We start from the raw sequence: 144,179 nt of genomic DNA on the forward strand, positions 1-144,179 counted from the left end.
TGTCCACTACCCAGAATTTTTTTGATCTTTGTTATCAACAATTGTTAAGCTTGGGCTGTTGTGTGGCAGGTGTTGGCCTGTTTGAATTCTAAAGTCCTAGAATACTGCAGACAAGCGGCATCTCTTGCAAAGATTCCAGTGCACCATTGTTGCTACTTAGTCATGCCGTTGTTTATAATCAGTCTATGTGATCTTCTTGCAGCTGCTAACTAGGTGGTCCAGTCTTTCTTCAACTTCTTTGCAGACCCGACATTTATTGTCTCTGGCTGTCTTCTTGATGCTGGCTTTGTATGCATTTGTTCTTAAGGTTCTGTCTTGTGCAGCCAGAATTAGAGACTCCTGTCTCTTTTTTCAATTTTCTTTTTTCTTAGCCATTGCCAAGCCTTGTGGTTACCTGCTTTGTCTGTTGTTGTTGTTTTGTGTCCTGGCCATGTAATACTTTGCCTTGCCATGTCTCTTTTCTAATCTTCATTTGATCTTTCTTGTAGACCGGTATGGCCTATTCAGTATTCAATAAGCCTTTGTGGCATACTTCCTATAATGCATTTTCTTCATTGTCCTTCAGATATTCTTCCAATGCCTTTGCTTCTTCTTCTATATTTTTATCTTCTATATTTGCAACATTCCATGCCCAATTACTTTCCTGGTAAGTAGGGTCTTCCAAAATTGCTGCATGGATAAAGAGCACGATTGTCATTATTTTTCTGATCTTTCTACTTAGGGCTTTTAGTTTTTCTTATTTTTCTTATAGCACTACAGGTAGTCCTTGACTAATGACCATAATGGAGCCTGCCCATTATGGCTGTAAGTTGTGGCAGTCATAAAGTGGGTCATCACATGACTGACCCAATTTTATCACTTTTTTGCAGTGGTCATTAAGAGAATCCATTGATTGTTATGGGGCATATTTGCTGGAAACTGGAAGAAAACATCACCTTTCAGCAAAACCATTATAGTTTGTTTACTGTGAGCGTGGGATGCTACAAATGGCCGTAAATGTGTGGCTGCATGATGTGTTGTCACATAACAATGGGGGGGTGGGTGGGGGGAGTGGTGTTGAAATTTTGGGACCAGGTTGTAACTACTGTTATAACTTCAAACAGTTATCATAAATTGAGGTCTATTAAAGTAATATGGGAGTCAATGAACAATCTGAAACTTTATGAGAGGGTCAAAGAGCAGGAGACAGTCCGAAGGTAAATTTGTGAACAGACTGATTGAACATAGAATAACAAAAGTTGGAAAGGACCTTTTAGGTCATCCAATCCAACTCCCTGCTCAAGCAGGAGACCCTATATCATTTCTGACAACTTGATATAAATGTGTCAAGTTTATATTTCATACATGCATGCACATGCATGGATAATATGATCTGTGAAGTTTGGGCCAGGGCATTTGAAGGGGCCTGGATGGAAGAGTTGGTTCTAGAATTATTTCCATCCCATTTTGATAATCTGCCACCTGGTATGAGGCCGCATGGCTGGGTCACGTTTCAGCCAGCACCTGAGACTTCATTCCACTCAAGCCACATAGTCCATCTTGCCCCTCCCCTTCTGAGCTGGATATTTTTCCCCCACCTGATTGATGCTTATGCTTAGTTTTCCTTAGAGCAATCTGTCATAAAATTGTAAAGCTACAGGGATTCAAGTAAAACATTGGGTTTTTAAATGGCTCGCTGTGATTTTCCGTCTCACATTTTTTGCACACAGCTCTTAATCAGTGGTGGGATTCAAAAAAAATTTACTACCAGTTCTGTGGGTGTGGCATGGCGTGGCTTGATGGGCGTGGCAGGGGAAGGATAATGTAAAATCCCCATTCCCTCCCCACTTCAGAGGAAGTTTACTACAAAATCCCCATTCCCTCCCGATCAGCTGGGACTCGGGAGGCAGAGAATAGATGGGGACGGGGCCAGTCAGAGGCGGTATTTGCCAGTTCTCCAAACTACTTAAAATTTCCGCTACTGGTTCTCCAGAACTGGTCAGAACCTGCTGAATACCACCTCTGATCTTAATGCAGGACAAGGTTTTCCATGATATATGTAAAAAAAAATACACACTGGTAGTAAAGAAGGGGCTGCTTTAGAGGTTGCAACCTGAGCCAAACATAGAAAAAGCCTCTTGGGGCTACCTTGGCGACCTACAGCAAATATTAAATGGAAAAGCCAGATTCTATCTTCTGTAATGTGTGTTGCAACTATAAAGCATCGAGGTCAGCTGCCCTTTCATACTGGTTATGGGTAAATGCACATGATTTCTCCCCCTCCCCCATTCTTGCACATACAATTCTAATTACCAAAAAATGGAGAAATCAAAAGAACTTACTTGAGATGATCCACAAGCCTGCCATGCATGTGAGCAGGTTGACAAAGAAGGAATGCTGTGGTGACATTCATGCCCCAAATATCTTTTGTGTAGTGGGGGAACTAAAGGATTCCAATTATGCAGTGTCTACTCCAAATGAATTCCCTTTTGAGTTAAATGAAGTTCACTTGAGCGGTTTAAAGTTGCAAATTCAAGGCCAGGTGGATAGATTAATAGAAGTGAAAAATAAAGAGAAGTATCTGAGGCACATCCCAGGAAAAAGAGGAACACACATGATTCTTTTTCCTTTTTATTTTTTGCTTAGATTGTGCACTGTGGGTGATGATAGATAGATAGATAGATAGATAGATAGATAGATGGATGGATGGATGGATGGATGGATGGATGGATGGATGGATGGATGGATGGATGGATGGATGGATGGATGGATGGATGGATGGATGGATGGATGGACGGACAGGTAGATGGATGGATGGATGGATAGGTAGATAGATGGACAGATGGACAGACAGAGGGATGGATGGATAGATAGATGGATGGATAGGTAGATCGATAGATTGATAGATTGATAGATCAATTGATCGACCGATCGATCGATAGATAGATGGATAGATAGATGGATAGAAGGATGGATGGATAGGTAGATAGATCAATAGATCGATAGATTGATAGATTGATAGATAGATGGATGGATGGATGGATGGATGGATGGATGGATGGACGGACGGACGGACGGACGGACAGGTAGATAGATGGACAGAGAGAGGGATGGATAGATGGATAGATAGATAGATAGACAGACAGACGGACGGACGGATGGATGGATGGATGGATGGATGGACGGACAGGTAGATAGATGGACAGAGAGAGGGATGGATGGATAGGTAGATAGATCAATAGATTGATAGATCGATAGATCGATGGATGGATGGACGGACAGACAGATAGGCAGGCACGCAGGCAGGGAGAGAGGTGGGGCAGGGAGAGAGAGGCAGGCAGCAGGCAGACAGATTCTTGGGGAAATATGTTTTATCCTAATTGTTGATGGAAGACACATTGCCTGTCACTGGAAACAAGACTCAACTGGCCATTTATCCAATTTCTATGTGTAAGAGACCAGCAGAAACATCAGCTCCTTCATTTTATGCTGCTAAAAATCCTGGGCTGGCCTTGATCACAGGTCTTACCCTCCAAATAAGGACCGTAAGGCTGTGATTCTCTGTGGTGCTCTGTGCAATAAAGTTCTTTCTAAATGGGAACGTTTTGGTATGATTGAAATCTCCCTACAATTAGCTGAAAGTGAAATTGAATAGCAATCCTCAGCACATTTATTACAGTATTGTATTATTCAACATTGTCCTTTCCATTCACCCAGATGCCCCTGTCATGTTTACTGAGAAGTCCGTTCCAATCCATAAATGCCTCTTTCAAAGTTTGCAGTTAGACTGTTTATGACTTCCTGCCAATCCAGGCCTGGAACTTAGTGATTAATTGCCTTTTAAATGCTTTTGAATAGCATCTCTTTAATTTTCCCTCCTTGCCAATTGCTGGCTGGCTAATTATGGCGTTTCCTCCATTGCTCTTATTACCATGGTTCATTTTGATATAGCAAAATAGTACCATCATAGGACTTCATGAGATTGTATTAATTGCTTTTAGTGAGCATTTTAGGCCAAGCACACGAGGGGTGAGAAAAAAACATAAATCTTCAGTATCAGTGAGAGGTACTGGGTAAAAAGGTGTGATTGCAGGACGATTGCTTGACACTGTATAAGAGGATCTTCTGTTCTGAAAACAAAGTGTAGAATGATTCATAGGAACCAAGTCTGAATTCCCATATAACAGTCTGGCATTTTGAAATTCCAGAATTTTAGTATATAAAAAACTAATAAAAATGAAAGACTGTAAATGCCAATATCTGCAAATAGTTCTATTATTTGTTTCCAAAACCATGCCTGGACAGCACTATTGGGTGGTAGAAATCAGTAGTGGGATTCAAAGTTTTTTTTACTACCGGTACTGTGGCGTGGCTTGGTGGGTGTGGCATAGCTTGATGGGTGTGGCAGGGGAAGGATACTGTAAAATCTTCATTTCCTCCTGATCAGCTGGGACTCAGGAGGCAGAGAATAGATGGGGGGCGGGACTAGTCAGAGGTGGTATTTACCGGTTCTCCAAACTACTCAAAAATTTCCACTACCGGTTCTCCAGAGCTGGTCAAAACTCACTGAATACAGCCTCTGGTAAAAATCTCCAGTGAAGAAATGGTCAAGAGTAGACAAATTTGAATTGAAACAAATTTGAATTGATGCTCTTTATCTGGATTCACCAAGATACCATTGTAATATCCATGCCACAGAGTCTCCCAATTATACAATACGGTGACCCTTTAATATAAATGTGTGTGACACAAATGAAACTAAACAGTAAATAAGGTGCTGTGATTGGCAGGTGGCTTTGACGGACAGCTAGATTCTGGGGCTCAGCTATCTTTCAAAACTAATTTCATGCATTAGTTTTTGTCTTCACTACAGCTTGTACAAGCAAGCCAGGAAGATTTTGGCAGTGCTGCCACTTTGCTACACAAGCCTCATTGGATTTTTAAAAATTGTGTACCCCCTTTCCTCTAAAATTGCTTGTTAACTCACAGTGTTTGAAAACCCCTGACCTATGCACATGAAAAACCAGCCTTGCTTTCAAAAATCCCTAATTGTGCTGCTGAAGTGCCTAGTCTTCCTTCTGTTTCTATGCCATGAGGTACTCAGGAGAAAATCCCACAACTCCCAACAGATAGATGTGCACTTGTTTGAATAAGATGTGTGAATTAAAGGTAAAAGTAAAAGTTCACCTTGCACATATGTGCTACTCGTTGCTGACTCTAGGGGGCGGTGCTCATCTCTGTTTCAAAGCTGAAGAGCCAGTGCTGTCCGGACGTCTCCGTGGTCATGTGGCCGGCATGACTAAATGCCGAAGACGCACTGAATGCTGTTACCTTCCCACCAAGGATGGTCCCTATTTTTCTAATTGCATTTTTTATGTGTTTTTGAACTGCTAGGTTGGCAGAAGTTGGGACAAGTAACAGGAGTTCACTCCATTATGCAGCACTAGGAATTCGAACTGCTGAACTTCCAACCTTTCTGATTTACAAGTTCAGCATCTTAGCCATTGAGTCACCATGTCCCTGATGTGTGAATTAGTCCCCTTCAAAGGAGCTGGTCCTCTTTCTATGGAAGGATACCTTCAGTTCCTTCCCTAGGGAAGGGCCCATTGTCTTCTTTTGTGATGTCCATTTGCTACTGTCTTTGGAAGGCCATACACAGGTAGTCCTCGACTTACAACAGCTTGCTAAATGACCATTGAAAATTGCAATGGCACTGAAAAAAGTGACCTGATCATTTTTCACACTTATGACCGTTGCAGCATCCCCATGGTCACGTGATTTATCATCAGATGATATTTGACAACTGGCTCACGTTTATGACAGTTGCAGTGTACCAGGGTCACATGATCCCTCTTTGAGACCTTCTTACAGGGAAAGTCAATGGGGAAAGCGGATTCACTTGACAACCGTGTGACTAATTTAACAGCTGCAGTTATTCACTTAACAAATATGGCAAGAAAAGTTGTAAAAGGGGGCAAAACCCCATTAACCAATGTCTCACTTAGCAACAGAAATTTTGCACTCAATTATGGTCGTCAGTTGAGGACTACCTGTAGATGTTTCAAGAGAGACGAAAACACAAATCACTTCCAGACCTTTAAAAAACCTAAAAATTCAGTGGCTTTTGTATTGACTGATTGGGGGGGGGGGGGGGGGAGAGTCCACAATTGGATAACACTGTGTGTCCCCTGAAAATAAGACCAGGTCTTATTTTCTTTTGACCCCCGAAATAAGCGCTTGGCCTTATTTTCCGGGAGGTCTTATTATTTTTGAGGTGCAGGAGGCGGTGAGCGTTGTCTCCTCATGGCTAGTGCTGTGTTGCAATATTTTCGGGGAGGGCTTATTTTCAAGGGAGGGAGGGATTATTATGCGCTCAAAAGCCCGATTGGGCTTATTATCGGGGAGGTGTTCTTTTCAGGGAAACAGGGTCCTGTACTTTATTAAGCATTAGCTACTCTGTTTCCCTGAAAATAAGACCTCTCCAGATAAGAAGCCCAATCAGGCTTTTGAGTGCATGCGCTAAAATAAGCCCTCTCCCAAAAATAAGCCCTCCCCAAAAATATTGCAGCACAACAGCAGCCATGAGGTGACCACGCTCGCCGCCTCCTGCACCTCAAAAATAATAAGACCTCCCGGAAAATAAGGCCAAGCACTTATTTCGGGGGTCAAAAGAAAATAAGACCCTGTCTTATTTTCAGGGAAACATGCTACCATGTCACGGAGGGTCATGCCTAAGTGCACCAGCGTGCCCACCGTCCCTGTCCTACTGTCCCCATTCATTGTTCATGTCCATGTTGATACTTAGACCTGTTTATCTTGTACATGTTTGACAAACCAAGTCAAATAAAAAAGAATAGTTTCGAGATCGCCTCAGCTCTTCCTCGGACAATTGCATAACGGAAGGCATTTTCCTCTCCTCCCCTCCCTGCTCATATTGGAGGGGAAGCCCCCGAAGAAACGAAATCTGACTCCTTGGATCTAACCAGGCGACGGGAACGTCACGCTCACGACAGCGCCATCCTCCCACGGCGGCCTCGTCAACCCGGGCAGCCCACCTCTTTGGCCTCAGGGCCAGCTCGGAAATGGGAAAGCCTTTTTTTGTTGTTTTCCACTCGCCGCGGATTCTTGCTGGGAGGGGGGGAAGCGGAGGGCGCTCGAGGAGGGGAGCCGCTGCGCGCATCAGGGCGCGTATTTTGGGCTCGGAGGCGTCTATTTTTAGCCCCCATTGATGGCTGGGATTCCGACGACGTCAATCGGGTCTGGCCTTGGACGTCACGGAGACTCCTTCCTGGCTGGGGCTGAAAGGGCGGAGTTTGCAAGAAAATAAAGCCGCGGGCGGATGGGGAGAGCAACTCGGGTGAGAGCGCCTGGCGGTGGCAGTGACGGCGGCGTGGGGCTGGTTGTCATCTTCGGCGTGGAAGTGGGCGAACGGGACGACCGGCTGGCTGGCCCGGCTCACAATGCCCGGGGAGGTCACGGCCCCGGAGGCCGCATCCGGGCCGCTTTCCCCGGCGAGAACCGGAGCTGTGGGGACGGCGATGGAGAAGGACATGCAGCAGGTGAGAAGAGGGGATGCGCGCCCGGGCGATGCCCGTCACCCGCGATCCTTCCCTCCCGGCGTGGTCACCACACACCCCTTTTAAGCCCACCAGCCTGTCGGAAATCCAAGCCCCCCTTTGTGCTCCCGAATCATCCGGATTTCCTCAGTCCTTTTAAAGCCTTCGGGGCGGCGCCAAACTTCCGCGGGTGGAAAGTTGGTACCCTCTTCGTGGGAAGGTTTTTGAAAATGCAGAGGAGCCAAGCAGGGAGCCGCCTGGTCTCTCTCCTCGTTCTTACAACCCTGAGACCCTCTTGGGTGGGCTGGCGTGGATGTAAACAATAACAGGGTTGGAAGGGATCTTGGAGGTCATCTAGTCCAACCCCCCTGCTCACGCAGGAGACCTGTACTAGGGATTCAAACCGCCCCAACTGCCGAGACCTTTCTGATAGACAAGCTCAGGGTCTCAGCCACTGAGCCACCTAGGATGACCAGTGATACCTTCAAGCTGAGGAATTGTTGCTTAGGATGGCTGGGTGGTTTTTATGGGTGGGCAAAAGTGTTTTTTCAAAAGATGTTTGGACCAGGTGGTGGTGGTTGTTTTTTTTCCCCCCTTCGAGTAAGAACCCAAAGGTGCTTTTTCAGGAGGCAACTGGACTCTCTTGGGTTTTTTTTTCTTTGAAGACGTTTCGCTTCTCATCCAAGAAGCTTCTTCAGCTCTGTTAGGATAGTGCGGAATGGAAGGATTTATATATGAGAAGCGAAACGTCTTCAAAGGGAAAAAAAAACAAGGAAGTCCAGTTGCCTCCTGAAAAAAGCACCTTGGGGACAACCATGACCTGGATGATTGAGAATCTCTACAGACTTCGAGAAAGAAGAACAAAAGGTTTCGTTTCTTCTCCAAGAAACTTTATCAGTTGTGATGGGACCTAGGACTGGGAGAGGACAGGAGGCTGAGTGGTGGGGGATGGAAGGATGGGTTCTGAGAAGATAATGGAAGGATTGTATTACTACCACTCAACTGGTCCCTTAGCATTCTCTGTGTGGGTTTGTCTTTGCCCTCAGGGTGTAATTGTTGTGGGTTTTTCTTGACACTATCTGTTGTAGGCTGGACATAGGTGGTGTTGAGGGGGAGCTGCTCAATGTTAACATAAATGCCCTCTTTTGCACTCTTTCAAACCAAGGATCTTCTCTATCCAAAATGGGGCCCAGTTGCCTTTTGAAAAAGCACTTTTGAGACAGCTACAGCTAGTCCTCGACTTACGACGGCGACTGAGCCCAACATTTCTGTTGTTAAGTGAGACATTTGTTAAGCGAATTTTGCCCCTTTTTATGAGACCTTCCTTGCCACAGTTGTTAAGTGAATCGCTGAGGTTGATCAGTTAGTAACCTGCCTGTTAAGTGAATCTGGCTTCTCCATTGACTTTGCTTGTCAGAAGGTCGCAAAAGGGGATCACATGAGTTTGGGACACAGCAACGGTCACAAGTACGAACCAGTTGCCAAGCATCTGAATTTTGATCACGTGACAATGGGGATGCTTCAAAGGTCGTAACTGTGAACAACGGTCATAAATTTACTTTTTTTCAGTGTTGCTGTAATTTTTGAACGGTTGTTAAATGAACTGTTGTAAGTCGACCTGGATCACTGAGCATCTCTACAGACATTTTATGGGTGCTTTTGCTATTTAGGGAATCGTGAGAAGACATCTGCTGGATTTCCCGCACTTTAATCCTTAGAAGGGCGCCTGGCTGGATCTTTACACATCAGCTTTGTTCTTTGGGGCTTTTAGTGATTAGAATAGCCTTCACCAATGCAATACCTACCTACTGAATTGTGGCATTAGAATTATCTGGAAGCTTTGGTGGCATTGCATCTTCGGGACTTGATAAGATCATGGGTCTTGGCTGAATTATGCTGATGGAAGCCCATGGGTTGGGATCTAATTTCTTAAAAAATGCTCTGCTATAGACTTCGGTGCCCATTTTCTTTTCCTTTGAAGCCTGCAGAGCCCAGACCTCATCCAAACTTGGAAGAAGATTGTTCCAAAATTATTCTGCTGAGAAGGGAGGAGGTTTCATTTCTCCCTTTCCTACAAATGAGTTTAGTGGAATTAAATATGGTTGGGCAGTCTGTTAGTCACCCAGCACCCCTTGAGTAGAGTTTAGACCAGGGCTGTCAAACCCCCGGCCCAGAGGCTGGATGCGTCACGCAGTGGCCACGCCCGGTTTAGCGAAGGGAAAAAAGTCTCAATGCATCACATGACACCGTTGTGACAATGTGAATTTGACACCCCTGGTTTATACAAAGAAAGTTGTAAGACCCTGTTGGGGGCTACTTGCAGGGATGAGATTCAGCTGGTTCTGACCAGTTCAGGCGAACTGGATGCTAATTTTGCATCTGGTTCATCGAACCGGTAGTTGGAAGGACAGGCTGGCCCCGCCCACACCTCCCCTCCCCTCTAAGGAGTCTCCATGCAGCCTGTTCATCATGCCAGGTATGTGCAGGGCCTGCATGGAGACTCTGGGAGGGCAAAAAATGGTCTCCGGAGCCTGAGGGAGGTCATTTTCGCCCTCCCATAGGCTTGAGGAAAGCCTCCGGAGCCTGAGGAAAGCGAAAAAGGGGGCCTCCTGGAAGTTCCAGAAGTCCGGAAAAGGGCCTGTTTCCGGCCTCCAGAGGACCTCTGGACCCGGGAGAGGCTGTTTTCGCCCTCCCGGAGGCTCAAGAAAAGCCTCCAAAGAATGGGGAGAGCGAAACCCCACCCTCTACCCCCCCCGTCTTGGTGCAGGAGGCCAAGTAGGCCATGCCCCTATGGCCACGCCCACCTATCATGAACTGGGCAGAGAACCGATTGCTAAAACTTTTCAGTCCCACCCCTGGCTACTTGTATGAATGGAGTAATTAGCATACACAATAAATAGGTTTATGTAGTCTTTGCGGTGAAACTAAGTGCCCCTAAATCAAATTCTTTGTTTATACATCATGAACTTATTGCATAAGCACACTTTGTGTTAGATCATCAAGAATCAGGTTGTGATACATTCTAAATACTTCAGAGAGTGATGTCCTTGGCGAGGGCAGTAAAACACTTTCTTAAAACAGCTTTCCTCTTTGCCCTCTGTTTGGAAGTAAAGCTAGTTTTGTTTCATGGCATTCACTCCTGAATTAAGCCAATTAATTGGCATTTAAATTAAGACTATTTACTTGGAAGGAAGTCCTGCTGAATTCACTTGGACAGAGTCCATATGTGTGGGCTCAGGCTTGTAGTCTTTAAATGTCACTGATGTGTGTGTGGGGGTGTATGTGCATGTGTGGTGCTGGAGAGGAGAGTGTGTAGTTGATTGACAAGCTAGACATCTTTTTAGAGTGCAACTTGTTTCTCTTGCTGGAATTGCAGTTCTAATTGCCACGTGGCTCCGGTTGAGATCTTGGCACTGCTTCAAAGGGACAGAATCCCTTTTTATGTAATAGTTCTGAGCACTCCACTTTTCTTACCATGCCATCCATCTAGCGAACAGTCTGCTTGAGATGTCAGTCAGGCTGGGTGTGTTAACTGCTCCTGTAGTCATTCTAGGTAAGCTTAATGTGAGCTTCCTCTTTTGGTGTGATTACTATATGCTTTTCTTTAATGGTTAAAACATGCAATCCATAATCCTTGTGGCTAAGAAATCAAGCTTGTCCAGTGAAATAGTTACGGCTGAAATTAGAACTTAGCAGTAAGCTTATAGTGTCTTTTAACATGGCTATTTCCTGTGAAATGCCTTTTGACAATATTAGTTAACTAGCTGGATACCCATGTTTCGCGATGAAACTATGTATTCATAGCCGTATTCGGGCTATGCAGGAGAAATTTGGTTCACAATCTGTTGGCTCAGTGGTAGTTGGAGATTGAAAGACATAAGGGAATGTCACGCCTGCTGCCTTGAGTCCAGAAGAGTTCCATAGGTGGATGGCATAGACATTTTGGTGAGGTACCAACGTTTAGTACTGTAAGGAGTCCCAGACAGCTCCTGAATGAAGGAGTGGAACATCTGCCAGTTTGAACTGAGGTAACGGAATGTGAGGCAACTGGCAGTTGGAACAGAGTTCTTTTCAGGTGGGGAGGGGGACTAGAACTCCTTAGCATCAGAGCATATTAATTACTGTATAAGAAATACTAATGATCTGATGGTCATTTTGAAAAATTCTTTCTTAGTGAGCACCTAGAAGCCAAGAGGAACATATGTGCCAAATTTCAAGTTTGTAGACTTTGCGGTTCTGGAGATTTCGTGATGATGCGTGAGTGGTATTTTGCTTACATATATATATATAGATTTATTAATAAGCATTATAGCTGTTTTGAATGCATTGACTAAAGTAACAAATACTCAAAATTCTGTCACTCTGCTTTATTAATCTTACTGGAAATTGTTAAGTGAGAATTATACACTTAGACTTCAGAATGCTAAGAAATTATGGGTTGTAGATGGATCTTTAAACTAAATTCTCAAGTTTCTCTGGTCATTTTTTTCCTCCCGTTCAAGCGTGTCCAATTCTCAGAGATGGCCTGGACAAGTCCCTACAGTTTTCTTAGCAAGGCTTTTCGGAAGTGATTTGTCATTGCCTCCTTCCTAGGGCTGAGAGTAAGTGATTGGCCGAAGTCATGCAGCTGGTTCTAGTCATAGTTCATTTTAATTGTTTGTTGATTGTCATAAGCCTGACTTATACTTAGAGCTAATCTATAATCTATTATTTACAGCATTTGGGTTTGTCTACATTATAACTTAGCCCAAAGGATAAAGAGCAGCATAGATTGCAGCTGTTGCTTCTACCCTTGCCATTTGAGATTAAATGTTTGGATATGTCCACCATAAAATATCTTTTTTTAAAGATATACAATAACTATTTCACTGAAGGCAAGGATGGAAGGGTAAGGTATCTCCAAGCCATGAATATTTATTTTCAACAGTGGAAATGCACCTGTATGCACCCATCCCACTTTGCTCTACTTAACAACAAAAATCATTTCATTAAGAGGAACCTGCTTGTTAAATGGTATATAGAGATTTTGATGTCATAACTGATAGGGTCCCCTCAGTGCCAATTCCCATAAGATGATTTCTGATATTTATAAGATTGTATTTACACTCCAGGCTTTAAAAACAGACTAACATAAGTGATTAGGGGCTCAGTGGCTAAGACATTGAGCTTGTCGATCAGAAAGGTTGGCAGTTCAGTGGTTCGAATCCCTAGTGGTGCATAACGGAGTGAGCTCCCGTTACTTGCCCCAGCTTCTGCCAACCTAGCAGTTCAAAAGCACATAAAAATGCAAGTAGAAAAATAGGGACCACCTTTGGTGGGAAGGTAACAGCGTTCCGTGCACCTTCAGCATTTAATCATGCCGGCCAACAGACCATGGAGACATCTTTGGACAGCGCTGGCTCTTCGGCTTTGAAACGGAGATGAGCACTGCCCCCTAGAGTCGGGAACGACTAGCACATATGTGTGAGGGGAACCTTTACCTTAACATAAGTGATAGACAAGTGACACTTCTCTAATCTAAAACCACATGTAAGTCACTTAGCTTGATGGAGCTCTCCCTTCACTCTTGGCAAGGAACCTCTTTTTATTAGGGAATTAAAATAGTGAAACATGGCCAGCATTTCTTTTGGTGTGTTGAAATGTATTTTTACCTTATTTTATTTTAGAATTGGCCATACTGGGGCTTGGGGATTCTCTTCTCAGTGTTGGCTGGAAATTTGTGGTTTTAGAGGCTGACGAGGGAAGTTCCTTAATGTCAGATGGATTCCCTACCTGGCCTACATACAGCCCCTGGCATCTGCTTTCAAGAGCTGCTGACGCGGAGGGCTTGCTTGTCCAGCTGCTGACGTTCAGTAGTGGGTGGGGCACTCCTAGCACTTTGTCTGACGCCCCTGTGGGCTTGGCTTCCTCTGAAACACAAACATGCGTGCGCGTAGCATGTTGGCTGCCAAACCTCCACTAGCAGTTCCCAGCCCAGCCTCTGTAGATTGGAACCAGCTGCAGGCATTAATCCTCCACTGTGGCTGGCAGGAGGCCAGATGGCTGGTGCCCAAGGTGTTCACTGCACCTGCACCTGATAAAAGGGGGACAGAGTAAGGGGCAAAAAACAGGCTTTACATTGCTCAAGGGAAGTTCTTCTTCCAAGAGGAACATGTTTCATCCACCAACTCTTCTGTTTTGGGAAAAGAGGACATACTAGACATTCTTTCCAGAAGGAAAAACCTTTGGAAATAACTGCAGCTACAACATTCTGGCCAAACTCAAATATTTTTCTTAGCCATTGGGCTTAAGTTTTTATTTGAAATGGCATGTCGCATTTTAAGGAAAGAACAACATGATTTTATTCGGCTTTCGTTGGAGAGTTTGGCTTGATTCTAAGTCAGTTGTGCTTCCAGATGGAGAGCTTTTGTCACTACCAATCAAAGGGCATGCACACAGCTGTTCCTTCTCCTTTTCCTGGGTATGAGAAAAAAGGCCCAAGGCAGGATTTGGGGGAAATATAGGAGGGGGCACATTAAAATGTGAATTTCTCCCTGTGGGATGCCACAATAAAGTCCTCATTTGGGGGGGAAAGAACATCTAATCTTGACAGTTTAGAAAAGAATTGAAATCAGGGGTGAAATGCTACCAGTTTGACTGGTTTGCCCGAACCGATAGTAAAAAAATGGTACCAGTTTGGGCAAACCAGTTTTTCCGACGGTCAGCTGTGACGCACGATTTATATGAGCTAGAAAGCAGGATTTCCTGCTTTCTAGCTAATCTAAATTGTGTGGCACAGTGGATTCGTCCCCCCCCCCTCGCTGTTCACTTACCATTGTAGGCATGTTCGGTAGCAGGCTTTGCCTACCCTCCTGGACGTCATTATATCCATTTTTGATGCTCTGCACATGCGCAGAAGTGGCGCGCACATACGCTCACATTGCTACCGAACCAGTAGCAAAGGTAAGTTGATTTCACCCCTGGTTGAAACCTCTACAACCAATGGAAGATTTATAGAAAACAATAGGAGACAAGTTTACATTTATATAAGCTGCACAGTATTATTGGGACAGACGATGAGTGCATTCATTCTGAAGAGAAGAACCAGTTTTAACCCACAATTGAACAAGGAATATTCCACAAATCAATACATAATTCTGATGCCCTCAAGAGGTGTTGGACTCCTAATGAAAATGATGGGAATTGCAGTCCAAGGCTTGTGAAAGGCACCATGTAAAAAGGAACAATGGGATTGTTCAAACAGAAGGACTTGACATTTAAATGAACCGATTTGGCAACAAAAGATAGTTATGTTAAATGAGTTCTCAAAACAGAAATGCCTTTCTTGCAGAGCTGGTTTCTTTCTCTTACCCCTGTTGCTTTTTTTGGAAGGATTCTCCCAACTCAGTTCTCCGGCTGATTTGCCAGGACACCTTGTCCTATGGCTAATGGGTTGGGCCAAGAAAGATGCTCTACTATTGTATTGGTTTTCTGCCAATAAAAATTGTCGTGGCAGGAGTTCAGGATGCATGGGCTTCACCTTAACATTGTCCAGAGTGACGGAACTGTTGAAACAATCAGGAGTCATCTAAGGTCAAGAATAGGGAAAGACCTCTCTGTTCGTCTCTTGGTAGAATTAGAAAGAAACATCTTTCCCCTTTTTCTGGGCAAGACTCAAAAGTTTTAAGGGGCTTCTTCTCTTTAAAGTGAAAACTAGCATTACATGCTGGGATTTGGTCAGAACCGACCATAATGTTTTGTCAGAAGCATAATATGAGAAGATGCCTTGCCTTCTGGAGAAATATGGTCAGAATTTGAGTGGGTGGAACTAGAAAGTTTAAGACTCCCTTTGCTTTAGGACATTAGGCACTGCCCAGAAGCTGTTCCTATGGAGAGGTTGAAGCTAAAGAACAACTCTAAGCTTCATCCTAACATTATTGTTGGGACCCACATGGAATTGACATAGTCCAGGGGTCATCAACCTGCGGCTTTGGAGTCGCATGTGGCTCTTTCATCCTTCTGCTGTGGCTCCCTGTTGCTGAAAATATGCATGTGTGTGTGTGTGTGTGTGTGTGTGTGTATAAGTATATACAAGTATATGTACACATACACATACACACACAACACACACACACATAAACAGGAGCATCCTATACATGGCATTTTTCTCATGGAAGAAATGAATCCTAGATCCCCATAGAATCTTTTGGTCTCCAAAGACAAAAAAAAAATCCTGCGTTGCAAAAAGAAAATTCTTTGCTTTGTTAACTGCTATTCACTTTGCAGCACTTCAACCAAGTGAGCCACTGTGTTTCCTGCAAAGGACTTCCTTCCCTGGAAATATTTGTTACTGTCTAGAATATCAGTCTCCATAATCCCAGCTAGGAACTCCAAGCACCTTGGCACATTCCACTCCAGAATGAAAGTGAGAAGGACTTTGTCTTCTAGCTAATCTGGTCTGCACCTCGACTGTTGGCAGGAGTGAGTGAGGGGATGGGGTGGGGGGGTTGACTGTCTGAAACTCCAAACCCATCCTTTATCAGGGTTGTGTCTAAGTTGAGCCAGATACAATCGGCACTAGGGCTAGTAGGCAGAACAGCTGCCTTTTGAAAAAGGCAGTCGGGATCACCCTTCTTTGTAGGGAAGAAACTGCTTTTGAGTGGTTAATGCTTAGGAATTAACTTTCTCAGTGACTCAGAAGTAAACAAGGCCTGGGTGAACTGAGTGCATCTATCCAGTCACCTGTGAACGCCAGAACATGGTAAAAAGGAGCAGGCCATGTGAATAATGCAGTCTGCAATCTTGACAGCTGGAAGCGCTCTTCTCCCACAGGTCCTCCAGTTGTAATCAGGGCCAGAGGTGGTATTCAGCAGGTTCTGAGCAGTTCTATAGAACCAGAAGCGGAAATTTTGAGTAGTTCGGAGAACCAATAAATACCATCTCTGACTGGCCCCACCTGCATCTATTCTCTGCCTCCCGAGTCCCAGCTGATCAGGAGGAAATGGAGATTTTACAGTATCCTTCCCCTGCCATGCCCACCAAGCCACGCCCACCAAGCCACGCCCACCAAGCCACAACCACTGAACCGGAAGTAAAAAAAAATGAATCCCACCTCTGGTCAGGGCCAGGTTGAAAGTCGCATCCCTCCCATAGGATATGTCTTCCTATAATAACTGTCCCTTATAACAATCCTTGGGATCATTTGTAATGGTGCTTCCCCTGGTCTTTCGGGAGGATGGAATGAAATAATGCAGGCAGAGAGGACTAATCTTTAACCTACTACTACCCTGCTAAAATTGGAGGTCTAGAGGGAAAGAAAATAGTCCTTAATCAACAATGCATCCAAGAACCTAGTTGCCCAACATTTAAATTTACCCTCTTAATTAAGCACTGGGTTGATAATATTTTTTCAAATGCCACTTCTGGATCCTTTCAGGTGGTTGATAAGCCACTGTTTAGCTCTGTTGCTGCTAAGGGTCTCGTCCAGAAGTCCTTTTCAATAAAAGTCCTTTTCAACAAAACCCAGCAAGAGGCACGGTAAGGCAGGGACTTTGAGATGGTTGCTGGTGCCTGTCCCAAAAGCACTTGGCAATTCAATGGTGTTTATTACCTTTGCCAGCCAGTTCCAAGATATGGCTGAGAACACTCTGAAACTGAGAGTTGTCTTGCAAATGTACTGTAAGTCCTCGCACACCCTCTTTCCTTTGGATACAACTTGTGCCAGAATGCTTTGCAGATCTGGGTTCTTGTTGGAGGGGTACATGATTTTGATATGATTGGCAGCCCAGGACGCTGCCAGGGATGTTAAAGCACAGTCTCTTGGGACTCGCCACCTGCTCCATCAGGGTTGCTGGCTGGTAAAGCAATAGCCTTCTTGCTTTGAGTGGAACTGTAGTTGGCTTTCGTTTTAAAACACATTGTAAGATAGCTTTCAGAGCCGTCTGTTTTTCCACAGCACTGTTGCCATTGCTACGAAAAATCCTCCCTTTCTTTCCTGTATTCTTTCAAATGGTTGCAAATGGTTGTAGCATGCATATAGTTTGTCCACCAAATAATATATATAAACAGAACAGCAAATTTAGTGACCACATATAATACGTAGGATTTGTGTGTTTGGGAGGGAAATCTCAGGTGGGGAATTAGAATTGAATTAGCATTCTGGGCTGCAATTACCTGCTGCAGGTTCTGTTGGTTTGCCTTTGCTAAGCGTGTTTCCATAATTCATCTGTTTTTGTAGTGAGGACCACATTCCCACCAGAGAATTTGTTTGGGAGATACAGGCAGAGCCAAAAGCAGATTGCAAGACCAAGGCTTTCATTCTAACAGTCTTCCTTTTCTGTCCTTCCTTCCTTTCCCTCATTAGGTGGGCTCACACAATATGCTTAACCTGTTTAGCTGAATGAACCCTGGTTGCAGTTCGATGTGTTGTGCAAACCTAGAAACTTAGCCCAATGAGCAAGGTCCACTCAACCGGCTCCATTTTGTATTCTCTTCTCGCATGCCTTTTTTTTCCTGTCTGTCTTTCAAGATCAGAGAAGAAACCTATCCTTCATCAGAGGTTTAAGCAGATGTCTTGCCAAGGGTTTTTGAAGTCAGCTCTAGGACCCCATGAAGTTGGGCCAAGGGCTACAAGTCTTAAATAATTTCACTGGCAGCTGGATTGGTTGGTTTGCTGGCTATAGATCTGCATTCAAGTTGTGCCTTTCGTTTTGCTCCTACTTGTCTGGTGATGCTTTAACACAAGATTTTCCATTTCATTCCAGGACGTTGGTAAGGAATGGAACCCCAGGGGTTAGATACATATTGACAGTTCTGTCAATTACTTTGAACTATCGTAAAGGAGATATCTGGGCCCGGAGATCTAAGTGGGTTTCCCCTGCCTCCTCTGAGTGGCAAGCCACATTTCCATGCACCTAAAGAAGTTCTTGCCTCCCCCGCAGACATTGCTGAGGCTGGAAGCCACAAGGCTGTTCACCTTCAAGTAGGCTTATTTACTTCAGTGGAATTTCCTACTAAAGCCACCTGAAGGTATGCCATGACATTTACCCCTTTGGGGGGTTCTCCCGAGTTTGATTTTGCCTTTTATGAAGCTATTTTATTTTCTCTTCTGGAATCCGAACCACCGTTACCGTTTGGGGACGGGGTGAATATGCAGAATGTTTTTGTGGCTTCTTGTTTTCCGTCAGGTTTGGCTTCCTTCCAAGGGGCTCTTTTTCTAGAACAACGGGAGGGCATATGCACTCCATTTTGACCCATAACCCAAATCAAAAAACTAGATAGTGTATCCACATCTAAATCCTATTGTCCACCAGCAGGGGTGGGTTCCGGATTCTTTTACTCCCGGTTCGCTCAGGGACACCCGTGTGCACACACTTGATGCACGCTACTCACGCATGCACAGTAGTGAAAAAAAACCAAGATGGCGCCACCTACAGTGCCACCAATAGAACTGGTTTGGTGGCGTGGGTGGGAGAGTTACTATCCACTCGACCGAAGCAGTCCAAACCGGTAGGAACCCACCTCTGTCCACCAGTCAACGCAAATTGTCGTCATTAACAATTTCAAGATTATATGAGGAGCAAGGGAGGATGTTCTGAGAGGGAATATTGACTCTTTCTGCATTGTGGAAGGAGTTGGCTTCGTGGCCTAAATCAATCTTTCCAGTTGATATTCTATTAATTCATCATTAGGAGGGCTTTGGCTCCATGAACATTAGCTAGCATACTATCCCAGATTTTGCACATCACATTGAGGTAAAATATGATTTCTTTGGTTTTTCTCTTAGCAAAATAAACAAATCCAGCCATTGTGATTTACAGGCTATGATTTGTGGCTTAAACCAACCAACTGTGGTTTGTTTTTCAAATGATAGTTAAATGGAATTCCAAGCATTTTTTTCAAGAAGAGATTGGACTGCCATTTGTCAGAAATGATATAGGGTGTCCTGCTTGAGCGGGGAGTTGCACTAGATGACCTATAAGGTCCCTGTTAATCTGTTAAAAAACATTATCCTGAACAAACAAGCCCATGTCAGAAAGCAATTATGTTTGACTAAAAGGTTGGCTGCTACTTGGTGTAAAGAAACAGGCAGATGGATATCTGCTGCAAGCATGAATCCGCAGTTAACCTATTTACCAAGCAGACTCATGAAAAAGGAAAAAGAAAAAATTAAATCCTCCACAGGACATCCTCAGTTCCACATTCATGAAATGTTCGGGTTTGCCCTTAACACAACCCAGCCTTTGAGAAGTGCTGGAAAGATGGTTACATTCCTCTTCAGAGCAGCTGCTCCGGGAATTTTGCCAGGTCTTTGACTCAAACCTTGTCTTTAAAACGCATCTCGTTACGCAGTCGGTTTTACAAATGTGAGGCCTTTAAGCAAACTCAGAGGTTGTCTAGGCCAAAAATATTTTTAACAATAGGAAAAGCCATCAATCTTTCCAGCTGCTGAGTTATCGGTGTCTTTTATGCACATAATTCCGTTCCGAGACAACAGTATCAGCGAGCAAGAGAATTTGGAGGGTGGGGTGGGGGAAGGAATGAAGGAGGCTAGACCGAGGCTAGACTCTTGTCTACAAAAGTGAGCAAACTTTTTTTAGGGATTGAACTTAACCTTGCAAAGAGGCTTTTGAATCTAACTGCTGAGCCAGTAAGCTCAAGTTTCCTTCCCACCAGGCCTCTTTCCAACCTGTTTCTCAGCATGCTTGCTCAAAAAATGACAATGCTATTCAGCAAGAGCATTTCTGTTGTTTCGTTTCTTCAGATCAGCCTTGACTCCTGGTGGCGGCCGCGACATCTCACCGCCATTTTCTTGGCAACATATTTGGAAGTGGTTGCCTGCTCTATCTAGGGCGGAGAGAGGGTCTGGCCCAAAGTCCCCCAGATGACTTCATGCCTCAGGTAGAACTCACTGTGTCCCAGTTTCTGTCGTGATGCTTTTAACCGCTACTCCAAACTGTCTCTCAGAAAAGGAAAATTTCCCTTCAAGTCAGTTTTGACTCCAGGCAATTTGCCTGCAGTTTTTTCAGCAACATTTTCAGAAGGGAAAATGAAGGGAGAGGCAGTTTGGCCTACTGCAGTGGTTCCCAAACTTGGCAACTTTAAGACTTGTGGACTTCAACTCCCAGAATTCTCCAGCCAGCAGAGCTGCCAAGTTTGGGAACCACTGGCCTACTGGTTGAAGCACCAGGCCAGAAGTGGGAGACCGTGAATTCTAGTCCCGCCTTTGGGCCAGTCACTCACACGGTTCTTGTTGCTGTGGGGAAAATAAGAGCAGTGAATGTTTGCCGCCTTGAGTAATTTGTAAAAATAATAGAGTGGGTATATAACTAAATAATAAATAAAAATAAACAATTAGTTTTAGAGCTGAGAGACTGCTTGCCCCAAGATCACCAAATTGGTTTTGTGCCTAAAGCAGAACTAGAACTCACAATTCCTTAGTGTCTAGCCTATTGCCTTAAACCAGTGGTTCCCAAACTTGGCAACTTTAAGACTTGTGGACTTCAACTCCCAGAATTCTCCAGAGCAGAGCAGCAGAGAATTCTAGGAGTTGAAGTCCACAAGTCTTAAAGTTGCCAAGTTTGGGAACCACTGCCTTAAACCACTATGCCAGACTGGTTTGTAAGAACTTTATATATATATATAACAAGCTTTTTTGTTGTTCTTATGCTTAACAGCAGCTATTTATTTCAAGTAGTTATTACCCAGCAGTTAGCATCTCTAGAGAGAAAAACAATATTGCTTCATGCATTATTTGGGTATGGGGTTTCTTCAGAGTTGCTTTTTAGAAAAGGAAAGCTATCTAGTAAGAGAAAATTAATAATAAACGTTTGTTAACAGTATAACAGAAATTAAAAGGAAGAGAAAGCAGTGAAGTAAAGTATGTTGTGAACAAAATAAATCTCCAAAATTCCTTAAGAGACCTTTTATTGTTGAAACAGAAAACTAATAGAAACAGAGTTAAATAATGCATATCCATTGCTGCAAGGCAAGTATAGATTTATTCTTCCAGTGTTGCATAATAATTATTTTGGTTATAGTTTGTGTGGAGAAAAAAAGACCATAATTCTTGATAGTTTGAGAGATTCTAAATATTTCAGGATATAACTAGGAGGAGCACAGGTTTCTTTGATGTGCAACATTGGGTCTGCCATATTAATAATCTTGCAGTATTGGTGTTACTTATTTATTTATTTGTTTAAATTTGTTTGACGTCCATCCTGCCATGAGGCTACCCTTGGCAGCTTACCATAGTCGAACATAAAATTTAAAAAAAATGTAATAACCATAGTAAAATACTCAAACAATAAAAATAAAAAAAAATAATGCAGTAATATGAATTAAAAGATGGGTGAGGAGGGAGCATAATTTCGGGGAGGGTGGGAGGTAGTGTCTGCCGCGGGGGTGGTGGGAATGAGATCTGCCATAATAGGGAATGATAACACTCTTGCAGTGTTCTTCACTCCTGTCCGGTTCCATGTGGCGGGCTGAAAGTTGCAATAATCTCCATTTACAAACCAGTTTCACCTTTTAGGATCTTTGCCTTTTGAAGATATACTGTGTCTGTGGCATTCACTTTATGACTTTCAAGTTAGCTTTTGATTTTTCCACATATTTCATGGGTGAATGTCCTTTCTGTTTGCTGTCTTGAGAACAGAAGACTCAATGGTGAATGGAAGTCTTTAAAATGTTTCACAGCCTGAATCTGGGAGAAATCTTAAACTACTTGGAAAATTAGCTCAGGGAAGAGAAAAGAAACCAGAGTTGGGAAAATACTGAGATACATGAAGAGGAAAATCTCTTGAGAAGACTCGAGAGAGACAGAGAAATGCATTTTAAAATATATTTACGATTGAGACCTAGGGAGAATCCTATTAAGCCAGCAACAGGTGCAGAAAAGCACATACAGAAACTGGCTTCAATTTTTTATTCCCGTCTCATTCCTGTCTCTAATTTCCTCTCCTTGACTGAGGGGTACCACCGGGTTTAAACCTGAGAAGGGGAGAGCAAATAATACAAAAATATGTTATGTAGCTTGGCTGGCCCTGCCATCATTATCTATCATGTTTTCCAATAATCCATTTTGGAATTGATATTTCAACTTTACAGTGCCATATTTAATATGATGCAACTAGCTGTATCCATCTGTGAAGCTTTAAAAAAAACATAAAAATTTGCAGAAGCAAATACCATTTTTGGAGGCGGAATGCTTATTGAAAGAGAGAAGCATCCAAAATGTATTCTGCATTTTAAAAACATGTGAATTATCCCATTAAACTAAATCAGCTAAATGTATTTAATTAGATTACAATTCTATCTAAAGTATGCTGGCTGGGGAATTTGAATTGGAAGTTGAAATCCATACATCTTAAAGTTGTGGAGGTTGAAAAACAGTGATCTAAAGTTATACATGTACTTCTCCAAAATTATTCTATACCATAAAATGTAAGTTTTTAAATAGTCAATCTGCAGCTTGGCCAAAACAATAGATTTGCATTTGTATTAAACTACCTTTTGTAGCCTGCGACAGGTGAGTTCTCTACTATTTCCCCACTGCATAGACTGTCCAGGTGCAGATCAGCTTGGCTTCAGCCAGCTTCCTCTATCAAATACCTTAATTTATTAACTCAGGTCTAGGGACTGCTTAATGTCAGTTTATGAAGGCAATAATCAGAAAATGTCCCAATATTATTAAATTGCATTTAAAATGTACAATGCATGACCGGCTAAAATGGATTCCAAGATTGCAGGTTCTTTTTCATTGGCCTTCCTCTGTTTATTTTTGTTTTTTTAGGCATTTTTACCTGTGTCTTTAAGAGAAGATGCTATTAGCACTATTTTATTTCCAGGGTAGAGAACTTTTTAAAAAAGATCTATATTATGTGCTTATTGCTGCGGAATAAAAAGGAATAACTAAGGTAAAACATTGGAATTGCAAACCAATTTTCCAAGTTTATATATCCTCTCCTTTCAAATTACCAGTTTTCAGTGACAGCAAAAGCAAAAGAATCATCATAGATTTTTCTGGTGCTGTAGTCCTGCTTAGACATTATTGCACAGTGTCAAGATGTCAGAATACTTGCATTAACAACCTTCTGCCTGTATTTTCTCACTTCCACTTCAGTCTGTTTTTCTTACTATTAAAAGGTGCTTCGAGACAGAGAGCTCCTTGTTCTATCACCCGAAGACATTTTGCAATTGTTTTATTTTGTTTCTTCTTTGACAGAACTCTGGCAGCAGTGCGGTGGGGGGAGGGGGGAAAGAAACACAGGAGGGTTCTGGTACTGTAAGGTGGTTTTAGAAATGGCTGGTTGACTCTGTGAGGTCTCTCTGCCTTATTGGTAGCATGTTCCTCCATCCCTAACAATATTTACAGTGCTCTCTTTTCCCATGACTTTTTTCGTAAAGTTCAGGAGAGGGAAACACAAATTGGTTTCCTTTCCACAACTGTCTTCAGTTTACATAGGAATACTGTATTTTCTAGCAACAAAACTAAAAGTATCTTCCGTCCCCTTAGCAGTGAACGCATTTTACTGTACTGCTTACATTTTTGGAGGATGACAAACTAGGAGGTATCCCTTCCTCCATCCATCATTCTGATAGCAGTCAATTAATGTTTAGATCCCATTCTGGGAATGAGGCAGAGACAATGGCCAGGAAAGACCCCATTAAAGTTTACTCCAGTTCATTCAAGGGAGAGAAAGTGGAATATCCCTCTGGAGCTCTTCTCAAGGGTTTACAGCATCATTTCCCCCCTTTTTGACTTTCAGCTTTCTTCTTTAGCACTGGAGCACTGGTTGCTCAAAATCCCCACATCTTTGCAGATTACAGATTAACAGAGTTGGAAGGGACCTTATAGGTCATCTAGTCCAACCCCCCACTCAAGCAGGATATCCTACACCATTTCTGACAAATGGTAGTCCAATCTCTTCTTGAAAGTCTCAAGTGATGAAGCTCCCCAGACTTCCGAAGGCAACTTCTGTTCCATTGGTTGATTGTTCTAACTGTCAGAAAATTCCTCCTTGTTTCTAAGTTGAATCTCTCCTTGGTCAGTTTCCATCCATTATTCCTTGTCTGGCCTTCGGGTGCTTTGGAAAATAGCTTGACCCCCTCCTCTCTGTGGCAGTCCCTCAAATATTGGAACACTGCTGTCATGTCTCGCCTGGTCCTTCTCTTCACTAGACTAGCCATGCCCAGTTCCTGCAACCTTCTTTAGTCTCCAGTCCCCTAATCGGTTCCACCACAAATGCGCGAACGACAAAAGCGCGCCTGACTAAACCGTGGTGACAAAAGCGCGGTGACAAAACCGCGCCGACGAATGAGCACTGAAGCGCGCCGACAACAGCACACCGACAGAAGCACGCTGTAACCTAACCCTAACCCTAAACCTAACCCTAAACCTAACCCTAAACCTTACCTTAAATCGTGCTTCTGTCGGCGCGCTGTTGTCGGCGCGCTTTTGACATCGCGGTTTTAGCCCCACGGTTTTGTCGGCGCGCTTTTGACGTTCGCGCTTTTGTCGGGTCACGCCCTAATCATCCTGATTGCTCTTCTCTGCACTTTTTCTAAAGTCTCGAGGCTTGCAAGGGTATCGGAGAGTAACCTGGGCATAAGAATGAAGAGAAGAGACTTACTTTGAAAGGAGTGGACTGGGAAATGGAAAGGCAAGGCTCAAGAAATCTATAGAGATTGTCAGTCATTCAGGTCATGTTGTCCAAAGGTGCTTTTTCTTTCAGGAGGCAACTGGACTTTCTTGGTTTTTTTTTTCTTTTGAAGACGTTTCGCTCCTCATCCAAGAAGCTCCTTCAGCTCTGAAGAAAGTCCAGTTGCCTCCTGGGGAAAAAAAAACCCCACACTTTTGGGACAAGGCTCCAGTTTTACAGAAGCGAGCCACGCTGTGAACTCTCCTTCCCTCGAGGTCCGCAAGGGTCGCGGTGGATCGGAACCAGCCGTCGACGGAAACGAGCGAATCGAGCAAGGACGTGGCTGGGGTGCAGGGACTGCTCGAGGCCATAAAGCCATAAAGGGTTTGCAGCCTCACTTGGGGCGGCCGTGCTCAGCACTTTCCCCTTTCGACTTTCTTATTTTAGCACTGGAGCACCGGTTGCTCAAAATCCCCACAATTTTGCAATTACAGATAAACAAGAGTTGGAGGGGACTTTACAGGTCATCTAGTCCAACCCCCCCCCCCCGGTCGGGCTAGACGAGCCGTTTTCTCAGCTTGCACGAAAGTTGAGCAAACGGGCTCTTTCCCGCACCCCGAGGCCTCCTTCGCTTGGCGATCCTTCGCTTCCCATTTCCGTCCCTGGGATCTTTCTGCTCCGGTGCTTTCTCCCCCAACGCCCCTCCCTTTTTTTCTTTTTTGGTTCTTCCTATGACACTCTTTTCTTTTCTCCTTTTCCTCCTCCTCTCTTTTACCCCCCCCCCTTTTTTTTTCCGATCCTTGCTTAGGAAAAGGCTCTATTTTTAGCCGGGAAGGGGTGGGGTGGGGGGGTAGCTCGTACTATTTTTAGATCAAACAATTCCTAGGCGTGCGTCAATGGAACCCCGTGTGCGTCACCCGCGCAGACATTCCGATCCCGCCCCTTCGCTCCGAGGGCGCCGGAACATTCCGCCCCTTTTCGCCTTGTATGGCGAAGGCTGCAGCCGGGCCCCGTGCGTCAGAGGATCCCCCCCTCCTCCTCCTCTGCCCACCCCTTCGCCTCTGCGTCACAGAGAGCTTAAGAGAATCTCCTGCCACGGGCTAGTGAGCCCCAGTGGCTTAGTCGGCGTCTAGACTGTAGGCAGCTCGCTCCCGCGCGGGCTCCCTTCGCTCCGATCTCGGGCTTTCATCTGCGGCGGCGGACGGCAGCGAGGATCGACGCTTCCCCGACACGCTTTGGGCTTTCTTAACACATTCCCCAGCACCTTCCTATGTAAAAGTGGAAGAGACCGCAGCTCGAGGTTTTCAGCCCCTTTGGGTAGGTGTGGATTGATTTTCTTTTTTTTTAATCCCCCTTTCCCCGTCTGTTTTTTTTGTAAAGTGCAAACGCGCTTACGTGACATATTTTTTTTATTGCAAGAGGGATGCTTTTTTTATTTTAATCGGGTCGGTTAACAGTAGTAGTTAACAGTCACAGAGTGGGAAGAAACCCTGGAGGTCATCTAGTCCAACCCCACCCCCCTGCTCACGCAGGACACCTAAACGAGGGATTCGAGCTTGCCAGTAGGGAAAGAAGTTTCGGGGTCCTGCGTGTTGAAAAGTTGGGGAGTTTGCGAGGATTGCGGGCGAGGGGGGAAATTGGGTGAGGTTGCGTTTTATCCTCTGATGTGTTGCAAAATTAAAAAAAACGTGTAAAGAGTGAGGAGGGCCGTTCTACATAACGGGAGCAAATGTTTGCTAAGTGAAGAAATATTTGCAACTGCAGAGTAGAGTTTATCCGCGAAGAGTGAATTTTAAAAACCGGCCGTGGCTTCTGTTGCTTGTTCGTACTTTTAACTGTAAGAACTGCAACGTGATTTTTCAGATAGGCATGTTTTGATTTGCAGACCTTAGAAAGTTACTAGAACTGCCATATGTCACCTGCCTGGCTCTTCCTATGTAGTATGGGACAACTTGAAAGCATCGGTTAAGAAGGTATACAGAATGCATAACCATGAACCACTGGACTAATCCTACAAGGGCAGGGGTTTTTTTCTCCTTAAAAAGGGGGTATTTGTACTTTGAAGCTTGAGTTGCAAGAGGATCTGGCTGGGGAACTTGGCTGATGGCAACTATAATGGTGCACTTGTTTCCAAAAGCAGTTTTCAAAGTCTGCATTTGCATTTTAAAGGACAAAATTGCTGTAAGCTGAGCTTGTGGGGAGACCTGGCAGATGTGTACCAGTGACTGGATGCATTTTGCCATTTTAATGTCCTGTGATTGTGATGTCGGTGTAGGATGGGCACCTCACTTGGTCAAAAGTGAAGTTGTCTCTTTTAGAGGAAAAAAATGTGATATTAAGAAATGAAAAGATCTGTTGCTTGATAAGGAAAGTAACATTATACAGCTAGTGCTTGCGTCCAGGTGCGAGGCCTCGTCATAAGGCCTGGTGATTGTGCCATGTTTTGGAGACAAATAGGTCAGACTGTTAACTTCTTAGATATCTGAAGATATTTTACTACTACTTCATCAGGCTAAATATATCGATTCTGCCCATATCAAATTGAGAAAAGAACTTTAAATGTCTTTTCTCTGTTTGGAAGATCACTATGGGAAAAGCTGTTTGTGCCAGGTTCATATTCTCACTCTGCTCGCAACCAGTCCTCTTATACTTGCATTTTTGTGTGTGTGTTAATCTGAGGGTAACGTGCATTGTGCGTCGGTGTGCACAGATGCACGTTTACTTTCCTAGATGCAGAAATTCCCCTCTATATTTTCAAAAAGTGGACACCTTTGAAAAAATGTTTTCTAATGTTCTCTCCCCACCCCCACTTTCCCTCTCCAAAGGGATGCTCTTTTTCTTGTGAGTCTGCATGTTCATGTTTGTGAGTCAATCTGCTGAGCAGCTTGGTACCATCACAGGTGTTGAAGGACATAAATCAGCAAAGCTCCTAGCCTGGTGCTTTCATGTGGCTTTGCAAGGGGGTGGAGGGTTTGCAGTTCCTGGCATGTTCAGAGCGACAGGTGCTGCATCAAGTTTGAGCACCTGGCAGCCTTTGCTGTGGCGGGCTCCCCCTGTTTCTAAGTCTGTGCGCCGGACTTCAAAGGCTGAAGAAGTCCACTTTGCCACAGTCTTGTCTTTGTCCATTGTGAGCACCTTCTTTAGTGGTCTTGGTCACTCCAGAATCATTACGTTAGACTGTAAGGGGTTTGAAAACCTAGACGGAAATCGGAAAGTATAAAATGGGTTGAATCCTAGAATAATCTCAGCAACTACACAGAGAAGTGTGGGGTAATCACAGCAGTCCCAAAAGCTTGATTTGTTTTACATACCATAATCCTGTGCATATTTATCCAGCTCTGTTTTAAAGGATTTCCTCTCCAGCGAATCTGCCTAGGACAGAAACTGTGATAAGAAGAGACCCAATTGCCTTTATTATGTCATCATTAAGACACCTTCTACCAAGGTACGGTAGATTGTTAGTGTCAAGGCAGAAAGCGGGCAAATGTGAATTATTTTATTTTCCACGGTTTGATCACAGACAGTGGGAAAATGCCAGCTGGGTTATTTCAGCTTTTAAAAAGCTTATGCTTGCACAAAAACAACATTGGGGTTGGTCTTTTGGAATGAAGCCCACATTTACCTCTTCCATTGATAGCTTTTGAGTAGTGTTGATTATCTTTTCTGCAGATCAGACATCTTGACAGGTGCAGTTTTTCTCACTGCTGCCATTGATACAGTATGGAGTGCTGCATCAGTTGAATATCTTGATGTGCAACTGTTAAAAAGCATAGGAAACTTGCAAAGCAGGAAAAGGGTCTGCGTAGACCAGGGAAGAGTTGGACATCTAATACCAGAATCCATTTGCCCTTGTTCAAATGCGGCTCAGCACAAACAGTGGATTCAGTCTTGGAACATTTGAGCCTGGAAGAAATAGCTTTCAACAAGAAAAGCTTCTTTTAAGATAATTCCACCCATTGTCGAACTGACAATAACAGTCTGTTCCTGTTGCAAGTTTCCTTAAGCTGTTGAGTATTTCTTCTTGGAAGCAGCATGGTCATTTATGCTGAATGGTGCCAGTTTTTGCTTACGGAGTTCGGAATCTTTCTGTGGTTTTTACATTAGCACTGAATCCAGTTGCTGGGAAGTTGATCCGTCCCTGTTGTACTGCGGCTCTACAGCAGAGGGGGCTCCTGAGCAGTCTCTAAAGTCTAAATGCAGTCCAACAAATTGGGAGGAAATTGTAGGGCTGCGTGGAACACTATAATGATGGGCTTCTGTGCTGTTCCCCTAAAGCATGGATGACTTGCTAACCTTCCCCTTCGGCTGTCTCTCGGGATCCCTTGCTATTGGCCAGGCTGTCTTGGGCTGATGGGAATTGTAGTTCAGCCATCTCTTGAAGACATAGATTTCCCATTCCAAAAGCAATCATATCTCTCCCCTGATTGGTTTACAGCTGCCATTGTTCTAGAGAACTTAGCTGTCGGCTCTTAAGTGTTGGGAGGAATTGATGTATTAGGTTGAGATTTCAGCCTTTCTATTCCAGGGCAACCCTCTGGGGCTAGCCAAAGGCAAGCAGTGCTTGGTCACTGGTCCCATCCTGCTGATTGCAGTGGGCAGCCAGCCAGCCTTCACCCTTGCTACCTTGAGTGCCTTTGTTTTGGTCTCAGCCTTTGAAGGTAAACGGAAGCTGTCAAATGATGGTTGGGGTGGGGTGGGGGGATGTGCAGGGGCTGCAAAGTTCTGCAAACAATGCTGCTCTGCCTATCAGACAGGGGGATAGTAGCACATCTGTTGCTGCATCTGTTTGACAGTGATTACAGGAGCCATTTGTGCGCTAAAACAACAAGGATCCCAAAGGGGCGGCTCGCAGGGTAAAGAGGTGAGTGTGTCGTTATAGCAACGCCGTGCCGTTTCCATTGGAAGATAGTGGAGGACTGTGAGAGAAATACACAGAGGAGAAAGCGATGGCAACAGTGCCTGCGGGAAGGAGACACTTGTGCTTCCAACAATGTTCTTTGCTACAAAGGAGGTTAATTCTCGTTCTTCTCTCATGATTCCCTGGTGAGGCTCTTTGGAGCACCAGCCGTAGATGCCTGAGTGGAAGTGTTTTTAGACAGCTAGGCAGGCACTGAGGAAGAGAGAAGCTGAAGCATCTTCAAATGCCTTTCCTGCTGAATCCCATTTAAAAAAGACTTTATAGCCACAGTGGGAAAAACTATCTGTCCCATAAGAGAGAAAGTCACTCACCTGTTTTCAAGAAGAGGGTAGAAATATCTAGTAGTCTAGTTATTATCTCCCCAGGTAATTATTGGGTGGATTCAGCCTTCTGTTATAGGACTTTTCGCCAGCAGTGTGTTCCCTGCCCTTTTTTTTGCTTCGAATGTCAAATCAGTACAGAAATCTGGCAGTCTCCATCCTGGCTCAGTGGAATATCCTTTCTTGCAGACGTTTGCATATCAAACAGGTGGATGATTAGACGCTCTATTCCATTGTCCAAAGAAATTCATTTTTTTAAATAATGCCATATTCTCAGAGCAGGAACCCTTATTTTAATTGCTTCATTTGATTGTTGTGAGTCGCAGAGTGCTGTGGAGAGTTCGGATTTAATAGACGGTGGTGATGCACATTTTTAGGACAGTAGCAAAGTGTGGGGAAAGGAGACCTTTCCTATGGAGACTCTTGGCAAAAAAAAAAGGATGGAACTTTCTCAGATTCCACCTCAATTAGCTCAATTTCATTGTGAGCATAATGAATTTCCATAATTGATTTCTCAGTCCATGGGTGAGCCAAGGCTGCGTTTTAGCCCTTTTGTCTCTGCTCTGAACTTTTATTTTGATATTTATGCCTTCAAGCCCAGGGGTAAAGTAAGTATACTCAGTCAAACCATTTTCTTTTAATTCTGATTTACAAGGGCTGTCTTTTTTTTCCCTCCCTCTCCACAGGAGCTAGTAGACTAAATATCACTGTGTCATTGTTGTATAGTTAGATTTAGCACGGAGGCTTTAAAAAGGCAATGGGGGGGGAGGGGAAGAGTTCAAATTAGAACAGTATCACAAAGAACTAAATGTCCAGACTGGAATAAAAGAATTCACGATTGCTGCTTTAAAAAGAAATAAGACTTTTAAAAAGCTTGCACGCTTACTTAAGGACTAATAACACGAGTAGTATCAGCACCGAGCTTTGTGCTAAAAGGCCCACTGTTGATCCTTCCTACTTGCTAAATATCTGCTTGTCCGATCAGCCCTTCTGCTCAGCAGCAATACCTAAGATTAGGATTCCAGCCCCTGTAATGGAGCTCCCTAGGCTAGTCCTGCATTACCTAGGGAGATGTGCTGCTCTCTCGCGCATCTGCAGACGTCAGAACTTCCTCTGGGGAGAGTACGCTAATAAATCCTGTGTTACGAGGAGCCCTGGGTATCACCTGTTGCTACGTTGGAACAAATCACAACAAGCCTTAACAATTGGCTATCCAAGTTCTATTTTAGGAATGCAGAATAACAAGATCAGATAGCATCAGGGGGGGGTATGCACAGGGGGGGTTATGAGGTTCCAAAGACGTGTGGACAAGATCTTTTCTTTTAAGGAGAGAAGTTGAGCAGAATTGGCCAGCATGGGCTGTAAAATGCAAACCTTGTCTCCGATGAAAACTCAGCAAGGGACACATAATCCCCTAGCGGTTGGGAATCGTAGTCCCTCTGCCACTTTCTCTTTGGGAGCTTAGAGTAGGATATTGATTCACATAAAACAAATTAACAGGGAAAAGCCTTCATAGGAATCACATTCATTTAAAAAGGGGATCAACACGCTTTTGCCAACTCTTAACGAATTGAGAAGAAACTGCAAGCTTCAGGTTTTGATTTTTTTGTTTTTTCAATTGAAGTTCAAAACAGGTAGTCCTTGACTTATGACGGTTTGTTTAACAAGGGCTCAAAGCAGGGGTGACATGATACTGGTTCGGACTGGTTCGCCTGAGCTGGGAGTAAAAAAAATGCTACTAGTTCACCTGAACCGGTAGGAAAAAACTGCTACCAATTCAGGCGAACCGGTATTTCCCACGATCAGCTGTGACAGGCAATTTATATTACTTAGAAAGCAGGATTTCCTAAATAGCGTAGCAGGGTGGATCCCCCCCTCCCCTCGCTGTTCCACTTACCTTTGCAGGCACACTTGGTAGCAGGCTCTGCCCGGACGTCATCACGTCCGTTTTTGATGCTCTGCGCATCAAAGTGAGTAGATTTCACCTCTGGCTCAAAGTTACAATGGGCTTGGGAAAAGTGACATATGTTCTTCTCCTCAATGTTTCTATCCCATCCACGGGGTTGTGTGATCACAATTTGGGTCCTTGAAAATCGGCTTGCATTTTATGATGGCTGTAGCATCTTGTGATCAGGTAATTATTATCATTTACAATCTTCCCTCAAGCAAAATCAATTGGGGAAGTCGGATTTGCTTAACGACCACATTAAAACTGGTTGTAAAATCAGGTCTGTTCACATGATGATTTGCTTAATGACTGCATTGCTTAGTGGCCGAAAGTCCAATCCCAATTGTGTTCATAAGTCAAAAATTACAGATAGCCACTTCTTGGGTGAGGCAGTTCTTGCTCATCCAAATTCCAGATTGGTCTGTCATTTTTGATCAATTTTAATTAGCAGAGTGAGGATTATTTCCAAGTAAAGATTTGCATGCCGAGCTACTAAAAAGAAGCTCCTGTCCCTCTGAGAAACGGGTGATAGCCTTATTTCGAAGATGCAGTCTTAAAAATCTCTTGGAATTCTCTTTTTCTCAAACGGGGGTGAAATCAACTTCCCTACCGGTTCGCAAATGTGAGCGCATACGCCACCTTCCACACAGGTGCAGGACCTTCCACGCATACTCAGAGCGACAAAAACGGGACGTGATGACGTCCGGGCGGGTGTGCGAAGCCTCCCACCACCACCGCTACTGGTTCGCCAGAACCGGATAGAACCGGCTGAATCTGGTCTCGGCCTCCCGTAATTCTTTCCTCTGTTAAAGCAGCAGCTTTTGGTAACAGAACCTGACCAATTTTCACTTTGCCACAAGAATTGCTGCTACAGACTTGACTTCCATCTCGGCTAATGCTTCCAGTTATAATTCCTCTTTTGGAAAGTGCCATTCTCAAATACACTATAAAGCTCTGAGATTCTGTCTTCCCAGCAGTTTCAGTTTTCATGTTCCTTGTCAGAGGCTGCTGACATTTAGATGGATTGCCTTCAAAGAAAGGAGTACAATCAGATAGAAGTGGGATGATCAAGTAGGATAACAACATGATCAAAACCTTTTTTTTAGCTGTATTTTCCTCTGTAGTGCTGGCAAGCAGCAACATATAGCATTTCCTTTTTTTGTTGTTGTTAATAACTGCACTGATTGTGATGCAGGTGAGAACAGAATGGTTGTTTCTAGGATTGGGCATTTTGTACAGGAGATTGAGATTGGGAAGATAAAAGAAAAACTTAATTTGGGAGCAGGGTACCTTTTCTTTGCTCCTTAGTTCACCAACCTGAACTTCAGGTGTTCAAAACCATTAAGGGAAAGGCCTGATCTGTAACTGAGTCCAAATGAAATTCTACCTTGTTTTCATAGGTCAAGTTGTTTCAAGAACTTTGGGGTGCTGATGGTTCCAAGTTTGTAAAATTAAGAGGGAATAAATAGCGGCAGTAGAAATCTCAAAATCAATCTTTTAACAAGCTATGGGAATCCAAGCCACTGCAGGAAAACAAGAACAATTAAGGACTTTGATCAGGTGTTAATATCTTGGCAGCCTTGTCATTTAAAGTTTGAAGTTGTTTAGGTAAACAGATGGTTACCTCAGTCCAACCATAAGGAAATTCTAGAAATATGCTAGGGTTTTTTCCCACCTAACACATTGATAGAATGTTTGCCTATTTCAGAATACTACACTAGTCCTTGACTTACGACGACAATTGAGCCCAAAATTTCTGTTCTTGAGGCATTCGTTAAGTGGGTTTTGCCCCATTTTATGACCTGTTTTGCCACACTTGTTAAGTGAATCACTGCAGTTGATAAGTTAGTAGCAGGGTTTTTAAGGAAATCTGGCTTCCCCATTGACTTTTCCTGTCAAAAGGTTGTAAAAGGGGATCGCATGATCTTGGGAATAGAATAACAGAGTTGGAAGGGTCCTTGAAGGTCTTCTAGTCCAACCCCCATCCCCCAACACCCCCCCCCCCGCTTAGGCAAGTAACCCTATAGCACTGCAAAGGTCATGAAATCAGATCCCAAGCATCTGAATTTGGATCACATGTCCATGGGGATGCTGCAACCATCGTAAGTGTGAAAAATAGGCATAAGTCCCTTTTTCAGTGCTGTTTTAACTTTGAACGGTCATTAAATGAACTGTTGTAAGTCAAGGACTACCTGTATTACCTTAATGCTTTAGTTTTTATCTCCCACATTGAGAGAGAACCCAGTATAAAATTCTGAGACTCCTGGCCAGGGGTGGATTCCGGCAGGCACTATTGCTGGTTTGCTCATGTGCATGCTGTGTGCGCATGCATGCTTTACCATATGTACAGTGCAATTAAAATTATTCTGCACATGCACGGAACTAAAAAACAAGATGGCAGCGCCAGTTCGGGGGCATGGCAGGCTTGGGTCACTGCCGGTTCAGCTGAACCGGTAGGAACCCACCACTGTTCCTGGCCCTTCTGTTTTCGTTGCATTTCTTATTCGTTTGCCTTGTTCGTTTTCCTTTCCTTCCTCATCAAAACGCTTGATCACGTACCTTATTATTGGCCCCATATTATTCTCTGAAATGACATTAATCAAGGAGACGACATAGGTATATTGAACGAATCTGCAAATCTACAGCTGGGTTTGCATCATAAGGCCTCATTATTGTTTCAGCAGAATGTCTTTTCTGGATGCACAAAGAAGTGGTTTTATCTTTGCCCTTGTCTCTTGTGTCGGCAGTAATATTTTTAATTTCAGACAAAAACATAGGAATCTTTTCTGCTGGGTACGTAGTGAGGCTCTTCATGGCATACCTTGTATCGCCTGAGAAGTAGTTTCTTACGCATACAGTACCCCAATTTCATCAAGGAAGAAAAACAAAGCAAAAGATGCAGAAATAAACTTAGAAGCAAGGTCCTGTTAACTATGTGAGGAGAAAACTACCACCACTCACTCGCAAGAGTCGAGAAATGTGATTGACTCCAACTTTCAACATTGTGACTATTTAATAGCTGTTCTCTTTTTGGCAGAGAAGAGAAGAATATCAGGGATAGAAGGGAAGGAGAACATCTTGTATCTCCCTTTAATAGCCCCATTAAGAAATAGTGCATCAGAAATATTAGTCTTCCTTTTAACAAGGAGCCCAAACTTTTTCTTCCCCCATTTGTACTTTGGTAAATAAAAGTTTAGAACCACAATCAAGAGGGAGGTTCAAGGCCAAGGACTTGGTTTGTATTAAATCTAAAGTAACCAATTGCCCTGATGTTAATAAAAGCCCACCATATTTGTAAAGGTACCTAATGGAGACCAGCCTTCTCTGGCCAACCATGTTTCTGGGACAAGAAACTGCTCATAGAACAATGATGACAAACCTTTTTTGGCACCGAGTGCCCAAACCAGAACACACGTGCATGTGTGTGCATAGGCACATGCTGGATCACCAAAAACCCAAAGACCAGCTGGCCAGTGCACACATGCCTGTTTTCAGGCTTTTTTCGGCCCGAAAAACTACCTAGTTTTTGATTGTTTTCAGGCCATTTTCCAGCGCTCCAGCGCCCACGAAGACCAGCTGGCCATTGTGCTGGAAACCAGAAGAGCAGCTGGCGATGGCATGTGTGCCCACAGAGAGGGCTGTGTGTGCCACCTCTGGCACACATGCCATAGGTTTGCCATCACAGTCCTAGAATATCATTTTAGCACATCTGATAGTCAGTAGATCAGGGAAAGCTTACCAGATCCCCCCTTTCTATGGCACCTTTAAGATCACTTTTCTGCCGATTCAATTCATGAGAGTTTCTAAAGTAGAGCACAGATGGACCTTTTGTATCTCTTCAATATCTAACTGTAGATTTTTCTCCTTCTCCCTACCCTTATCTTCCTTTAGAGATGCCCTGTATCCAAACGCAATATGGGACCTCACTTCAGAACGGAGGATCCTGTGAGCGCTACCCAGGAGACCTCTTGACCCCTGAGTTTGGTAAACCCACCATGGACCTGGTCAATACTGAGATCTCTGCTGCCACTACTACTCTGCCCAGCTTCAGCACCTTCATGGACAATTACACAGGCGAATTTGACGCTTTCCTCTATCAGATTCCAGCCGCGAACCCCAATACCACATCCTTCAAGCTGGAAGATTTCCAAGTATATGGTTGTTATCCTGGTCCTTTCAGCAGCCAGTTGGATGAGACCATGTCCTCGAGCGGCTCAGACTATTATGGCAGTCCATGCTCAGTTCCTTCTCCTTCCACGCCGAGTTTCCAGACTTCCCAAGGCCCAACTTGGGAGAACTCCTTTGGAAGCTATTCCCCCACTCATACCTATGAGGGGATGAGGCCTTGGGTGGCGGCGGCAGCAGCGGAGCCTCCCAAAAGTAGTTCTACTCAGCCATCTTATTTTTCCTTTGGCCTTTCGGCTCACAGCCCTGGAATCCCACCCCAGAGTCCCCTGAAGATGCAGCCGACGGCCCACCAGCACTTGGTGGATGGAGAAGTCTTTTCACTCCCGCAAACCTCCTCCTCGGTCCATTTTTCTCCTTTGCCACTCAGCCAGGCCTCACCAGGCCTAGATGGCTCTGGCCTGATGGACAATCCCCTCTCTCCAACAAAGACACGCAGCCCTGGATCCAATGAAGGTCGCTGTGCTGTGTGTGGGGACAACGCTTCATGCCAACACTATGGTGTCCGGACCTGTGAGGGCTGCAAGGGCTTTTTCAAGGTAAGAGGAATGGGTTATTTCAAAGTAATGATTCTGAATCTTCTAGTTCTATTAAAACAGCTTTCTCCAGCCGGTGGTCTTCCAGTCAGTCCAAAAGAGCAACTCACCAAATTTCCTAACCAGCACTGCTCATTCCTATGAGAGCTATGGAGACTGTATTCTCGAACCAATTTGGAGGGCATGAGGTTGGGATTGACTTGCTGAAGACAATCCCAGCATTCTGCATGTTCCTCAGCTCCGGCAAAAAATGCCGGGATTCAAAGACCTCTTTTTCCAGGGAGGGAAAGGAAAAGCCTTTGCTATGTGTTGACTGCCACAGGGATGACTCATCAGACCTTTCTCTGACTGCTTTCTAAATAAAGGAGGTCATTGTAAGCGCTCTCTTCCCCTCATAAGGGTAGGTGGCAGGGGGAAAAATTCTTCCAGTGGGAGGCTGCAGAAGAGCCTCTGGCAAGCCCTAAGTCTGTATCAATCCTTCTGTGTCTTTCAGAGGCTACCCTTATTTCATCTGGAAACTGTCGAGGCCCAAAACGGCCAAGAATCAGTAGCTTCTTGGTGCACAGGATTCCTTCCCAATAGGCATTGTAGATTGCTGTAAAAATGGGGACAGGAAGTGGGGAGGCTAAGAACAAAATTATAAAAGGAGCTGCAGCCCAGTGGATTTAGTGGACACCACGTTGGGAAAAGGCTACTCAGCAAAAATCCCAAGGAAAAGTGGTAGAGTCTTCAGGGAAGGGGTGGAAAATGGGGGGCTGCTACATGTCCGTTCACAGCTCTGAAAAAAACCTGTGTAAGAAAATGAGGAACAGGTGATGAGTTCTAGGAATTGTAATTGGACCTACCTGTAGCACGCCAGGAGGGAAGAGGCCGATCTATTGGAATGGTTGGGCACCCCAAAGATGGTCACTGCTCTTCTGAACACAGAGATTTGGGAAGAAAGCAGAAAGGGAGACAGATCTGTAACCAATGTGGAATAGAGAAGAGAACAGTCAAATAGACCGACCTGAAATTAGCCTAGTATATATTCAGCTTCTCTGAATATACCACTGTTTACTGAGTGGGCACTTAGACCAGGGAAGTCTGCAATACAGAGTTGACTGGGAAATCCTGAGGAATTGCACATCTAACATATCTGGAGGACAGCAAGTTGAGGAAGACTATCTTGAAAAGGTGTTCTCTCTCAGCAAGCTTTCAATCAGTGCTCACGTGCTTTTTGGGACTCTCTGCTCCCAAAGTACCGTATTTTTCGGAGTATAAAACACACTTTTCCCCCTTTAAAAGAGCATGAAAATTTTGGTGCGTCTTATACACCAAATACAGCCATTTTTGGCCTCCTGAAGCCCTGCCCCTGTATCCCATTTTTGCAAAAAAAAAAAATGGTCGAAAAACAGGCTGTTTTTCACCAAAATGGTGGTGTTTTTCCCTTCCTCCAGCCCCCAGGAGCATTCTGCAGGCTTCAGCGGGGCAGGGGGAAGGGGAAAATGCCCTTGTTTTTGCAAAAAACGGCCCATTTTCCGCCCAGTTTTTGCAAAACTGGGGATTTTTGCCTTCCCCCAGCCCTGCTGAAGCCTGCAGAGTGCTCCTGGGGGCCGGGAAGGAGAAAAACTTTTTTTCTTACCTCTTCGAAATCTTGGTGCATCTAATACAGTGGTGCATCTTATAATCTGAGAAATATGGTATTATAAATCTTAGGCCTTCTACAAACTTTGGGGTTCTCCACGCCTGCAGGTATCTGCATCCTGATACCTCTTTTGGCTAATAATGTAAAGACTATCATTCAGGGGATGAGCTTACTTTCGGGATGTTATAAGGTAACCAGTAAACAAGCTAGGTTTACAGCTTTCCAGTTGTTGCTTAAGGACAAACTTCAGCAGCTGCAGCCAGCAGGAACCCTCCAAACTGGAAGTTGGCAACACCCAGAAGGCTGCAAGTTAACTACGGCCAAGTCTTTTTTTCCCCTTCTTTTTAACAACAACATGCATGGAAAAGCTTGAAATACGGTTTTTACTCCCAGTCCTTTTCATACTCATAGTCCCACTGCATAGTTCTCCTGTCTAATCTTAGCCTGAAGAAGGCTGGATTTTTAAGAAAAGACCTTTCTCCCTTGGGATGCCCCTTCGGAATATACACCAGTGCAACATGCAATGTGCATTCCTCACATTGGGTTACTTTGAGCCACCGCTAATGTGCTCTCCTGGGCAGGCGCTTCTGGCAAGGAGGCCTCTTGACAGCACACATTTCCGTCTCTTGAATTCTCCCTTGCATTGTGGTTTGGCAGCGGTAGGAAATGGAGGGCGTTCCCAGCCTTTGTGGAGAATAGCGGTGCTTTGTAAGAGAAAGGCCTTTCTCTTTTTCTCTGGGAAGGGCTCTTTGTGTGCCGTCTGAGGGGCGCAGAGCTTCAAGAGCTCCTATGGAGCTCAGCTAGGTGACTAAATCAGGACGTCTGGCCCATTTGCAGCCATAAAAGCTAATATTTTTATAAAGCAGCAAGTGATTCTAAGGTGCCTTGATACTGTGCATTTCATACCCTTGTGATTCACTGAACATTAATCATTGTGCTAGAAATCAGTAGAACTCAATGAATGGGTGCTGCGTTATCACCAAAACTGCTTTATCAAAATGCAGGTAGTTCTCGACTTATAACAGTTTTATTTAGTGACCATTCAAAGTTACAACAGCACTGAAAAAAGTGACCCGTGACCATTTTTCACGCCTAAGGCCGTTGCAGCATCCCAATAAACACGGGGTCAAAATTCAGATGCATATTTGTGACAGTTGCGATGTTCTGAGGGGGGGGTCATGAGATCACCTTTCGCAACCTTCCAACAAGCAAAGTCAACAGGGAAGCCAGTTGTTATAACTTAACAGCTGCAGTGATTCACTTAACCACTGTGGCAAGAAAGGTTGTAAAATGAGGCAAAATTCACTTAACAACATAAATTTTGGGCTGAGTAGTGGTTGTGAGTCAAGGAATACCTGTACTTCAGCTTGGTTTTACGTGTGTTTTAATGTTAAATGTGATTTCTTGTGTTACATGGCCCTCTTTTTCTTTGCTCACCTTTTAACCATCAGATGCTTGGCTGGAATCATAGGTACTTCAACATATCCTACACGGAGCTATTTTAGTGTAGATCAGGGGTAGTCAACCTTTTTATACCTACCACCCACTTTTGTATCTCTGTTAGTAGTAAAATTTTCTAACCGCCCACCAGTTCCACAGTAATGGTGATTTATAAAGTAGGGAAGTCAATTAAATTAAAAAAAGGAAAGTGTTTCAGTATCAGACAAAACCCCTACCGCCCACCATGAAAGCTGGAACGCCCACAAGTGGGCGGTAGGGACCAGGTTGACTACCACTGGTGTAGATCATGCTAAATTGGCCACAAGTCTCCTTTCTTGCAACCATAAATAAAGGTGTTAATGTATCTGAGATATTAAGTTCCCTGCTGCAAATAACTGGTAGCGATCCCACCCAAGATCTTGGCAGAAGGAATGGGTCTGAAATCAATTTTGAGTGTAAACAGTAGTATGAATAATTTCCAAATATATAGAAGGGGATCTTCCTGAAATCATAGAGGAATGGGAATAGTAACTTGAAGGTTTTTCCTTAACTGCACATGTTTTCCCCCACAAATTCCTAAGTGAGGCAGGGATTCAATCCACGGTGAGACAAATGGAAGGACATCTACTTGTTCCACTCTGGATTATGTTCCAGGGAGAAATGGTATATGTTTCCCAATAAAACCGACATTAGGGTTGAAGTGAAAGAAAGCTGCTAAGACTACAAATTTAGCTAAAGAGCTAAATCCCATTGAAATGAGAGGTGGAAAAACAGAAATTTGAACACAAAAATTGCAAACTCCATGAAGAAAATCATGCACGGTTTGCTTTACTTCATAAAGTAAATAACATTGACATGAGGTTGATTTTGATTGGTTATGGTGGTGTAACAATCAGGTGATTCCTTGCAACTTGGGTATATTCTAGAAAGATGGTTAGAAGAGGGTGAAAGGGGGAATTCATGGCTGTGTTTTGTGGATCTAACAAATCAGTTGCACATCTGTTTTGCAGCATGCAAATCTTAACCTAGGTGATTGACTTTGCAATCAGAATATGCCCTTTTCTATTGAATGACTTATCTAGAACAGATAAATACATAAGGGATGGATTTCTTTGCTTCACATTTGAATATGAACTTAATTTGTAATACCAAGTCAATACAATCCCAAATCAAGCCAAAACAAAGTTTATTCTGACTTTTCTAATTTGCAGTTTGTACCAAAATGTATACAACTCTGTATAATAAGGAAATTGCACAAGTACATTACATTAGAGAAAATTGCTTTGCTTAGACGCAGATGAAGGGTTAGGGGGTCCCTAGGGCAAAGGAACAAATGAGAATTTCTGCCAAAAGTAAACTTCATTATTAAGTTTAATACTAGAATTGCTAGTATGTAATATCATGAAGTCAACCAACATTACATGTTTAACTTACAAATATTAACTTACATGAAAAGTAAACTATCTCTTGCTTACTTTGCAATGTTTAATGTAAGATAACTGCCCCATCTTGTATACAAAACTCAGATACACTTAAACATTTTATATATCTCAGTAATTAAGAACAAGGACTTGGTTATTTTATGGTATTTTCCAATATAATGTTGCATTAGCACTGTGGTGGTTCCAAATTTACAATGTTGAGATTTTTCTCTTGAGTATGATGACATCAACTTAATCTCCATGCTTCCTTAGGAATAATTCTTCCATACACAGGCTGCAAACATTCCGGTGACCAAGAGATGGTGACAGAGAGACAGGTTCTATCTCTCTGTGTTGCCATCCAGTGGCTGTTAGGAAGTTGCCAAAACTGGACCTATTGAAAAACAGGACTTCAACTAGGCTCCCAATCTATTTGAAATACAGTGACAGCTATCGCTAATTGAAATATCTTTGAATATTAGTAGCTCAGGTTGGTCGTTATGTTGTTGGTTGAGCTCAAACCAACAACATACCGTATTTTTCGGAGTATAAGGCGCACCGGAGTATAAGACGCACCAAGGTTTTGAAGAGGCAAATTAAAAAAAAAAGGTTTTGCACTCCACAGACCTCCCAAAAACGGCCCGTTTTTGTGAAAATGGGCCCGTTTTTCTTTTCAAAAAAAGGCCATGAATAGCCTTTAAAGTGGTTTGTAGAGTGCTTGGGGGGGGGATGAGCAAAAAACTACCTGTTTTTTGCAAAAACGGGCCCATTTTGTGTCAAAAGGGGGCATGAATAGCCGCTAGGAGGCTTATAGAGTGCTCCTGGGGGCTGGAGGGGCAAATTTGAGCAAAAAAGTGGTCCGTTTTTCACTCATTTCTGCCCTCCCCAGCCCCCAGGAGGACTCTGGAAGGCTCCTAAAAACTCTGCACGGCCATTTTGCGAAGGGGGTGGGGCTTCGGGAGGCAAAAAATGCTGTATTCAGTGTATAAGACGCATCCATATTTTCAGCCCCTTTTTTGAGAGAAAAAGGTGTGTCTTATACAAAAAATATGGTAGCTATTGCTAATGTTTTGTTTGCTTGGTCTGCATAGATAGAAGGATTTTTAAAAGCTTTCTCTCTTGTACAGTGCACCATCCACACAATGTGTACAGTCTCCCGGCTCTTGCTCTTCATCTGTAACTTGCAGATATAATTGCAATCTTTGTGCCCATTTTAAATTTTCTTCCATATTTCATTTAGGAAGGTTTAGAGTTCTTTGTCTTTTCTTGTCAGTGGAGGCTTCGGCACTGGAAAACTCTCTCTGATATCTTGATCTTAACCATCTCTGCTTGCCTTGCCTTGTTTCTAGGGTGGGTTTCCCAGCCAACGCTAGGCCCAGACAGGTCTCTTTATTCTTCGTTGCTAGGCAACGGTGGGAGCAGGTCTAGCCTCTGAGGCGTCTTGGGCATAGTTGGGCTGGCACCAGGGAGACACAGGTCCTAACCTACCCTCAGCCATGCAAGTTCACTGGGTAATTTAAGTCAGTCCCTCTTTCTCAGCCCAACCAACCTCACAAGATTGTGGTTGTTGGGGAAAAATAGGCGAGAATGCTATGCACATAAAGACATTAGTTCTCCAAGGAAAACACAGCCCCCCACTCAGCCTCCAAAACCAAGAAGAAATGGAAGAAGAAACGGAAGCCCTCCAATTTTCTAGGCATTTCTGCACTCCCGACACTTACCTTGATTTACCCTGCCTTTGGTTAAACGTTGCTGACCAAGGAAGTGACATTTTGTGCATTATCGATATATGTTCACAGTCCCACATGACCATGTCACTTGTCCTACTGCCAAGACTTATAAATAACCCCAAAGTAAAGGAACTTGAATGCAGGAATGCTTAGAAAAATGTGTGTACATTTCCAAGTAGATTTTTTAAAAAATAAAATGCCAAAACAACGTGGAATGGACAAATTTGGAAAAATTAGAAACTGGGAAAACAATAGAGGTTTAATGCCTATGAATCATCTGTACAATGATTTTAGGTGCACTAGGGCTGTCATAAGGGACGTGGTGGCTTAGTGGTTAAGACGCTGAGCTTGTTAATCAGAAAGGTCGGCAGTTCAGCGGTTCGAATCCCTAGCGCTGCTAATGGAGTGAGCTCCCATTACTTGTCCCAGCTTCTGCCAACCTAGCAGTTCAAAAGCACGTAAAAAATGCAAGTAGAAAAATAGGAACCACCTTTGATGAGAAGATAACAGCGTTCCGTGCGCCTTTGGTGTTTAGTCAGGCCGGCCACATGACCACGGAGACATCTTCAGACAGCGCTGGCTCTTCGGCTTTGAAACGGAGATGAGCACCGCTCCCTAGAGTCAGGAATGACTAGCACATATGTGCAGGGGAACCTTTACCTTTAGGGCTGTCATTCATGTAACATCACAAAAGAATGTCATCTCAGATAAAATGCTTTCCTCTCTTGACTCTGGGTGCATGTGTGTGTGTGTGTGACTTACGGTATGTAGATACCACAATCCAATAATGCAAAGAAGTAGATAATGTTGGACACTCCAGATGTTGAACCACTGTTTCCAACATCCTTCACAATTACCAATGCAGGCTGGAGCTGCTGGGAGTTCTCTTAAAACAGAAACACTTTGCATTCTTTCCTAGCACAGGTGATGAGTTGAAATTATTTCAGCTTCAATTTCTGTGACATTAGAATATTATTACTTATAAACAAAGATATGCAGGTCTAGCTGGACATTGAAGATGCACAGATGGGATTTTAGTCATATGTACAGGATAACTCCCTGATGACATGAGAAACCACCCAGGTTGTAAAAATGTCGCAAGAAATATATCTCTGGTAATTACTTCTTAGTTTCTCTGTCACCAAGGTTTAAATGCATAGCGGTTGACTCTTATGTTCTCTCTCATAGCGCACAGTACAGAAGAATGCCAAATATATCTGCTTAGCCAACAAAGATTGCCCTGTGGACAAGCGGCGGAGAAACCGGTGCCAGTTTTGTCGGTTCCAGAAGTGCCTTGCTGTGGGAATGGTCAAAGAAGGTGAGGCATGTTCCTTCCTGTTCACTTGTCTTCTTTATCCTGAAGTCCTCTGAAATCCAGGCTGGTGAGGCATTTTCATAGCTGAGCTTCCACATGCCTGTAAGGTTCCAGGTTAAAGAGGGCTGTAACAGACTGGAATTAAGATATTTGGCTCCCAGAGCAAATTAAATATTTGCAAGAGGAATGGTAACTGGCTGAAAAGAAGAAGGAGCGGAAGGAGAAGAGGATGTTACCTGCATTTGTTATGCAATTCATTTGCCTGATCCAGCACCTGTAATTGCAAAGAAGGGCTTAAAACCTCTTTCTAGCCCCTGGGATGGGCTGAAATGGTAGAAAACATCCACTCTTCAAGAATGACATATCAGTATGGGCAGTTGCCTGGCTTTTTGTGCTAAGCCAAACAACAGGAACTGTATTATGTACAATATCAGGGTTGGGGTTTCAGGCCATGAGGGTTGGCACCTTGTTTAGAACTGAGCTATTCAGAGCCTTGTGACAGGAGGCAATCAATGGAAGTGAACATCACATTGCTCTGTGGATTCTTCTAAGATTGGAAATTTAGGGAAAGGAAGCTGGAGCTTCTGACCACTTCCTCTGGCTGCTCAGAGTAGTTCCTAGGATGTTAGATATTCTTTGACCAGCGTCATGCACTGCTTAAATCTGTGATGCAATTTGTTGAATAAATCACGCAGCAAATGAAACCATAAAACAAGATAAGCCGGAATATCGGCGTTCATGCTAAGTGAAACCCCAAACAAATCCAATATTAAGAGATATTCTGCCCTTATAAAAAGCCCCCATAAGGTATAAAATGCAGCACAGCTCTCAACCCCATTGGATGTTGGCTAAGCTGCATGGAAGCGTAACATCATGTGCCTCTGGCTGAGATTCAGTTTGTGGTCCTTGATTTTTTTAAAAAAGAAGCAGCTGTTCCTAGATTGTGGGCTTCTCCTGGTGATACTCTTGCTTGCCTGTAATCCCCTCCTCACCTTTCTGTTCCCCTTTCCCTTTTCCTCTTGTTTCAGTGGTGCGGACAGACAGCCTGAAAGGCCGACGTGGTCGGCTGCCCTCCAAGCCCAAACAAGCTCAAGATATTTCACCGGTCAGCCTCATCTCCTCACTTGTGAGAGCACACATAGATTCTGTACCCAGCGCTACCAAACTTGACTATTCCAAGGTATTTCGCTACATCTTTGGAAATGTGAGATTCTGTGCCCTAGACACTAGCATTTGGGGGGGGGGGGGTTGAATTTCTGAAACTGAAAAGTGAGAAGATAAGTTGATAGCTTTGGATTCCAGTCCTTCAACCATCAATTGATCATAATGAATCTGGAAGCTTTTTTGTGCTTCTTACACAGAAGGCAGTGGATATATCTTCCCCCTTTTTACTTTGCTTTTTTATGAAATGCACACTTGGTTTATTGGCCTGGTCATGTGTGGCTCAGAGAAAGGCACATATCACATGAAATATTTATGCCTGAAATGTCTCTGCCAAATTAAATTGGTAAGTGGCAATTGGTAGTGATGGATGATGCCAAGATCTCTCATCCAGCATTGTTCATATGTCCTTTTAGCCAGTGATAGGCAGTCTTATCTGTATGGATTCGTGTAATTTATTTCTATTTACTTAAAAAAAAATTCTCAGTCACCATTTAGCTAGAAGTTTTCAGGACAATTCAGAATTCATATCTTTCTTATGTGCATGGTTTTAAAAACCATGCACATAATACTTATTAAAGCATCTAAGGTGGCAGCTGTCACTTCAATTCACAGCCATGACTTCTTTAGTTTATTATTGGGGACTATTGTTTAAACAGATTGTTATTGTTCAGCAGCTACATTTTATGAGCTGTTTGTATACATTGGCCATCCCCAACCTGGAGACATTAAGAGTTGAGATTATTAGTATTTATTAATTTATAGTTCAACACCAAACTAATAAGCATTAAGACAAATACAGCAATTAAGGAGAAATTTTTATATAGAAATATGAATATATTACATTAAAACAAAGCTGAGTGGGAGGAATCAGCCTATTCCTTTGGGCTAAAACTACAGACAGAAATTTTGCCATTGTCCTCCTCATATGAGAGGCATTCAATTTTGCAACGTCAAGTTTTAATTGACATTGTTAAAAGTGAACATTTAAAAGGACATGACATCTAGATTCAATTACCATATATGAACATTTACAGGTTTGATTTTTCATATCTGACCCTGATGATGGTGCATCAACTTGGAGCAAAGAGAAAAAAACCTTCTAAGTATAGCATACTTGGGATTATTCATCCCAGAATTTCCAGCTAGGAATGAGTAACGATGAAACAGATATTTCACTAGATTTGATTATTGACAGCCATCCTGTAAATAACCTGATAGGAGTAAACTCTTCACTTTCCAACTTATCAAATAAGCTGTCATTTTTATTTTTATGTGGCTTGTCCTGCCCACCCTCTAGAGCAGGGATGTCAAACTCGCAGCCCGCGGGCCAGATGCGTCATACACTGGCCACGCCCACCCCCGGTTTAGCGAAGGGGGGAAAGTCAATATGTCACATGACAATGTGACGTCGCGAGTTTGACGCCCGTGCTCTAGAGCACATATTCTACGATGCCGAAGCTCTTCCTGCTAGATAGCCCTGCCAAAACCAGAAAGACTGCCAGAATGGATTTTATAGGATATATTTCGGTCACTTAAGAGAATAAAGGAACTTTTGAGTGCACCTTCTAGATTGTGTCCTGCTGACCTCAAGGAAATAACTGCTTGCCCACTTCACAAGAAATGCACTGTTTCTTTTCTAAAGGCTTGCTTGTTTGTGTTGTCAGTTCCAGGAATCTGTCTCTTATCAGTTTGAGAAGGAGGACTGCATGGATGTGCAGCTGTTCTATGACCTATTAACGGGCTCAATGGACGTGATCCGGAAATGGGCAGAGAAGATTCAGGGCTTCTTAGAGCTTCCAAAAGAAGACCAGGACCTGCTTTTGGAATCTGCTTTTTTGGAGCTCTTCATCCTACGGCTAGCATACAGGTAACGTCATAGCTACAAACCATCATGTCTGTTAGCCCCCATCTGGCTCCTAGCCTTTCCAATTGAGAAACAGTTCATGTGAAGCCATTCAGTGACTTTGAGTTATAACTTTGTGCAGCATCATTTTAAAATGTTACCTGTGCTCCTTAACATCACAGGAGCACAGCAAAAAGAGGCTGGGATGCCTTTTGTGGATAGGTTCCACCTGGAGGATGTCTGGTGCATTTCAGTGACCTTTTTCCAAATGCCTAGTCCAGTAGGCAATGAAAACGGACATTGACCTCTGCTATAATGGACCAGTGGCTTGAAGATGCTCTGAACATCAGAACAGGGAAATGGTTGTTACCATAGCCTTATGACTTTTGCATCCTCAGTACTGATCATCATCACCATCATCACAACTACTACTACTAACCCAAAGATGCTTTTTCAAGAGGCAACGGGACTTTCTGTTTTTGTTTTTTTTTGAAGACTTTTTGCTTCTCATCCAAGAAGCTGCTTGAAATTCTCAGATGAGAAGACAAACATCTTCAAAGAAAAACCAGAAAGTTCAGTTACCTCTTGAAAAAACACCTTTGGGACAACTATGACCTGGATGGCTGCCAATCTCCATAGACATTTTTCCACTAATAACGTTAAAATATATGATGGCTGCCCACCTCAATTATTTCATAATTTGATTTATAATCCACATAGCTAGTGAGTATTTGCCATGGGCAATGATGCCAGTAAAAATGAACTCACTCTCCTGATTCAGTAAAGTAGAGAACTTCTGGGCAGGGACTTTTAAAGGAATTTTTAAAAGTTGAGTGTATGTTGCTTTTATCCTATGCTTCTATAATTAACATTTCAGGATTTTTAAAATAAAAAGTGTGTGTGTGTAGCTAAATAAACCAATAGGACATTAGACAGACATTAGGGGCTGCAGGTATCAAAGTAAGAGCAATATTCAAAGTAGCAAGGTAATCCTGCAAGATGAGAAAGGAAGTCTGTTGAGGTAATAAATTGGATAGCATGTCAGACTTTGACCAGGGGACTTAAGGCTTAAAACAGCTTGGTGTGAAGTTTATCTTGGCTGCTTGGGTTAGTCACCTTACAGTGCAACTGAGAGAAGAAAATAGAATATCTGTTGATGCACGCAAGAGCTATATTTGCTGCCCTGAATTCGTTCTGAGAAGCAGCAAATAAAAATGTAATTAACACAAGCAACTCTAAATGTGATAATTAGAACTCACACAAGCCACCCACGCTTGCTTAGATTCAGTGGGCCGCCCCTTCCCAGCCACAATTGGTAAGGAAGGAAATGCTGGGCACTTAACTGTCACCTTAATTCATGGGGTCTGTGGTGATGAGTTGATTTTAGCGCTGCCTGGAGAAGCCAGAGGTTGAATTTGGGATCTTCTGCATAGTTCTGCCATTACTACCATATTTCATTACAGGTGTTTGTTTCTGAGACTCTTCTCTGACTGCACAATGTTTTATCTCTTGCAGATCCAAGCCAGAAGAAGGCAAACTTATCTTCTGCAACGGCGTTGTGCTACATCGTATGCAGTGTGTCCGGGGATTTGGAGAATGGATAGATTCCATCATAGAGTTTTCCCAGAACCTCCACCGCATGAACATTGATGTGCCCTCCTTCTCCTGTCTTGCAGCACTTGTCATCATTACAGGTAGGTGGACAGGAGGGCTCTTGAGAAAAACATACGGACAAGCAGACAGAGAGACACGCAAGCAGGAAATATAGTATAGAATGGAGGTTGAGGGGAAGATCAAACAACTCTGCTTGTTAGGGATATGGAAATTGAGAGATTCTAAGCTCTACAATGAACCAGAATTGTAAGTCTGATTGAAGGGGGCTCCAGATATGTGACAAAAGTTTTTAACTGATGCCTGTAGCATAGATGTCTTCAGAAAAAAAGTGTGTCAAGAGTGGGAAATCTGTGTCTACCCAGTTGTTTCAGGTGCTAAATAGCAACCCTCAGCATCCCTAATCATTAATCATAACTGTCTGGAGTTGCAATTTAGTAACATTAGGAGGACCAAACATTCTGTCCCTGGAATAGGATCTAGTATTAGGGAGGTTGAAAATAATCAACTTCGTCATCATAAACCATGTGGCTCAGGCAGCATTTGCTGGAGAGCCCTGGAAAAAAAAGATTAATAGAATCCCTATTTTTGTACACTTTTCTTTATGTGATGAAACTGATATGTCCAAAGGAAGGCCTCACGTTGCTTTTTTTCTGTGTTTATTTTTTGTGAAACACAAGGCGGGATTGTTCTGGTGTAGCTGCTGAGACATAGATTTATATAAATGAAAATCCCAAAGGTGTTTTTTCAGGAGGCAACTGGACTTTCTGTTTTTTCTTTGAAGACGTTTTACTTCTCATCCAAAAAGCTTCTTCAGCTCAGCACTCCAAGAAGCTTCTTGGATGAGAAAGCCAAACGTCTTCAAAGAAAAAACCGAAAGTCCAGTGGCCTCCTGAAAAACCACTTTGGGGACAACCATGACCTGGATGACTGAGAATCTCCATAGAGACAACTGAGAATGTTTCTGTAAAAACCTCAGCTTCTCATTAGTTTCCACAGCACATCGGGAATAGAGAGCTTTGTTAATACATTCCTCAAAAGGTTGTGTATCTAAGCACTTTGAAATGAGACTTTTGTTGATTTCTCAACTAGATCGCCATGGGCTAAAGGAGCCAAAGAAGGTTGAAGACCTCCAGAACCGCATTGTCAGTTGCCTTAAGGACCACGTGACTTCCATCACCAGTGAGCAGGTACAGCCCAACTGCCTCTCAAAGTTATTGGGCAAACTTCCTGAGCTCCGCACCCTTTGCACTCAAGGCCTGCAGCGCATCTTCTACTTGAAGTTAGAAGACCTGGTGCCCCCTCCTCCAATTGTGGATAAAATATTCATGGACACGCTGCCGTTCTGAGGACAAGGTGGAAGGAAACCACAGCCACCATGAATCAAACGGTGCTTTCTTTGGGGGGGAGAGTGGCTTTGTTTGGGTTTCTCATCCTGCCTCCTACAACCACCAAGGCCGTCACCATTTATCTCCCTCGGAGGGAGAGGAAAAAACTGGCAGAAAGAATGTTCTGCCCTCTTCCATCCAGAGGGACGTTTGCAGGGACATTTCCAGAGACATTTCCAGAAGAGTGTTTTCAAATGTTAGTCCCGTGGTTGGAGACTGAAAACCATAAGCACTGTACGCGCCCTTTCCCTCTCATTCCCCTTGACGTTTAGAGGTTACCAGGACATTAAGAATTGCCATGTAATTCTCTCTGAACATGGGACAACTTGGAGTTTGTATTTTTATTTTTATTTTTACTTGTGGGGGAAGCCCTGTGTGCCTTCTCGGGTTACGTGCACAATCCCTAAACAATGCTGCCTTGTTCCAGGACCTGCCAACAGCTCTGTGTGCAATCCAGCACCCCTCTTCCATAGTGTTGCATGGAGCCACTGTCTGTGTCACAAATGGAACATTTACATTGATTTGACAGTTGAAGGCCAGTTGGAATTTTTTTTTTAAAAAAAGGTTGCCTTCTCTTATTTGACTTTCTCATCAGTCCTGGATTACACCCCCAGGTTTGGCAAGTGAAGTTTTCCAATCCCTCGGCCTAGAAACTGCTTGCATCCTGTCCTTGGTGCAATTGGGGGGTGGGGGTGGGAGTAGAGTTCAGGGAGAGTTTTGCCGTAAATAAGCATATGTCCCTCCCGCCTTCTGCTTAGACAGTGGCTGTTTTGCTCTGTTGAGTAATTTCTGTGTAAAAGATGTATATAAGAAGAACGATGGGTAGGCTTGTAAATACGGAGGAAAGGAAGGCTCTTTGTCTTGAGCCACCAACAGTTGTGTATCGCTCTACACCTGCAGGACATCTTCTGTCTTTTTATGTAAATAACTTTGTATTGTAAAGTCCTCCATTTTTTGACATTTATATTTGTCTATCCCTGCTTTCCAATTTCCAGTATGTGACTTTTCCAATTATTAATATATATAAATATATATATTTAATATATTGAATAAAAAAGATTATCCAGGTAGATGTAACTCTTAATCCCACTTGTTTATGTGCCTGATCATTTATATGCCAGAGTAGCCCAGGTTCTGTGGAACTAGAGAATTATGTGCAGGGGAAAGCATGGCCCTATATACAAGACCAGAATAGAAAGGAAAGGGGAAAAAAACACAACTCTAAGGCCAGAGACTAACACTGTTTCCTATAATATTTTATACTTTTATAGAAAGCAGTGATAGGGTTTTTAGACAACCCTATTTGGTGCTTGGGTGATCAATTTGGGGCCTTTTGCACAGAACGTCTAGTCTAGAGAATTCCTGGAAGCTTGGCATTCAGACAAATTTGCCATCAGCAAACACATAGAAATAAATCTTTTTTACACGCCATTCAATAGAAATAAACCTTATTTACACACCATTCAAAAGAGACAAGATAAAGCTCAGATGGAAACAAAAAAGAACAACGCATTCTCTCCAGAACCTTATGCCCAGATAAGCACGGATTAACACCAGACAAACAAACAGAAAACAATACCCGTTTTCACCCTCCCCAGGCTTCAGGAATAATCAAGGAATGACCAAGGAGAAAAACCATACTCCCATCAGTACTGACAGGGCAAACTAATGCATATAAATAGGGAGCAAACCCTATACGTACTAGCATTGATTATGTTACCAAGACGCTTCATCATTTGCAAGCAAATAACTAAGTTCAGAGAGTACCAAGGACTTCAGAGGGCTGTCTGTGCAACCCCAAACCATTTGTGATGTGACTTTCACACTAATGTTCTGCTTTCTTCAGTGCTTTCAGGTGCTGTAGGTTTCATAGATTTGCTGTAAGCCACAGTTTGTAATCATGTTTTTGAATAAGCCAAACTGATATAGCTACAAACAATAAATTTTAAGATTTTAATATACAATGGCTGAGTTTGGCTTATTCTAGCTTTGCATATTCTCATTCTGGCTTTGCATAGCATATAAACCCAGCTCTTATCCACATCCATTTAATGCACATTCACTCATTTGCATGTATTAGCAAGTATACAACTTGTTTTAAAATACTGGAGCTTTTCATGATTTGCTTCTGTAGGACAACTTCTAGAAATATTTCTAAAAATATTGTAATATTTTGCTATTTTAAGGTTTTCATGTTTTTTTTGAAGTCATGGACAGCCACTTTTAGCTGATTTCAAACAAGTATTTCAAGTTAAAAATGAATCCTCGTACTGCCTTAATCTCTTTGAAGATAAGAAAAGCTGGAGAATGGGCAAACATTACTTGGAATGAACCAAATAATAGATTTTTCACCACTGGAAACTCTGGGTAGCATAAATTACCTCCACAAAACATCGTTAAGCAGATCCAAGTTCAAATCTGGAAATCCAAACACTTGGATTGAGGGGGAAGTCAAACTCCACAACCTATACCAAGCTGAGTTGATCGGCTTACCTTTTTAGAACTTGATATGATTTAGCTGAGGTTACTTCTCTCTTCTGAACTTTGGCATGAAAAAGGGTGGCTAAAGCAGCCCCACAAAAATAGGGTGGCCAATGCTCAAAAAAAAATTTACAGACCAAAATTTCTCCCACCTGTCCATTGAGCCTCCAACTCTAACTAAGCCATTGTAAATTTTTTTTAATTATTAAAAAGAGGAAAAAGAAAGAAAAAGAGACCCATCAGCCTATTCCAAATGTAACTAGAGTAACTGTTCGTTACCTTGGTGATCTATTTATGTTTTGTCTTCTCCTTTTTGGGAGGCAGGGAACATTCTGCGTGAATATTATTTGATTGTATTTTCCCCATGTTTCATACAAATTTAATAAATCATTGTGGTCATTCAGTCAGCCAGATGTTTAGACTGCACTGGGCATTTTCATTCCCCTATCAAGATCTCCCCAAGAACCTGAGATAGGCAAACGTTGTTGTTTGATGGTGTTAAAGGTATTGTCCCAGGATGTAAGCTGTTCCAAGTAAAGCTGCCTTTTGCAATTGACCGGTGGTGATTTCATCAGTGCTGACCGTGTTCCAATGGTGCTCCAGTTGTTTTGTGATTGTACCCAAAAAGCGTATTATTACTATTAGTACTATCTTTGCTTTCATTTGCCACAGTCATTCTGCTTCAATTTGCTGGTCTGTTTTGTGATATTTTTTCAGTTCTTTCCCTTCTATTCTGCTGTCTTCAGGTATTGCAGTGTCCACTATTCCAACTTTTTTGTCTTTCTTATTGACAGTTATTAAGTCTGGGGTATTATGTGGCAGGTGCTTGTCTGTTTGAATTCTAAAGTCCCAGAACATTTAGCTTCTTCGTGTTCATTACTTCCTCTATTTTATGGCCCTGCCAGTTCTTGCTTGCAGCTAAGTAGTATTTCTTGCAGGTATTGTTGCTATTTTGTCATGCCATTCTTTGTAGTCAGTCTGTGCAAACTTCTTGCAGTAGCTAACATTGCTTATATAGTGGTCCATTATTTCTTCAGTTTCTTTGCAGAAGCGGCATTTGCTGTCTGCCCAATTCTGGTTTTGTATGCATTTGTTCTTAAAGCTTGGTCTTGTACAGTCAAAATTAGCCCCACTGTCTCTTTCTTCAGCTTTCCTGCTCTTAGCCATTGCCAGGTTATCTGCTCTGCCTGCTGTTTTTTATTTTTATTTTTTGTTTTGACCTACTGGCCATGTAATATTTTGCTCTGCCATGTCTCTTTTTCTATTTTTCATTTGGTCTTGCTTACTGACCCGTTATTATTATATTTTTAAAACACCTTCTCTGCAGGTAGTAAGTACATTGTCACACATGGGATAGGGGGAAATGGAAACCTTTCTCCTTGTTTATGCATGATAATGCTTGCAAGAGTATTATTAAACCTCTTCTGGAACCAGAAATGGTACAAACCAAAATTCTCCCAGTTTCTTCTATAATATATAGAATCGCTTAGGGGCTGAAAGCCTTCCAAGATATCCAGATGAAAACATTATATGTAGGGTCTGCTCTGTTTAAATCCAAGTCCCTGCGTGGGTCAATCCAAGACTAATATTGGGTGCACATTATTTCCCCCTCCATCTGCCACCAAAGGAGCAACTGTAGGGTTCTTCCTGCAAGAAAGAAAGATAGCACTTAGAATAACAAACCTGAATGGAAGCACAGCCCAGCATCTCACCCTTTGGCCAAGAGTGTCTAGTCTACTGGGTAATTTGCCATATCTCTATTACAGTGTTTCTCATCTTCAGCATCTCTATGATGTGTGGACTTCAATTCCCAGAATTCTGGGGAGCTGAAGTCCATACATCTCAGAGATGCAGACAGCAGAAGTGGTATTCAGCCAGTTCTGACAGGTTCTGGCGAACCGGAGTGGGAAATTTTGAGTAGTTCGGAGAACCAGCAAATTGTCTGCCTCTGCCCCTGCTGCCTCCCAGCTGATCTTCTTTTGTTGCCCTGAACAGGAGAACAGAGCTGGAAAGCAGGTTAGTGGCTTGGGGAAGGAATGGGGATTTTGCAGTATCCTTCCTGTGCCATGCCCACAAAGCTACACCACGCCCACAAAGCCATGCCCACAGAACCGGTAGTAAAAATTTTGAATCCCACTACTGATGCAGAGGTTGAGAAGCACTGCTCTGATGAGACATGTCTTTCAGTAAAGAAAGATCAGGTAATATTCAGATTGGTCTAAAATCTCTTTGTTTATTGCTCTGTTTTCCTCCAATATTGTCAAACTGATTCCTCTTTTCTACCTCTTCCATCCATTCCCTGTTCTTTGTTTTCTTATGTTGTAAGCCTGATGGCAAGAGCTTGTTCCTATCACCATCATTATGACACAATTGTTGTCATTATAATTCAAAGTGCTTTGGGAGATTATATAGTGAGAGAAGTCTTCTTACCTACCTATTTATGTCATTCAAAAGACAGATACAAAATTAATTGCAAAATTCTAGTAATATCAAGGGTACTTCAAATTATGAGTTGAGTATCAAACGCTTACATATTATCGGTGTCATGCCTGGACATGATTTCCTTGAATATATCCATTATAGTTTTATCTTGTCCTTATTTATTTGGTATATACATATTGGGAATTCTGCCCTGTTTTGGCTTGTTCAGTAGCTGAGCTTCACCACTTCAATAATATAAGTCATTATCCTTACAATGAGATTAATCCACATTGTCTTTCCAATGAGATTATTCCAGGTTTTCTGAATAGCATCAAACCACAGACTTGACTAAGGAGAATGAAGTATCTCTTGTCATCTTTGCTAGAAAGCCGCCCCCCCCCCCCAGTCATGTTGGTTAGAAGTGATGAAGTTCAGTAACCTGTAGGACACCAGACTGTAGAAAGAAGCCCTATAGAATTTGTTACAATAGTCCCCCATTGTTGCTATGATTTGCTTGTTGGAGTGTTCAATTCTTTGGAGAGGAACTTAGCATGAACGTTTCTAAAAGGAGCCACACCATCTGTTTGGAGAGAGTTATGGTCATGGCATGTAAGCAGAGGTGGTATTCAGCAGGTTGTGACCAGTTCTGGAAAAATAGTAGCGGAAATTTTAAGTAGTTCGGAGAACCAGTAAATACCACCTCTGACTGGCCAATTCCCCCGTCTATTCCCTGCCTCCTGAGTCCCAGCTGATTGGGAGGGAACGGAGATTTTACAGTATCCTTCCCCGGGGTGGGAAGGGAATGGAGATTTTATAGTATCCTTCCCCTGGAGTGGGGAGGGAATGGAGATTTTGCAATATCCTTCCCCTGGAGTGGGGAGGGAATGGAGATTTTCATAGTATCCTTCCTCCGCCACACCTATCAAGCCACACCCACCAAGCCATGTCACTCCCATCAAGCCACACCCATAGAACCGGTAGTAAAAAAAATTTAACCCAACCACTGCACATAAGTGTCACTGAGAAGACCATTTCTATGCTCAACTCTCTGGGGAGTGAGACCCATTATGCTTTTGAGTAGAGTTCCAGGGGCTACACTTTTTAAATGGGCGAGATCAGAATAAATAAATGATTTAGGACAAAAATTTAAGTATATGTATTCTAGCTTCAATCTAAGCTTAATTAAAATTAAATTACACTAATTCCAGTTTATTCCATGCACATTATTGATGTCCTCTCGTGACCATGACTGATCTTGAAAAACCTAAGGTGGGTCAGATCTGGGAAATAAAATTAAGAAATCCTGAATGAAGTTCAGCAAACTATTTCCGTGTGGTTGCCAACATGTAACCCGTTTTGACATCACCAGCCAAGCCGGTTCATAGGAAACAGCTTAGTTTTACCACACTAAAAATAATGCTAAAACATAACAGGCCTCGCCACCTTTGGCCTACATCATATGAAGAGAATTTGAGCTACTGGATATACATCAGACGCACAGGCTACCCAAAATCTACCCTGTGGATAGGGCTTACCCACGTAGATTTTTTTTAAAGCACCAAGGAGCTATGTGGGGGGAAAGCCATGAGACCCTCCTGGGTCCTGAAAATAGACTTTCAGCAAAGTCTAAGCAGGTCACTATGCCAAACAAAACCCGCATACACACAATGGGCTTGGCAAAGCATCTGTTTGCTACAGAGATTCCAGCCATGCCCCCACTAGATTTCAAGTAGGCAGCCAGACAGAAGAAAAGGCACCCACTCTCTTGGGATCTGAACAGTCAGCCAGGAGTAAAACAAAACAAAAACAAAAACAAAAAAGGCAGTCTGGTGCCTATAACACTTATGACCTTCTTTATGGTTAAGTTTCTGGATTCTCTCTAGTTTCGGGACCCTGTTGGCTGTTTTTTGAACTGCTCCCACTCTGATTTCTTTTTTTGTTTTCATCAAGCCTTTTCCTATTCCAAAAGATCATCCCTGTGTGATAGAACCACTGAAATGCTAAGCAGCGATGAACTTTTGTCATCCGGGCAGGACTTTTAAAAGACTCCCCGGCATCCAGAGCAGAAAAGTCACTCCTTATTACACTTTGCTTCTTGTGTCATCACCATTTCTTCCCTTTATTTTTTTATCCCTGCAGTTGAAGTTCCTTCCATCTCAATCCCTGATGGCTTCATGAACCTGTCTGTACATTTTTCATGGAGATGACATTCCCCTGGTTTGCCAGTGCCACTTTCTGGGATATCGTTTTCACTTTCCCAGTCTAGTCTGCAAGCCTGGGATTTATCTTGTTCATCCATCCAAGACCCTGCTTAGCTTCACATTTTGCTAATTAGTGTCAATCTATTTGACTGAGCTGGTGCAGAATGCGGCCGTGAGAGCAGTCCTCGGCGTCCCAAGGACTGCCCATGTCACACCTATAGGGCCCGTTTGCTTCCGTGCCCTATTCAAGGTGTTGCTTATCACCTTTAAAGTCCTTCATGGCATGGAAGCAGGTTACCTGAGGAACTGTTCTTGTCCCAATTATATCTCCTCTCATCCAGTCAGGCAGAAAAGATAAGCTATGGCAGCTTATCTAGGCAAAGTCTGTGTAAGAGGGCCTAAATTCACCGCCATTGCCCCTACCCCCGTGATGGCAAACCTATGGTACACGTGCCACAGGTGGCATGTGGAGCCATGTTTTCTGGCATGCCAGCCATCAGCTCCAGCGTGCATGCACATGCTGGCCAGCTGATTTTCGGCCTTCCGGTTGGCTCGCTGGGGCCGTTTTTCACCCTCCCCAGGCTTCAGGAAAACCTCCGGAGCCTGGTGAGGGATCGTGCACATGCGCAGGTGGGTGGTGAGGATTGAATTGGTGTGGGCACGCACGCAAGCACGATAGTGCGCACACACACAATTGTGGCATGCCATAAGAAAAAGATTCGCTGTTACTGCCCTACCCTATGAACATTTTACCTCCAGTGATGCTGGTTCCCACTATCCCAGCCTTCTGGGAGAGAGTGAAGACTTGGCTCTCCCAACGCATGTGGGGATCAAAGACGGTGTACAACCTTGAGGGTGGTTGGAAACCTAAGAGCTCTCTCTTGTCCTTGAACTTATTTTTCACCCTTACTTTTATCTGTTCCGTCGTTTGGTTTTAATTCTATTTTAACTGTATCTTTATGAGGAGGATATTATGACTTTTTAAAAAAAATTCTGTAAACCGCCCAGTCGCTTATATAGTGAGATGAGTGGTGCCTACAGTTGAAAAAAAAAGTTGAATAAATAAAAAGCAAACCATAAAGTGACCATTGCTCATTGTATGGATCCTGGAGCAGATGTTCCCACTGGTCCTCCTGAAACAGGGCCTGGAGGCCCTTTGCAGAAATTGGAGCCGCTCCCTTATTGAACAGTGTGTTTGGGGTGGTTGCTTTGGTACAAAGTGGGACTGAGCCCATCTCCCCAAAAGAATAAAGCCTTTTTATGCTTGGGCAGCAATTCAGTGCCAGGAGGCGGGGAGGATCACAGGATGGTGAGCCCCTGTGGAAACTCTGATGCCCTTGAGCAGTAAGTAATATCTCCTAGGCAGCAGCTGTAAGTCTCACCACCTGTCGTGCTGTTGATTTGTTCTCCCCAAAATAGGCCAGCCATCATGATCTCTTCACTTTCCCCCCCCTCCAACACCAATGGGAATGATTCCCTACCTGGCAGGGAATCAAAGGTTCTCCAGTATCCCTGCCTGGTGTGGCCCCCTCACGGGGAAAGGGTTTCATCAGGTCGCTGAAGAATGATGTTTAAGCACAGGGAGGAAACAGGCCAAGGACTATGTGACTCACCAGCTTACTCCCTGCTGACCTGTGTGTGTGTGTGTGTGTAGAGATGAATTCTGCCTTAGTAGGAAAGGGTGGCTTTGCAAGCCCCCAAGGGCTTCAACACAACTGACTGCTTGATGGCTATTGCCCAGCCTCCTATGGAGACCACACATTTTTTCCAGTTTTTTGGAGCAGTTCCCAAAAGCTACTATAGGAAATTGATTAAGAGTTCAGTGGCTAAGCAGCTGAGTTAAGAAGAGCGAAGCTCTTGGTTCAAATGGCTCCTTTGTTAAGAAGCTCCTTGTGCTCGGTCTTCATCCTCCCCCCTCCCCCCAGTTTCCAGCATGAGAAATGTGGTTGTATGTGGTTGTGTAGCATGCATAGTCACTATTAACTATACATTCCTCAGTTAATCCATTTTGGGGGGCTTTGGTGCAACACTAATCATAATCTACATACATAGAATTTTGCATTAAAAATATTAAAAGGGGTCGCTTTGCTGTTTGTTCATCATGTGATGGTGGATGGATGGATGGATGGATGGATGGATGGATGGATGGATGGATGGATGGATGGATGGATAGATAGATAGATAGATAGATAGATAGATAGATAGATAGATAGATAGATAGATAGATAGATAGATAGATTTTTATGAATGTAAGCCGCCCAGAATTACCCTGTGAAGATGGGCAGCCAATAAAATGTAATAAATAAATAAATAAATAAATAAATAAATAAATACATACATACATACATACATACATACATCATACATACATACATACATACATAAACAAACAAACAAACTCTGACAAGCCCCTTCCCCTCTTGCTTGCTCCTCCTCTTCCTTATTTGATTAATCTAAATGCTACGGCATCACGAACAGCCCCCTGAAGAAGAAACAGCTCTCCAGGACCTCAAGATCCCCCATTGCCTTCCAGGTGAGATGATTCAGCAAGACTGAATATTCCATCAATCCAGGAGACCAGATGAAAGGTGAGCTTTCCCATCCAGCAAGGTGGCGCAGTGGTTAAATGCAGCACTGCAGGCTACTGCTAGATCAGCAGGTCAGCGGTTCAAATCTCACCGGCTCAGGGTTGACTCAGCCTTCCATCCTTCCGAAGTGGGTAAAATGAGGACCCAGATTGTTGGGGGCAATATGCTGATTCTCTGTAAACCGCTTAGAGAGGCCTGAAAGGCCTATGAAGCGGTATATAAGTCCACTGCTATTGCTATTGCCAGCAGGACAGGCTGTCAGCAACTTCCCAGGTCTCAGAATAGGTTGCTACTGGTACGCACCAGTTCGGGCGAAATGGTAGTGGAATGTTGGCCTGGGTCAGAGAACCAGCAGCGACCCAAGCTGGCCACGCCTGTGAACCGATTCCCTGGTTGCTGCTGCGTGGGTTTTTTTTGTTTTTTGTTTTTGGTTTTTTTGGTGTTTTTTAATGTTCTGTGCATGCGCAGACCTATTTACAGGCAACTGTGCGCGCACACGGAGCACACACAAAGCGCATGCACACTGAACCAGAAGTAATCCACCCCTGCCAGGTCCCATCTTTTTAAGTCAGCCTGACTCTGCTAGGCACATTGGTCCTTCCCAAGAGCAGGAATGTGCTCTTCAGGGCAGGGCAGTGTCAATGCTTTTGGCTGGTGATCTGCCTCAATTTTTTTCCAACACCAGAGCACACATGACACCCACAGCAGGATGTGATTTACTTCTGGACGTGATATCCAAGTGGAGACGATATGAGTGTGCAGAATGAAAAAGGCACACACACCGGAAAGAAAGAAAAAACAATGCAAAGGTTATTTTTAGTAACACAGATGTTGTTATTCTTCAGGGAGGGTGGCTAGAGAGAAAATTCACAAAAGGAAGCTTTTCCTTTCCCAGTTCTTCTCTTCAAATGCACCACAGGACAGATGAAATAATAAATAAGGAAGAACGACTGCCGATTCTTGTATTGATTTTTTAAAAACCAGGCATGTCAGATGGGTTTGTCCTCACGTCTCCCTAACTACCGCATATATGTGCCCTGGTAACTGTTCTTTAATGCCATGTCTCCGGGTGTTGCCTTCGTTTCATCCCTCCCAACGCACAGCTGAGGCAGCTAAAAGGCCTTGTTAGCTTCTAAAGTAGTGTTCTCCGTCTTCCCTTGACATAATTTTGGCCAGGGATACACGACCTGGCAGGCTTCCCCAGCAGTGTGGTTGCTGATGAATTTAAGGGGCTGGGATCTGCTGATCTTCCACTGGCTAGTAGAGGCTGCTGTAGATACGTCTCCGCCTCTGGTCGCTGGCCATTGCCCTCTATGGCCAGATTGACTCAGACGGCAGGAGAAACTGGACCCTTGGCTTCCACAGTGGCATCTGTCACTATAAAGCCAAATGGGTATTTTCAAAAGGTCTATCAGATCTTATTTGGCTACTTACAGATACAAGTTCCACCCTTTTTTTTTGAAAGAGCATTGGACCTACCCGTATTTTTTGGAGTATAAGATGCACCGGAGTATAAGACACATCAAAATTTTGAAAGGGCAAATTAAAAAAAAAGTTTTTGCATTCTGCAGACCTCCCAAAAATGGCCCGTTTTCCATTTTTTGTAAACATAAGGGCATGCCTAGCCTTTAGGAGCCATGTAGGGTCCTGGGGGCTGGGGAGGGCAAAAATGAGCAAAAACCAGCCAATTTGTCGCTCATTTTTGCCCTCCCCAGCCCCCAGGACCACTCTGGAAGCCTCCTAAAAGCTATGCACAGCTATTTTTGCAAAGGGGGCAGGATTTCAGGAGACCAAAAATGCTGTATTCAGTGTATAGGACGCACCCAGATTTTCACCCTTTGGGGGGGGAGGTGCGTCTTATACTCCAAAAATTACGGTATTTTTTTAAAATGCTGTTGCTTAAGTTGTCCCATACTAAAACTGTAAGGTACAATTTGGCTTCTGAACAAGGAAATCGGAATCTCGGAACCAAGCTTACTTCCTTGCTTCCTCCCTCCCTCCTTCCCCTCCCTCCCTCCGTCCCTCTTTTTCTCTCTCCTTTCCCTCTATCCAAAATAATTTTTGGCACTAACAATAGAGTCTGTCTCACTGTCATGTTCTTGTCATCAAGACACATCCGCTCGGTGCTTGGAAGGGAAAGAACAACCGTATCCTCTGGCAATGGGTGTACAAGGATTAGAACTAATGGGAGCAAGGAGCACCAGGATGACAGGAACCATTCTAAATTTGTGAGCAGACTGGTAAGCTGGTAAGCAAGGCAAGCACACACCCTTAGTCAAGAGGGCCATGCAAAGTGACTAGAAGACAAGCGTGCAAAGACATTGTGTTGAGAACCAGCAATGATGTCCAGGTCTTCATAGTTCAAAAGTCTTCGGAGGGGGCTAGAGTTAGAGGGAAACAAGCAGATTATGGAAGAAAACAGCCAACAGACTCAGCAAATAGCTCCACTGTCCTTTCTTACTCAAAAATCAGCAGCATTTCATCACTGTTGGAATACCAGCCAGTCAGGTATGTTTGTTAATCAATTCATTAACTGACAATAGGCTGCCCCAGTCCATATGGACTCTGGGTGGCAAACAACGATTACAATATACAATGAATTAAAATAGTGGAGCAACAATTATCATTAATTATGATGGCTGCCCAAAGTTGACCAGTGGCCAAAAGCCTGCCAGAACAATCCCAATTTAAACTACAAGAATAGTTGGGAGTTTCCTGTCATTCTGGGATTAAATATTCCATAAAGTGGGGAGGATTGATTGGTAACAAACTCTTGTTTATTTACTCTGATTTACTCTTCCATTTCATTTTTTATAATCTGTCTTAACTATGCACACCATGCAGGAGAATGCTCCTCTGTGGCCTCTGGAGCCTCTGAAAACCACAGGAAAGCATGATCCATTCTTGTGCGATTTTTTTTTTTTTTGATGCCCCGGCGATCACATGAGAGCACGGCCCTCTAAAGAGGCCATGAAGAGCACCATCCATTCTTGCATGGCCGAAAAAGCCTCACAAGAATTTAAACCGCAAGGAAGATTGGGCCCGCCTATACTTCTCCAATTAAAAGTCCCATAAAGGGGAGGGAGGGAGGAGACTTGGTTGATGACAAATTCTTCTATGTTACTTCTCCTTCTTTAAATAACCTATTTTTAAATATGTTATCTTTATCTGCTGTGAAATGGATGTTAGGGAAGCCATTCAAGAGCACACCTCATTCTTTCGTGGCCTTTGCAAAAGTCCCACAAGAAAGTGCTTTTGGGAACAGTTGTTGTCAGGTGAACCAGTAATGGTTTTCTCTTACCTTTGCTACCAGTTCAGAACCGCGACCGCTCGCAGGCGGTGCTTCTGTTCATGCACAGAGCGTTCATGAGGATGTCTGGGCAGGTGGGTGGAGCCTCCTGTCGCTGCCGCTACCAGTTTGGAGCGAAACAGCAGAATACCACCTCTGGGGTGAACGTCTGGCTAGGTGGCTCAATGGCTAAGCTGCTGAGCTTGTCGATGAGAAAGGTCAGCAGTTCAGCAGTTCGAGTCCCTAGTATAGGTCTCCTGCGTGAGTAGGGGGTTGGCCCAGATGACCTCCAAGGTCCCTTCCAACTTTGTTACTGTTAACTCTGTGTGTTGGTGAACACAGGCTGATCTCCCAAAACATCACAGCTTCTCTCTCTTCCTCCCCCCCCATTTAACCTTTTTAATTGAATTATAAAATAAAATAAAATAAGATATAAAATACAAACATAAATAGGAGAATGGTGGGGAGGAAGAGGGGGAAGAGAAGTGAGGAAGGGTAGGAAAGAAAGAAAAAGAAACATTTACTTCCGACTCTGCTTATTTTTACTCTCTGCAGTAAAATAAGAAATAATTTAACATCAAATCACATTTTTTTTGTTTTTTCTTAATAATATAAAAAAGCCATTTCTATAAAGATTTATCAGTCTAATCAGTAAATCTCTTTACTCATGGCATATCTCTTGACATGTGTATCATAGGTTCACCATCATAGATCTAAGACCCGCTTCCCCTCTCTTAAATCACTACACATTTGGCAGCTGCTTCTCCGAGAATGCTAGCTGGGAATCTGGCATCTGGAGGGCACCAACCTAGGGGAAGATTTTGTAACATTCACAGATGTTCGCAAGGAAGTAAAGGAGGCAAATGAAGAAATGTATAAGGTACTGACAGCAATCAACATGATTTACGATGTGAATTATGTATGTACTAATATGAGACATCATGGCATAATTGCTGCATTTGCAAAATGACACCATGACACAAGTGTTGTCATTTTGACAACAGAGCATTGTACATACATACAATTTTTTTCAGTAAAGAAATTTTAAAATGAGGGTATGTGTGTGTGTGTGTGTGTGCCATCAAATGCAAATAGAAAAAAAGTCAAGAATAGATTAATAAAGAATCCAAGATAAACTACAACAGGAATGTTCTTATAGGTTAGTATAAACATGTTGTTATCTTCAGTATTGCCAAATGTAATATCCAGTAATATCTTTATTATAACTTACAAAGCAATGTTTGATTGAAGTTTGCATAATAAATCCCGGAAAAGCTCTGTAATTTTTAAAATGATACCATACGAAAAAGCACTTTTCAACTGCTTGTGTGAAATTGTTAGCGCATCTTCAATCAGAGGATACATTCTGGAAAAATGCGCTGATATTTTGTGCATTCTTGCAAATCTCACCTACAGTAACCTTTTGTCAATAAAGACTTCTAATAAATGAAGCACTGAATTTAAATATTTGGGAGTTAGTGCATTTGTCTGCTAGTTGTGTTTCAATATTTCACAATTTCTCTTCATTCCACTCTGAAGCAAATATGTATAATCTACTACTACTACTCCTCTAATAATTACCTTTTTTTCTATTATCACTGTTTTCCTATTTATCAACTCAGTGAGCAATAATGCTATTAAAAAGCTTCCAGTATTCTAATTCATTTTCAGTATCACCTTCCAAATAACACCACCATCCTGTTAGTACATCTTAGGGCAAGTTGAATCAATGTGATTGTTTCTTTGGATCAACAACATCCGAATTAATCCTTTTTTGATAAAGGGCAAGGTATATTTTAAGTAATACAGGTATACTATACAGGTATTCCTCAACTTACAACCATTCATTTAGAACCATTCAATGTTACAACAGCCCTGGAAAAAGTGACTTGCAACTAGTTTTTGCACTTTTGCAGCACCTTCATGGTCACATGATTTGGGTGCTTGGCAACCTGCACTTATTTACAATGGTTGCAGATCCCACAGTCATATGACTGCTGTTTGTGACCTTCCCAATCAGCTTTTGATAAGCAGAGTCAATGAGAGAAGCCTGGTTTGTTTAATGACCACAAAATTCACCTAACAAGTATGGCAAAAATGGTCATAAAATTGGGTGTGACTCATTTAACAACCTTTTTGCATAGCAGCAGACATTCTGGTCCAATTGTGGTCTTAAGTCAAGAACTATAAGGTCTAACTTTTAGGATTTTCTGCTTAATATAATTCTTATACCTCCCCTTTATTTTTTTAAAAAATTTCTATCATTTTTAAGGTTAAAAAGTAGTGTAAGGTTTCCTGCCTAAGCAGTGGATTGCACTAGAAGTCCTCCAAGGTCCCTTCCAACTCTGTTATTCTATTCTATTCTATTCTATTCTAAAATGTTGTTCCATGTACAGTATGCTAACTGTGTGGGTTAATTCAATGAAATGAAATGAAATCACAATTATAAATAATATGGTAAAACAATGATGTCAGTTCGTGAAGAAATGTTGATGGTCATTTATGTTAGACATTTGGACACAATATGCAAAGACCCAGCCCTCTGGAGAAAGCTGGAAAAAGTAGAAAGAAAGAGAAGAAGAGAATGACCAACAGCAAAGTGGATAGACTTGGTGACAGTGGACAGGAGTGCGTTGTTGGAATACGTGATCATGGAGAGGAATCTATGTAATCATTAGGCGTCAAAAACAATCTGACAGCAATCAATCAATTATATTTAGCAAATTAACGAGCTTCTTAAATTCTTCAACGTGTTGGCTGAATACAGCCTTGGTGGCTCTCATTTCTGGCAAGTACTTCCCCACCCAATCAACATGTTTCAATGTGACCTCAAAAATACATGTTTCTCTCCTCCACGGTGATGCTATTTTCGACATCGTTTGCAAAAGGAAGAAAAAGGAAGAAACCCCACAGATTTGACTGAGCAATCCAATTGCTTCAGTTTTCAGATGATCACATTTTCTCAAGGGGAAGACACTCCAATTAACGCGAGAGGCAAAGAATACTTTCTTTGTCTGAGTGCTTAACTCTGTCTGAATCCAAGTATTCAATCAATCGCTGAACCAGCAATCGTTTGAAAGAAGAGCTTCTGTAAATCCAAGCAACATGTCCCCCGTTTTTTATATAAAAGCCATAACAGCTGTATACATCTAAACATTCCTTTATGTCTCAACCAACAAATCCAGCTAGATTAAAGCAACGAAGAAACAACATGTTTTGATCAAGATTTCTGAGAGAGAAGCTTGATTACCCCAGGACATGCCGTTCATAACAGACACCCCATCATATGGCTGAGCAATTAGCTTGTAAAAATGTAAGCGGAAGCTCATCAGCGTTAAGAAACATTCAGATGTCAGAACAGTTGGTGAATGCTCTAGCCTACCCACAGATATTTCATGTTTCATGTTTGCCAGGCATCAAAAAGCAACTGTTAACTTTCAGTGCCTTTGCCTGTGCTGATCACAGCACGTGGCAACACTCAGCTGACTTTGCCTAGGCCACACTACGTGGGATTAGACCAAAGGTGGGCTTCAAACATTTTAGCAACGGGTTCTCTGCCCGGTTAGCAATAGCAATAGCAGTTAGACTTATATACCGCTTCATAGAGCTTTCAGCCCTCCCTAAGCGGTTTACAGAGTGAGCATATTGCCCCCACAGTCTGGGTCCTCATTTCATCCACCTCGGAAGGATGGAAGGCTGAGTCAACCTTGAGCCAGTGAGATTAGAACCGCTGAACTGCAGATAGCAGTCAACTGAAGTGGCCTGCAGTACTGCACCCTAACCACTGCGCCACCTCGGCTCCTTGGTTGTTGTGTGGGGCGTGGCCATAGTGGGTGTAGTTGGCCTCCTGCATCACAGTGGGGGCATTTTTGCCTCCCAGGCTCTGGAGGCTTTCCTCGAGTCTCTGGGAGCGCAAGAACAGCCTCTCCCGGGCTCCAGAGGCCCTCCAGAGCCTAGGACTTCTGGGAGGCCCGTTTTTCACCCTCCCCGAGCCTCTACGCAGGCCCTGTACTTACCAAATGGGCTGCGTGGGGACTACTGGAGGGGAGGGGCAGGATGGGCAGGTCCAGCCAGGGGTGGGATTGGATGGTTCTCCAAACTGGGCAGATTCTTAGCTAGAGGTTCTCCCGAACCTATTCGAACCCACAGCAGCCGATCCCTGGATCAGATGTGGTTAATAGTTAGATGGGAAACTACCTGGAAAGATTAGAGCTGTAGGCTAGACTGGGTATTTAAAAAAAAAAAGACAGCAGTCAAAGACAGCAATAATAAACCACTTTTGTAACACTATCCTGGATACTTCTATGCAATCACCCAGCATCCAATGTAACTCCATGGAGACATCACATTCACCTTCTTCTTTCAGTCAGCAAATCAACCCCAAGTACTTTCATCAGCGCACTCCACAAGATACTGGTTTTGTTTTGTTTTTTAGTATCCTTTGCTTGATTCACCAAACTATGCATGGTTTCATTTTGGATTTTAGAACTAGCCCACTTTTCTATTGGCAGAGATACCTGCTGCAATCTCTTGTATTTTTCAGAATATGTTCCCACAGAATCTTAAAAATAAGCCCACATGCCCTTTTTAAAAACACTGATTATTTACGTGCTCAGTCATCCCTGAAAGACAATTGAATATAACAATTAGAAATGTAATTATTTCAGCAATTGAACAGTATCTGCTGCTATTTTAGAGAGCCCAACTTAAAAAAAATAGTTTCTCTGCTGGTTATGATCTTTGCTGCTTGGACAAAATCATGTGTGGCCCTTCTGTGGGCTTGTGATGCTGCCTGCTTTGAAAATTCTTTTTCTATGCTACGTTCTTCTTAACAGTATGCCCTTTACATAATTTGTCACAAAGACTTTTCTTGCAATTTAAACACACTATCTGTATCAAATGAACATACCAGAATAAATAAAATCTTCATGTATGTTCAGACATTGAAGATGCTGGATATGATGAGAAGTAAAGCTACCCGGATTTATTGTTGCCTAAATTGGGTTGTGTGTTTACAGCACCAACCATTCCGTGGCTTGGTTGCTTTCCAAAGCAGTGGTAGATATGCTAGTAACAAATGATGAGACCGACACAGTGTTTTCTTCATCTGTTTAAGGTGCAGCTGCTTTCAAATAGCCTTGGATGGGAGTTGCTGAGTTAGAGCCATTTCCGTCGGAAAAAATTAGGACGGATGTTTGCTTTGAAGTCATGGTAACGATAATGGGGTTGGTGAAGTTGAGATTGGCGCTTAGCAATTAGAGATGTGGAACAACAGAAAGCAAAAGCTCTTCGCAATCTACCAAGCCAATCCAAGGTTGCAATGCCGAGCAGAAAGAACCAGGTTAAAAGTGCAACAGACCTGGCAGAGTGTAATTTCTAGGCCTAATCAAAACTGCTCGGGTGAGATTTCCTCATCTCCACTCAGATCTCACTGATTGTTGCTCCTCCCTCCCCTCTTTTCTTTCTATGCCCTTCCTCCTCCAAAATATAATGTCAGAGAAGATCAGGGAAATAGGCCACAGTGGAGGTCATTGAAACATCCCACCTCTAGACTTCATGGTCCCATTACACGATAAGGAAGTAGTGTTAAAATATTCATGACTGGGAGAGACATGGGAACAAGGTCAGCCAATGAATAGGCATAGCAACTAAGTCAGCCAATGGGAGCTTAAACAGATCTGAGTCTGTGCAGAGAATTGAAACAGAAACGTAAGCAGTCTGCTGCTCTGAGAAGTAAACAAGCAGTCTGTCTGAGCTTGTCTGCTGAAATGAATCTAACTGCTTGTGTTTGCTTGTAACTCTCCTGCCTTGTGTTTACTTGGAAGAACTACCTGTTGGTATTGTACATTTATTCATCTATTCTTATGTATATAAAGAAGTTAATGAATCCAGCTGAATCAGTTATCCGTGTGTGCTTTCTGGATTTAAATTTTGCAACAAACTCTGATAAGTAGGCCACTGCAACATATGTGCCATCCCGCTCTCATTGAGAGTTGAAAGAAAAGCAGATTGACTCATGGGCAGCTGTGATGGGGACTGATCTGTGATGGGGACTGACACCGATAGCTGGACACTGATTTGTACCTTTGGAGAATCAGAAGGAAAACTTCATCTGGCGAAGATATCTTACCATTAGTCCCTTGGGTATTTAGCTTGTCCCTGCAGCTGGATCCTGAATCATCCTGGGGTGTTCAGCTTTGTGGGTGTAGAATGTTCCCTTCTTTCTCGTTTTGCAACAGGCAAGCCAGGAAGGGGGAAGGCATGTCCCATTGGCCAGCCATGGGTCTCTGCGTTCTGGACAAGAGCGGCATTGAGGTCTGAATGGAACAATGTGTGGGTGGGAAGGGACATAAATTGAGAAGCAGATACAGAGCTCTTTGGTGCTTCTAGGCTAGAAAAGATTTGGCAGATTCTTGCCCAAATGCATCAGGGTGGCATTTTTCTTCTGTTTTGACAGAAGACTCCAGAGAGATAAAGCAGAGACACAACCCAGAGCCTGGTAAGGAAAGAGCTACTGCCTTTGAGACAGTTCTTTCTGAAGCAGGAGGGGTGGGGAGGTGGAACAATCTACAGAACAGTACCGCTGCTCTTTGTTTCCTTCCTAAGAAAGGGGGGTCCTACTGAATGCGGCCCTTTACCAAGCTCTGAGTAATGCTGAGCCAAGTGGAACTGCTGATTCTGCACCCCATGACTTACACATAATTCTCCTGTTAACACATCTCAAGATAGCATTTTATTTTTTGCTGCGCTTCTCAACAGATCAACTCTCTGGATTTATGGTGAACTTGGACAAGAGACACTTATTGTCTTCCTTCCACTTAGCAGGAAGTGGGGTACCCAGATTTCACAGGTCTGCAAAAAAATTTTTTTTTCGAGAGCTGTTTTGGTTATTCCATGTAACCTTTATGTTTTTTGGTGCGCTGAATCCAAAAATGACCTCCATTTTGTCATAGGACATCCCGTTTCCTGACAATTTAGGTAACTATGATAAATAAGGCAATACCTCAAAATAAATGGAAATAGACATAAAATTAAAGTTTTATTACAATATTTTCATGAAAATCCTTTTTTGAACTGAAATGAGCTCACCTACACACACTAAACTCGTTTCTTCTTCCTTGTGAGGCTCCTCTTGGTGCATTTACGCTTGTGAGTAGTATCTGGAATGTCTTTCTGAAGCATCCAACAGTAGTCTGCCATCATTGTAATGCTCCATTTTCCCTGGTATTTCCTTTCCATCTCTTTAATGTCTTAGTGGAATCGTTCACCTTGTTCCTCACTCACAGCTCCCAAATTTTCAGGAAGGTAGTCAAGATGGAACTGGAGGAAATGCACTTTCAAACTCATCAGGCAACCTAAAGCTTGAAATGCTTTCAGCATTCTTCCAACGATCTTTTTGTAGTGAGGATCTTTGTTATTGCCTAAAAATTTCTGTACAACTTCTTTAAATGCAATTCACCCTTCTTTTTGAGGATCCGTCATGGTATTGACAAACTCTTGATCAACTATAAGCCTTATAATGTCTGGTCTGACGAACACACCTTCCTTCAATTTTGCTTCCGACAGGCATGGAAACTTGGTGACCAAGTATTTGAAGCATTCTCCATCTCTTGGAAGTGATTTTACGAATTGCTTCATCAATCCCAATTTTATGTGGAGAGGTAGTAGAAGAACTTTATGGGAAGGTACCAAAGTTTATCGGAGGACATTTTTTTCACCGACTGTTAGCACCCTCAGCTGCCAACTCTTCTTGGTCCAGTGATTTTGTCGGTCTCGACTGTCCCATAGACACAGAAAACAAGGGTATTTGGTATACCCAGCTTGTTGCCCGAGCAGCATGCACAAGGCCTTCAAGTCCCCACATATTTGCCAACCATGATCTTCATATTTAAGTTTACGAAGAACCAATTCCAAGTTCTCGTAGGTTTCCTTCAAGTGTACGGAATGACCTACAGGTATGGAAGCATAAAAACCATTGTGGAGTAAAACTGCTTTGAGACTTTGAAGAATCTATAAAAAGACGCCATTGCTCTGAATCATATTGGATTTTAAATTGACCCATCAGACCTTCGACATCAATGCAATAAACCAACTTGTCTTCCTGGGCGAAATAAGGAATGAACACCTTTTCACGATGTCTAAACCATGAAGATGACACTCCTAGCAATAATAAATGCCTGCTTTTCGGCCTTGATTCGAGTAACTCAGCGGCATCTTTGGGAAGATTCAAGTCTCTTACCAAATCATTCATCTCCTCCTGAGAAAACAATTTTGGTCTTGTATCATCTTCAAAGTCAAAACTTGATTCATCATTTGGTTCAGGTATGACTTCACCTTCATTGGAGCTAGGTATCTCTTCCAAGGTAGCAGGGGGCTTGGGTACTGGTATATCTGTGCCATGGGAAATGGGCTGAGTGAAGATTGGGGTATGAAATGGAATGCTTCCATTTGGAATTAAATCCTTTCACATCGCATGAACAAAAGTAACAGTCATCACTATGGTTCGTTTGCTCTCGCCATATCATAGGAATCCCATAACGGAAAGATTTTTTCTTACCCTTGAACCAGTTTCGGAGGTCCTCAACACACCGTTTGTATACTTTATGAGGCGCCCAAACTTTATCTTGATCTCCAATTTTTAGTCCAAAGTATGCAAAGTATACTTTTTTCACAAAGTCTGTAATATTCTGCTGTTGCTTCAACACTGTATATTCACCACAGATGAAACAGAAACTGTCTGGTGAATTAATACACTTTCGTGGTGCCATAACATAATGGTTGAAGAATGACGAGCTAACATGAATTGCGATGAAAAAGTGTGAACAGCCTAGAACCAAGAACCTGATGATGATTCGTGCACAAATGTGGCATGCAGGAGAGAGCAGCTCTATGTCTGTACACGAGACGTCACAGTGCTGGCCATGCCCCTGCACTGACCGGAGATGCTGCTATCTGCCCTGTGTCTCCCTCCTACTGGATTCTTCAGGAAAGATTAACCCCTTCTACCATTAGAAGCACAGACTTAAAACTTGCTTAGCTTATGTATATATTGCTGACCATCAGATTTACAGTGCTATATTTTTTTTACATAACTCGGACAAACCCTTTAAGGTTTTTTTTGGCATTTTATAACTTAAATGCACTTATGTGAATTAATTAATAGTAATTTGGTTAAAAATCCATAATATAAAAAAATACCAAAAATTAAAAAAAATGATAAATTTGAAGACAATTTTGCATGTTGTGGCAAATTATGATGTCTAGGAGTTTTTTCAATATTTTATTTGTTTTCAGCACACCAAAATACATGGAAATTAGATGAAAATAATCAAACAGCTTTTTAGTCGCAGAGCTGTGTTTTTGATCATGCACTCAGGCACAGATTCACACACTCACAGTGGGCATGAATTGTCTGTGTATGTCCATTAATATGAGGTCTGGCATTGCATTTTTCCCCCAAGCCAGGGCAATGATGAAAAAGTAATTTTGCTTGTGCTTAAATGCTCTTCTGTAAAGGGCGTGTCTGCCAGCTACTGTACATACTGTACTTAGAAGAAACCTGATCCTAGCAGGATCATGCATGGTGGAATAATTCTATTCCCATTCAGAGCATCAGAGCATTCATTTGTTCCCCACCGAAGAAGTGGCTGCCCTGAATGGGAACAGATTATCTCCATGTCTCTGAGGGAAAGGCCCCAGCAGTAATGCAAAAAAACGAGGTTTTTAAAAGCAGGGAATCGCTGCTTCAGACAATGGAATAACAGACAATGGAATAACAGAATAACAAAGTTGGAAGGAACCTTGGGAGGTTCTTCTAGTCCAACCCACTACTCAAGCCGGAAATCCTACACCATTTCAGACAAATAACTGTCCAATTTCTTCTTTAAAACCTCCAGGGTTGCAGCATCCACAAATTCAAGTTGTTCCACTGATTAATTGCTCTAGATGTCAGAAAATTGTGGGGTCCTTGGTGCTCTCTGAGCTTGCTTGTTTTCTTGCAGACTTTTCATTACCCAAACTAGGTAACACCATCAGTGCTGATTGTTATGTATTGAATATATAAATTGTGTTAAGCCCTGCTAAAGTGAAACTAACCTTTGGATGACCCTAACTGTTAACTGCAACTGTTTTGGAGGGAAACTTACAACATTCATATTTGGGTGGGTTTTTTCAAGTACTATGATTGGTTAACACCCTGTGGGCCCAGAGTATAAATTACAGGGATTTGCCTGCTGTTCCTCAGTTCCAATTTTGAGTCAATAAATGTTGTTGTATCTATGCTGGTCTGTTCTTGCCTACTGAAGCCCACTACACAATACTGATAATGTTGCCTAGTTTGGATAATGAAATGTCTGCAAGAAAACAAGCAAGCTCAGAGAGCACCCAGGACTCCTCATGTCAACCCTACAAATATTCTCCTTTATTAGTGTCAGGAAATTTCTCCTTAATTAGACATTTCTGCCGGAATAATGAAGTAAGGTAAAAACAAATCATGATTCCAATTTCAGAACCCCGAGAAAGGGAGGTTCCTTCTTCATGCTTAGAGCACCTTATTTGATTTGACAACTTCCATGCCACAGTTGCTCCAAAGCCTTTGGGAGAGCTTAGGTGGTTATATGATCACCTTCAAATACTTTTGCTGACCACAAACCTGGAGGACCAGGAACCAAAACTGTTGCCCAACCAGCCGCAGCTGCTGGAGTGAGAGAAATCTCCTTGTGCAGAAGAAAAATAAGTTGCTTGTTTTCCAACCTACCTTCAAATTGATGTCTTTATCTCCCATTGTGTATTCCTGATTGTAGGCACAAGATCCCTACAGCCATTGAGGAGGAGCTGGACAGGCTTCTAGACATGCTTCGCCTTCTGAAGGAGCCGGAAGCCATTTCCCTTTGAAATATGAGTTTCACAGTGGTTTCAAATACAGCCGAGCCAGACATCTTTCTCACACCCAGAGAGGTGAGAAGCAAGAGACAGATGGCGGAAATCTTTCAGCTGGGAACCAAGCAGTAGGCAGCCACTGATCGCAAAGGGCAGAACGAGAGCTACTCAGGATTAAAACTTGGGGACCAACACATAGAGGCAGCAGCCAGCTCTTAGATGGAGAATGTCTTTGTGTATATGGCTCCCTTGTTCTTTGTAATAAACCTACTTATTTAACCTATTTGTGTGGCTGCTTGGAAAAATGGAGCTAGGAGAGAGTTTAATTGAAATGATATGAAACCATGAGAACAGTGTCCTTTTAGCTAGGGCCAGATGAAAGCCAACTAATGGCCTAAGCGTAGCCCAACAATGGAGCTCCTCAGTCTTTCAACTGCTTAACTGCCCAGACATTAAGACTCAACAAGCACTAAGAACTAAAGTTGAATGTGATAGTGAAATAGTTAAGGGTTTGATAAGTAGGGGAGAAAATTCTGTGGAATCACCTCCTTCCCTTGATGCTCTAAGTGTGTGTTTATTTTGTATAATGTTCAATCCAGGGCTGCTTTTAGCTTGCTTTCAGAACCTAGCCACCGTAATCTGTAAACCATGGTTTATAGTATAGTCAGCCTACCTCTGTTACCTTGAGGAGAGCATCCTTAAGGAAGAGAGAAAAGAGTCACAGTGGGTCTAATCTGGAGGGATGAAATGCTGCCCTCATTCCCCTCTTTCATGGATGAAAATGTGGGCTCTTGCCTACTCCAGAGGGACTCCATGGGTTGAAAAATGGGTGCAGATAAGTTACACTTTCTATACCTCTCGTTTATAACATAGACTGCTGGGAGATTCTACTGAATTGTGCTTTATACAATAAGCCATCATTTACTGGTCTTGTAACTTGACAGCTTTAAGACTTGCGTGCTTCAAATGCCAGAGATTCTGAGCCAACATTTTGGTTGCTACGCAAGAGCGTTGTTAAATGAGTTTCACCACATTTTACAAGTTGGCCATGCCCACCTGGTCACATGGCCGCAAGCCACTCCCACCCAGTCACATGGCTGGCAAGCCACTCCCACAAAGCAGGCCACACCTACAGAAGAGGTTCTAAAAAATTTTGAAACCCACCACTGGTAGGAACCAACTATGTTGACAAATCAATCAGTCTTCTTCTTCCTAGCATATTCCCACAGATGCAGGGTCCACTAATAGATAGATTTGATAAAGCTATCGCAGTACTGCCATTTTACTATGAAACATGCCTTAGTCTGCACATAGATTTCGTTGCTACCATATCCTGCTATTTATATGGTTTTATAGTCTGTTTCAGTGCATGATGACGTATTTGCTATTTATTGACCTGGAGTCTACTGGGTGTTAGGAAGTATATTCATATTTAAGATTTTTAAAAATGAGGAGATCTACTGTATTTGTACATTCTCCTCGGCTGATCAATCCAGGTGACTCTGTTTTCGTTGGACTGCAGACAGATTTGCTAAGTCCAGATCAGCCACTTGGACAAGGATCTGACTCAGGAAATTGGCACATTGACTTCAAGATATGAGGAGGGGATTCAAGCAGCGAAACAGCAAGGAGATGACAAGCAGCATGCCAGGAGAGGGGGGAAACAGGAGTGATAGAATCCAAGAGATCATAGATCAAAGGTCATATTAGAGCCTCCTTAGCAAGGGTTGGCAAAACACCTTATTTCCTCTTCCAGCAGTGCTTCAGGGAGTCACCTAGTGAACCTCTCCTGAATCGTTTTAACAGTTTATCAAATCTGAGCATGCACACATTAACACATTGATGTAAATAAGTTTCTGCATTGATAAAAATCACCTCTACATCTGTTCATATGAAGTTTCCATCTCCTGCTACAACCTTGACACCATTCTCAACCAGTTAAAATTTTCTCATGTCTGAAAAGGTTTCAAGGCTTTTTGGCCTAAACATGCTTTTAATGCCTGAATATTGAAGATACATGTACAGGTAGAGTAATGGGTTCTTACCGGTTCGGACCGGTTCAGCTGAACTGGTCATGGTTTGGCGGTCTGGGTCGCTGGAACTGGCGGGTGACATGATAGCAGTGTTCCAATAGTTGAGAGGCTGTCACCGAGACGAGGACAATCTATTTTCCAAGGCACCCGAAAGCCAGACAAGGAACAATGGATGGAAACTGATCAGGGAGAGATTCAACCTAGAAATAAGGAGAAATTTTCTGACAGTGAGAACTATTAATCATTGGAACAGCTTGCCTTCAGAAGTTGCTGTTGGTTCATCCCTGGAGGTTTTAAAGAAGAGACTGGACAGTGACTGAAATGGTGTAGGGTCTCTTGCTTGAGTAGGGGGTTGGACTGGTAGACCTCCATGTTCCCTTCCAGCTCTATTCTGATTGATTGTTTGGTTCCACCCAATGGAACAGAAATTGCCTTCAGAAGTTGTGGGTGCTTCATCACTGGAGGCTTTCAAGAAGAGATTGGACAGCCACATCAGAAGTGGTGTAGGCCCTACACTGTAGGATCTCCTGTTTGATCAGGGAGTTGGACTAGAAGGCCTACAAGGTCCCTTCCAACTCTGTTATTCTGTATATTCTGTATAGATTCCATTTTGCCAGAAGTGAAGTTGGGTGTCACCAGGACTAACCTTGCTGGTAGAGAGTCCCCAGAAGAGATCTATACTATCTCATGCCACATATGGGAGAGAAAAATCCAACTTCCTTTTGTTGCCATTTGAAAATTGAAGTTGGATCCTGACTCCTGGGCCTTCTGCTGTACAAGGATTTCACCGTTTTGTATGGCAACACACAACATACCTTAACTGGGCTTGAAGAGCAAACAGAATGGTAAACCACTTCCATATCATTGTTAAAGCCATGATTGTGTCTGCAGACCAGTAATCTGCTACAAATCTTTAAATTAAGATTCTTTAAGATTTAAAATTTTCAAATCTTTAAATTAAATTAAGAATTGTATTGTGGTTTACATTGCCTAAATAATTTGGAATAAATGTATGCCTGGTGGTGTCGTTCTTGTTCAGAGAACTGGTTTCTTCATCCCCAATGCCTTTAAGAATAAAAATCTGAAAGGGTTTTGGATGTCTTCCAAATAGAAATAAATATACCTATGTGTTTGGGAATATTTTTGGGGAGACAATGGAGAAAAAAAAAGTTTTTGGCTTGTCTCTTTTAGGTAAAGGTAAAGGTTCCCCTCGCACATATGTGCTAGTCGTTCCTGACTCTAGTGGGCGGTGTTCATCTGTGTTTCAAAGCCAAAGAGCCACCACTGTCCCAAAACGTCTCTGTGGTCATGTGGCCAGCATAACTCAACCCCGAAGGTGCATGGAACACTGTCACCTTCCAACCAAAGTGATCCCTATTTTTGTACTTGCATTTTTACATGCTTTCGAACTGCTAGGTTGGCAGAAGCTGGGATAAGTAACGGGAGCTCACTCTGTTACGTGGTACTAGGGATTCGAACCGCCGAACTGTCTACCTTTCTGATCGACAAGCTCAGCGTCTTAGATACTGAGCCATCGCATCTGTCTCTTTTATGTTGACCCAGAAATTAATACTATACCCTGCTATCATAAGCAGAATTTTGGATTATGTTTCCAGGATGAGCATGCTGGGGCTGCTAAATGGCTATTCATCCTTGCATTTTAGGGACAAGTTAATTAGTACAGATCTTGTTTTAACGCAAAACTCCCAAAGCCTTCCCACCCCATTCATAATACTGCCCAAGTAGCTGAATGCTTTGACTTCTCCGATGTTGTTAATCAAAAGGAACAAGGTGCACACTGTTCTTGATAAGAGTTTTGGAGCCAGGGTTAGGGTGCCTGCTCTGAAGAAATGTCATTTCCATCAATCAACACACACAGGTTATCTCACAAAGGTGTTTTTACAAGTACAACCACAAATTCCAGCATCTCTCCCTTCACCCATGATGAGAGCTGTTTGGAGGTTGCTAAACCATTCTTTGGGACACCCCAAAAATGGTGATGTTGCAGACATCTCTGGTTCTAATTTAGCAGCGTGTCCTCTTATCTATTTCTCTTTCCTGCCTCCTGGGGGCAGGGACAGGAATGCAACTCCCTCTCCAAATACTGTGGTTGCTTTCTATGCAAGTGTTCTCAAGTTCAGCTTTTCCAGGTAGGATGGAAAAGAAACATGCGCAGCTTCTCAGTAAAGAAACCCCATGTTTGGCCCAGCCAGCTGGGGATGGGTTGTGTAGGAAGACAAAGCACAAAAGGAGGCCTATGGGAAAGACTTCACTCTGCCAGTTCATGAAGACACAACTAGAGCAGATGGACAAATTGTCTTGTGAGCCATAAGATAGCTTCCTAACACACGCTAAGAAAAAGATGGTATTACAGGTACCACTTACAACAACAATTGAGCCCAAAATTTCTGCTTGTTAACGGAGACATTTGTTAAGTGAATTTTGCCCCATTTTACAACCTTTCTTGCCACAGTTAAGTGAATCACTGCAGCTGATAAATTAGTAAACTGGTTGTTAAGTGAATCGGGCTTATCCATTGACTTTGCTTGTCAGAAGGTTGCAAAAAGTGATCACTTTGGGACACTGCAACCATCATAAATATGAACTTAGACCAGTGATGTGCGGTGAGGTTTATGGCTGATGAGGCAACAATTTTTTTAGACTTGTGGACTTCAACTCCCAGAATTCCACAGTCAGGCATGATCAGTTCCGATTTAAAGCAACAGCATTTGTTTTTCTCCTTTGCTAAATAAGTTTCCTTCTTTCTTTTTCTTTTTCTTCTCCCTTCCCCTCTTTCCTCCCTCTCTCCCTCTCCCTCCCTCCCCCCTCTCTCAAACACACACACACACACACACACACACAAAGTTGCACCAGGATTCAGAAAATTTAGGTTTTCCTCCTCAGCCCATGTTAGCAATACCACTATCAGCATTTTGGCTGGCAGGTGTAAGTAGAAGTGGAAATTCATTCTACTGAAAACATTGTTTTTGCTTATGATTGGATAATTAAAATTTCAGAAGACCGAAAAGGCATAGTATTAGAGTGTTACATAGTGCATAAACTAAAGAACTGTCTCAATATGCTCCCTCCCGCCTCTCTCAAACACACACACACACACACACACACACAAAGTTGCACCAAGAGGATTGCACCAAGTTTGAATTCCTCCCCCCTCCCTCCGACCCACATGTACCTTTTCCAGCTGGTTCAGAGAGGATTTCAACTCTGCTCTTGCCTGCCATCATGAAAAAGAAAAAAATGTAAAAGGAAAAAGGCAAGAGCTGAGGTCAGGCTGAGCTAGTTGCTGCGTCAGGAATTTTTCAGCTTTTAACCCTTGCTTAACTCTGCTCGAGTGATCATAAAACGCCAGACTAGATGAGACACGTCGTTCTCCTGCCGCCTCCTGTAGGGGGCACTTTTTCAGAGGCTTTTTTAAACAGTTAAGCACTAAACAGAGCCATCCATGGTGACTCTGGCAGCAACTAGCTCAGCCTGACCTCAGCTCTTGCCTTTTCCCTTTAACATTTTTTTTCTTTTCATGATGACAGTGGTGAGGCTCTGCCTCCCCTGCCTCCCCTGACTGCACGTCCCTGACTTAGACATAGACTTTGAATAACTTTATTGTCACTTTGAATCAGAGGTGGTATTCATCAGGTTCTGACCATTTCTGGAGAACTGGTAGCAGAAATTTTGAGTAGTTCAGAGAACCGGTAAATACCACCTCTGACTGCCCCCATCCCCATCTGTTCTCTGCCTCTCAAGTCCCAGCTGATCGGGAGGAAGTGGAGATTTTACAGTATCCTTCTCCTGTCATGCCCACCAAGCCATGCCACACCCACCAAACCACGCCCACAGAACCGATAGTAAAAATATTTCAATCCCACCACTGCTTTGAATGTACACTAATTGGCATACATTAAAATGAAGTTTTGTTGCATACAACAAGTTGTGAAGCATCTAAATTTTGATCATATGGCCACGGGGATGCTGGCAAAGGTTGCCATTGTGAAAAACAATCATATATTTTCCAGTGCTGTTGTAACTTTGGACAGTCGCTAAATGAAATGTTGTAAATCGATGACTCCTTGTATTAGTGTCTGACTCATGTTATGGAAGCTGAATGAATACCCATCCTTACAAGACAGATGAGTAGTTATCCTTCTAAAGGAGAGAGGAATAACCTTTGCTATCCTTGCAAGATAGGAAGGACCCAACACTTCCTGGTTAATGAAGTCTTAACTGGTGGAAAAGGCAGCTAACTAAATCACGGTCTGAATCTGTCTCTCACCCTAGTGTCAAACCCACCAAATCCCTCTCTCTCAGTTGCTGATCAAGCTGGCAATTCTCACAATCAACTGAGCCCGCCTTGGCTATTCTCTCTGGCTTCCTGAGTTCCCTATTCTCCAGAGGAAACGTTGTCCACCAGCCACAGTATCTGAATCCTTCATCTTCTGCCTTGCGAAGAGCAGAGCGTGGTTTTTTAGGGTGAGGTTGGAGTGGGGGTGGCAGGGAAGGGACAGCAAAAATGACGCTAACAAGAACGGCATTGACATGGCCCGAGATAAACAGCTGGCTCACCGCCCTCTCTGGAACAACAGCCGTTCTGTTTGGTATTGATCGCTAATTTCCAAAGCTGTACAATAGTAAAAGGGAATCTGACGTAAAGGCAGGGATGGAATCCCAGGCAGCTCTTTTTCCAGGCCTGGATGCCACACGTTTTTGGCCATGTGGGTTTAGGAAATCCTTGATCACTCCGAAGACAAGGGCCTCCTTGCAAGGTCCTGCCAGAGTTCCCAGTGCCTCAGCCTCCTTTTGTGCTTTGCCTTCTTATACACAACCCACCCCCGGCTGGCTGGGCCAGAACATGGGGTTCCTTTGTTGGGAAGCCGTGTGTGTGTATGGGTGTGTGTGTGCGTGTGTGATGAGATAGAGCACCAAGGCTGTGGAAGAAAATCCTTCTCTCTGATCAAGAAAACCGCATGCGGTCCTCAGACATTGAGGCCCCTCTGCAATAGGATTTAGCACAATGTTTCCAAGGCCTCGAGTGAAATAATTTCAGCTTTACGTTTGGTCTTTTCAGTAGAGACTTGAATTGCTTTTCTGCACTTTGACTCAGCGGGGCACAGAAAATGAAACCACATTCAAAATAATGGAGCTGAAATACACATATTCAAATGCTGGAAGAGCAGTGGTAGGTAGAAATCAGTGGTTGGTTGCAGGCAGTACGCCCTGGTACGGGCATACCGGAGCCAGCCCGGAGCACTGGATACTGTTCCGGTATGGTGCTCTGGAGGGCCAACCCGCCCACCTTCGCTCCTTACCTCTGCTTTAAGCTTTTGGCGCTTATGCGTACGTGCACGGCGTATACAGCGCCTGCGCAACGCTCCGCCGAGCAGCTGGAGCGTCACGGAGGCTTGTGAAAGCGTCGCAGGTACATGCATGTGGGTGACGCTGGGGCCATTCCAACCGTACCTGTTGGAACGGAATCCGGAACCCACCCCTGGTAGAAATATAGCCCACATAATCCCTGAATTGTTCTTCAAAGATAAGCAAAGCTGAAGTAATTGATAGTGGATTTCTCCAAAACAAAGGCCCCTTTATTGACTCAATATATGTACAGGTAAAGGGCCAGACATACCGTACATGGACACAATATCCTGTGATGGATATTGTTAGTAGCACACTAAATGAAGTCAAGTAAATTGAGGCCTCCTCCAGATGAGACCAAAAGTGCTGTTTTGAGAAACCACAGCCAGGAGCAAGATCTTTTATTGCATGGAAACCTTCTTGAAAGCTTGGGTTGTTATCACAGTTTTGGAGACTCTGTAGACTCAGTCAGGGGTGGGCTTCAAACATTTTAGCAAGGGGTTCTCTGCCTGGATGCTGGGTGTGGCCATGGTGGGCATGGCCTAGTTGGCCTCCTGTAGCACAACGGGGGGGGGGGGGCTTTTTGCCTTCCCTGGCCTTGAGGCTTTCCTCGAGGGTCCGGGAGGAAATGGCCTCCTCAGCCTCTGGAGGCTGGAAACGGGCCCATTTCTAGTCTTCCCAAACTTCCAGTAGGACTGATTTTTGCCCTCCCTGAGCCTCCATGCATGCCTTGCACGCCTGCATCCAGAACGGGCCGCGTGGGGACTCCTGGGAGGGGAGGGGTAGGGTGGGTGGGGCCAGCCAGGAGTGGGATTTGGGGGTTCTCTGAACTGCACAGACTCTTAGCTAGAGGTTTTCCTGAACCCCTGTGAACCCCCAGCAGCCCCTGGACTCAGTATTAAATTTTAATACCTAGATTTGGTTAATAAATACACTGCTAAGGATGTGCATGTCCAGCTGAAGGCAGCTTCATCAACTAAGCTGATGGCTGAACAAGCTGTGCGGGTTGCGCTCCCTTTTCTTTCACAGCCACCTCGTTTCCGATTGGGGGAGGGGGGAAGAAATCGATTTTTTCCGTCCCTCTCCATGGATCCCCACCCGAATTAGAAACGAGTTGGTTATGAAAGACAAGGGAGCACAACCCGCATGGCTTGTTCAAACAGCAAAAGAAAGGGACAGGAGAGGAGTTCCAAGCGGGGCTTTTCAAAGAACCGAACTCCTCTCCTGTCCCTTCTTTTGCTGTTTGAACAAGCCGCATGGGTTGCACTCCCTTGTCCCGGCTGCCCCACTGCCCGTGCGCGCCTATGTTTTCCAAGGCATGGAGCGATTCCTGAGCCCATCCGTCACCCCCGTGGAAAACATAAGCACGCACGCACAGCCTGCACAATTACAGCCCCGGAGAGTGGAGACTCTCGGAAGGAAGCCAGAGGCAGCGGGGCAGCCGGGTCCCTTGCCCTCAGAGGGAGGAAGGGCCAGTTGGGAGAGGGGCTTTGGTCCTTCTGCCTGGTGGATGAAGCTTTACTGGCCCATGGCGAAGATTCCGTCCCTCATCCCGGAGCCATTGGTCTTGGAATGTTCTGCGGAGCCCCCCCAGGGAAGAACGCCACTGCCAGGTACTTTTAACCATATATATTGCTCCCATGTCTGCAGAATGCTGCAAAAGAACATGAATACAGGCCAGTTGTTGAGTGTTTCAAATGTGATTGGAACACTCAACAAGGTGACCACAGTATGTGTGTGGGTGTCTGTTTCTGTGTCTATATGTGTGTGCGTGTGATAGAGACAGACAGACTGACAGAGGGACAGAGAGATAGAGGGAATGAGAGACAGACACAGACACAGAGGGAGGAAGGAGAGAGATACACACACAGAGAGAGAGACAGACAGACAGAGGCACAGAGAGATAGAGGGAATGAGAGACAGACACAGACACAGGGAGGGAGGAGAGATACACATACACACACACACAGATAGACAGACAGACACAGAGAATCACATAGAGAGACACAGAGGGAGGGAGGGAGAGAGAGGCAAAGACACACAAACACACACAGACTCACACAGAGAGAGAAAGAGAAAGAGAAAGAGAAAGGAAGAAAGAAAGAAAGAAAGAAAGAAAGAAAGAAAGAAAGAAAGAAAGAAAGAAAGAAAGGGACAGAGAGACAAAAGGAAAGAGAGAGAGAGAGGGAGGGAGGGAGAGAGAGAGAAAAAAAAACACATGGCCAGCAAGCCACTCCCACAAAGGAGGCCACACCCACAGAGTAGATTCAAAAAAAATTTGAAACCCACCACTGATTCAAACCCAAGCGAAAGGTGGTATTCCTGATTTAATTCTGCAGATTCTACAGAGTTGAGGAACCATTTGTTGGTTGTGGGCTGCCCTTAATGTGATTTGGGAGTGTGACATTTTCTCTTAGATTGCAGGAATGTCATTTCTATTCTTTTCTAAAGTTGGACCACATCTGTTGTAGGTGGTGTAAGAATACCTAGAGTGAAATAGCTCAGATGAGGAAACTGAATTTGGATAGATTGCCCTAGAAACAGCAAGAAATTTGGATAGATGGGCTTTACTTATACATAATGTTTTTGGTCAAATAAACACTTTAAAAATGATTTCTTACATCATACATAGCATTTTTCTGCATATTCTTATGATACAATTATAAGAATAATCTTTTGGTGAGAAAATTCTCAAGTAGGGAAGCTTCAATCACAGAGTTTCAACTATTGGAAAAGGAGATATAAAAATTTCAAATTTAAATATAGATCATAAACAAATAATCTTTTGCTGTTTAATTAATGCTTAATTTTCCCCCTGGAAACTTGCCCTTAATACCTGTTTTGATATGGGCATTGTGACATCCCTTACATAAGTTAGAAGCAAAGGGCTGCACTGATCCAGTCATAGCTTATCTCTGAAACTAAGAATTGGCCCAAGTTTATTACTTGGATGTGGCGTTTCTTAGCAATTCCAGTGCTGACAAGGCCGGGAAGTCAAAAGAACAGCTTGGAAAAAGACATTGGCAAGCACTTCCATAATACTGCCCAGATATTTTCAAGTCCCTAAGACTTGAAGGCATCCTTCCACGGGTGGACTTCAAAAAATTTAGCAAGGGCAAGGCTCCTCTGTCCAGTTGCTGAATGGTCATGGCCTAGTCAGCCTCCCTGCACACCCCTGGCGGTGGGAGGGTGTTATCCTCCCCGGGGCTCCAGAAGCTTTCCTCAAGCCTCTGGGAACATGAAAACGGCCTCCCCAGGCTCCGGAGGCTCTCTGGAGGCTGGAAATGGGCCCATTTCCAGCCTTCCTGAACTTCTGGTAGACCCGTTTTTCGCCCTACCTGAGTCTCCATGTGTGCCCTGTACTTACCTGCATCCAAAATGGGACTCCTGGGAGGAGAGGGGTGGACGGGGCCAGCCCAGGGTGGGATTTTGGGGTTCCCTGAACTGCACAGAATCTTAACTAGAGGTTCTCCTGAACTCTTTGAGCCCCCAGCAGCCCATCCCTGCATCTTATAAATTGGGTGATGTTTCCCAGAATCTGGAAAGTTGGGGAATTCTCCTTCTATATCTAGAAAATCATGGCATGCATTGCCAACTTCACTGTGATCATTTACAGGGAAATATAGATTAGAAGAGAACAAGGTCATTCTTTTATTACAGAATCTGGACAGAGTGTGGAATAACAGGATTAATTTATGATTTTTCCGTTATTTACAGAGTTGTGACATAAGCATTGTTTGACCCATAAAAAAGTACAAGAGGCTGTATTTTCAGTGAAAACACTTTTCAAAATCTCAGTAGGGAGCCATCTTAAGTGCTTAAGAACAGATTCTGGTACCAGAAAATGTCATATGCCTATTACAAAAAAAATAAGCCTACAATAATGAAAAATAAATGGTTGTTAGTATAGATTAAATTAAATGTTCAAGAAGATAATGAGCCATGGAATAAAAAAATATTGGAGAGTCCAGTAACAAAACATCAAGGAAGGCAATGTTGACAACTATAAATCAAATGTTTACATATTTAACATTAGTAATAAACTCTTCCAAAATATCATGCTAGCTCTATTAAACACTCATGCATTTTTTTAAAAAAAGAAATTGGATTTGGTTACTGGTGCTCAAAATACATTATTTTCCTGATGCCGTTTTGTGCCATAGGACGCTTCATGTATTACTTTGGTTCTTTAGATTTAATAGTACTTTATATACTGCCTTGGTTGCTTTTTAAAAATATGATTTGAAAATTAGCAGGAAATGGATATTATACTCTTTTTATGATCTCACAAAAATGATGTTACAAAATTGGATAAATATGTCTTGGGCACATTTTTTCCCTGTCATTGTCTTACTTACTTACCAGTCCAGGATTAAGGCTGGTTTAGACCATTCTGGTTTATATTGATATTAACGTTTTCACCTTAGGCCAACAACATTCAACATGCATAAAATTGTTCAGGTTTGGGCTCTTCCACATAGCAGCCCTGAAGTGCTATTATTCAGTGTGTGAGTGGCAGAAAGCAGTGCTACCTTAAAGAAGTACTCCTTGCATGGCATCTGTAGCTGATTATAAACTGAATCCAGGCATAAGTATGTCTCTCTCTCTCTCTCTCTCTCTCTCTCTCCCAGCCCCCGTGAGCCCAATCTGCCAAGTCAAGATGTTCCATGGAAAATCCAATTATATTTATAGAATTACATGTGAAGCTTGAAATCCTTCCAGGATGGGCATGTGAACGCCAGATGTTCAGAGAAGTGGGGTACCTTAGCCCATTTGGAATTGTTTCTGCAATTTTTAGAGAATTGGGGCACTTTATCATGAGTGTGTTGCAAGAGAAAATTACAATCACTCTAACCCCAGAAATCTAAACCCTAACAATAAAACAAACTATTATTTCAGAAAACTGCAAAAACAAGAAAGGCCAAAAAAAAAGAACAGTCATAAGTCATTGAGGAGGGGGAACATAATTTATATCAATATTATGTTGTAACGTTATTTAGTGACATTCTAATTCAGCAACTTGGTGCCTTTCAGATGTGTTGGACTGTCTGTGCGGCAACATCTGGGGAGGAGGTCAAACCAGACAAAATGGTAATCATCGCCATCAATCAAAGGTTTGCACCTTAGTAAAGAGACAAGGCTTCAACAGTGCTGCTATCACACCTTCGTGGCCTTCTCCTGAAGAAGTCCCAGACCTGTCCCAAAACACTAAGCAGGGAAAAATTATTATGCGGCCCTTGTCACCCAAATGGATTGATAGCTTCTTCTAAAATCAAATTATATTTTTAAGTGATTCATCTGGATTTTCAGAAGAAGGAAATGAATGTTCTTCAAGGAACGTTTGAAATGAATTAATAATGAACTTAGAATAAAAGCACTACAAAAATGCATATAGCTTTGGTAATTAATAAACATAAAAGATATGCTTTCGACCAAACATGTGAGAAAAATACATAATATGGAGACCCATGTGAAATATGCTTTTTGTTAGTTTTCCTTTAAGATCTTTGTTTTTACTTGGCAACGTAGCAAAGTAAAGCTAGCTAAGTATCCTTTAGAAACAACCATAAATTCAAGATCGGTTTATTTGGACAGGATAGTTCTAAGGCTTCTCATAGTGGAATGTCTCAAGTAGAGGAACAATGAGGGCAGAAATCAGCTGAATGTTCCCTTATTCTTCTAATCCTTAGAGCCTATGGCACGCATGTCAAAGGTAGCACACAGAGACCTCTCTTTGGGCAAGTGCGATGTCACCAGCTACTCTTCTGGTTTCTGGTCTTTGCAGGTGCCGGAAAACAGCCTTTAAACCGCCCGAAAAACAGCCAAAATTTAAAAAAATAGGCTGCTTTCTGGGCCATTTTCAGGCCAGTTTTTTTGCCTGGGCCCAAAAATGCCCCCCAAAATGGCCTGAAAACACCCCAAAAATGGCCTGAAAAATGCCCAAAAAAACAGGTATGTGCGTGCCGGCCAGCTAGTCTTTGTGTTTCTGGTGCTCCAGCACACACAAAGACTAGCTGGCCAGCATGCATGCTGGAAACCCGAAGACCAGCTGGCCAGCGCATGCACATGCACACACATTCCGGTTTGAGTACTTGGTGCCGAAAAGGTTCGCCATCACTTCCTTTGAGTGTCTAATAGAAGGGAACTTTCTAGTTCACAGCAGTTGATGATGGCAGAGTAGTTGCTTCGAATGATATAAATACATGATCCAGTACAAAAGATACGTTGCAGTAATCATGCCATTTTTCAGGACCAAAGACTGGGGCAGAATATTAAAAATCCCTTAGCTGGTGTCTCCATCTAAATCAACCACCCCCACACCTGCTATTTGCCTTTTAAAACAATATGCGTAGTTACTAATGCAAAACTCCCCAAACCCTTCTTTTTATTAAGTATTGGAAAAGTCAGCTGCAGTTTCATGAAATTGGGGGGGGGGGGTTAATTATAATTTCACTACAGTAATCAAGTAAATTCCTCTTATGGTTCATTAAAAATCAGCTGTGTTCTTTTTAACTTTTAACAACACTGATCTCCAGATGAATAGCATTTTAAGAATGCGTTCGGTTCATGGATACTCTCATAGCTTGGTTGAATCTTGTTTAAGGAAATGGAATACGTACCGTATATTTTGTGGTTGGATTTTTATTTATCCACAATGTTATAGTCAAGGGGTGGGATTCAGCTGGTTCGGACCAGTTCAGGCGAACCAGTAGTTCCGGTCTTCAGTTGGCCCGGCCCACCTGCCCCAGCCCTATTCTGTCCTAAATATATATATATATATATATATATATATATATATATATATATATATATATATATATATATATATATATATATATATATATATATATATATATATATATATATATATATATATATATATATATATATTTATTTATTTATTTCTGTGTTTTTCAGCTCAGCTGATTTGCGTGGCAAAGCAGATTGTCATGCCTCGGCTGTTTTACTCACCAGTCCTGCAACAGAAGGTAAATTTTAGAGCTTAAAACGGGCAGTTTTTGACTGCTGCTCACCAAACCGGCTGTTAAACTGATTGAAGCCCACCACTGGTTATAGTGGTGCCATTGACAAAAGTTCTGGAGTAAACTTAGTGATCATGGGGATAAGAGGATGCCCCTTGATGGAGTGCTAAAATCAATGAGCAATGAGTAAGAAAAATGGCACTTTCTCATTAGAACAACATTAAAGTAAGATGTTCAGTGGGCTGGGCTGGGATCAATGCTTTTGAATGTATTCATAAATGATGTTAAGGCTAAGCAGTAAGATGGCCAAATTTGCAGACAACACTATACTAATATGGATGCTAAAAACTGACAACAATGATGAAGAGTTGCAGAAATATATATATTTTTAAGGTGAACATCGGCCTACCCAGTAAGTTCTAGTAGAATGGGCACTCTACATCAGTGTTTCTCAACCTTGTCAACTTGAAGATGTCTGGACTTCAACTCCCAGAATTCCCCAGCCAGCATTCGCTGGCTGGGGAAATCTGGGAGTTGAAGTCCAGACATCTTTAAGTTGACAAGGTTGAGAAACACTGCTCTACATGACTCTTTAATTAGAGATTGTCATCTTCAGGGGCAGAATCATGCCTTTTCAGTTGCTGCTACTCTTTTGTTTGTTTGTTTTTTTATTATATAAAATACAAAGAAATTAGGGGAAGGAAAAGGAGAGGAAAAAACAAAAATATGAGGTACAACTCTTTTTAGCACAGTACAAGACAAAAACACTACCAAGCCTCAACTTTTTGCTTTTACACATTAGTACAGAGGTAGGTTCAGGGGTGGGTTTCGACCGGTTCGCACCGGTCCCTGCGATCCGGTTGGTCGCCGAACCCGGAAGTAAGTAACTTCTGGGAACGGCGAAGCCCCCCCCCCGCGCGCCCGCGTGCGCCCGCACACCCGCGCCCGCACACCCGCGCCCGCTCCTTACCCGGTTTTTACGAATTCTGCGCTTCTACGCATGCGCAGAACGCATACAGCGCCTGCGCGATCCTCCAGGAGCAGCTGGAGCATCGCGCGGACGCTAGTATGCATGCATGTGCCGCGTGCGTGCGCAAGGACGCCGCCGGCCTCGTTCCAACCGAACCGGTTGGAACGGGGCGAGAAACCCACCCCTGGGTAGGTTGCTCCCGGTTCGGCCCAGATTGGCTGAACTGATAGTAGCAGCGGTTGGAGGCTCACGTGTACTCAGGACCGCGCCCAAACTGGTAGTAAAAAAATTGGCAATCCACCACTGCATTAGTATATAGCTAGCCATTTCTATAACGACAAATCTATGTAATCAACAAAAGCAAAGTCAAAATTTCTTTTTTTTTCATCAAAAGCACAAAATCCAGAAGTGATATCTAAGTAGAAAACATACTTAAATATATTCTCCTCTTTGAATAAATATGATTGATTTAACCATTCCTGCTTCATCTTCCTTGCTATGGAAATAGTATGTACATATTTCTATTTGCACTTGTGAACTATCGCTATTTTTATTAACAAGGTTCACTGTATTCTTTCAGATTCTTTGACCTTACAGGGAAAAATAATCTCCCCCCGCACAACCTTTTCTTTAAGCACGTTTCTAAAATCAAAACTTTCTCATTGCTTCCACTTCATATGGAATGGCATCCCACTCCCCATATGATTGGCCTCAGCTCTCCTGATGAAAACAAGGTTGTTTAATCAAATCAAAGTGCACTTGTTAGAATTTTCTTTCTAGATAACGGCTCAGATAAGATTGCTTTGAATATTTTTTGAAGCTGAGCCATGGTGGTGCAGTGGTTTAGAGTATAGTACTGTTGCTACTTCTGCTGACTGCTGGCTGCCTGCAGTTTGGCAGTTCACATCTCACCAGGTTCAAGGTTAACTCAGCCTCCCATCCTTCTGTGGTGGGTAAAATGAGGACCCAAATTGTTGGGGTCAATAAGCTGACTCTGTAAATCTGCTTAGAGAGGGCTGTAAAAGCACTGTGAAGTGTATATGTCTTAAATGCTATTGCTAAGTGCTATTTATATGGGTTTCTCCAACTTGATCTGTACAGGTAATCCTCAACTTACACTCATTCATTTAGTGACAATTCAAAGTTACAACAGTATTGGAAAAAAGTGAGCTATGACCATTTTTCACACTTATGACCAGTGCAGCATCCTCATGAATCATGAGTCATGATCATGTGATCAAAATTCAGAGGCTTGGCAACTGCTATGTCGGGACCTTCTGACAAACAAATTCAATGGGGAAGCCAGGTTTACTAACTTAATAACTGGAGTGATTCACTTAACAACTGGCAGGAAAGGTCATAAAATGGGACAAAACTCATTTAACAATTGTTTCGCTTAGCAGTAGAAATTTTGGGTTCAATTGTGATCATAAGTCAAGGACTATCTTTATCTGCTTTTAATTTTAATTCTACCTTCTCATATATACTGATGAGGTCAGGACTGTTTTTCACGCCCTCCCCCCCCCCAGGCTTCAGGAAAGCCTCTGGAGCCTGGGGAGGACGAAAATCCCTCCCCCATACAGCGGGGTCATGCACATATGCGTGGGGGGTCATATGGGCGCAATAGCGTGTGCACACACAACTTTTGCACACCTTTTAAAAAAGGTTAGCCATCACTTCCTATACTCGGGTGATAAGAAAAAATCTTAATCACCATATAACGGACCTTGCCAATTCTTTAAGCTATGTTTGAGGAGAAGCAGATTAACCATCATTTGCACATATGGCTGTAGTACGTTTTTTTCAGCTAAACTGATTTTACATACAGTCCAAGCTTTTAAAGTAGTTAACTACTTAGTACTACTCAATACTGAGACAGAGATAGCAGGGCTACAAAATAAGGTCCCTCCAGCTATAATGTTAGCTGGTCCTGGTTTGTATAGGTGATGAAATTGGACCAGGAGTGGCTCAGCCATTCCCCACTCTGTGCACTGTAGCTTACATACCACATGTTCAGTTTTGTTTCAATGTTTAAAAACCCAGGAAGTGCTGGTTGACTAGGTGCCGATATTGATGTCTGGATGAAAAATGTACATGTTTGTGGTTTGCTATGAGGGAACATTTGCTGTCTAATTAACCACAATGAACATAATGCCTGACTTAGTGTGCTGTGCAAATCACCTGACCCATCTTATCTCTGGCTCTTTGCAAGAACAGGACTTCTCTTGACCTATACTCGTATTTGCGACTCAATTGCTATCAATACAATTACCGTAGGTAAGACATTATTATGCAAGCTCACTTCAATATAGAACCAGTTGATACTCTTAGAAATTAACCCAAAGGTGCTGTTCGAAAGGCAACTGGACTTTCTTTGCCCTTTGAACAGAAACTGTTCAAAACCATTTGCTGGATGATTGACAACCATGAGCTGGATGATTGAGAAACTCCATAGACACTGTTGGAAGAAATGTCATGGGTTCAGTTCCAAGTGGGAAAAAAGACACTGGAAACATGGAGGCTGGTTGGAAAGATGGTTTAATGGTGGACAGGATCACATGGCTTGAGTTCCTGAACAGAAAAGGGGGGTCACATATTTCCAGATGTTGGGTAAAGAAGAAAAGAGAGAAAGAAAAGAGGGACTTGCTGGGTCTTTTATACTCTGTTTAGCCCCACCTCTCTGTTTCCTGTTCCTGTGTAAGAAATGTATTCTGATTGGTTGTCACACTCCCATGGGGCGATGTAGGGGAAACTCTCTAGGTTATGTTTTGAGTCCAAGTTTGGTTGAGTTCCCAGATACCATGTGATAATTGGATAAAGGGCTAATGGTGATTGGGTGATGCCTTTATCCCATCACCCTGGCGCTGAAAGGGGAACTCTTTGTTATGTAGAATAGACTGTCTCAGGCATTTTAATGGCCCATTAAGAAAGTGGGGGCTATTAAGAATGAGTTTGTTTCCTGCCTAAAAACATGTTTCTCCATTTTTGATCCAGGGAAATATAAAATTCTGCCTTTTCAAAATTTCCTAGTATATTTGATTCTTCTAGGAGAGGGGTGGGTGCTAACTTCTATAACACCCTCAAGAATTAACTGACCTGCCACTTGGATAGTTCCACAAATTCTTTAGTAGTAAAGTCTTCTGAGACACAGGACTGAGTCTCCCTGCTCTGGCATTTTTATTCTCTTCTCTTCTATTCCATTCCACTCCATTCTACTGTGCTCTACTCCGCCCCCACCCCTTCTCACCCAAGATATTGTATATGTTCTTCCCAACCCAACTCTTGCCCTTGATCTCTACCATCATGGTCTCCTCAGAAGAGACAATGTGACACATGTTAGGAAGGGAACAGAGTTGGACTATGGATATCGCTACCAAAGCTGGGCTGGAAAAAAAAATTCAGAAAATCTCAAAATGGCATCCATAACTCTTGGTCACTCTCCAATGGTTATCCAGTTTTTTGCAGGCCAAAGGCGATACTACTACCCTGTTTCTCCCCAAAATAAGAGCCAACTGAAAAATAACCCCTAGTATGATTTTTCAGAGTGTTCGTAATATAAGCCCTACTCCCAAAATAAGGCCCAGTTAAGATTGTCAACCAGGCAGGTGCATTTAGTACCGTATTTCCCCAAAAACAAGACCTAACCAAAAAATAAGCCCTAATGCATCTTTTGGAGCAAAACTTAATATAAGACCCAGTCTTATTTTCAGAGAAACATGGTATTGTCCATAGAAATGACAAATCTTAATCCTGTAATGAGGATTGTCAAGCATTTCCATTTGTTCAGAGTCCTCTGACTTTTTTAAGTCTTTCTGAAATTCAAGAAGAGCAGCTTTCATTGTTGAATATATAAGGGCGAATGCTGGCATCCTGAGCTTTCTGTTGCCATGTTGTAGAGAGAAAATGCTGAAACGATGCGTGTTAAATCACAAAAATGGCAGGAGTCCTATCCTTAATTACATTGGCTGCTTCCATTAAACCTGGGCATTTGTCTTCCTTGTTGCATCAGAGAACATAGACAAAGTGAAAGAAATTAGGAGTAAGGCTCTCTAGCTAGCCTATGGGAGGAAATCAACTACTCCAAATGTTCCTTTTATTGAATGATATCCATTTAGGGAATTGACAATGCAAATACAAGAAACGGGGATGACTCTTTTAGAATCTCAAACATTTATCAAGCAAAACCTCACAATCAGCAGCAATTTTTAAAAAAATATTATCATAATAGAGCGATTACTTCATGGGCTTATTTATTTTTATTGATCGATCGATTAAATGTATAAGCCACTCATCTCACTGTCGAAGTGACTCTGGCCAACTGTGTTGTATCACTTAGACCTGATTTGTGATCTTTGTATGATCTTATACGTCAGTGGTGGGATTCAAAATTTTTACTACCGGTTCTGTGGGCGTGGCTTGATGGCTTGGTGGGCATGGCAAGGGAAGGATACTGTAAAATCTCCATTCCCTCCCCACTCCAGGGGAAGGTTACTGCAAAATCCCCATTTCCTCACAGATCAGCTGGGACTCGGGAAGCAGAGAATAAATGGGGATGGAGCTCACAACTTTTGCTTTCTTGCCTTTGTCTTCTGAAATCCTGCCTAGGACTGACTTGATTTTGACATCCAGATTATTTTATTCCTCTTGTGTGTGTTTTGCTGGCTTTGAGAAGCCCATATGGAATTAGACCATGATCTGCATTGCCTGGCTTTTGCTACTCCCAGTTCATGGCCCCAAACAAGGATGCCCACAACTGTTGTTGATGGTGCTGCCTGATGCATTTGCCTAGCGCCAAAGTGGCTCCCATATTGCTTTAATTTTCCCAGCGGTAAGCTAGATAAAACTTTGGGGCTGGCAAAATTCAGTTAGAAATCTTGATGCCAAAATGTGTCAAACTGCACTTATGACAGCTTGGCAACACACCCAGTATTGCACATTTCTGAATACACCTGGCTCTGATTTGCCCCTTGCCAATTTCATCTCTTTTACAGAGAGGAGGGCATGAGACCAAGATCCAGCAAGCAAGCTCTTGTGGTGCTTAGGTATTGAAATAACATGGCAAGAATCACAGAAGGCCTATACACGAAGAGCTACCTTTTCCTACACTCTTAAAATGTAGAGAAGCAAGGACCCCTTTTCAGCTAAGTAAAGTGTGCTTAGAACATCAAATGTATTGGGATGCTTTTCTTTCTAAACCAATAAGGTTTGCCAAGTTCTGAACAACCTGGATTCTACAGACACTGACACATGTAATATTGGTACCTATTCAGAAATACATCAAACTTTAACTTTAATAGTGAACTTAATCTATAAACTACTGTTGTTCAGTGCTATAGAACAGGAAAAAGAGGACGAGGGCAAGGAGCAGAGGGTAGAAGAAGGACTAAATTGTTGCCCTTTTTTCAGATTCTACTAGCTCTGCTATAATTGGGTTGCATTTTATGATATTCACTGGTTATTGCAGATCAATCAATCAGTTAATCTACTATTCAGTGCTACAGAAGAGGAGGAGGCAGTGAAGAAGGAGTCAAGTTTTCATATTCATTACTGAAACTGTGCACTTCTTCTGTATCCCCTGCTTACTACTGTAGTAAAGTTGTTGCTATCACTATCCATTTTAAAAATAAAACTAGAGTATTTGATGTTATTGCAATGTATGGCTGTGAAAGTTGGACCATAAGAACGGCTGAGGGCCAATGAATTGAGGCCTTTGAACTCTGGTGCTGGAGAAGACTCCTGCGAATCCCTTGGACTGCAAGGTGACCAAACTGGTCAGTCCTAGAGGAGATCAACCCTGACTGCTCTCTAGAAGGCCAAATCCTGAAGATGAAACTCAAATACTTTGGCCACCTAATGAGAAGGAAGGACTCACTGGAGAAGAGCCTAATGCTGGGAAAAATTGAGGACAAAAGAAGAAGGGACTGACAGAGAATGAGGTGGCTGGATGGAGTCACTGAAGCAATTGGTGTGAGCTTAAATGGATTCCAGACGATGGTAGAGGACAGGAAGGCCTGGAGGATCATTGTCCATGGGGTCATGGTGAGTCAGACATGACTTCGCAACTAACAACAAAAGGAATTTGATGTTATGAGATGCAGCATGTATATTTCTTTGTTTCTAAATAAATAAATGTCTTTAAAGCCTGCCTCCTCAATCTTCCTATCTAGCATCCATTGGAAAGCCATTCATCACCATAATATTAGCTGATTGTTTAACACTCACCCCTGCCTGACCGTATGCCACTTCCTAATACACTGCAGGAGCCCTGAACCTATTGAGTGACAAGCCTCACAGTTGGTTGCTCTTTTGGTTAAAAATACACTGGTAAAACATATGTTCCCAAACCTTTAAAACATACCTTAGAGAACCTGCAGAGCAGGCAAAGGCAAACCTTCGCAGGAACTTAAATGTTTGCAAATATACAAAGAAATTCGCAATTCGCAGTTCCAATTGGGACCAGAATTTCCATTGCTAAGCAAGGAGTGAATCACACTCAATTTTACAAGTTTTTGTGCTACGGTTGTTAAGCGAATCGCTGTAGTTGTTAAGCAGACCGTGCTATCATTAAGCAATTCCAGCTTCTTCCCTTGGCTCACTGGCTGTGGGTTGAAGTCCACACATTTTGAAGTTCTCAAGGCTGAAAAACATTCAGACAGACTGACTGACAGACAGACAGACATTGTAGAACTAAATAGAAATCTGGGAGGCAGGAGTGGGGTGAGGCTTAAAAACCATGTTGCTGGCAAACCAAAGTAGCCCCCTTTTAGCAAGGCAAAATGGGAAGAAAACCACAACATTCTCTGTTCACAGAGAATGACAATAAAGGTAAAGGTTTCCCTCGCAGATATGTGCTAGTTGTTCCTGACTCTAGGGGGCGGTGCTCATCTCCGTTTCAAAGCCGAAGAGCCAGCACTCTCCCAAGATGTCTCTGTGGTCATGTGGCCGGCATGACTAAACGCCAAAGGTGCACGGAACGCTGTTACCTTCCCATCAAAGGTGGTCCCTGTTTTTCTACTTGCATTTTTACATGCTTTCGAACTGCTAGGTTGGCAGAAGCTGGGACAAGTAACGGGTGCTCACTCCATTATGCGGCATTAGGGATTCAAACCGCCGAACAGCCAACCTTTCTGATTGACAAGCTCAGCATCTTAGAATGACAATAAGGACAGCCTATTTGCGCATGTGTGAAACAGATAAACATCCTCCCTTGCTTTCTTTGTTCTAAATTATTATGTAAGTCAGGATTTAATCAACCTTCTATCAATATCATGGTTCAGGCTCCCAGCTTCGGCTTTTAATTCCAGCCATTTGGGTGCTGGTAAAAACCCAACAGGGAGAAACCATTTTCATCAGGGCATACACGATGGATGTCTTATACTCTGGAGAAGCAGGCTTCTAAGACTTCCTACAGCCGCAGCTTGTTTTAATTTATAAGCAAGTCAAGGCTAAATTTATCATCCAGCGAGGATGACATTGCTAAGTAACCTTGGTGAGGAGCCTTAGTTGACTTCAAGGGTAGCTGGGTTTTAAACGAATGCAATCTCCTTACAAAGACCTTGGGCTTTTTCAGCAGCAGCTGTTGAGTCTGGACCAAAGCCTATCAAAAATCTAGCAAATTGGGTCCATGGGTTTCTCACCTATCTACTTCATCTTAGAAGGGAATATATCTTATCTCCATTTATGACGCAGTTTAACTTGGTACCATTTCCAGTATCTCTTACAGTCTCGAATAAATGTATGGTTTCACAGCAAGGATAACTTAGAGGCAGCATCTCACAAAACTTGAAATTTGGCACGTATGTTCCTCTTAGCTTTTAGGTGCTCTCTTAGAAAGGATTTTAAAAAATGACCCTCAGAGCATTAGTATTTCTTATATTATTATTAACATGCTCTGAGGAGTTAGACAGTCTACTCCTCCTTCCCACCTGAAAAGAATTCTGCTCCAACTGCCACATGGGCATAGCCAGTATGTGACTCATCTGGCCTATGGGATGGGATGAGGATCAATGGGTCCAACCTGAGGAAGAGAAGGGAATAAGATAGAAGAGGCTTCTGTGGGGATAGCCTGAGGGAGAGAAGGGGAGATGAGAGGCCAATAGTAACTACTCATTAATGTTCAAGCTTTAACTGTTAATTTATCAAGCCCAATCACATAGTTCCATAGTGAAGCACGGGTATCCAACCAATTAGTATTGTATAAAAGCAAATGGATATGTTTTCAGTTCAGATCTTGTAGGGACTTCTGAGTCAGAGTCGGAAAGTGGTTGCAGATTTCAGATACTCTCATAGGCCAGTGTTTCACAACCTTGACAACTTTAAGACTTGTGGACTTCAACTCCCAGAATTCCCCAGTCAGCTGGAAGGCATTCGGGGATCTCCTTGAGTCAGGTAGGTAACATAAACAGGAGAGCCAGCGTGGGGAAGTGATTAAAGCCCCAGGCTAGAACCTGGGAGGCCATCAATTCTAGTCCCCACTTGGGCACAAGGCCAGCTGGGTGATCCTGGACCAGCTCCTCTCTCTCAGTCCTAGGAAGAAAGCAAAGGCAAAACCACTTTGAAAATGTTGCCAATAGAATGGCATGGATGCATCCACGAAGCCGCCTGAGATCAAAAGTGATTCAAAGGCTTAAAGTATAAATATATTGATGACCTTACCTATCTAGGTGATAAAACATCTGCAAGAAAACAACCAATCTCAGGGAGTTCCTGAGCAAAATCTTCACAGTTCAACTCTGAGCTACAAATATTCTCATCTATTTGTAAAATGTGGGTTGCAATGGTGGGTTACGACCGGTATGCCCCAGTACGGGAGTACCGCTGCCTGCCAGGAGTACCGGGTACTGTTTCAGTACAGTGCTCCGAAGGGGCCATCCACCCACCCACGCTCCTTACGCTTCATGGTATTGGACCTGGGTACTTGAGAGACCACCTGCTGCCAATTTCCTCCCAAAGACCCATCAGATCACACAGGGTCGGCCTCCTCCGGGTTCCGTCCACCAGCCAATTCCATCTGGCTACTACCCGGGGGAGGGCCTTCTCTGTAGCAGCTCCGGCCCTTTGGAATGAACTCCCCGCGGAGATCCGGACCCTCACCTCTCTCCAGGCCTTCCGGAAAGCCGTCAAAACCTGGCTGTGCCGGTAGGCCTGGGGTTGATGAGTTCCCCTCCCCTCTCGACTGGTATGGATGTGTGATTTTCGTGTATTTTAATTATGTGTACTGTTGTTTATGTTCCCTTTCCCCTTTGAGTTGTTCGCCGCCCTGAGTCCCTCCTGGAGAAGGGCGGCATACAAATAAACCAAAACTAAACTAAACTAAACTTACCGGTTTTGGGGGCTTCCGCGCATGCGCACGGAGTGTATGGCGCCTGTGTGACGCTCCGCCGAGCAGCTGGAGCATCACGGGTGGTAAGTATGCATGCGCACACTGCGTGTGTGTGCTGCATGCATTCATGTGGTGGACGCCCGGCCCTGTTGAACCGTACCAGTTGCAATGGGATCCGGAACTTACCACTGGTGGATTGGTACACTAATTAAAATGAGTGGGACAATGGATGTTAGGCATGGCAAATATGAGAAGGTAGACTCAGGAGTCTAGAGTGACATATACAGCATAGCATAAGGTGCTTAGACAGAACAACTCTACTATGATTTATCATAGCAGCACAGTGGTTACAAACTATTAAACATAAACACTGTAGTATAATAAATAAAATTAACACCTTGAAGAACATATAGTCAGCCTTTCTTGGAAACAGAAAATGGCTTAAGGTGTCCACTTGCAATGGAACACAATAGCATTAATTGTGGGGATTAATTCAGTGTCATTCACATTGGCTGATAATCTGCCACAGGCAATGAGGATCAAATACAATAGAATGTGAGTTTTCTGCAGAGGCTGTAGTTCATAAAATCATAGAATCATTGGGATGAAAAGGACCTTCGTGATCTTCTAGTCCAACATCCTGTCCAAGGCAGGAGTCCTTATACCTGTGATGGCAAACCTATGGCACACGAGCCATATCTGCCGGCACACAAGCCGTCACCTCTGGTGTGCATATGCGCGCCAGATAGCTGATTTTTGGCCTTCCGGAGGGCCGGGGGAGGCTGTTTTCGCCCTCCCCAGGCTTCAGTAAAGCCTCCCAAACCTGGAGAGGGCACAAAACTGGCCCAACAGGCCAACGAGAAGTTCAGAAACGATCCATTTCTGGCTTCCAGAGGGCTGGGGGATGCCGTTTTTGCCCTCCCCAGGCTTCAGGAAAGGCTCCGGTTCCTGGGGAGGGCGAAAAACAGGCCTAACAAGCCAACCGGAAGTTCATAAACACCCTCCCCAGGCTCCGGAGGCTTTCCTGAAGCCAGGGGAGGGTAAAAACTCCTCCTGCCTACGTTGGGGGGGGGGTATGCACGGATGCGTGGGGGGGTTGCACACACTTGCAGGGGGTGGGGCGCATTGCATTGTGGGTGTGGGGCATGCAAGCAAGCGCATCCATCCCATATTGTTCCACCCCAAACTCTCTAGAGATCGTGGTGATCTGTTTTCCTATTGGCTCAGTCAGAGGAGTGACTATTCTGCTGCCAACGTCCACCAGCTTCTTTGGCGCGTGATGTCCGCAGGCTTTGGATTGGAAGGAAAGTTCGAGTGCAAGGCAAAAAGAAGGCTTGAAAAGTGTGATCAGTCTTCTTTCCTGACAAGAGTTCAAGTTTTGGTTTTGCTTGGGAATTTGGGGCAGGGTGGGACACGTGACCAGAAAAATGCATAGCATGCTGCTTTAGGGCAGTCTCTACAGATTCTTACAGTGGTCTATCCACACAGTAGACTAGACAAAGGAAGGATACATAGGCAAGTTTTGCCCATTTTCCCTTTTTCTTCACACAGGACAGGACCAATGTCCAGAGTCAAACAAGATAGACAACAAATAAATTCATAACGAAATAAATAAAATTCCCCTTACAAAGCTTCAGGCTGCTTTTACTGTGTCAGGTGCTGCTTCGTGGTAGAAGATCAGCAATTTATTTTCTGTCTTTGAAAAATAATAATGTTGTGGCCCACCAGTGGCCAGCAGAGCTGGCAGCAGAGTTGGACAGTGAGAAAGTTGGGGAGGAGCATGGGCCAGTCCTGGAGGCTAGGAAAGGCTCGGAGGGCTCTGTGTTGGCGGTAGGGATTGGGCAAAGGCCATCTAGCAGTTCTCAGCTGCCTTTAGAGCTAGACAGCAGTAAGGCAAAGGAACAGCTGGAGCCTGTTCCTGGTGTGCGCATGTGCAGAGCTGCCAGAAGAAAAGAACAACTCAGAAATCAGGGTCAACTTGGGAGTAAAGTCACAGGTGGAAGGTGATTGGCCCCTCCCATAGGAAATAAAAGAGGAGTGAAAGGGGAGTGGGCTTTTGCAGGAAACCATTCGTTCGTTCATTAGTTCGTTTCAGGAGTGTGAAGATCTGTCTGTGAATCTCAGATACTCTGTGCCAAGTCTTTCCTTGCACAGCACCTCATTTGGAAAATATTTACATGGCAGCTTTCCAAGCTAGATAAGGTCTGTGATCATAACTTCACCTTTGAAAGACTGTTTTCCAGGCCTTTGTGAATGTGAATGAGAGGAATTCACATTCGTTTAATAAAAGAGGTTTTGTCAGGATCAGGAATCCACTTCAGGCTTTTTGGAGAAACCTAGGTCAGAACAAATAGCCATTGACTTATGACCAACTGGGGCCTTCCCGCCCCCCCCCCCCAGCCCTCTGAGGCATCCCAAGCTCTAATGACTGCAACGAGAAGAACTGAGATTGCCCGGGTGCCTTGCTTAACAACAGCAACACATTATTGCTATAATTCTGGGCTCAATTGTGGTTGTACGTTGAGGACTACCTGTACGTGCAGAGGCTAAGGGGCATTCTCCTCCCTCTCCCACAACCTTCAGCATCGTGTTCCTGATGACTGCCTGCAAGCATTGGTTAGAATGCAGTTTCCCTTCCCGCCACCCCAGCAACAGGCAACCATGACGACAGCTGGGTGGGAAAAGCACCTGGCAGCAAGATTGCTGGCCTGCTATCCTTTTCACCAAAACTGCTAGCAAGAACCTTTTAGTTCTTTGGTGTGTTATTGCATTTCTATCTTCTCATCCTCCCCTCAGCCCCAATTTCTCCAAGAAATAAAAGTGTGGCATATGGGGAAGGGGGTTTCTAGTCTCCCACCATTTTATTTCCTCAACCATCCTATTCAGGAAATGGGGCTTCTAAATAGAGCACTGTGACAGAGGACTGCTGAATAGGTAGGTAGGTAGGTAGGTAGGTAGGTAGGTAGGTAGGTAGGTAGGTAGGTAGGTAGGTACGTGACCTGACAAATGCGCGCACGACAAAAGCGCACTGACAAAACCGCAGTGAGAAGACTGTGACGTTGAAATCGCGTTCACAACAGCGCGCCCACAAACTGCGCCCACAAAAGCGTGATTAGGGTTAAGGTAAGGGTTAGGGTTAGGGTTAGGGCTAGGGTTAGGGTTATTACGTTGTTTTCACATTGATTGTTGAAGGCGCGCTTTTGTTGGCATGCTGTTGTCGGCACGCTGTTGTGGGCACGATTTCAACATCGCGGTTTTCTCGCCGTGCTTTTGTCAGCGTGCTTTTGTCATGCGTGCATTTGCCGGTGAACAGGTAGGTAGGTAGGTAGGTAGGTAGGTAGGTAGGTAGGTAGTGATGGATGGATGGATGGATGGATGGATGGATGGATGGATGGATGATAGACGGGTGGGTGGGTGGGTGGGTGGGTAGGTAGGTAGGGAGGGAGGGAGGGAGGGAGGGAGGGATGATAGATAGATAGATAGATAGATAGATAGATAGATAGATAGATAGATAGATGATAGATAGATAGATAGATAGATAGATAGATAGATAGATAGATAGATAGATAGATAGATAGATAGATAGATAGATAGATAGATAGATAGATAGATAGAATTCTTTATTGGCCAAGTGTGATTGGACACACAAGGAATTTATCTTTGGTGCATAAAAGAAAAGATACATTTGTCATGAATCATAAGGTACAACACTTAATGATAGTCATAGGGTACAAATAAGCAATCAAATCATGCTAGGAAAAAATCAATGTAAATTTGTAAGGATACAGGCAACAAAGTTACAGTCCTGCAGTCATAAGTGGGAGGAGATGGGTGATAGGAACGATGAGAAGACTAATAGTAAGAGCAATGCAGCCTTAGTAAATGGTTTGACAGAGGTGAGGGAATTATTGGTTTAGCAGAGTTATCGTGTTTGGGGAAAAACTGTCCTTGTGTCTAGCTGTTTTGGTGTGCAGTGCTCTATAGCATCATAAATTTGAAATAACTTATGTTCAGGATGTGAGGAGTCAGTAAATATTTTCATGGCTCCCTTTTTGACTCTTTTTGATTGCCCCTTTATAGCAATTACTTAAATATCTTTTCTTCTGCTCCTCAAATAACCAGACATTCACTAAAATGCATTGGGAACATGGCGGGATGGGTGGGTTGCCTTTTATTTCCTGCCTCCACAGTGAGGGCGGGGATGGTTTTTATTGCTTCCAGGACCTGCAGTAGTTAAAGTGGCAAATCATGGATATAATTCAGGGTTGAAATCAACTTGCCTTCACTACCAGTTCACAAATGTGAGTGTGCACGCATGCATAGGACCTTTTGCACATACGCAGAGCATCAAAAATGGGGTGTGATGATGTCTAAGTTGGTGGGCAGAGCCTCCCACCACCACCGCTAGAGGTTTGCCCAAACCAGATAGAACCAGCTGAATTGCACCACTGATATAATTCTTATGGAGTCTCCTATTGGTTGACTGGACAAAGAGCATTGATTGGCTTGTAGACCTGCCTGTTTTTACCTTCCATGGTAAGATCATAAGCTATCTTCAGACTGACATGTGAGGATTAAGGGAAATGTCATAGTATGAGAATACCCCAAACCATGGTTTATTCAAGTAGCCCGAATAATACAGTGCTCCAATAATTACACATGGACTGAGGCTTTACAGCAGGCTATCTAAGATTATGTCTGGCTAATTGTGGTTCAGTGTATGATACAAACCGAAGAATTTCAAATCTGTTGAAGAGATTAGTAAAACGTGATTGATGGGTGATCCCTAATGAAGCCATTCTTAATTCATTGAATGTTAATTGTTGATAGGCAGTATTAACGAACGTGCACGTTAGTCATAAATTTCTGAAGCAAAACACGTTTCTTATTAGGTGACACAAGCGTATGCATATTATTGCAGGCATAAGTATTGGAGCAGCAGAAGAAAAAATGCTCTTTTTACTTGCCAGTTACAAGTACTGTATTTACTTACTTAAATTAAATTAAGAAAAATCAGCTGCTTGGGTAATTGGGGACACATTTTTGGTCAATTGAATTTTGGGCCTGCAGCTGTCCTTTGGGATGGTGTCCAAAATTTCTACTCCAAAATACTCTGCCACCAGCGCTCTGAAGGCAATTAGGGTAGGAAGCATCCGAGGGTGGAAACTCTGGATTCACTACATCCTTTCCTTTCCTGGGTAAGAGAAAAACAGGTGGAAAATATAATCAGCCCTAGGGTTGGCAGCTAAACTGAGAAGGATATAACATGATGTTATAGCATTGTAGGCCACCCTGAGTTGCACATGGGCACCAAGAGGACAAAAATGTAATCAGCTCCTTTCTACAATCACTTGCATAAGGGTTTTAAAAGTTATAGTTCTTCTGCCATGGACTAACACACATGTGCACCCCAAATTAATCTGATTCTGATTAGAAAATAAGATTTGCCATTATAATTTTATGGAAGGTCCTACTTATCACTTAATCTAATACAAGGAAACCCATACATTTGGCCCGAAAGATACATCTGCAAGTGTGTGAATATAAGCATCCTCATAAAATGGTTATCGTAGGAGGGAGGGAGCACTCACAAAATGCACAGATAATTATGAAGTGGAATGGGCTGTGAGAATAACCCTGAGGAAGAGCCAAGAGTCAAGGCAACCGTCGGATAAGAGAAATCCTAATCCAAAGTAGGAATGGAATTGGAAAAAGCCTCTCGGGCTGGACCTTTCCAAGATCTCTTTAGGATAAAGGCAGGGAGGGGAGAGACACATTCAGGGTTGCAAGATTCTGTCACTGCAACCCTGTAATAAAAGTAGTTTTAGTATTCATGACTTTGGTCTTCAAAGGTCCACTTTGAAAGGCTGACACTAAGCTCAGTTTCTATACTTTCTGTACAAGAGTCGGCTGCTATAGGTTCGCCCGGGTTCAGGAGTACCCATAGCTAACATTATGGCTGGTTTGGAGAACCTCCAAATCCCACCCCTGGCTGTCCCCCCCAGCCCCACCCCTCCCAGGAGGCTCCACTCGGCCTGTTTTGGATGCGAGGTAAGTGCAGAGCGCACACGGAAGCTCAGGGAGGAAGAAAAATGGGCCTCTGGAAGTTCCGGAAGCCCAGAAATGGGACTGTTTCCGGCCTCCAGAGCTTAGGGAAAGCAGTTTTCACCCTCCCAGAGGTTCGAGGAAAGCCTCCGGAGGCTGGGGAAGGCAAGAAACAGGCCTACCAGAAATTCCAGAAGGCTAGAAATGGGGCTGTTTCTGGCCTCTGGAGGTCTTCTGGAGCTTGGGGGAAGCAATTTTCGCCCTCCCAGAGGCTCCAGAGCTTAAGGAAGGAGAAAAAGCCTGTTGTGATGCAGGAGGCCAACTTGGCCACGCCCACCATGGCCATGCCAACCCAGCAATTGGGCAGAGAACCCCTTGCTGAAATTTTTGATGCCCATCCCCTCTTCTGTACTTCCTTCCAATATGTCCTCCAGTTTCCTTTCTTTATAGAGTTCTTCCATTCAACCATTCTTCAACCATTCTTAATTTTTACACTTAAACAATGTTTTTCTAGTCTGGAGGACCCAGAGGTATTCTTAGGTATAGGGTTATTTGTTTCACTCTTTTAAAAAGAAAAATCTAAAATAAATGCATACTAGTGCACTCCAAAAGAGGTGTCACTGGACATACTGATACAGTACCCAGGATCTAGTAGCAGACTCAAGATCATCACAACTAAAACCAGAAGCGCTTTATATTGAGAAGGTAGTAGGATATTTTAGTGAGTTCTGGTGTTTACAAAGCAATGTATCATTTATTTTTTTTAAAATCTAGCCCAGGTATTACTGAGCAGGTTGTGCTAGAATGCACAGTGGCAGCTGAAAAAGCAACGGGAAAATGAGAAAGGAGGAGTATTCCAAGAGAGGAATGGGGTCGTGGTGGTGGTAGTTAGAATGCTGATCAGAAAGTACTTCTATTGGGAGGGAAGATACTATGTAATATTTAGTTGAAGGACGGGTTTTCAATTTTGCAGTGTTTAATAGCAAACTCACGGGACAGGGTGGCTCGGTGGCTAAGACGCTGAGCTTGTCGATCAGAAAGGTTGACAGTTCGTTGGTTCGAATCCCTAGCGCTGCGTAACGGAGTGAGCTCCCGTTACTTGTCCCAGCTTCTGCCAACCTAGCAGTCCGAAAGCACGTAAAAAATGCAAGTAGAAAAATAGGAACCACCTTTGGTGGGAAGGCAACAGCGTTCTGTGCGTCTTCGGCATTTAGTCATGCTGGCCACATGACCATGGAGACGTCTTCGGACAGCACTGGCTCTTCGGCTTTGAAATGGGAATGATCACTGCCCCCTAGAGTCAGGAATGACTAGCACATATGTGCGAGGGGAACCTTTACCTTTACAATAGCAAACTCAAGGAGTGTCAGGACTTAGATGTAGAATAACTTTATTGTCACTTTAAATGTACACTAATCAGCATACATTAAAATGACATTTCCTTGCATATGGAGAAAGAGAAGCAAAGCAGAATGATTGGTATAAGGAATGTACCCACCTGGATGTGAAATTCAGACAAAAACTTTCCCATGTGTTCTTCATGTTAGGGTCCATAGGGAAGCATTGCCATTACCCTTTTGGGCTTTTGAGGTGCAGAAGAAAAGCTAATCATGGTCGGAGCCCATAGATACGTTTAAGCCATTTGGTTCCCAGCTTCAAAACTGAAGGTGACCTAAGACTAGCATGAAAGAAGCATCTGCATGTTCAAAAGTGATGCAATCAGCAGGTTATTATTTTGAGCCTAAGATATTAGTCACTCACGGTGTTGCTTTACTCTGCCCGGCAAAATGACGAATGGTGCCCAGAGGTAGTCATAGCTGCAATCAAACGTTTGATCCATGCAAACTATACTGTCAGGTGTAAAGTCTACCACCCGAGTCAGCAGATTTTGGGGACAAATTTCCTCTAGAGGGGTGTCACCGGGAGGCACTCTATGGCTTTGAGAGGGAGCAGTCGGATGCCTTGCAGGAGAAATGGGCTTAAATTACAGGAAGGCGGATTCCAACTGAACATGAGCCAAGACTTCCTAAGGGGAGAGCAGCTTGACGGCCTAACCAGTTATCCAGGGAGATGGTGGACTCCCATTCACTGGATGCAGTCAAATGGAAGGTAGTCAAGGCATTTGTTGCAGAAGCTTTTATTTGGCTTACCGTCCTGAGTGGGAAGTTGGGTCCGATGACCTCAGCGGTCCCTTCCAACTCAGTAATTCTGTGATTCAGAATTGCTCAGTGGTTAGCATTGGTTGTAGCACAGGGTGAGTACCCATGGTACTCACTCACAATGGTTTCTCTGCAAGCACCACTGACGCCTAGGAAGCTGTAAAAGCCTCCTCTTTGCTTCTCCTCGTCTCCTGGTGTTCAACACAGAACAGCAGGGGCAGTGCCGAAATCACACCAAAGGGAGAGGGCGCCTGCCCTCCGCTGGCTGGAATGGCACATTTCTTTCTCCCCTGCCGTGTGTCTGCAAGATAATCATATAGGGAAGGGAATGATTCTTCCTGAAGCCACATTCCACACGTTTTGGGAAATCCATTGTTGTTTCTCCATCGTCCAAAGATGGCTTTTAATATTTGTGGGGCAGACTTAAGGGGGAAAGTAAGATGGGCTTTAAGGAGCCCTGCTGGAATAGCCAGCAGTACAGTTTGTGTCAACCACCCTGCCTCTCCTGCCATCCTTGGGCACAGTGGGTTATATTTAGCACCAGGAAATTATCTGGGTGTGAAACCTAGGTTACAAGTGTGCATCGAGCAGTGTATTTCACCCTCTGTGCTAAAAAAGTAAGAAAATAACGCTAAGAAAGCAAGCCAAGGCAGCACTAAAGAGAGGAAGGAAGGGAAAATATTATCAGAGTTTCACTTAATTTAAGAAGGAGGGTATTTCTGCTCCAGCTCGTCTATGAAGTCAGGCGCCAACTTTGGCTACATTTTTCTCACTCTTCCAATCTTTGGCACAGAGCAAGTGAAACTCATACCTTGGCACATGCTTGAAATCTAGATTTCACACCCAGTCTTGCCATGGCTATTTATAGTGTGGTATGCCCACAGAGAGTATCAACCAGCAGTTTCTGCATTCAGTTGCTATCTTGCTGTCTTTTTATCCACCCCATAGGTTAAGTTAACAATTTATTTACTTTTAACACTCCGGAAAATTGGAATTTAGAAATTGCAAATCGTTCAGGGTGGGTGAGATAGACATGCACCCTTCTTGCCAAACCCTACTTGAGTTTTTTAAAACAGATTGGTCACAGATAAGAGATGAATATAATTCTTTTAATGAAGAGTAGAGACCTTTAATCATCTACGGTGAATAAAAATAAAATATGGGCAGACAGATGGACAAACCAAAAACAATTCGTTTTTCTATTTCTTCAGCCATTTAGCAATGTTCATTTGGAAGAACAAATGCAGGATGGATTGATGTACCAAAATGAAACCATGGAAGCTAATTTCATCTCCCACTTACAGAATATGCATTCATTAAAAATGAAGCCTTTCATCTGTTGTGAAATAACCATCCCTGTTATGGTCGGTCATTAGACAAGTTGTATGAAGATGATGGGAAATATAGTCCAAAATCTAAAGGAAGGAACCAAGTTCTCCATTATGTTGTACACATTAATTTATTAGCACATATGCTTACTTTTCAAAGTTGAATATAGGTAAGGGAGAAGACCAGACGTTTTTTCTAGCTGCTGCTTTCTCACATGTCAATATGTATGCTTCTTCTATCCATATTTAATATTGATGAGCAGCTTTTGTCTACCAAAAATTGGTAATCTAAAAATAAAACGGCTACTTAGAAGTTTGGGCAGGCCAGTACTTTTATGGAATCAAGTGCATTTTGATTTTCTTTGAATAAAAAGGAGGAAGGTAATAAATGTGGCATGTATTCAAATTATGTAACATAAGCAGTGGTGGAATTCAGCCAATGCGCAGCTATTCGGGAGAACCGGTTGTTAACTTTCTAAGCAGTTTGGAGAACCACTTGTTGGAAGAAATCTCATTTTGGTTTTTTTCCCCACTTTACAGGGCTAATCCTGTAAGGAAAGCAGGAAGGAAACATTCTGGAGTTGATTGTAGCCTAATCTTTATTGCCCTGATTACAGAAACTGCCTCTCTGGTTAACCCTTACTATATTGTAACAGCTAAGGCGAAGCGCCCATCTACGTGAATGATGTTGAGTTGGCCACGCCCATCCAGTCACATGACCACTGAGCCACACCCACCTAGCTGGTCATTAGGGCAGAGAACCGGTTGTTAAATTATTTTAATCCCACCACTGAACATAAGGTACTTATATATTTTATTTGTTTACATATCATGTAAAAAATCATCCATCTCCCCCATACAGCAGTGTACAGATAGACATAAAAACAACATATAAGTATTGTAACAAAAACAATTAAAAGAGGAATATAAATAATTAAAGTTCATGATTAAAAGGTGGAGGAGGGCCTTAAGGATGCTAACCAGCCCCATGGCTATGTGCGCTTCTATGGGCCCCAAGCAAGTCGACAGAGCCAGATCTTCAAGCTTTTACAAAAAGTCTGTCTTTCTCAAATCAAATCAAATCAAATCAAACCTTTACTGTCAATGCACAACATGTGTACAATGACATTAGATGAGCCTTCCTTGGTGCAGCACCACCCCCCCAAAAAAAACACAGAATACATAATAAAGAAAAAAGCCGAGGTGGCGCAGTGGTTAGGGTGCAGTACTGCAGGCCACTTCAGCTGACTGTTATCTGCAGTTCAGCGATTCAAATCTCACTGGCTCAAGGTTGACTCAGCCTTCCATCCTTCGTAGGTGGGTGAAATGAGGACCCAGACTGTGGAGGCGATATGCTGACTCTGTAAACCGCTTAGAGAGGGCTGAAAGCCCTATGAAGCGGTATATAAGTCTAACTGCTATTGCTAAAAAAAATCCCTAAACCCAAATAAGTAATAATTAGCACACATTCCCATATACATATACGTATATAATATTATGTTACACTGATATAAATATACTGTACATTGAGCTGGCCCTGCAAGTCTATCATATTAAATAGTGGTGGGATTCAAAAAATTTGACTACCGGTTCTGTGGGCATGGCTTGGTGGGCATGGCATGGCATGGTTTGGGGAAGGATACTGCAAAATCCCCATTTCCTTCCTCTCAGCTGGGACTCAAGAGGCAGAGAATAGATGGGGGCAGGGCCAGTCAGAGGTCAGTTCTCTGAACTACTCAAAATTTCTGCTACCTGTCCTTCAAAACTGATCAGAACCTGCTGAATTACCACCTCTGATATTAAACCTGATTACGGTGTTACATTGCATTCAGAAGTCTGACGGCCCACGCATAAAAGCTATTTCTCAGCCTATTCGTCCAGCTGGCTATGGTTCTATATCTCCTTCCCGATGTTAGGAGAATAAAGAAGTGCTGACGAGGGTGTGAATCATCCCTGAGGATTTTTCTCACTCTGCTAAGGCAGTGGGTCCTGGCGATTTCTTATGATTTACAAGTGGGAGCCTGTCTCATGTGGGAGAAGTATGTTCCACGTGGCGGAAAAGGCTCTTTTCGTGGACTCCGCAGCTGGAATTTTTTAACTGACGGGGCCCATGACATACCCTCCCTTCCTGACCAAGTGGTACGGGCTGATGTAATGGGGTGAAAACGGCTCTCAAGGGAATCTGGCCCCATGCCACGTGGGGCTTTAAAGGACATAACCTTGAACTGGACTTGAAAACAAACCAGCACCCAATGCACCTCATGCAGCAGTGGTGTTAAACTTGCCATCCTTGAGGTACCCAGGATTAGCATTCTATACCTCCTGAAGCTTCCGTATATTTTTCCAGAATAGCCTCATGTAGAGCATATATACCTTGTTTCCCCAAAAATAAGACAGGGTCTTATTTTATTTTGACCCCCGAAATAAGTGCTTAGCCTTATTTTCGGGGAGGTCTTATTATTTTTGAGGTGCAGGAGGTGGCGAGCGTGGTCACCTCATGAAGAGCTGAGGTGGCGCAGTGGTTAAATGCAGCACTGCAGGCTACTTCAGCTGACTGCAGTTCTGCAGTTTGGCTGTTCAAATCTCACCGGCTCAGGGTTGACTCAGCCTTCCATCCTTCCGAGGTGGGTAAAATGAGAACCCGAATTGTTGTTGGGGGCAATATGCTGACTCTGTAAACCGCTTAGAGAGGGCTGAAAGCCCTATGAAGCGGTATATAAGTCTAACTGCTATTGCTATTGCTATGGCTGCTGCTGTGTTGCAATATTTTCGGGGGAAGGTTTATTTTAGCACATGCACCCAAAAGCGTGATTGGGCGTATTATCCAGGGAGGGCTTATTTTTAGAGAAAGAGAATAACACATTCCAGTAATAAAACGCTCCACAAATATGTTTCCATATTTTGTAGTGATTTTAGTTTTTAACAAAACAAAGAAAGAAGAACTGCTACTAAGCAAGGGGCAATCCTGCCGTTATTAAAGAAAAGTCATCTATTGCTTCCTGCGTGGCCTAGTTTTGTGATTATAGCATAACAACTTGCTTTTTACGTGTGTTGTATTGGAACTCCCATTACTTCCAACCAGTGTATACCTTCTGGTCATGCCACCTGGGGAATGGTAGCAATTGTAATCCAAAACATGCTGAGTGTGCCAGGGGAAGGCTATTCAGATGGGATTCCACAATTCTTCCCATTATGACGAGCCAATGAAAAGCTAGCATACTCTCTTCTGTTAAAATGAATGGGTATTACTCTGATAGCTCGATATTTTTTTCTTTAGTTGCCAGGTGAATTCACTAGAGCTTTAAGCAGTAGTTTTAGTTTTATGGTGGTGTAGGAAGTTAGCACCCACCCCTCCCCATGAAAGTGAAATATTCTAGGAAATATTAAAAAGGAAGAACATTATATTTTCCTTAAAGGAGAAAGGTGTTTCTAACAACATATACTCAGAGCATCAGCTCCCTGCCCCCACCCCCCGCCCAGCAGATATTTTGGTGCCAACCAATCTACAAGACAAAGGCTGGGCCAGCTTATCTACAAAACATAAGAACTTCACCCTCAGGGCATGATAGGATTAGCCCTCACTCAAGATCCAAACCAGGACAAAATAATAGGAATTACCCAAAGCCCCTTCTTTACATCATCACCCAGCAAGATTCGACCAGGCCTGGGACTCAAGACAACCTACAAAGTTACCCCTGCATGGCCCCATGGGAGTATGACAACCAATCAGAATACATTTCTTACACAGGAACAGGAAGCTCCAAGGCAGGGCCCAAGAGAAGGTATAAATCCCATCTCCCATCTCTCACCCTTTATTGCCCAGGACCTCAAACCATGTGACCCTGTCCACCATTAAACCATCTTTCCAAGCAGCCTCCACGTTTCCAGTATCTTTCTTCCCACTTGGAGCTGAACCCAGATGGACATTTCTTCCAACAGTGGTTTACTGAATAAACAAATTGATAAGAATTTTTATTTAAAAAAAAACAAGTCAGTCATATTATAGTGCACCATGTATGAAACCAGTTATGATAAAGCATTCTAAATCATCTAGTTATTCCTCGGAAGGACACATGATGTAGATGGGAATGGGGGCTCAGAGCAAATTATCTGAATACACTGAAAAAATAGCTTCTGACTGGAGAAAGAGAACGCCATCATCCTGTGGTGCAAGACATGAGCTCATATCATCAGGTGACACCGGCCAACCCAAATATATAGTTTCCCCTGTTTAATAATTGCCAAAACTGCAGCGCAAAGTCTGAAGTGCTAGCTCCCTCTGCTGGCCAGCTTCTAACTATGACTGGCTTGCAATCACAAGAAGGCAGGAAAAGATGAGTTTGTCCTACCTATTGTAAATAGGTATAACCTGGATGACCACGTAAGTACAGGAGAAAACAGAAAAATTAGTTGTACAGAAGGAGGCGTTTAACCAGAAATCCTTATCCTAACGGAGCAGTGCAGTTGAGCATTGCCTTTTTTTAAAAATCCACATTTTCTCTTCAACCTTGTAGAAAAGGTACGTATGGTTTCCTCAAGCGCTGACTTTAGATGTGACAAATCAGCTTTTCTTTTAGGAAATACGATCTCTTCCAGTATGATGGTTAGAGATCCTTGCAAGCTGTTCTTTGAAATGTTCATTCCCACTTTGATTCAGCAGTGTGACAGAGCAAACCAGTAGCCAGGAGATCAATTTTCAATTTGTAGCATGAATTTCCAGCTCACATTTCAGTGGCTCAATAATTCAATGCAAGCGATGAGATCTGATTCCACCGAAAGAAATTCAGGAGTATTTCTGAACGTAACTTTCTCAAGCTTTCTTTAGCTGGAGCCACAGGTGACGCCCCAGGCTATGTCTGATCTGCTGCCCATGTCTCCACAGCAGTCATATCCTATATAATTCAATGGGCAAACTAGTCTCATCAAAAGCCTTCTTAGCTGCATGTTGCTCTGTAGTCAAGACCGAGAGACCATTCTTAGTCCCCCCAAAAAATGGTTGGGATTGGATGGGGTTAGATCTCATGTAAGATCATGAATGTTTGAATGTTTGTTTGAGTGTTTATTCAATTTGTATGCTGCCCTATTCCCGAGAGACTCAGGGCAGCTAACAACCAGGGGGGAAGGGGGGATACAAACAGTAAAACAAAAGACGGACAGATTAAAACACAGCAACAGTCGCAACAATTCAAGTGGGGCTGCAAATTCATCAGCCCCAGGCCTGCCGGAACAACCAGGTCTTAGTGGTTTTGTGGAAAGCCGGAAGGGTGGTGAGGGTCCGGATCTCAACGGGGAGATCGTTCCATCATACATGATCAACTGCAACTGAATTTTACATATTTATCACTGCAAATTTAATTTTACATTTTTAATTGCACCTGAGACTTTGAAAATATTTTTATAGATCACTTTGTAAGCAATGTGTACATAGTCAATATAACCTGGTTGGAAAAAATACTATTTACTAATAAAATACTCTCACTGAATGAAACCAAGGTTAAAGTGTTCAAAAATGGAAACATACAAAATAATTATCTGTCTGATTTCAGATATATTGATGTAATATTATGTTAATTTTCATACTCAAGCCACAATAGTTACATGAAGTTTATTCTCAGATACCAGTAGCTTTAGAAGTACTGATTTTATTTTCTGTGCACTAATAATAAAGCACAGTACAGAAACAAAATAAACAATTGGAGCAACAATACATGACACACAAAGTCTTAAGAAGATGCATGTTTGATATAATGCACTCTGTTTTGAAACACTCTAATCAGTTTCAATTAACAAACACTAAACAAAATGTGATTCCATACAAACTCAGAAAACTTACTTAATTGGTGCATGACATAAAGCTCACTAACATAGTACCGATGTATCAATGGTGGGTTCTGGCAGGCACTACTGCCAGTTTGCTCGTGTGCGTGCTTTACGCTCATGTGTGTGCTTGATGCATGCTGTGCACGCATGTACTATGCAATTAAAATTGTTCTGCACATGTGCAGAATTGAAAAACAAGATGGCGGCACCAGGGCTTCTTCCCAGGGAACCAGTTTTGGGGAGTGGCAGGCCACCAAATCACTACCAGTTTGGCCGAACCGGTCTGAACCCCCCTCTGCCATGTTTCCCTGAAATAAGTCTGGGTCTCATGTTCTTTTGTGACCTCAAATAAGTAATAGGGCTTATTTGTGGAGGTTATTTTTCCCCCATGTCCAGGAGCTCCACTTCTGCTTGTTCACAGCGGAGGAGGAGACCTTGTGGTGCACCAGTGTTTCTGCTGCAAGGCTGGAGGGTGGAGCTGCCCCACACACTCCACACTGGCTTACCTCAGGGCCCTTGCAGCCAGGCCACTCATGCCCCGACACCTGTCTTGCCTAACGGCGGTGGCTCCAATAGCCCCATCCAGCAGGACCCCCGCATGGCCACCAGCCCACTTCTTCTTCTTGCTCGTGGTCCCAATGGAGCAGGAGGCCAAGCAACACGCTGGTGCCGCTGCCACAAGGTGAGGCAGGGGAGTGCTGCCCCATGCGCCCCGCACTGCCTTACCTCAGGGCCCCCCGCAGCCAGGCCATCCACACCCACCTGCCTCGCCTTGCAGCCACGGTGCCAACACACCACTTGGCCTCCTGCTCCATTGCGGCCATGACCAAGCAGGAAAAGTGGACCGTCAGTCATGTGGGGTTCTGCTGCATATGGCTGCCGGTGCTGCAGCCTTGAGGTAGGTGTCAGGGAACTGATGGCCTGGCTGGAGGGTCCTCTGGTAAGCCAGTGTGCGCTTTGTGGGACAGCTCCATCACCACCCCACCTCACCTCACGGCCATGGCACTGCAAGCAATCAGACAGAATGGGCGGGTGGGCGGCCAGCTTTGCAGGCTCTTAAGTAGGGTTTATTTTGGGGGTAGGGCTTATATTAGGCTCACGTGTGGAAAAACATGCTAGGGCTTATTTTGGGATAGGTCTTATTTTCAGGGTAACAAGGTATATGCTAAAATGGTGCATTGTTTTAAATTATATTTAAATAATCATATCAAACTTTGGTTATTCAAAAGTAAATACTGTTGAATTATTTGATTTCTCCCCCAATAAACATATTAATAAAGGAGAATATTTGTAGCTCAGAGCTGAAATGCGGGGTCCTTGGTGCTCTCTGAGCTTTCTTTCTTTCTTTCTTGCAGATGTTTCATTAAGTAGGTAACGTCATCAATGCTAGTAAACATATTAATTTTGCAATCTGCAAGTCTAATCCCGAACTTGTTTTTCAAAGAATAACCTCCCATGAATTTTCAAGTATACGCTAATTTGTAAACCTAGCCAATTCAAACCATATTCCAGCCTGCCATAAAATGTACTACAATATTTATAGTTGATTATAATGTACAGCATTTAAAGTTGTCCAAACAGATGCATATGTTATCCCATACAATATTTCAATGTCTTATAGAGAACTATCATATATTCAACCGTGACCCGTCAAAACCGCGCTCGACTAAGCCGCGCCCGATTAAACCGCGTCGCTGACGTCATCAACAGGGCGACAACAGCCAGCGTGAAGAAAGAAGGGTGCTTTAAATAGCGCTTTGAAAGCAAGCCGATTCAACTTAAGGTAAGGGTTAGGTTTAGGGTTAGCTGTAGGGTTAAGTTAAGGGTTAGGGTTAGGGTTAGGTTAAGGGTTAGGGTTAAGTTTAGGGTTAGGTTTAGGGTTAGGTTAAGGGTTAGGATTAGGTTTAGGGTTAGGTTAAGAGTTAGGTTTAGGGTTAGGTTTAGGGTTAGGTTTAGGATTAGGTTTAGGGGGGTTAGGTTTAGGGGGGTTAGGTTTAGGGGGGTTAGGTTTAGGTTTAGGGGTTAATTTTAGGTTTAGCGTTTACAGCGTGCTTCTGTCTCCGCGCTGTTGTCACCCTGTTGATGACGTCAGCTACGCGGTTTAGTCGAGCACGGTTTAGTTGAGCGCGGTTTTGTGGTGGAACAATATTCAACATGCCTTCCTTACGTTACCTTTATCACTCGGAATTTTTCAATGAATCTAGGAAAGATAAAATGCAAAGCAATGCTTACATTTTGTCGTCCAAGTGGCCATTTTTGGCACATGGTGTGCGAGCAAGATCTTTCTTACAGACTACAACAGGCGGGAAAAGAGAGGTGTCGATATTGGGTGCTTGTCTATTCATCTTGTTTCAGTCACATTAGATTTCAAAATGTCCTTGACTTTCAAGAATCTTTGTCAGAAAAGAAATAGTTTAGCAAAGCATCACTACTGAAGAAACAGGCAGGGAAAGCACTCCCATACAGTACACACATGCTTATAAATTATACAGAATGCAATAGGATATGCTTCAGGGGGCACACAGCACAGGGTGGTGCTACAAGTCAGTGCGGTTGGCTTAGGTTCCTTCCAGGAATTTTCCAGGAAAAGTGAAAATGCTACCAAATGGATTGTTGAGATGTTCTATCGATAGTCATGGAATCCAGTACCCCCAAAGAGAAAACCATCTAGGACAGTGTTTCTCAACCTTGGCAACTTGAAGATGTCTGGACTTCAACTCCCAGAATTCCCCAGCCAGTGAATGCTGGCTGGGGAATTCTGGGAGTTGAAGTCCAGACATCTTCAAGTTGCCAAGGTTGAGAAACACTGATCTAGGATGCAACAAAGCATGTCCCAAAGCAGCCTGGATGGTAACTAAGCAACCCAGTTGTCTCCTATGTAAGGACTGAAAGTGGGCCAAGAGAAAAACTAATTGATGTCGCAAGAATGGCAGAGCCCTTGTCACAACGATGTTTAATGGCTCTGCAATCAACCACATCGCATTTTTCAGTTAAGAAGCCTGTGAAAAATTAACAAGTGGACAGAGTCGACAAAGCCCGGCCTTGGAAGATTCCTTTAGTACGTCTACATTAGACAGCCTAGTAACAATTTGGCACGGGCAGAAAGCTGCTCACGGCCCAATTTCTTTTCTTTTCTTTTTTTTTGAAAGGTTAGGCATTGATCAGTGTTTTATCTGCTACTGCTGTAAGTGAAAGACACAAGAGTGTTTCCCCCCCCCCCAGAAACATTAAAACCTGCCTAAGATCAGGGGTGGGATTGAAAATTTTTAGCAACCGGTTCTCTGCCCGGTTGCTGGGTGGGTGCAGCCATGGGGGGTGTGGCCTACACCTGCACCACAGCAGGGGGGAGGTGTTTTCGCCCATTCCCAGGCTCCAAAAGCTTTTCTCGAGCCTCCAGAAGGGCGAAAACAGCCACCCCCGGGCTCCGGAGGCCAGAAACAGGCTCATTTCCAGAGTTCCTGAACTTTTGGGACGCCCGGTTTTCGCCCTCCCCAGGTTCCGGGGGCTCTCTGGAGGCCAGAAAAAGGCCCATTTCCAGACCTCCATAAATTCCGGGAGGCCTGTTTTTTGGCCTCCCAGAGCCTCCATGCGGGCCCTGCACTTACTTGGCATGATGAACAGTCTGCATGGAGACTCCTGGGAGGTGCGGGTGGGTGGGAGGGGTGGGACAGGGTGGGCATGGCCAGCCAGTCTTTCCAACTTACAGGTCAAGCCGACCAGATGCAAAATTAGCATCCAGTTCACCCAAATCTGCCCAAACCGGCTGAATCCCACCCTTGGATAAGATGCAGGCAGGGAATTCAAATTCTGTCAGTAGAGAAGACACGTGTTGAACAGATAAACATACAATACATATAGACAGGGAGGGAGGGAGAAAGAGACCCTGACTTCCCTCTTAGGTTACATGTATTTTTCTGTCCACTTCCTAGTTGGGCTGTTTGGTTAAGAGGTCTCTAGTTGTGCATGCTCTGCCTAAGGCTGGAACACAGGAATTGACACACAGCTTTACTGGATTAGCAGAGGGATCTCTCACACACAAATATAGCTGTGGACATCCAAGAATGACATCATATGATGCTGCCAGTTATTATATATATTTTACACGGAATACCCAGTGCAATCTGTTACTTTTTTTAAAAAAAAATGTAGTACAGTCCCAACCAAACAAGCTTGGAAGTACAAATTATGGAAGCAAAACTACAGTATGATCATATTTAACAGCGTGTTAAGAGCCCAGCTGTAGCTGATGGGAGTGATGAGAAATTGGACTATACTCCCAAAGCTTCATCGAAGAAGAAGAATTTCTAAAATTCCAGATGCCCATCCAAGAGCCTGTTATGTAATTTGTAAGACTCTTTTCTCCAATCTGGTGCCCTCCAGATGGTGGTGTTCTGGCTACGTTTCAACAACTATTCCCAAGGGAGCATCTGTCTTAGCTTCTTTACATGTGCTTTTTGAATGGGCCTTTCATATACAATGCCGAAAGCCTGTTGTTATTTTTAAATAGCTCCTGGAAAGTCATTCTTCTTCTTGCCCAAACCTCCTTTTTTTCCTCAATCTGACTGCAAGGGATAGTTGTGCAATTAAGGAAACCAAACATGGCAACTGGAGATCTAAAATCTGCAGCAATCACTGTGTAGTTTATTCCTGTACAGGCACTTGCTCAGGTGACACAAAGACACATGTATATCCTTGCAACACCCCTATATTTATCAATAATCACATGCTACCTAAGCCGGGGAGCCCAAGGCAATTTTTGTGAGCATGAGATAGGGATGTTCCCTGAGCCCAGTTTTGGCTGGACGCCCAGCTGCACGGAAAGATTGGAACAGACACGTCTCTGCTGTCATAGCTACTGGCACACACAACACCCTGGTGCTGTTGCAGATCAGCAGTTTGGGGTGAAAAGAGGGCCAGCTCTTTTTTAATCTGTTCTTGCTCCTGGGCTTTTAGGGGAAGTCTAAAACAGGGAAAGAAAAGTAGCCTTTTCCTACCCCACGTTAAAAGGTGGCCTAGATGCTGAGCTTGTCGATCAGAAAGGTTGGCAGTTTGGCGGTTCAAATCCCTAGTTCCGCAAAACGGAGTGAGCTCCCATCACTTGTCCCAGCTTCTGCCAATCTAGCAATTCTAAAGCACATAAAAATGCAAGTATAAAAATAAGGACCACCTTTGGAGGGAAGGAAACAGTGTACCGTGCGCCTTCGGCGTTTAGTCATGCCGGCCACATGACCACAGAGATGTCTTCGGACAGTGCTGGATCTTTGGCTTTGAAACGGAGATGAGCACCGCCCCCTAGAGTCGGGAACGACTAGCACATATGTACGATGGAAACCTTTATTTTTACTTTACCCCATGTTACTATGTCAGAAAAGATTTCACATGTTAAAATCCTGTGTGCTTAAAGTTTGAATTCATAGGACAGATGCCCATCAATTAGCCAAAAAGAAGCTATAGCTCCTGCGGGGACTTTTGTAATATGGAAGGCAATCACTAGATGCTCAATTAACAAGGAAAGAAAACAGCTCAGGCTGTGATTTTATGTACAGCAGTCCAGAAAAATCAAATCAGTGATCCCTGTGGTGTACAGATTAAAAAGCTTATGCTGAAAAACATTGGCATATGCTGCAATGGTAATGCCTGCAGAGTTTAAAACAGAAAAGGGATTTTGACTGAAAAATCAGTGCATCGTTGTGTGGAAGCAATGTAGCCTGGCAAAAAAGACAAGAGATTGCTTGATCTCTGAGGAGGAGAAGTGTGTCAGTGTAAAGTGGCAAAAAGTCAGGAGGAGCCTGGTAGCACTTTTCCAACTAACACATTTTCTTAAAAAGCAGAAGCTTTCGTGAGTTCGCTTCATCAGATGGATCCTGAACTGATCCTTCAGCAGAATTTCACCTGCTAAAACGGAAAGAGTTCATTATTTCACTGATGTGCTATAACCATGATGGCGAACCTATGGCATACGTGCCAGAGGTGGCACGCAGACTGCAATGTTCATTTCTGTAAGCCGCCCAGAGTCCTCCGGGATTGGGCGGCATAGAAATTTAATAAATGAAATGAAATAAATGAAATGTTCCCTCTAATTTTTTTTCAGTGTGAGCAGAAATGTATAGTGTTTGAGCAGCACATTTTCATGCCTGAGTACCTGATTTTTTTTCACAGATGTCACCTAAGACAACAACGAAATCAGTATTATTTGAAACTCAAAGTTATGTTTATTCAAGTTACCCGCTTAATTAAAAGTGTTATATAATATCAGTATCACTTAACAACGCTCCTGCTTAGCAACCAAAATGTTGGCTCAGAAACTCTGGCATTTGAAGCACGCAAGTCTTAAAGCTGTCAAGTTACAAGACCCTTGCACCCCTAACCCTTTAGAAAGAAAAAACAGGGGTGTTCAAACTTGACAACTTTAAGACTTGTGGACTTCAACTGCCGGAATTCCTCCTCCAGTCATGTTGCTCTTTCGCCTCGGCATCGCTCTGGCTACCTCCGTCCGGACCTGGCAGCTGCTCCATCTTCGGTTTTTTCACCAGGGGCAGGGCCGCCACTGAAGACGCTGACGAGCCCCCGCCTCCACCAGAATAACTGCTGCTGCCTCCTCCTCTTCCTCCAACAGCACCACCGCATTTGCCGCCTGGCGCTGCAGCTGAGGTGAAGCTGCCAAAGTTCCCCCTGGCGCCCCTGCCTGTGGCAGCGGCGCCTCCCCCTACTCTCAGAGCATCTGAACTGGGCACTGCGTTACCCCTGCCGCCTCCTCCTCCTCTGCCGTGCTTTTGAGAAGCCATGAGGCCTTTTTTTCCCTGCTCCCGCCCCCTCCACCGCCTTCCTATTGGCTCCCACAATGGGGCCGCCATCAGGTTCCTCCTCGCCACCTCACCTTTGCTAGCGCTCCGGCGCCCTTTTTCCCTCCAACGGTCAGTCCACACCTGCCGTCCAGCTCCCGACCGGCAGGAGAAAAAGGCATCATGGCTCCTCAAAAGCACAGCGGAGAGGGGGGGAAGGGGTAATGCGGGGCCCAGTTCAGGTGCTCCAAGCAGAGCGGGAGGCACCGCTGCCATGGGAGGGGCGCCGGTGGGAGCTTTGGTGGCTTCACCTCAGCCGCAGCGTAGCGCGGCAAATCTGGCAGTGCTGTTGGAGGAGGAAGAGGTGGCAGCAGTTATTCCGGTGGCGGTGGGGGCTTTGGGGCTTCACTTCAGCTGCAGCACCGGGCGCAAGCAGCTAGGACTGACCACCCACAAAAGACCTCCCCGGACTTGCTTTGCTGAACACGGGGCGACTGATGGTAGTTTGAGTGAGTGCAGCCAGCACCTAGGAGGTCCTAGGAGACCGGCCGTGCTGCGTAAGCTCCTGCCGCCGTCCCCACCCCCCTGCGCCCATGCTAACCCTAACCAGAACAGAAAATCTGAGGCCCCTCAGCTTCCGGAGCCTGTGACATTAGAAATCACTGCACGGCAGTTGGAAACTGCTGCACAGTGTTTTCTTGCCATGTGCGCGGCCACGCAGCCATGCATCTTAGAGGGAACATTGACACAGAGCCCTCTCTGTGGGCACACGTGCAGTCGCCAGCTGCTGTTCTGGTTTCTGGCGCAGCCAGTTGGTCTTTGCAGGCGCTGGCATGGCAGAAAACGGCCTGAATACGGCTCAAAAAATGGCCTGTTCTTTGGGCATTTTTAGGCCTTTTCTGGCCTAAAAATGGCCCAAAAAATGGTTTGAAAACAGTCCGAAAACCAGCCAAAAAAAGAGGCATGCACACCGGCCAGCTGGTCTTCGGGTTTCCGGCACTCCAGCGCGTGCATGCATGGACATTCACGCTCATTCCAGTTTGGGCACTTGTGCTGAAAAGGTTCGCCATTACTGTCCTAGAAGGCTAAGTGAAACTGAGTCCAATCACCTGCCATATGGTCATCCTGTGTTTTTCTACCACTTATTACAAATTTTTCCCTTAACCACAAAATAAATCATGGGAATGTTAGAATATCTATTTCTTTACTGTATACAGGTAGTTCTCAACCGCATTCCGTGCGTTTAATCATGCCAGCCACATGACCACGGAGACGTCTTCGGACAGCACTTTGAAACGGAGATGAGCACTGCCCCCTATAGTTGGGAATGACTGGCACATATGTGCAAGGGGAACCTTTACCTTAATTACAATTATTTAGTTTTAGCAAAAAGCTTAGCAACTGAGACTTCTTGAGGGTTTTTTACTGTAGTAAGTAACCTGGCTTACTGCAGGAAGTGTTCTGTATCTTTCATTAACATTGTTGACCAGAAGGAAGAATTGAGCAACCAAGGTACTCAGTAGGGCTCTCTCCGAACCATGCAAAATTAGATCTATTTTAAAAAGGATCCCTGAGCCTCTACCGCCCTCTGTGTATGATAAGTCATCTGCTTAAGAGGGGCCGGAGCTCAATGGAAAAGCCCCGTGTGGAAAGAGCCCTGTGTCATGGGAAAGGCATCCAGAGTGAATTGACACATTTCCTTGCTGCAAGTTTCTTGGGGAAGGACTTGGCAAACATGCCAGCCAAGTGGAATAATAACCTGGTCTGGATTTAGCAGTGTCCTTGACTGTAAAAAGAGTAGACGAGTAACCCATACCATAAATGTCCAGACACAAAGTCATTTTGGACCACAGGCAAGACATCTGAGATGCTGCAAGCTCACTCACACTTATTATGCCCCTCTTTGAACCCTGTTCAAGTTCAGGCGGTAGCTGACAAGAAGAGTGTGTGCACCTCTAGTGGGGAGGGAAGAGGGATCAATAACACAGGAGACCCACTTTTCACTTTTGGAAAGGATAGCACATTGTCAGCTGATGCTGGCTTAGATCTTGTTAACGGCAATTCTGTACGTGTTTTCTCAGAAAGCTCCAATGAATCGGTGTAATTCACTCTGCCCGAGGTAAACACGTAAAGGATTACAGGTAGTCCTTTGCTTGACATCCATCCGTTCAGTGACCATTTAAAATTATGGTGGCGCTGAACAAATTATATTTATGACTGATCCTTGAAATCCTGACCTTTGCAGTAACCCTAGATCACGTAATCAAAATTCAGATGCTTAGCTTCGAAACGCATACCCTGTTCCCCTGAAAATAAGACCTCCTCGGATAATAAGTCCAATCGAGATTTTGAATGCATGCGCTAAAATAAGCCCTCCCCGAAAATATTGCAACACAGCAGCAGCCCTGAGGTGACCACGCTCGCTGCCTCCTGCACCTCAAAAATAATAGGACCGCCCTGAAAATAAGGCCAAGTGCTTATTTCGTGGATCAAAAGAAAATAAGACCCGGTCTTATTTCGGGGGAAACACGGTAGACGGGTTTCAACTCCCCTCATCCATCTTTCTCCCCTTATCTCTGGCCTATTGGCTCTCCTGCACTTCGCTGTATTCCCCTGCTGCCCTCCACCACTTCTGCCCCCAGCTGAATTTCACCATTTTCTTTCTCCTGATCCTGGACTTAGAATCTAAGCACTGGGTTAGAGGGGGTGTAGCTCTGTGACATGTAAAAAGAGACCGCAGCACAGCCTTGTTTGCTGAAGGAAGCACCTATCCCCACTTACAAAACCAAACTTCTCTGCTCTCTGGGCCAAGGGAGCTGCAGTTAAATGAAGCAATACTATTGATATGCTTTTATACGCATCAGCCACTGTTATCTCTATTAGTGCAATTGTCTTTAACAGACTCGCCAAGGTTCCTCACTGCTTCTGTCTTGGGCTTCAAAGCATCCTGCTAAGTTTCCTGTAATTTCTGTAATTTCTTCAGTTACATAAATTAGCCAACCTTTTCTTTTTTCCTGCCTTCGTTTAGACGTTGTAGCATTTCTTTGCTCTGTTGTTGTTTTTTTGTCACAAAAGCTATGCAAATAGTCCTCATGCAGCATAATTGGAACTGTTGAAATTGCTGTCACTAAGCAGGGCAATCACACAATGTTTTGCCAAAGACCCCTTTGCTTAGTGATGCAAATTTGGGTCATTAAGTCAGAACTGTTCCATTGTTGAAGGAGGACCTCACACTTCTCCTGCCTTGGTGTGCTCACCCCCACTTCAATTCTCCCACCCCCCATGTCTGCCCATTTGTCCACATTGTACTCTGTAGGTTATCCCTGTCACCCCCAGCTGACTTTGCCATCCTTTTTCCTCCTGCCACTGGGCTGGGACCAGGGGTGAAATCCAACAGGTTCTAACAGGTTCTGGAGAACCAGTAGCAGAAACTTTGAGTAGTTCAGAGAGCCGGCAAATGCCACCTCTGGTTGGCCCAGAATAGGGTGGAAAGGGAGATTTTGCAGTATTCTTCCCCTGGAGTAGGGTGGGAAGGGAGATTTTGCAGTATCCTTCCCCTGGAGTAGGGTGGGAAGGGAGATTTTGCAGTATCCTTCCCCTGGAGTAGGGTGGGAAGGGAGATTTTGCAGTATCCTTCCCCTGGAGCAGGGTGGGAAGGGAGATTTTGCAGTATTCTTCCCTGGAGTAGGGTGGGAAGGGAGATTTTGCAGTATCCTTCCCCTGGAGTAGGGTGGGAAGGGAGATTTTGCAGTATCCTTCCCCTGCCCTGCCCACCAATCCACACCACACCCACCAAGCCACGCCCACAGAACCAGTAGTAAAAAAAATGAATTCCACCACTGGCTGGGAGCCCGGCACTAGGTAGGGGTACAGCTTTGAGATGAATGTGACAAGCAGTGTAGGGGCGGCAAAGACCTGTCCATTGAAGGGAGTTTGCCAGGCCCAACTGAGGAGGAGGAGAGATGGGATACTGAGATATAATGTGGTACACTTCATCCCAGAGTGAGATAGGAAAGGCGGCACCTCCAAGTGAAGGTGGAGTCTGTGAGGAAGACACTGTTCAAGTTGGTAATAGAACTGAAGGAAGCAGAAAGAGAATGGCTTCCTAGGGTCACAGTGCACGCTCTGCACTATGACTTGGCCTAAAGGCTTCAGCTCAGCACTGCACCAAGAAAACCTAACCAAAGGCCCTCGGCTTCCTCTCAGTCCAGCCTTCCTTTTGCAAAACCTCAAAAAGGGAAATATAATATTCTGCGTTTTTAATATTTCCTAGAATATTTGATTCGTCTAGGAGAGGGGTGGGTGCTAACCTCCTACAGGTTCAGCAGCTTCCAGTGTGCTGAAGCCCATAGATCAGTTCTTTAGGGACCTTCTGGTGCATGCCCTGTAGGTCACATTGGAAGCTGCTGGCTCTTCTCCACTTCCTCTGGTGATACAAGTTTGGCTCCAGTCTTCACTCATCTTAGTGCACAGGTCTAAAAGCAATCTTTAATCAGGAAACATTACAACACCTATAAGGTTAATGATCTCTTAAAGTACAGGAATATATTTCCTCCCAGAAGGATATAATTTAGAAGTTCAAGTTGCTTTCCTCAATTGATGCTCTCCAGATGTATTTAATGAGAATTCCCATTCTCTTCCCCGCCCCCCGCTCTCCCAATAAATATATCAATTGGAGCCAGGGATGAGTTGCTTCCGGTTTCACTACCAGCTCGCAACTCGCCCACCTGCCAGACATGCACTGCACACGCGTGCGCTGTTCAATGTAAATTGTTCTTCACGCATGTGCAGAACAATTTACAGGGAACTGCGCACCCGCAGTCACTAAAAATCAAAATGGCAGCAGCCCAGCAGCAGTAAGGGAACCGGTTCGGGGCCATGGCAGGCCTGGGTTGCTGCTGGTTCTGCGACCCAGGCCTGAATTCCACTACCGTTTCGGCCAAACTGGGAGCAACCTACCTCTGGTTGGAGATAAGCCAGCATATTGAAATGCAAAACATCATATTGATAGTTGATGCTTTTAGGGAGGCAGTAGTTTCCCCCCAAAAAAATTATCACATATACCTTAATTTAAAAAAAAAAACCTAAGCACTAATGCTGTTTATTAATAGTATTTATAAATCAGTTTGTACTTACTAAAATAGTGTCAATTTATTCATTAATATAAGTTAATTGTTTTATATAAAATTCCAATATTTTCTCCCCATATTGATTGCTTTATAGATCTCACTTTGGAGACCATTTCTTTAGAATGAGACCACATTTTTTTCTAGGAAACGCAGTACATTTTCACAGCCAAATCAAGTCCAATGCATTTGAAAAAGCAAATTTAAAATACAATAAAACCTATGTTAGTTAGCCAGTGCAATAGGACCACAAAAACCATATTGCAAATATTACAAAGTCTATCCTGTGTGAGTCTCAGTATATATAGAAATACTTGCAACAGGTAGCCAACCTCTCTGGTGCTGAGTACCTTTGCAAATATTCTTTTATATATTGATTGCATTTTAAAAAAAATTCAAAAAATATTTTGAAGTTCAGAACTGTCCTGAGTTCAGCAATGTCTGATTTCTGCAGAAGCAGAAATATTGCAACTTCAAAGAAGGTAAATATAGTTCCCAACAGCAATATAAACATTCCTTTTTTTCCTTATAGCTTTTTCTTTCCGGTTCTCAAAATACTGAATTCTATCCTATTCTCATTTTCTTGTTTACAAAAATGCAACTGCAGAATCTATCAGTTCTAAACCTTGGAATTTTCCCTTACACATCAGCCCACACTGCACAAAATATGCCTTTTGGTTTCAACCAATTTCCTGTGCCTCTCTGGCTACACAAGCAGACTTATCTGCTATGGGCTGAGCCGTTTCCATACATTCCTTGTTTCTAATTGATGGTCCTAACTCGTTCCAATATTAACAGTCATTTATTTTGCTCTACTTATCACAAGAGTAGATCATGCTGGTTTAAAAGACAGAGAACTTTCTGTATTTCTTGCACCACCACTATCCACGGCTGACCCTTCTGATCAGAGCTGAGCCAGAGTCAGAGTATATTGGCTACATTATTATAATAAGGGACTATATTCTAATGAACCTTGAAGAAGAAGCAACTATAAGCTTATTTAACCATGAATCAAACCCAGATTGATGGTATATAGGACCATGTCATTTATATTTTAAATTTACACGGTGTTTATTGAGGAATATAAGTTCAGTGAGGCAACCTAGCAGTTGCTGATAAAATATGGAAGCCAGAGAAGTCATTAATCAGACTACATACACAAGATCAATGGTTGCTCTATTTCCAAGTTTCAGTCATGAATAACATGCTTGATTTGTGAAGAGTCTTTTCATAGAAGTCATTGCTGTATAAATCAAGTGCACAACCACACACACAAAGAAGTATTGGACTTTTAATACACTTAATATAACATATCACAAGCACTTATTTCCAGAATGCTACATGATCAGCATGTTATGTGGATGGGTCCAAGTGATGATAAATCCATCCTTGGTGAAAGGGATATTTCAAGCTTCTTTTAAGGAGACACTGGTATACCCCCTCCTCAAGAAGCCATTGCTGGATCCTATCATTCTGGACAATTTTTGCCCAGTCTCCCACCTCCCCTTTTTAGGGAAGGTGATTGAGGAGGTGGGGGAGTGGCAACTCCAAAAGATCCTGGAAGAAATGAATTATCTGGATCCTTTTCCGTCAGGTTTCAGGCCCGGATATGGGACTGAAATAGCATTGGTCATATTCATGGATGATTTCTAGAGGTAGAGCATCCATCCCTGCTCTTTTTGACCTCTCTAGTTTTCCTTTGTTATCCTTTGGGGCCAACTTAGAGTTAGAAGTGAGTGGCATAAATCTGTGCTGATTCACCTCTTTCCTCCGACATCAATCCCAATCAATATTGACAGAGAGTGAGAGGAACACCTCTCACCACATTGCTTTGTGTGGTGGCCCAGGTATAGGTGCTCTCTCTGCTATTTAATATCCGCATGAAAATACTGGGCAAGATCATTTGCCACCATGAGTTGAGGTATCACCAGTACGCTGATGATACTGATGATACCCTGTGTATGTATGTATGTATGTATGTGTGTGTGTGTGTGTATACATACATACATACATACATACATACATACATACATACATACATACATACATACATACATACATACATATATATATATATATATATATATATATATATATATATATATATATATATGTTATATTTGTGCTGATAAAATATATATATATATATATCCCATGTGAAGTCAGTGACGTTCTTTCATGGTGCCTGGAGGCTACGGGGGCCTGGATGGGGAACAACAGACTTCAGCTGACACCTGACAAGACAGAGTGGATGTGAGTGGGTTCCTCTGTACCCAGGAGTTATCACCTGTGGTCTTGGATGGGGTTGTACTAACCCAGACAAACCCGGTGTGTAACCTGGAGGTCCTCCTGGATTCACAGTTCCTGCTCAAAGAGCAGATGGCATCTGTGGCTAGGAGGGCCCTTTGCTGTACACCAGTTGTGTTGTACACCAGTTATGCTCTTTCCAGGGTAGGGAGGCTCTCCACTCAGTCACTCATGCTCTGGTCATTTCCTGCTTGAACTACTGCAGTGCGCTTTAATGGGGCTATCCTTGAAAAGTTCCTGGAAGTCTCAACTGGTACATAATGTGGCCACACATTAGATACCCCAAAAAGGGCGCATGTAACACCTATGTTCTTCAAACTGCATTCAGTGCCAGTTTATTTTTAGATCCAATTCAAGGTGCTGATTGCGACCTTTACAGGGCATAAGGCCAGGCTACCTACAGTACTGTCGTTGCCCTGTTACATCAGCCCGTCCCACTTACCCAGGCAGGGAAGGAATGTTGAGGACCCCTTTAGATGAAACAGGCCCTCACTCTCCTGGCCTTCCGAAAAAGAGTTAAGACATGGCTCTGTGGCCTTGCATGGAGCACCGCCGGGAGCAGGCAGCCATGGGGCTGGTTAGTCCCCTGAAAGCCCACCCTTCTGATCTTAATTAATTTTAATCTCTTGCCTCTTTTTAATCTTTTTAAAATTTGAGAGAGGGGGTGGGGAGAGAGAGGTTTTAAATTTTTATTCTATACTACCTAGAGCAGTGATGGCGAATCTATATGGGCACCTGCACCGTCGCCAACTGCCCTTCTGGTTTCCGGCGCACCAGTTGATCTTCATACACCAGAATGCCGGAAACCCAAAGACCACCTGGCTGGCGCTTGCATGCACACCGGCTAGCTGAATTTCAGGTTTCCAGCACTCCGGCAGGCACACGTTCTGGTTTGGGCACTTGGTGCCAAAAAGGTTTGCCATCACTGGCCTAGAGTCTATTTTTGAGAGAAATGAAAAGATCAAAGAAAAAGAAAGACACGAACAGTATTTTCTGTTAGCAAGCATTTGTCTATGGAAATTTGTGTATGTATTTGTCAAGGCAAGTGGGTAAAACGCGGATCGCTTCACCCTAATTCTCAAGTTATGTGGTGTTTATGTCTGCACATATGTATGTACAGTATAGAATGTTAATTTGGAAACTGTTTAGAGCTGGAGAGAGGAAATTAAAAGCGATGTGGGTCTATCCTGTGAAAACTGAATCTCCCCACAATTGGAAGCAGGCTGTGGCCATGCCATGTATCCAGACATTTGTATTCCCTTTGTGTAAGGTTGAATGCATAATAAAAATTAGGAAATCTCTTGTTTGCTATCTGCCATTTACTCTTCTTTGTTTGAAGTCTGTGTCCAATAAGTCAAGCTATAGTGAACAACTTCTTTTTTCCCCACCCACCTAAAAAAAAGCTTTGTGGGTATGCGTTTAAGACCTGCACATGCCACACTGGGCTGGGCTTTTGGGATCCTCCATAAAAGAATGAGCATTGTTCTATTTAGCCTGGGATTCTATGTATTCTTTTGTTATTGAACACATTAAGAAAACCCTGAGTAAAACATATTGCTGTTGAATTGAATAAAACTAATCAATGTTACACTAAATCTTTTTGTGGTCCTTCAGAAAGTGTGGGTTCCTATGATCTGTTAAGAATGCTGTCACTCCAGAGAAGCTTCATCTGAGCACTCAGAAAGATGAGATTTATTGCTATCTGGCTTCATGATCCATGTTTTCCTGTAGCTCAAACATACCCTCTTCTGACATTAAAAGGGGAGGTGGGGAAGGATAGGAACCAAAGTAGCAGAAACAATTACAAGCATGGAAAGATTCCTTTCAACATTTGAGCAGTTTTTTTTTAAATCTGAGGAAAAAAGTTACTGTTTTTATTATTAAAGAGGACAGTCTTTACAGCTGCAAATTCTGGGATTAACTCAGTTAAATTCAGTTGTGGCCTTGGATCAGTAATATACTGAATATTTAGCATGTAATGTACACCCAACTATGGGTAAACATGATTTATTCAGTAAACCATATTTAAACAAGCAATGTTGTATGAGATCAGCCACTTTTCCTCAGCCTGAAGTAGAATGAAAGGAATCATATACACTGCCTGCACATTTGGAGAAAGAGTAGCCTAAAACAGAGTACAAGAGATATTATATAGAAGTTCTTAATGCATTTGTTCAGCATTTCCATAGCAATTCAGACAAATAGAAATGAAGTAACCTTATGACTAATCAAGTTTTCATAAATGTCAGAAACAAGTAAGCTACATTTATAGCTATCAGCAGCAGAGACAATTTTAAAATCTGTTTGCTATCATGAGTCATTTACCTTTTCAATAATTTTACTGAAATACATTCCATAAAAGAGACAATTAGAAATACCATCAGTAGAATAGTTCCATTCTCTAATTGCCTAAGGGAGGAAAAATGTCTCGCAGGAAGGTATGAGAACAAGCCCCCTCAAACATTTTGTGGGGGAGACACTTTGGAACAGCCATTAGAAAAGGGGGGGGGGGGGAGAAAAGAATCCAAAATCTCAAGAACTGAGCTGAAAAATAAAAGCTGGATCAACTATCACTTTTAGTGGTTCACTTCCACTAGACTCAGAGTAGAATTTTTTTTATTTTAGTCTCTAATAATTTGTTTTAGGCTGCCTTTTAAGATTGTGGAATTGAATCTTTATATATGCATGTTCTTATGTCTTCTGGGGGGAAAGATATGTGCATATAAAAACACCTTTCAAGTCTCTTTGATAGTCTTTTTAATTCTATTTTGTAAATAGATCAACCTTTGATGGCTGATAAGAATTACATTTCTACAAATGTTAAAATTTATGTAAATTGTGACAACCAGACATGAAGCTTCCTAAACAACTGGACTGAACAAAATTATTTTGCCAGCATTACTGTAACTTTTATTACCAAAAAGAAAAAAAACATGAAAAACACGGGCTACAATGCAAAGGCACCTTATTTGTAATAAGTTGGTTTAGCTTCTTTGTATTTATATACTGACCGCTTGTAAATAATTAAATAATAATTATTATTCTCTATTTTATATTTATACAGGTTGCCCTCAACTTACAACCAGAATAGAGCCCAACATTTCGGTTGCTAAGTGAAACATTTGTTAAGTGAATTTTGCCCCATTTTATGACTTTCCTTGCCACAGTTAAGTGAATCATCACAGCTATTAAGGTAGTAACATGATAGTTAAGTGAATCTGGCTTCCCCATTGACCAGGTGGTCACATGATCCAGGACATTGCAACTGTCATAAATGAGTCAATTGCCAAGCATCCAAATTTTGATGGTGTGACCTTGGGGATTCTGCAACGGTGGTGAAAAATAGTCACTTTTTTCAGTGCCGTTATAACTTTGAACTGTCACTAAATGAAGTGTTGCAAGTGGAGAACTACTTGTATTGTAGGCTGCTCAGAGTAATACTTCTTTGAATTGGGAGACCTTGTAAAACTTGAAATGAAGGCAGATGGAATCGAGATACGCTAAAGACAATCTCGCAAAGCATTGCTGCAAAAAAGAAAGAAATGGGATTTTTATTCAAAGAGATTTAACCACCGTGCGACCCTTCACCCTCCCCCATATCGTCGCTCCACCGACTTCAGGATTCCCGCTTCGCGTCACTCATCCGCTTTTTGCCCACCTCTTCCGGTACGCTGCGCTTGAATGATGTATAATGGCCTGAATAGGCGAGGAGCATGCGCACTTGCGGCCGCGGCCTACAGTTTCGGTTAGCATAAATTACCGATCGGTATTGTGCTCAAATGTTGTTGATGATGTAACGAGGGACGTAAAATTATGCCAAATCAGCTGTTGACTCTGCAGTAATAAGACTGAAGATGTTCCGAGAAATAACTTAATTTGCCGTGTGTCTGCCGTACTAGAGTCCTGTTAATAAACAACGCCTTCTCAACAGTCAGTTTGAACCATCAGTTTACAAGGTGTGGGGGGGAAATGCAAATCCTTTGCCGGTGGAGTAAATCGGTCCAGGGAGATTAAATGGAGATTAAAAGGGACGATCGGGCTTTATTAATGTAGAATAAACACGCAGATGCAGCTTTTTCCCCCTTCCCCAGCTTCTCCGCTAATTTTATTTTTTAAAAGATATTTCGGAACTATTCTGGAATTTTCTGGACGGAAAGGGGAAACCGGTTACATCTTCAAACTCCCCCAAAATTTACCTTAAACTGTCTACCATCGACCTCACCCCATTCCTAAGATGTCTGTATGGGGGCATGCATAAACGCACCAGAGTGCCTACCGTCCCTGTCCTAACAACCCCATTTATTCGTACCCACTTCATTCATACTCATGTTTATTCTTATACCTGTTATCTTGTAAAACGATTGACAAATCAAATAAATAAATAAATAATCTGCATCTTGTTGCGCAATCTCTCAAGGTGCGAAACAAAAACAAACACACCCCCACAAGCATCTCGTGCTTTTTAAACCAATGAAATAAAACGCCATTTCAAAAAAAAAAATGAAATAAGCTTTCTTTTTTAACCAGTAAAAAGCCATCGCCAAACTTTCAAACCTTTCACTGCATAGCGCCCCCTTTAAGCCTCGCCTCTCCAATTTGCCAGAGGGGGGCAGCAAAGGGCGAAACCGGTTCTCTGAAACCCGGAAGTTTGACCCTTTTTGCGATTGCGTCGGTGGTTTGCTTTCTTGGACCGTACCAAGAGCGGCGAGAGGGAGGAAAGGCTACCCGCAATTTCTATTTTAAAAGCCTTGGAAAGGGTTAAAAGCCTTTATGTGAATGAAATTTAGGCGTTTTTCCCAACGGGCGGGCAGACGGGACCTTGGCCAAGAATTATTACTTCGGGGTCGTCCTTGAGGATGGTTTTTCAAATCCCTCTCTCCCATGTTGCCTTAGTTGGGCCGGTCCGAAGATTAAGTTGCTTGTGTAGGGAAGCACCCAGATCCGGGACAGGTGAGTTGCCAGCTGTTATTCCCACCGGGCACCCCCTCTGCCTCTTTATGGGCCCCCCTCCCACTTCTCAGGAGGCGCGAGCCCTTGTCCGGTCGGTTGCCTTAGTTACCGAGGGCTTCCTCCGCCGCCGCCGCCCCCCCCCCCGAAGAAAGCCTAAGGAGTGTTTTGGTCACAGCACTGCGGAAGTCGCAAGAGGTTTACCACCTCCCCACCACCACCACTCTCGGGGCTGCGACCTGTGTTAGGAATAAAACATGTTCTTTCCCTTGGTGGGGTTCAAAAGCCAGCGTGGTGTATTGGTGAAAAGACTGAAATATATGGGTTTAAATGTCCCAGCCAATCGGATCATTCGGAAGTAATTCAAAAATAAAAAGTGATCTCATGTAGGTCACTCTCTACAGATTAACAGAGTTGGAAGGGACTTTACATTTACAGGTTATCTAGTCCAACACCAACACCACCCCGCTCAAGCAGGAGACCCTACACTATTTCTTACAAATGGTAGTCCAATCTCTTCTAGAAAGTCTCAAGTGATGAAGCTCCCCAGACTTCCGAAGGCAACTTCTATTCAATTGGTGTGCTTTGGAAAATAGCTTGACCCCCCTCCTCTCTGTGGCAGCTTCTCAAATATTGGAACACTGCTATCATGTCTCCCCTGGTCCTTCTCTTCACTTCACTATCCATGCCCAGTTCCTGTAACCATTTGTTCTTCATGTTTTAGTCTCCTGTCCCTTTGTCCCACTTCTCTGCACTTTTTCTAGAGTCTCAACATCTTTTTTTATAATGTGGTGACCAAAACTGGATGCAGTACTCTAGGTGTGGTCTTACAAGGGCTTTATATAGCGGTATTAGTATCTCACTTGATCTTGATTGTATACCTGTGTTAATGCAATTTAGGATTGCGTTGGCTTTTTTTGGCTGCTGCCGAACACTGCTGGGTCCTATTTAACTGGTTGTCCACTAAGACTCCAAGATCCCTCTCAGTTACTGCTGTGAATTTCATTTTGAGATGAAATTCAATGTAATGTGAGAATATGAGGACAAAAACATCCATACTTTTATTGTTGGGTCCATGGGGGGGCCTTGCTTGCAATTTGTTTTCAAGTTAACAGTGCTGCTGGGTTGAGGACTACAGTATTCTCCCCAAGGTGCTTTTTCAAAAGGCAACTGGACTTCTTTATTTTTCCTTGAAGACATTTTGATTCTCATCCAAGAAGCCTTTTCAGTTCTTGGATCAGAAGTGAAAAGTCTGTAAGGAAAACAAAGAAAGTCCAGTTGCCTTTGGAAAAAAACACCTTTGGGACAACCATGACCTGGATGACTCCATAGATGTTGAGGACTATTGCATCTTTCAAAATTCTTGGGAAATGATGGGGTTCTTTTTTGTTTGATGATCCATTTAAACCTCTTGCACTTGATGACACAAGATACTGGGCTGTTACCATTTGAGGCTCTATTTACTGATTTTGTTTCCAAAGAATTAATATTGGTTGAAAAGTAACTTGTTAAATTGGTTGGAGGAATAAACCGAAGCTTTCTAGCATTATTGTTTCGGACTGTCTCACTTTTCAGAATGTTTAAATTTTAAAACTTCTGTGAATTTAAAACTGATTTTGATTTGCCTCAGAGTGCTTCTTTGTAATTTATTCACTATCAGCATTTTTATTAGAACTTTGTAGTTCCAGAAAACTAGGACAATTTGGAGCAGTTCTGAAGTTTAAGACATCGATTTAGTATGGAACTCAGAAGAATTGTAAAATCCTCAAAATCGCCCATTTCATGCTGTTTTTTAGAACAGTTTGGAACCAGACATTTTCCACCTGCTCATATCTATCTTCTATAGTTGCTACAGTTTTCCAGTCTGCTCATGTAGCTTTTTTTCAAGAGTGCTTGCTTATTTTTTCCTTTGCAGAAGTCACAATGAACTGCCGTTCAGAGATGCTGGAGATATCAGTTGAAGGTCGCCAGATTGAAGAAGCTATGCTAGCACTTTTGCACACCATATTACTTCATCGCAGCACAGGGAAATTCCATTACAAGAAAGAAGGAACCTATTCGATTGGGACAGTTGGCACACAAGATGTTGATTGTGACTTCATTGATTTCACCTATGTCAGGGTTTCTTCTGAGGAACTTGACCGTGCACTGAGAAAGGCTGTTGGAGAATTCAAGGTAAAAGTTAAGTGTATTTATTTCAGAATGTGTTTCCCTGTTGCTTGTTCAGAATCATCCTTTGGCCCAGAATACAGATTCCAGACAGGCTGTTTCCAGGATTAATCCAAGATGTTGGCTTTATTTTACAGAGCCCAAATCAGATTGGGATTGGAACGTATCTGGAATTAATGTCCACAAATTCTGTTTCTTTGCTAAATCCGTTTATTATTTATTGATCAATAAGTGTTCCTAAAAGAGGGAGTCTTCTCATGTAGATTATAAAACAGTTTAGGAAAGTATCCTTGATTCCATCAATGCAGTTAGCAAGCTGTGAAAGCAATATTATTTCTATATTATTTAATTATTTGTTCTCTTCATTTAAATTGCTGCCCCAGTTCATATTAAAATCTCAAAATGATTTACAATTAAAATTATAATTAATGAAATACAGTCAGTTTACAAATTTTAAAACTTTAATTAAAATTAAAAAATGCAAAATTAGCAATATACTGTTAATGATGCATAGAGAAAAACAAATTGAAAAGTTTAGGATCATAGCATAGTTAACATGGTTTTGAAAGCCCTACCTTAAGACAGGGTCTTATTTTCTTTTGACTCCCGAAATAAGCACTTGGCCTTATTTTCGGGGAGGTCTTATTATTTGTGAGGTGCAGGAGGAAGCGAGGGTGGTCACCTCATGGCTGCTGTTGTGTTGCAATATTTTTGGGGAGGGCTTATTTTCGGGGGAGGGCTTATTTTAGCGGACACGCTCAAAAGTCCAATTTGGCTTATTATCTGGGGAGGTCTTTTTTCAGGGAAGCAGAGTAGGAATATAAAAATGTCTTTGCTTGGCACTAAAAGGACAATAAGGAACCATGCTAGGCCACATATTTAATCCTTTTGAAAAATGTAACTCCATATAAAACTCTTTGAATTCTGCTCATCAGGATAGGTAAACTATCCACTAACAGCATCCCTATTTTATCTGGAGTGATCTTCAGTTTGTTGGCCCTTATTCAATCCATTACTGCATCCAAGGACTGATTCAGCAATGTCTCGCATAGACCCCTGTGAAAAAGCAAGGTAGAGGTTAATATTGGTATGCTGCTAATTTACTTCATATCTCTGAGTGAATGTATTCAGTGGTTCCATGTAAAAATTGAACCGCATGATGGATAAAATTACACTTACAGGACTAGGCAGCATAAACATCATGAAGAAGACTATCTAGGTACGAGTTAAACCACTCAAAGCCCATTTTACTCACTTTTAAAGTGAACAATCTTTCCCATAGAGTATCATTGTGGTGGCATTAAGCAAGTGATCCAAGAGAATCAACAGGGTTGCACTCTCCCTGTCTCTTTCTGAGAAAAAAATCATCCAACATGATGGCCGAGGTAGTTTCGGGACCAATACTAAGTCTACATTCTTACTGAAAGAGAAATAGATTTCATCCTAGAATGTCTGGATGTGATTAACCACCATATGCTCAATCCCCTTGGTCAGGAGAGGGATAAGAGCTGTGGTGGTATAGTGGTTAGAGTGTAGTACTGTAGGTTACTTCTCCTGACTGCTGATTGCCAGCAGTTTGGCAGTTCAAGTTCACCGGCTAAAGGTTGACTCAGCCTTCTATCCTTCCGAGATCAGTAAAATGAGGACCCAGATTGTTGTGGGCAATATGTTGACTCTAAACTGCTTAGAGAAGGATATAAAAGTACTGTAAAGTGGTATATAAGTTTATGTACTATTGCTATTGCTTTTGGCCTATAAATGTTTACATTTTTTTCAGTAATCATCTCACTGCAACCTCCTTTAATAAAACTTAAGACCACTCCTTGTAACAACACATTTATAATCTTCTGGTTCTAGAAAATACTCCCCATCTACTACATATACTAAGCCATAAGAAGCAAAGATCAAACAAGCAGGTTTTGCCAAACACAATCAAGTACCTTGTCTGCATCACTGAAGCCTTAAGAACTGAAACTCATCCCAAAAAATCTGACAGGTCCTTGCCAAATTGGACTGATTTTGTCCTTGAAGTATCTAACTGACATGTCCAACAACTATGGTTTTTTTTATATATAATTCATATGTGAGACAGACCCGTGTACTCCTTGCATCACTCAAAAAAGTTCCACTGGTGCTGAGGGTACACAACAGAGGGAGAAAATAATCCTCCAATGTTGTCACAGTATAGGCTTGATAATGAGATTTTACTAGCATTCAATCAGATTCAAGATGAGTTTTCTTCTACTTGTGTTTTAGTCTTCCTCCAACTGCCTGCTTTGCCCTCAACTGAGATGTATACCAAGGGGCTGAATTGGGAAGAGATTGAAGAGCAATTGTTTCAGCTGCTGTCATCATCCCTGTAGCCAAAAATTTGACAGAGATAATAGAAAATGCTTCGAGCCTTCTGGAAGCCATTGGAATCTATCATCTTCTGAGATGATGGAGTTCCTCACCCCTGCAGTGAAAAATAGTCTCTGCAAGCGTCATTTTCAATAGAAAATAATATATGACAGAATAACAGATATAAACATAGCCCCCTTTTCAAACCACCATCCACCTGCCCACTAGGGGGAAAAATCCAGAGTTTGATTTGCTATTTGTGTTGGAACAGTAACAAGTTAAGACAGATTCATCATTTTCAAGAGAGTTATGACATTTTGAGTGGTCCCTTTAAGGCAGTCCCAGTTTAAATATAGAAGACTTCTAGAACCAATATTCTAGAAGTCCTACACATTAAATCTGAAACCATCTCTAACAGCTCAGGCAGGGAGCATCCTGATCAGCAGAATGGACAGTACCAGCACAAACTTCCATTTGAAATGTACAATACAAAATGCAAACATTCTAGATTGCCATTTGAATAGATTGGGGGTGGGGGAGAGAATTTTAAAGGGAGAGAGTTCTTTAAAGAACTTTAAATTATATGCATTAACACTTATGATCACAATTTCAATATTGTGTTAGGAGTATCATTATTGAAGAATGTGCATATTGCTAAGGTCCTGAGGATGTTATCATGTACAGCTTTCCACTGCAAAAGTACATTATGGTCAATAATCATTTTATAAGTGGCCACTTTTATAACGCAATTATTCTTGGCTATATCTTTTACATTACATTGTTAATCTTTTCTTTCTCTTCTGCTGCCATGAAAGTAAATATACTACAGGGCATGCATCTGATGAAATTCTTGGTTCACATGAAAGGTTATGCCATAATAAATACATTCTTTAAAGTGGCGCCACAAGATACTGTTGTGACTATATGGCTATTGTTAAAAAAACTGTTATATTTCTATCTTTTTTTCAGTAAATTGGTAATTGCTTCTTTTCCTCCCCTAGATAACGATTTGAGTTGCCACTTCTGTAGCTGTATAAAAGCTGTAATTCATTGCAGTTGCAAGTCACATGACTGGGCCTGATGTTTGGTTTTTTACTTTTTTTGCAGTGGTCATAAAGTTTCTGTTATAGGTATTTTTTGTTGCAAACCAATAGTAAATGCTGGAAACTGGCAAAAATATTGCAAAAGGTCATGTGATTGCAGAAGGCTGCAAATAGCCATAAGGATGAGTGGATTGCCAAGTGCCCAAAATGCAATTTTGTGTGTGTGTGTGTGTTTGCTGTTGTAACTTCAAAAAATAGATTATAGGTAAGTCTGGAGAAGTCAGTTGTAACTTCGAAAGGTTGTTAAATGACCAGTTGTAAATTGAGGTCTACCTGTATTAGAAACAAGTATTGAGAAAATAGTCTATGATTGAAACAATACCCATGTGTTAAGACCTACTATATTAAGGACTCTTCTTCAAGTCTTTTTATTAGAGGGTGGCATATGAAAACAAAATTGTCTTTGTGTCATTAGTGAGATTTTAGTTTTAGAATATCTTCTGTACAGAAAAAGAAAACATCATTGAGCATGACATAACTTTGTTCCAAATAAATATTCATAAGATTTTATTATAAATATACTGAAAATATAAAACTATTCCAGTGAAATATGGAATAATGCTTTTCCCCCCTAGGATGCATTGCGAAACTCAGGCAGTGATGGGATGGGCCAAATTTCCCTGGAGTTTTATCAGAAGAAGAAATCACGCTGGCCTTTCTCAGATGAGTGCATCCCTTGGGAAGTTTGGACGGTCAAGGTAAATGTAGTGAGTCTGGCTAATGAGCAGGAACGGCAGATATGTCGTGAAAAGGTGGGTGAGAAACTTTGTGAAAAGATTATCAACATTGTAGAAGTGATGAACCGACATGAGTACCTGCCCAAGATGCCTACCCAGTCAGAGGTGGATAACGTCTTTGATACAGGGCTGAGGGATGTCCAGCCCTACTTATACAAGATTTCTTACCAAATCACTGACTCACTTGGGACCTCTGTCACCACCACCATGCGTCGCCTCATCAAGGACACCCTGGCGCTCTGATGTCCCAGGATATCATGGACCAGACATTTTTGAAAAGCAACATAAGCAACTGGTTTTCTGCTCTCACCTAGCCCCAGAGCAACACATCCATTATTCTTGGAAAATTTTGGACTCTTGACATCCATACATCCTGTTCTCATTCACTAACTGTTACAGGTCGAGGCTAGAATTAGCTTGTCCACCAGTTCACCAGATCCCAACTTCTTTCAATTGCAATAGAGACGAGAAACCAAGAGTCCTCTTCAGTGTCCGTTTCTGTTAAACTAAATTCCATTAGATGAACTACAGTGTGTCTATGGGAAAAGATGGCTTGCATGCTTCATAGGTATTTTGGTAACATCTAATATGCATAAAAGAATACTAACATTTGCACTATCAATGAGCCGTAAACTAAAATGTAAACTAGAGGCCCTGATTTCTTGTTTTTGAGATCTTCTACAAGGTTGCCAAGGCTGACTTTTCTTGGCAAAAAGTGTGCCTTCCTTTCCTGATTACCTAATTGTTAGCTCATCTTTGGCTTTGGAATAATTAAATCTGTTAACAGGACGTTTTTGCTTCTAGGTGCATGTCTTCAGGGTGGGAATGTTTAAGGGTTTCAAGCCTTCCCTCTTTTTTGTAAATGAAAATTACAAAAAAGGACCCATTCCACCATACTTAATTTTCAGTAGAGTTTGAAATCTGTAGCCTGTATTTCTAGAAAAAGATATTTCATGTTTTGTATATATTTCACCAGTGTAATATAAAATAATCACCAGTGTGTATAAAATAATCTGAGAAAAGAAAATTCATGTCTTTTGTGACATAACTTTCTACAATACGAAGTAGCTTTGAACTAACCTATACTCAAAGAGATCTAAATTATTCCAACATGTTTAACTTTGGTTGATAATCATTGAAATCAGTGTCAATCCTGATTTCAATGTTGAATTCAGTTATTCTTCCTGATTGTTTCTGAGTTTCATTTGGCAGAAGCGAAGCTTGGAAATGCCACAGAAATTCACATGATATGATAAATTTGAGTTATTTCTGTCCTCAAGCTAGCTTTCTTATTAAGACATAGTAAACAATATAAAACCAGATATATATCCGGGATTTCTGATAATTAGGAAGAACGTCTAGATTTATTTCCACTAAAATCTTGGCTTGCGAATATAGGTAGGTATTGTAATCCAAATAACATGTATTTACATAATGAGGTGAACTATTAACAACCCGTTGCTTATCCAGGTATATGCATTGTAGAAGCAAGTTTTTCATTTGCACAAAATTGCATTAATAGTGCTGAGATTAAATCTTAATCACTGAGTTTAGGAAATTATGCTTACTTTTCTGGACAACATGTGGCAGGCATGGCTGAAATATACCTTGGAAAATTAGATTTATCCCTAGTTATTTAGTCCATTGAAACAGTGAATTCTAATGAGATAGTAGAGAGCCACTTTGGATTAGTGGTTAAGCCATCAGGCTGGAAAAAAGGACAGCCTGAGTTCTAGTCCCACCAAAGCCAGCTGGGTGATCTTGGAGACATTCCCTCAACTCTTAAGGAGGCAACAGCAAACCATTCTGAAGAATCTTGCCAAGAAAACTGCAGAGACTTGTCCAGGCAGAATCAAATATGATGGAACGGAAGAAGCAAGGAAAAAGTGAGATAAACCATTACTGTATCCCATAAATGGACAATTGAATGATAATACACACTTATAGTTTTGCAAACTTACTAACTGGTATAAGGAATGTTCCTCAAATTATCATGGAAGACCAAGTATCAGCTTCAATGTGGAAAAAAAAGCAGGATGCACTGGTTTGTCCTAAAGTTTAGAATATGGTTTATCTTCTAAATTGATCCCAAAATGCAGATGTTATATATGCTTTTTGCTACAGTGTTAAAGTGAGCCCCTGATCTTTAAAATACAAGAAATCTTGGTACTGTACGTATAATTTTATGGAAACTGTAACATACACCCCATCTTAAACAACTAGCTTGCTTCTTCCTAAATAGGGATTGTAGCTGTTCATTATCAAATTTACACAGATTTGTTAAGATGCCTACCTGTGTGTTATGTACCACTGATTCTCTGGAGAGTTAATATTGTTACATCAAAATCCTTTGTACAGTTATACTGGAAATTTAATGACCTAATTAAACTTCGATCAGAACCATATTTTATATCATTAGTTCACTAGGTTTAAATATTGTTAACACTGCACAGGATCATAACTTTTCAGTTAAATGTAAATCTAATCCGAATAATTCTTAACGCACTCCACATTTCGCAACGCAATAGTTGCCACTCGGACACCCCATAATCTCTCTGATCTACCAAACTGCCGAAGCTTTCAGTTTACACAAGGACAAACCTAGGGCATCTGTTCTGCCTTCAGTCTAGAAAAGAGCGCTAGCTCTTTTACATTCCTAATCGCTTTTTTCTATTCAATAGGTAGAAGTTCCTTTAGAGGCGTGGCTTGTAACATCTGTCCAATTAATAAGCAGGATTTCTTTGAAACGCATCGATGCCCTCCAATAACGAGAGGCCCTTAGCGAAGCGCGTAGCTCCCGCCCAGGAAGCTTTTTAGTATTGGGAGAGCGCAGCATGTGCCACAGCTCCGCCCTTAGACGCCTGAGCGAAGCAGAGGGAGTTTTTAAGCCTTTTCCAATCAGCAAGTCCTCAAGCGCGTGAGTGACAGTAGGGTACCCAATGAGATTTTAAGAAAGACAAGGCTATTGACCAATTCGGATCCAGAATTGATTTTGCGAGCCCTTTAGAAGCCGATCTAAGTCGGCGGTAGGGCTGCTCTTCCACTTCGCCGGTGGCAGCCATGTTGGGGCTCGCGAGTCGCTGCTGCGCCTCTTCGGCCTCCTTTTTGCTGAGGGGAGCGCGGGGCGCGTCGAGTCCCCTCAAGGACCTGCTGCAGCTGCGGAGCGGTGCGGTTGCCGCTGCCGCCGAAGCCCGTAAGTGGGTGGCCGAAGCCACAGAAGGAGCTCGAGGGCGGGGTCACCTTGCGGCCTAGCGCTGGGTGGGGGTGGGGAGAACCGGCCGTTCGGGAACGGTCCTAGAAAAAGGCACCTGCACCAAGGGTGTCGCTCGGCCCGGATGGGGGGCTGGCCTTAATCCTGCCGAGGCCTCTCCTCGGAGAAGGGGAGCGGGGAGAGAAGCAGACTTCTGCTGCGTTCTCCCGGCTAAGCGAGCCAGGCGTTTGGCCTGGGAGAAACCCCAGCAGGACACGCGGGGCTTTGATTCGGTGTCTATGACGGCGGGACGGCGCGTCGCCCTTCCTCTGCAGAAACCCCGATGCCCAACCCCGGTCGTTGCTTACGTGTCAGCGGCCGCACAGATGGGGGTTTGCGCCACCTTAATCGTTTTTTGCCCACCCTGTTAGATACGGTTTCTGGCCTTTTCTGCATGGGCGAGGAAGGCACTTCGCTGCGGCTGTTCTTAGCTGGGGGGGGGGGCGAGCTGTGGCGATACAGCCCCTGCTTTCGTGTAAGACGATCTGGGGACGATGACGGTCGCATCGGAAGCGAGCGAGGAGGAAGACGACGACCTGGGAGCACGAATATTGCTCGATCGGCTCCTTTGCCGAGGACAAACATGGCGCCCGTCGGCACTTAGAGGGCATGAGAGGAAGCATTGCGGAGCGCGCTCGGATCCTGCACGCCGCTTGTCATCCCCTTCCTCTGTGGCTGTGGTGGCGAAGGTGGGAAGAAAGGCGCAGCAGAATGGGCCAAGCAGGATAAAAGAGGATTCCCGCTGGTTCGCTGGGATCTAGGCACGAACCTCCTTCATGTGGTGCACTTAGAGACTGTTTTAAATTGCGCTGACAGGATTCAGGAAGGTTTTGCGAGAACTAATGCTTCATCGGCTAGGAGCAGAAAAACGAATTTTAGGCGGATGCTTGTTAGGGTCATAGGTTTCATGAGTTTGGGGGAATAAAGATCTTTA

General features: G+C 43.1%; 3 protein-coding genes across 6 annotated transcripts in view; all 3 read left to right on the forward strand.

Annotated features, from left to right (window-relative positions):
• The first annotated feature begins 7,266 nt into the window (after positions 1–7,266).
• NR4A1 (nuclear receptor subfamily 4 group A member 1) lies at positions 7,267–53,484 on the forward strand. 4 transcript variants are annotated; one of them, XM_087710385.1, is made up of 8 exons: positions 7,410–7,538; positions 11,710–11,792; positions 36,234–37,066; positions 44,467–44,596; positions 45,622–45,773; positions 47,422–47,624; positions 49,116–49,294; positions 50,304–53,484. In XM_087710385.1, the coding sequence occupies exons 2-8, from the start codon at positions 11,786–11,788 to the stop codon at positions 50,558–50,560; spliced, it is 1,761 nt and encodes a 586-aa protein (XP_087566511.1). In that variant the 5' UTR covers positions 7,410–7,538; positions 11,710–11,785; the 3' UTR covers positions 50,561–53,484. The 4 variants fall into 4 exon arrangements, with proteins under 4 accessions (XP_087566510.1, XP_087566511.1, XP_087566512.1 ...); XM_087710384.1 differs by lacking the exon at positions 11,710–11,792 and having other exon boundaries at positions 7,267–7,538; XM_087710386.1 differs by lacking the exons at positions 7,410–7,538; positions 11,710–11,792 and adding an exon at positions 20,365–20,414.
• A 79,976-nt stretch (positions 53,485–133,460) lies between these two features.
• On the forward strand, positions 133,461–140,784 carry ATG101 (autophagy related 101). Its single transcript, XM_014075988.2, has 3 exons — positions 133,461–133,649; positions 135,562–135,821; positions 139,834–140,784. Exons 1-3 carry the CDS (start codon positions 133,556–133,558, stop codon positions 140,236–140,238), a joined length of 759 nt encoding a protein of 252 aa, XP_013931463.1. The 5' UTR covers positions 133,461–133,555; the 3' UTR covers positions 140,239–140,784.
• Positions 140,785–143,013: 2,229 nt separating this feature from the next.
• The window catches only part of ATP5F1B (ATP synthase F1 subunit beta), a 6,993-nt gene continuing 5,827 nt past the window's right edge, over positions 143,014–144,179 (forward strand). The window contains exon 1 of the mRNA XM_014075990.2: positions 143,014–143,188. Coding sequence (XP_013931465.1) covers positions 143,056–143,188 — 133 coding nt within the window. The 5' untranslated portion in view covers positions 143,014–143,055. The remainder of the gene's footprint in view (positions 143,189–144,179) is intronic.

This window comes from Thamnophis sirtalis, unplaced genomic scaffold (assembly GCF_051295495.1).
Source record: "Thamnophis sirtalis isolate CommonGarterSnake01/CBP01778 unplaced genomic scaffold, rThaSir2_p1.2 scaffold_3, whole genome shotgun sequence".
NCBI lineage: Eukaryota > Metazoa > Chordata > Lepidosauria > Squamata > Natricidae > Thamnophis > Thamnophis sirtalis.

Excerpts from the sequence above, each read along its gene's own strand:
- ATG101 (XM_014075988.2), top strand. The coding sequence starts at position 133,556 with ATGGTTTTTCAAATCCCTCTCTCCCATGTTGCCTTAGTTGGGCCGGTC. Across the intron at positions 133,650-135,561 it reads AGCACCCAGATCCGGGACAG|AAGTCACAATGAACTGCCGT; the intron begins GTGAGTTGCCAG and ends TTTCCTTTGCAG. Across the intron at positions 135,822-139,833 it reads AGGCTGTTGGAGAATTCAAG|GATGCATTGCGAAACTCAGG; the intron begins GTAAAAGTTAAG and ends TTTCCCCCCTAG.
- NR4A1 (XM_087710384.1), top strand. The coding sequence starts at position 7,319 with ATGGGGAGAGCAACTCGGGTGAGAGCGCCTGGCGGTGGCAGTGACGGC. Across the intron at positions 44,597-45,621 it reads TGTGGGAATGGTCAAAGAAG|TGGTGCGGACAGACAGCCTG; the intron begins GTGAGGCATGTT and ends CTCTTGTTTCAG. Across the intron at positions 47,625-49,115 it reads ATCCTACGGCTAGCATACAG|ATCCAAGCCAGAAGAAGGCA; the intron begins GTAACGTCATAG and ends TATCTCTTGCAG.